Source organism: Dryas octopetala, chromosome 7, assembly GCF_963921425.1.
Source record: "Dryas octopetala chromosome 7, drDryOcto1.1, whole genome shotgun sequence".
Taxonomy (NCBI): domain Eukaryota; kingdom Viridiplantae; phylum Streptophyta; class Magnoliopsida; order Rosales; family Rosaceae; genus Dryas; species Dryas octopetala.
Genome location: NC_141372.1, coordinates 2,559,542 through 2,696,420, shown reverse-complemented (window position 1 = coordinate 2,696,420; position 136,879 = coordinate 2,559,542). Strand labels below are relative to the sequence as shown.

The following is a 136,879-nucleotide window of genomic DNA, read 5'->3' as shown; positions in this document are numbered from 1 at the left end:
GGATGGTAGTATCCCCTCCCCAAACTCGTTGTCTACGTAGATGGGCACAGCTTCTCGCCATCCAAAGGCCTTGACAACAGCACTTATGGCTTGGACTTGACAAGAATCATTTTGTGCTGCTCGGAAAAAATATGAACTCCGAACTTCCGAAGGGAAGTGAGGGAAGGGCTTGTTGCTGAAAATGAGATTATGGGCACCTTGGCTTTGTCTCCAAGTTCAATTACAAAGTTGGCTTGCATTGATGATGTTGGTCCTAAGATTGCTTGCACTTCAACATTCTTTATCAGGTCCAAAGCTGTACATGTATTTGAGCAAAAGAGAATCAGAAATTAAAAAGGTACAATTAGAAGTTGCATTAATGCTTCTTTCTAGATGAATGAAAAGCTATAGATGTATATAGAGAGATAGAAGGACACAAATTTAAATGAAACCCAAATTAAGAAGAGAGAAAGAGATCGAGAGAGACCTGCAGCAGCTGCGTCGACAACATCTGATCTGGAGTCCCTAATGTTCAAAACCAGCCTAGTGTTAGTGGAAGTGTGAGAGGTATAAAAGTCAGAGAGGGCCATGTTGATGCAGCTCAACCAAAGTTTCCCAGTTGGTGAATGAAGATCATCAAGAACCACACCCACATTCACTGGGATACTACTACTTGTACTGTTCTCTTGTTCCATGGCCAAGGAAATACTAACAAAAGAAACGAGGAAGAAGAACCTCTTCCTCGTGTTTAATTGCATCTTTGATTTGCAAACTTTGATAATGTTATTCGTTGGGAACTTGTTTATATAGGGATGTGAATGGTTGGCTCACCAAAAATTAATCATGTATTTAATTCATTTGGTATGAAATACAGGATTAATTGAAGTTCTTCATATATGATGTACGTGTTGGAGTAGCTAGCTCAAGGATATTATAATTTGTGAAGATATTAAAAGAGGAGGCCACTGCAAGTAATAGTTTCGTTTACCTTGACCAAATCAAAGTAAACGTGATTTTAAAATACTCACTACATATAGCAAGGCAAAGTTGTTTTTGTGTATAACATACTTCAAGGAGCATATATAAGAGTGAAGTCTATAAGAGTGAAGTCTATAAGACCAATACACACAATATATTAAGGGATTAATACCATTTTGCTCCCCCGACTATTACACTTGTATCAGTTTGCTCCCCATACTTCTAATTTGGAAAATTAAGGACTCTGACTTTTTCAATTTTGTCAATTGAGGTTCTTTTGTCAATTTACACATTTTTTATCCAAATCTTTGAGGGCAAAATGGTCCCTTCCAATTAGATCTTATCATTTTTTCCTCATGCATCATTTTTCCTCTTTTATTTCTTGCTAAATTTTGCTTGATCATCTCGATATTTTAGATGAAAAATGTATAAATTGACGGAATAACCTTAATTGGCAAAATTGAAAAAGTCAAGGTCCTTAATTTTCCAAATTAGAAGTCTGGGGAGCAAACTGATACATGTGTAATAGTCTGGGGAGCAAAATGACAGTAATCCCATATATTAATCATATGTCCATTTAATTCTTTTTAATCCCTAAGAGCTTCTAGAAAAAATTAAGCATTGGGATTCGAAAACTATTAGCCAACTGGTCAGCAAGATTAACCCATTGGTGCCCAATTATAAATTCTTGAGTCTGTTTTTTTTTTTTTTGGCCAAGAAGATATTTCATAAAGAAACGGAACAGCCCAAAGGGCAAACAAAGCAATACAACAGAAAAAAAAAAATTACATTAGACAAAGGAAAAAACAAACCAAGATAACAAAAGCTTCAAACAAGAAAAACAACACTCAGAACCTTAACGATATTAAGCTCTAAACACCTCTAATCTGCAGGAAGCCCAGATTCTTGAGTCTGTTTTAGTTACTAAAGAAAATCAAACTATTGACCTATCATACACTTAACTCATTATTTTGTCTTTCAGAAACAAAAAATCATAACCCATGATTCACCACTTGGGGCAACCATTGCTCAATTTTCTAATGTTTAGATCTTTTTCAAAAAATTTACGACTGTGCACGGACCTCATATCAAGTAATTTAATTTCCTTAATAATATTCAGTCACAACTCACAAGAAATCAGCATACGCATGCCAAATTGATATTTAAGAAGATGAACCCAATGAAAAAAATTGAAATAGAAATATATTACCTAATTAATTAAGCTGATATTCCAACTGCTATAGTGCTATGTCAACTGTTATATTTGAAAGTATGTCAGGTAGTGACTGAACGCAAAGGATGCCCTGCACTCTTCAGAGAAGGAGCTGACTCCATGCAATTAATGTATTCATGATGAGCTTCCAAGTTATTTCCGTGATTGTGAAACCTCACTTTAATTGCACCCAAAATATTCTGAATCTGGATTTAAGTATTAAAAATATATGAGAAAATGATAAGGGAATTATAATATATACTATGGAGTCGGTCGAGGAGGGAGCATTCAAGTGCACTCCACAGTTTTGAAGAGGAATTCAAGCATGATTGAAGTCAAGTCAATGCAACAGTACCACACTTATAAATTAATTATTTCAAAAAATATATATTATTCAAAAAATCAGCCAGTAAAACCTGACTAATATCCAATCCAATTAGAGATGGGGACAACGGTTTTGGAAGCAGAGGGCCAGATCAACCAACTGTTCTAACCAAAATCTGATCTAAATCTAATCACCCTCAGCCTCCATTTTCAAAGTTCAATCATCCACATGTCATATTACAGAATTTGGCTTGATGAAAAATAGCATACATGCATGCATCCAGATTATATATTAATTATAATACATCAGAAATTTATTGTTTTTAGGTGAATTATATATACAAGCTAGGCACCAACAATCCAACATAGCTTATATACAAAGAGCCATTCTTCAGGAGTTGAGAAATCTAAAATCTTGGATGACTATCATTATTGTTGAGAGTAATCTGGAGCAATGTCCTATATCGGAAAATTAGAGCTTAGTATATGTGCTTATAAGTCTTGGGCCTCTCCATCCATTGCCAATTGGTTTTGGGTTGGATGCTCTAATTCTATCATGGTATCAGAGCTTTGTTATCCGTGTGTAAGGCCCAACGGCCACACGTGCTCCCACGTCACCCAATACAATTTGTTCACGTGTAAGGCTCAAAATCTCGCCACACGTGCGGGGGCGTGTTGAGAGTAATGTGGAGCAATGTCCCATATCGGAAAACTAGAGCTTAGTATATGTGCTTATAAGTCTTGGGCCTCTCCACCCATTGCCAATTGGTTTTGGGTTGGATGCTCCAATTCTATCAATTATCATACAAAACTTGTGAAAATTAATATGTATTAATTGTTTTCTTGAGCTCCTTGAGGAGTTAATGGTATTTCTGGGTTGGGATGATCAAATTCATTAGCTGCAGGGACTACACCTGCTGGAGATTCTGGACCAACAGTCGTTCCTTGTTCTCCTACAGAAAGTTGGCCTGGATCTGTGCGGTTTGAATGGACTGTTGGGCTTCCCCGGTAGCTGCTGCCGCTTGGTGAGGCCTCGAGAAGACCCCGTTCCTTCTTTCTAAAAGTATGGGAGCTGAGGTCTTTTTGGTCAAAGACTCTAAAAAAGACCTTAATTCTACCCCATACTGAGGCACCTCTTGTCATGAAGATGTGGCCATGCCTGTAAAAGAAGGAGGCTGCAAATATGATGAGAGCTAATAATGAAGTGACCCCGACAATGAGGAAAAGGCCAAAAAAGCTTTTAAGGTCAAGACGTGTGGAATCAGAGACAGTTGGTTTGGTGTCTGAGCAACTGCTTTGTTTCACAAACCATTTGTTCTCAATTTTCTTCATCTCGTCTCCTTCACTCAACCTCAAAATTGCCCTCGAAATATCCGGTACAAGAGGTGAACCTATTGGAAAGACCTATTTATACAAAAAGTTATTGTGTGTGAGGATAATAGACACAAATAAGACTTATGAGTGTGCACGCGCAATAATTAGCCACATTTTTAGAACACATTAGTAAAGCACTTTATATGTAGTAAGTAGATCTTATTTGCCACATAATGTGATTCACTAATACAGTCTAAAAATGTGATTCATTTATAATTAGTTGTGTGTGAAGAGAGATCGATCTTACAAAGCCGAGGCCATCAGTTTTAAATATTGGGCCAACCATGGTGTAGTTGGAGCAATACATTGCAAGAAAAAGCTTCATGTAGGGGGTTTCGTCAATAGCAGCAGCAATACCACCTTGTAGTTTTTCACTCCCGTTTCTCAAAAGTTCAGCGCAATGTTGTGCAGATCGATAAGGTATAATCTTGGAACGATTAAAACCTTGATGTAACAAAAGGTCGAACACAAAAGAACCCTCCAGGCACCCAACATTCTCCCCACTGTTATTAAGATCTCTTAAATTGGTAAAAGTTGGCTGAAGTTGTTGGACTGTCAATAGTGAACTCAGACTGGCTGTGTAACTTTGAGTCAGTATCAGCATCACAAATACCCATACTATCACTACAAACCTAGCCAAGTTGCTCATCAGTCTCTCCTCTGTAAATTAATTGATGTGAAAAACAAAGAAAAAACAACAATTAATTGTGGAGCTATAAGCATAAATATGATTATGTCACTCAGTCACTCTGATCAATAATAGAAGAGTTCATATCCTCTGCTGACTTTTTGGGTGCTGATCTTCTCCCTTAAACCTTTAAACGACGTTGTTTTTCAGATAAACACAAGATCCTATTTTACATTAGAGTGCATTTATGGTTTCATCACGTACATGCATGAATCTTTAGGATCAATTTTTAGGGGGTATATAGAACTTACTATGTGCAAAAACCATTGTTGAGAAGGAGTACCAGAAGCTTGTGCCGACTTGATGCAAGGGAGGCCCTCGAAAATCTGTCAAACAATGTGTTTAGGGTTTAATAATTTCAGCATATTTCATTAATCATATAAAAGAGGTATTTATACCTGTACAAGTGAGGGTCTAAATAGCAAATACATCTATTCCTATAATTACAAGAAAACCCATATAAATTAGGAATTTAACACTCCCCCTCAAGTTGGTGCATAAACATCACACATGCCCAACTTGATAAGTGAACAATCAAATATCCTACTCGACACAGCCTTGGTAAGAACATCTGCCAGCTGGTCTTCAGATTTCACAAAAGGGAAATCAACAATCTTAGCCTCTAATTTCTCCTTAATGAAATGACGATCAATTTCCACATGCTTCGTACGATCGTGTTGAACCGGATTATGAGCAATCTCAATCGCAGATTTATTATCACAAAATAACTTCATAGCGACCTTGGGTTTATACCCCAAATCTATCAACAACCTTCTCAGCCATAGGAGCTCACAAATACCATTTGCCATACCTCGATACTCCGCTTCTGCACTGGATCTAGACACCACCTGTTGTTTCTTACTTCGCCAAGTAACTAAATTACCACCAACAAAGGTGAAATACCCAGCTGTAGACCTTCTATCATCTGCTGATCCTGCCCAATCAGCATCTGTAAATCCAATAACATCCAAATGATCATGTTTACTAAATAACAACCCTTTACCTGGTGCGGATTTCAGATACCTCAAGATACGCTCAACTCCATCCATATGTAACTTTCGTGGGTCATGCATGAACTGACTCACCACATTAACAGCATAGGCAATGTCCGGTCGAGTGTGAGCTAGATAAATTAATCTCCCCACAAGTCTCTGATATCTTCCTCTGTCAGTCGGAGCAGAATTGTAGCTTTCAAACAACTTATGGTTCTGCTCAATAGGAGTTGCAGCAGGCTTACAAGCAAGCATACCTGTTTCTGTTAAGAGATCAAGAACATACTTCCTCTGGGACAAAAAAATACCATGTGAAGATCTCGCTACTTCAATCCCAAGGAAATACTTCAGGTTACCTAATTCTTTCATCTCAAACTCAGAAGCCAGGTACGTTTGTAGCGAGGCCATCTCCTCCTGATCATCTCCTGTCAAAACCATATCATCCACATATATAATGAGTACAGTACGCTTGTTACCTCTTCGTTTAATGAATAGTGTATGGTCTGAATTACTTTGTTTATAGCCTGCAGCCTTCATAGACTTGGAGAACCGTCCAAACCAGGCTCTTGGTGATTGCTTCAGGCCATACAATGCCTTTCTTAGTCTGCACACCATACCAGACTGTTCTAGTTCAGGAATTCCAGGAGGAGGATCCATATAGACCTCTTCTTCAAGATCGCCATGCAAGAATGCATTCTTGACATCAAACTGAAGAAGAGGCCACTCCAGATTAACCGCTAGAGACAGCAACACCCTCACAGTATTCAGCTTTGCTACTGGAGCAAATGTCTCCTGATAGTCAACTCCATAAGACTGAGTGTACCCCTTGGCAACCAAACGAGCTTTATACCTCTCTATGGAACCATCAGCTCTATGTTTAACCGCATAGACCCATCTGCATCCCACAGGTTTCTTCCCTTTAGGTAACTGAACCAACTCCCAAGTTCTATTTTTCATCAATGCCTCCATTTCTTCTGCCATTGCCTTAGTCCATCTTGAATCTGCTAAAGCATCCTGCAAATTTCTTGGGACAGATACAGAAGATAATTGATGCACAAATGACTTATATGACTCGGATAGCCTATGCGAAGACATATGACTATTTATAGAGTATTTGGCTTTGGCGTTAGGATCTGGTTCATAAGATGTAGGTGGAATACCTCGGGTTGACCTATGTGGAAGCTTATACCTAGAGGTGTCAGGCTCAGACTCAGATTGGATACTCAAATCATCAGAAAAAGAAGGGGAAATAGGATGTACCTCATGAGACATCTCTGGAGAAGATTGTATCAGTGGTGAAGTATGAGGACTGAGAGTTGTACTATCATCAAACAAACCTCCAACCACTGAGGAGTCAGAACGATCACTGCTGTCACACTGCACCACCGAGTCTGTAGGTAAGCAGGATTGATCTACCAGAGGAGGTATGTCACCCACCGTACCCACTGAGCGCTCGATACTACCTTGCTCGTCCTTTTCTTCCTGTAACCTGAAAACATTGAAAAACTCCATATCTATGGCATTCGACCCTTCACCAACGTTCTCCCCCTGAAGGGAAGATGCAGAAGACTCATAAAAAAAATGTTCCTCATGAAATGTAACATCCATAGATACATAGAACCGTCGAGACGGAGGATGATAGCACTTGTATCCTTTAGTAGCACGACCATAACCAACAAATACACATTTCAAAGCTCGGGGCTCCAATTTGGTACGTTGATGCCCATGTAAATGGACATACACAACGCAGCCAAACACTCGAGGTTCCAAATGCAAAATAGACGGAAGCTCACAGGAAGCAGCAAGGACATCCAATGGGCGCCGAAAATCGAGAACACTAGATGGAGTGCGGTTAATTAAGTACACGGCTGAGCTAAGGGCATCACCCCATAAGAAAGTCGGTACCCGACCGCCAATCAACAATGATCGAGCAACCTCTAATAAGTGTCTATTCTTCCGTTCAGCCACCCCATTCTGTTGGGGAGAATAAGAACAAGATGTTTGATGGATAATGCCATGTAAACCAAAGTAATCTGTCAATCCTTTGTTAACATATTCGCCGCCATTATCAGAGCGGAGAATACGAATCGAATGATTGAACTGAGTTCTCACCATCTTATGAAACAATTGGAATACTCCACATACATCACTTTTATTATGAAGAAAATAAACCCAGGTCATACGCGTGCAATCATCGATGAATGTGACAAACCATCGAACACCATTACAAGTAGAAAGAGGGGCAGGTCCCCAAACATCAGAGTGAACCAAACCAAAAGGAATTCCACATTTATTATCATTAGAAGAAAACACTATTCGGTGACTCTTAGCCAACACACAAGTTTCACATTGGAAATCCTGGAAATTACAACCACGAAACAATGAGGGAAATAACCGCCTTAGATAACTAAATGAAGGATGACCCAACCGCTGATGCCAGAGCCAGATCTTCTTCTTATTTGCAACTAACTGAGTACCACTAACATGATGAGCCTGACTGACACCATCCAGACCCAAAGTATCACCATCCAGATAGTACAAGTCCCCATCTCTTCTACCACTGCCAATCCTCTCCTTGGTATGAATATCCTGAAAAATACAGTGAGTAGGAAAGAAAACAACAACGCAACCACGAGAAGCAGTGAGTTGACTAACAGACAATAAATTGCAGTTTAAGGACGGAACAAACAAGGTATTAAACAAGGTAAGAGACGAAACAGACACAGTGCCAATGCCAAGGACTGGAGAAGACACACCATTGGCATTAGTGATGAATGGTTTGGGACTACTAGATGACAAGGATTGGAATGCATATCTATCACAAGTCATATGATCGGTGGCACCTGTGTCAATTATCCATGTATTTGTACAAGAATTAGCAGGAGTACGCAAAGCACAATAAGATATACCTGACTTAGCAGCAAAAACAGAAGTATTGACCAAATTTCCCTTAGGAGCCGGTTGGGTAGCCTTAAAAGGAGAGTCCCCTGGAGATGCCTTCATGCCTTTCGGATGCCATTCCGGATACCCATGAAGTTGAAAACACTTCTCCACCACATGATTGGTACCATTACAATGAGTACATTTCCGAGTCTCATTCTTTCTAGAACCGAACCGGTTACCACTCGAGGGTCTGGCCACCATGGCCATACTAGTATTAGTAGGACCACCAAGCATGACATCCTGGCGATTAGCTTCAGCACACACTATAGCATAAGCAGTACGAAGATCAGGCAGAGGAGAGGTAGCAAGAATCCTTCCTCTAACACTATCCAAATGCGAATCAAGCCCAGCCAGAAAAACATATAGCCGATTAGCACTAACAATATCATTATACAACCCAATATCTCGCGAACATTCCATAGGACAAGGTTGAATTGCATCCACCTCCTGCCAAAGTTTCTGCAATATACCATAATATTCAATAATAGTTCGACCATTTTGACGAGTGGAAATAACCTGACAATGGAGTGAATAAGCCTTGGAACCATCCTGACTCACAGAATACTGCCTCTTGAGAGCGTCCCATATCTCCTTGGCTGTCGCCATACGAATAAACAATGAACGCACATCTTTGGTCATTGCATCCAAGAGCCAAGACTTAACCATGCAATTTTCATCTTCCCAGGCCTCAAATTCAGGTGAATCACGATCCGTAGGCATAGGATGTGAACCTGAAACTAAACCCCAGCGCTTCCGGCCTCGGATCTTATTCTGTGCATTTAAAGCCCACTCACCATAATTTGTGCCATCAAGCTTTTCTGGTGTGATTACTGAGTCATTAAAAGTAACCGGAGGAAGTGTAGGGGGTGTACTCAATTCAGACTTCTTGCCATCAGTCTTGGAAGAGTCGGCCATGATACCCAAAAAAACAAAAAAACTTAGACCAAGAAACGGATTTGTAGCAGCGGAACAAGTCAGAGAGCAGGTGTCACGCAGCAGCACAAAGCACACAAAGCAGGTGTCAATTCATCCCAGCAGCCACACCATGTAGCCACACCATGTCACGCAGGATGCTGAAGGACCAGTTAGTGCTGCAAGTAGGAAGATTGACACGCAGCAACAAGGATCGGCGTCAGGAAAAAACGGCGGCGCAGCAAAAGAGACCGGCGGCGCAGCAAGGGAAGAGGAACGGCGTTCCTGGATGGCAGCGGCGGCGTCGTCGTCGTCTGGGCAGTGCGTCGTCGTCGCGGCGCAGCAAGGGAAGAGGAACGGCGTCTGGGCAGCGTCTGGGCAGCGGCGTTGCACACAGGAACGGCGTCTGGGCAGCGCCTGGGCAGCGGCGTTGCACACAGGAAGTCGGCGTCGTCTCTGCACACGTCGTCACCCTCTGGATGCAAGCAGAACGACGGCCGGCGACAGCAACGGCGGGCAGCAGCGGCGGCGTCGTCGTCGTCTGGGCAGCAGCCGGCAGCAGCGTCGTCAACCTGGGCTGATCAACCTCTGCGTCGTCTCAGCAGTGGCGGGCAGAAAAACACGTAAGACCAAAAAATAATCCCAGCACCCAGCAACAATTCAACTAACTGGGCACGCAAGGAGCAATAAAACAGATCAAGATCAACCCTAACACACCACCAAAAACCTAAATCTGATGAATAGGAGTTTGGGTGGCTCTGATACCATGTCAAACAATGTGTTTAGGGTTTAAGAATTTCAGCATATTTCATTAATCATATAAAAGAGGTATTTATACCTGTACAAGTGAGGGTCTAAATAGCAAATACATCTATTCCTATAATTACAAGAAAACCCATATAAATTAGGAATTTAACAAAATCTTCATTAATACGGTGTTCAAGAACCCAAACCACAAAAGCAGTGAAGACAAAAAAGCATAAACTTGTGAACCACAGGTCCAATGTCAAAGGCTTCAAGAAGATCCATGTCTTTCCGTTCTTGCCGTCTTTCAATGGCACTACCATGACCACGCCTGAGTCTGTGTATGGCAATGTGAAGTCCACATACATGGACCTGTTTGATCTGATTGTTATGTCTGCTGCCAGAGCATCGAAATTCTGTATGCCATCGTTTCAGCGCGCAAAATCACAAATTGAATCGTCTTCACATCAAGAAATACAAATTAAATGAGGGTTCACATTAATTTTAATATTACTTACCCCGAGAAAAACTTGTTGGGCCAATTCATTGTAAGTGCCGGCAAAGGGAATGAAATCATAAGTAACTGCATATGGTAAGTCTTCCATTGCAGCATTGAAGATGTCAATACAGAACCCAGTAACATCTGTTGTGTTAGTACTGTTATCTGGTACCACCTGAACAAACTCTTTAAAGGCATCAATAGGAACTCCTACTTTCAACCTTTTTCCGTTTGTGGGGATCTCCCATCCCTTTGGAACAGAGTATGAGTCTCCTGGCCATATAATAGGTCCCATTTTGGATGTAGAAGTTGAATCTTTACTGTTTTTGTTTATGGATTTCAAATTTTTCACAAGTCGACTCTGTGGTGTCCAAAACCCAATTTGTCTTGCTCCTTCATCATTCACATTTACTATTTGAAACATGGAAGATTGTAATTGCCCATTGTCAAAACTGAAATCTCCTGCAAGGCCTGTAAATTTAATATCTGATAAGGATTGGCGAAGTTCTTGACCATTTTGAGAGACCCCAAAAGTTTCAAGGTCTGTTGATGAGTTGATGGAAGCATTTGTGTTTTGGAAGCCAAAGATTTTGCTCCCAACATGCTCAACTGCCATGGCTACTGCAAAAGCAGCATCATAAGCCCAAAGTGCCATAACATCTAATTCAGCATCAATGATGCTTGGATTTTCCTGTTGGAATTGCCTTTTCCATCGAACTCTAAAATCGATTAGCTCTTTCGTTTCTGGCACATAAGTCCTCACACCCAATGCACCATGCATTGAATTGATGACTGAGGCATTCATTGAACTCAAATGATTGGTTAAACCATCAGTCAAGATCCAAACATAGCCTTCATTCATCATTTCCAGCTCTTGTACCTTGGCAAAAAACCGAGGGCCAAGAGAGGGAGACATGTGCACAATGAAGACTCTGGTTTGCATTGTCATTAACTTGTAAAGCTCTGAAGAAAGTTCCTCACCAGTGGCTGTTGGAGATATGGCACTTTGGTAAGGGATACGAACCTGAACTTTTTGCAAGGCATCGGCCAAGGATGGTAGTATCCCCTGCCCGAACTCGTTGTCTACATAGATGGGCACAGCTTGTCTCCATCCAAAGGCTTGGATAATATCACTTATGGCTTGGACTTGACGAGAATCATTTTGTGCAGCTCGGAAAAAATATGGACTCTTCAAGGAAGTGAGGGAAGAGCTTGTTGCTGAAAATGAGATTATGGGAACATGGGCTTTGTCTCCAAGATCAATTATAAAGTTGGCTTGCATTGTTGATTTTGGTCCTATGATTGCTTGCACTTGAACATTCTTTATTAGGTCCAAAGCTGTGTTTGATCAATAAATGAAGAGCAATTCAAAAGGCACAAGAAGTAACATTAAAAACAGATTTATTAAATGATTGAAAAGCTACATATAGAATGACTCAAAATTATTGCACATTCAAATGAAACCCATATTAAGAAGAGAGAAGGAGAGACCTGCAGCAGCTGCAAGGACAACATCTGATCTAGAGTCCCTAATGCTCAAGACCAGCCTGGTCTTAGTGAAAGTGTTAGAGGTATAAAAGTCAGAGAGGGCCATGTTGATGCAGCTCAACCAAAGTTTTCCAGTTGGTGAATCAAGGTCATCAAGAACCACGCCCACATTCACTGGGATGCTACTACTTGTGTTCTGTCCAATGGCCAAAGAAATGCTTAAAGAAACAATGCACAAGAAATAACAGCAAAGGAGGTTGCTTGGTTTCCTGTTCTTCATGTTTAATGTATGTTTTGCAAGATTGGATTGATGATGTTATGTTATTCATTGGGAAGTAAGTTTATATAGGAAACACCAGCTGGCCGGCTCAGAATTTCTGATTCTAACAGACCCAAAAATTTTGTATAAAATACATGATTAAATATTGTTTGAAACAATTTCTTCGTATTGTGATTGAAGCCTTCATAATGTATTTTAGTTAGAACCTATGCAAGCTGTAGTTCCGTTTACCTTGACCAAATCAAAGTACACATGATTTGTGATATTAAAATAGTTAATATGTATAGTGCATACCAAGGGAAGGTTTTTGTGTACAGCAGATTTGAAGGAGCATAAGACCCAAAACACAATATTATAATTATGTCAATTTGTTTTCTTAATTTAATCCCCAAGAGCTTGCTTCTAGAAAAGCATTGCGGTATGAAACATGTTAAGAGATTTCTTTTGATACTAAATGTAAATAATTTTCTTATATGATTGGTATAACATTCCTTCATATAATATACTCTGAAAGTATGTGATCAGAGAAGAGCTGACTCTAGCTATACTTAGCTTCCAAGTTATTTCGGTGATTGTGAAACCCAAAATCTTGTAATTAAATTTAAGTCCTAAAACCTTAAAGCAATAGCTCTGGACTTATCTGGAGAGAAGCTAGCGCTCAGATTCCACAGAATTTGAAGAAGAATTGAAGCATGATTGAAGTCAAGTCATGCCTAGAAATGACCAAGTTCTAAAAAGCAATTAAGGGACTTTTCAGTGGCTGATCAACTCACTCTTCACTTGCATTCATTATTCATGCTTATCATGGATTAATGCCAATTTGGTCCCAGACTATTATATTTGTATCAATTTAATTCTCAGACTTTTATTTGAAAAATTTAGTCCTCATACTTTTTTAATTTTGCCAATTGAGATTATTCAGTCAATTTATATAAAAATTAAATGAACATGTCTAAGGTTGAAATGCGAGTGGAGTTATGATATAGTTTAAAGTGACCATTCTGCCCTAAAAAAGGAGAACACGTGATTGGCATATAGTTCTATGCAATCTGAGCTTTGGACGGAAAGTATGTAAATTGACTGAACAATCTTCATTAGCAAAATTGAAAAAGTCTGAAGACAAAATTTTTCAAATTAAAAGTTATTTAATACAACTATAATAGTCTAGAGACTAAATTGGCATTAATCCCTATCATTTTTAATAATAAAAAGGGTTTAATAATTCACTTGACAACCAAGAGTTTAGTAGTTTACAATATTTTGAACTCTTCAAAGCTTCTCTGTTATTTTTAATGACTAGTTATTAAATTTGGAAATGACAGGTGCGATTTAGCGATATCTTCTTCGAAAAAAGATTAACAGCTAGGAATTCTTTTTCAGAAGCAAGATATGAGTATAAATGTATAACTAATTAACGACCAACTGAACCATAGATGTGGAAGACGGAACTTATTCTCTTCATTCATATATAATCTATTTCAATGGTCAAACCTTTGAAATCCAAACTTGAACTAAAAAATGTCACATCTCGCTATACATGGTGGAGGCAAATGATGATGTCAAGCTGCACTGAATAAAATATTTCGTTCGTTAGAGAGTGTTAGCGTCACTCTATATGTTTTTTATTTTTTTTATTTTTTATCGTGAGTTCTTAAAACCCCAAAGTTACATCAATAGATAAGCGGTGATTATTCATCATTTGAAGTCAAATTTGAGAAGTCGAAAATCGTTCAAAGATGAAAATTTCATTCCCGTAAAAGAAGGAAGTTCAGATCCCGCAAACCCTAGATGCAAATTACCACAAAAGTTGGTGTAAATTCTAGTCAAATAAAATCTAAAGAGAACTTTCCGGAAGACAATTTACTAAACGAATCACCATGTAGATCAATCATCTCTTCGAGCAGAGGAACAGTGGTAAGAGAAGATGAAGAATCAACTACAATATGTCTGCCTCACATGACAATGAAATAAACAGATCAAAGAGTGAAATATACACGATACAATTAATAATGGATATGTTAGGTTTGTGTCAACTCCTTTGATTATATTGGGGACAATACATATTCTTCAGTTACTCTTTTTCTGAATATCGGTACTTGAGCAGGTCGGCTTACGTAGAGTTCACACGAAAGGAGGCAGCAGACAATGCACTATCTCTGGATGCGGAAATTCTAACATAACTGCAGGCATTAGATGCCTTAAGGTAATAATTGCAGAAACTACATCTCATAATTTACTAAAAGCGATATCTTTTTGCTATTGTGAGCTCATAATTTATATATTGCCACATATTCGTCCTGCAAGCACAACTTTTGCAACATGGATATGTCTTCAATGACCATTGCATTTTGGCCGTCACCCATCAAGTATTAGACTATGTCAACTGTGATGTGGAATCCATACTTTCTTTTTTTTTTTTTTTTTTTTTTCTTGTTGGTGGTGGGGGGAGGGGGGCGTTTAAATGGAGTTACTTGTAGGACAATCCTTACAATCATTATCCCATTGGCAGGTTGTAAAGAGGGGTGCTGCACATCAAGAAGTTGCTCCTGTCATGACATGGCCACGGATTGCCCGTGGTTCTCCATTTGCCACTGCCAGGTTTGCTAGGTCTCCTTACCCAAGAGGCATGCCTGGTGCGTTTAGGCCTCGTCCCCTAATCAAACCTGGAGCCAGGAGCTTGCAGTGGAAGCGGGATACTCAGGCCACTCCTGGTGACAGTGGTGCTTCAGTCTCTGGCAATTTTGTTCCCTCACCAACAGCTCGTAGTCTCACTTATGTGCGAACAGAACCCAAGCCAGAGGGCAGCTAGTAACAAAATGTTACCTTCTACAAAATGCCCGACTTGAAATTGCACCACTTGTATGCTCAAGGTCGTTTGAAATCCAACAAATTGGAGTATATTCTTTTTGTATATTATGGTTGAGAACATTGTTGCAAGGAGGTCTGAGGAGGTGTGGGGGAGGCTTCCCTACTCACAATTGTTTTTGGGTATAATTCTTTTGAGTTGGAGAGAAAAGGGGGTTTGGTTGTTCCGGCATGGGAGAAAGTGATTGCTCGGGTAACCTTCCGGAGATGTACTTTTAGGCTTAAATTTGTGTATAGGGACTAGGGAGGACGGATAAATGGTTTCTTTTTGAAGGATCATATCTTTTAATTTGTTTTGTAATTCTTATAATTCTATAAACACTAAAAAAAATGATAAAAGCGGAAAAAGGAAATTTAAGTTGCTTCCGATGTGCACCAGCTAGCTTTATTTATTATTTTCTTACATATATATTCGATTTAGTGATATCTAGTCATATGTGGCTATTTCGATTAATGAGTCAAAAAGTGTGCAATGTATATTATATTACTTTTAATATGTATGCTATTTGATTGCGAGTGATCACAAATTTCAGCGAAAGAAAATTAAAATTTGTAATCACCAATTTATGATGAAATTTGTTTGATAGAGATAAATGAGGTTTGGTGTTGTAATTCTAGTTTAAGGTTTTTCTATTGTATTACTCTTGCACAAATGACTGCGAGTGAGTAAATGGTAGTGGCACTAAAGCAATGCTGGAAAATGCACCGCAAGATATCACATTCCCAATTATTCAAATATCTGAAAAATGCTCCTGGCCAAAAAAAAAAAAAAAATCTGAAGAATGCCAAAGGGATCAAGAATAGGGGGCCTGGAAAGCCCATGATTGGCGGTTCCCCTATTTGAAAAACATTGATCACCTTCTTTTATTTTGGTTTGAAATTTGGAAAGGAGTTCCTTCACCTACAAATACATAATACATCAATTTTAGATTCTGCTGATTGCTGTATCCACTAGCTCTCCTCTCTCTTACAGCAGAAAGCATAAGTATGCGTCAGTATTTGCAGGTGCGGAGACAATGTAACACCATATGCTTTTCCATTTACAATGGCACCAACATTTCAAATTAACTTTATGCATACTAAAATAAAGAGTTGCCTAGGCAAATCCTCAGGAGTGCTTATCCAGAGAGTGTTTTTGTTAGAAGTACATAAATTTGTATACTAAAAATCAAAGTGCTTTGTGTAAATATACGTGGAAGTGCTTCATAACCTTTCTCAATGTATACAGTACTTCTATAATCTAATAGGACTTTTAACTTTTTTTTGCCAAACATATGTAAAAGCGCTTTTAAGCTCTCCAAAAGCCACTAACAAACATGCCCATCGAATTGATTGTGGGTATTTGTGCCATATACTAATTAATCATAACCCCAAATATTTGATTAATCAAAGGAGTTGACACAAACCTAACATATCCATTATTAATTGTATCGTGTATGTGTTGAGCCACATATATTGATCAAATGTTTTTCTAAGGGACAAATTTTGAACAATTGTGAAAAACAGTATAGAAATCTACTATATAGATAGAGATGCTGCCATCAGCTACCAAATACAGATATGCTACAGTTATAATACAAAATCTAAAACCATGGGTGACTATACTATTATCATGCAGACACATTAATCTGTTAAATTTAATAATATTATTTATATACATTAATTGTTTTCTTTAGCTCCTTGAGGAGTTCTTGGTATTTCTGGGATCGGAAGATCAAGTTCAGTAGCTGCATGCTGGAGATTCTGGACCCACAGTTGTTCCTTCTTCCACGAAGATAGATGGGCCTGGCTCTGTGTGGATTGAATGGACTGTTGGGCTTGGAGGGTAGCTGCTGCAAGTAGTTGAGGCCTCGATAGGGCCCAAATTCTTCTTTCTAAAAGTATGGGAGCTGAGGTCTTTTTGGTCAAAGACTCTAAAAAAGTCCTTAATTCTTCTCCATACGGAGGCACCTCTTGTCATGAAGATGTGGCCATGCCTATAAATGAAGGAGGCTGCAAATGTGATGAGAGCTAATGATGAAGCCACCCCGGCAATGAGGAAGAGGCCCCAAAAGTTATCAAGGTTAAGACTCATGGAATCAGACAATGTTGGTTTGGTATCCGAACAACTAGTTTGTTTTCTGAACCATTTGTTCTCAATATCCTTTATCTCGTCTCCTTCAGTTAAGCATAAAATTGCCTTTGAAACATCTGGTACAAGCGGCGAACCTATAGAGAACACCTACATATTCCCAAAACATTATTGAGCGTAATCATATTATATAGCAAATGATGTTACAATGATTGAGATAACAATTTAAAACTAGATCTCATCTAACATATAATGTGATTTACAAATAGTCATCTAAAAAATGCGATTTCCTAAACATTACTTGTGTGTGTGACAATGGAATGAGAGAGCTTACAAAGGCAAAGCCATCGGTTTTAAATATTGGGCCAATCATGGTGTAATTGGAGCAATATTTTGCAAGAAAAAGCTTCATGTTGGGGGTTTCGTCAATGGCAGCAGCAAAACCACCCTTTGCACTCCCCTTTCTCAAAAGTTCGTTGCATTCTTCTACAGATTTATAAGGCCTTATCTTGGAACCAAAACCTTGTTGTATCAGCAGGTCTTTGACAAAAGAACCCTCCAGGTATCCGATATGCTCCCCACTGTTATTGAGATCTTTTATATCAGAAAAAGTTGGCTGAAGTTGTTGGATTGTTAATAGTGAACTCAGACTGGCTGTGTAACTTTGAGTCAGTATCAGCACTACAAATACCCATACAATCACCACAAACCTGGCCAAGTTGCTGATCAATCTCTCCTCTGTAAATTTAATGAAAAAAGAAAAGCATTCAGTTATTGTTAAGTGACAAGCATAAACATAATAACCAACTAACTATTGGTCCGGTGATATTTCTGTTTCCAATAATGGAAAAGGTCGGTTTCGAATCCCTCTCCTCCAAATAAAAAAAATAAAAAAGCATAAACAGGATATGTCACTCTACAATCAATATTAGAGGATTCTTTAAAAAAAAATTGTGCTGATCTCGTTCCTCCCCAATAAATATTATGACATTGTCTTCGAGTAAACACAAGATCAACATCAAAAAAATCAGCAGAGGATCCTATTTCATATTAGAGTAATATAGAACTTACTGTGTGCAAAAACCATTGTTGAGAAGGAGTACCAGAAGCTTGTGCCAACTTGATGCGAGGGAGGCCCGCGAAAATCTTCATTAACTCGGTGTTCAAGAACCCAAACCACAAAACCAACGAAGACGAAAGAGCAAAAACTTGCAAGCCAGAGGTCCCATGTCAAAGGCTTCAAGAAGATCCATGCATTTCTGCTCTTGCCATCTCTCATTGGCACTACCATGACTATGCCTGATTCCGTGTATGGTAACGTGAACTCCACACAACAGGACCTGCTTGCTCTAATTGTTATATCTGCTGCCACAGCATCAAAATTCTGTATGCAATCGTTTCGATCAGCAAAAATTAGGCTATTGAATCATTTTCATTTTAAGAAAAACAAACGAAAATAAGGTTGACATTAATTTTACTTACCCCAAGAAAAACTTGATGAGCCAAATCATTGTAACTGCCAGCAGAAGTACCATGGGGCAATATTGGAAAGGGAATGAAGTCATAAGTAACTGCATATGGTAGTCCTTCCATTACAGCATTGAAGATGTCAATAGAGAACCCAGTAACAACTGTTTTGTTAGTGCTGGGATCATATACCACTTTAACAAACTCATTAAAACCATCCTTCACAGGAACTCCTACTCTCAACTTTTTGCCTTCTGTGGGGATCTCCCATCCCTTGGGAACAGAGGTAGAGTCTCCTGGCCATATAATAAGTCCCATATTGGTTTTCGAAGTTGAATATGTACTAGTGTTTGTGTTTGTGGTGTTCAAATTTTGCACAATTCCACTCTGTGGTGTCCAAAATCCAATTCCTCTTGCTCCATCACCATACACATTTACTATTTCAAACATTGAAGATTGCAATTGCCCATTATTATCAAAACTGAAATCTCCGGCAAGGCCTCCAAATCTAGTACTCGATAAGGATTGTCGAAGCTGTGGACCATTTGGAGAGACCCCGAAAGTTTCAAGATCAGTTGAGGAGTACTTGATGGAAGCATTTGTGTTTTGGAAGCCAGAGTTTGTAGTCCCACCATTTTCAACTGCCATGGCTAATGCAAAAGCAGCATCATAAGCCCAAAGTGCAAACACATCTAGTTCAGCATCAATTATGCTTGGATTTTCCTGTTGGAATTGCCTCTTCCATTGAACTCTAAAATCAATGAGGTCTTTGGTTTTTGGCACATAAGTCTTCACACCCAATGCGCCATGCATTGAATTGATGACTGAAGTATTCATTGAACTCAAATGATTGGTTAACCCATCAGTCAAGATCCAAACATAGCCTTCATTCATCATTCCCAACGCTTGTGCCTTGGCAAGAAACCGAGGGCCAAGAGAGGGAGACATGTGCACAATGAAGACTCTAGTTTGCATTGTTTTTAACTTGTATAGCTCTGCAGCAAGTTGCACATCAGTGGCAGTTGGAGATATGGCACTTCGGTAAGGGATACGAGCTTGAACTTTTTGCAAGGCATCGGCCAAGGATGGTAGTATCCCCTCCCCAAACTCGTTGTCTACGTAGATGGGCACAGCTTCTCGCCATCCAAAGGCCTTGACAACAGCACTTATGGCTTGGACTTGACAAGAATCATTTTGTGCTGCTCGGAAAAAATATGAACTCCGAAGGGAAGTGAGGGAAGGGCTTGTTGCTGAAAATGAGATTATGGGCACCTTGGCTTTGCCTCCAAGTTCAATTACAAAGTTGGCTTGCATTGATGATGTTGGTCCTAAGATTGCTTGCACTTCAACATTCTTTATCAGGTCCAAAGCTGTACATGTATTTGAGCAAAAGAGAATCAGAAATTAAAAAGGTACAATTACAAGTTGCATTAATGCTTCTTTCTAGATGAATGAAAAGCTATAGATGTATATAGAGAGATAGAAGGACACAAATTTAAATGAAACCCAAATTAAGAAGAGAGAAAGAGATCGAGAGAGACCTGCAGCAGCTGCGTCGACAACATCTGATCTGGAGTCCCTAATGTTCAAAACCAGCCTAGTGTTAGTGGAAGTGTGAGAGGTATAAAAGTCAGAGAGGGCCATGTTGATGCAGCTCAACCAAAGTTTCCCAGTTGGTGAATGAAGATCATCAAGAACCACGCCCACATTCACTGGGATGCTACTACTTGTGTTCTGTCCAATGGCCAAAGAGATGCTTAAAGAAACAATGAACAAGAAAGAACAGAAAACGAGGTTGCTTGGTTTCATGTTCTTCATGTTTAATGTATGTTTTGCAAGATTGGCTTGATGATGTTATGTTATTCATTGGGAAGTAAATTTATATAGGAAACACCAGCTGGGCGGCTCAGAATTTCTGATTCTAAAAGACCCAAATTGGAACCACATATAGGTATAGCCGTATAGGCGAATAAAAGATAACGATTTTCGAAGGTATGCTAAAAATACTGGTCAAGAATAAGGTAAGAAGAGGAAAAATACTCAAAAAAAAAAATGACTTTGCGGAAGATAATTCAACAGTCAAATTTTCGTGATATCTTGACCAAATCAAAGTACACATGATTTGTGATATTAAAATAGTTAATGTGTCTAGTGCATACCAAGGGCAGGTTTTTGTGTACAGCAGATTTGAAGGAGCATAAGACCCAAAACACAATATTATAATTATGTCAATTTGTTTTCTTAATTTAATCCCCAAGAGCTTGCTTCTAGAAAAGCATTGCGGTATGAAACATGTTAAGAGATTTCTTTTTATACTAAATGTAAATAATTTTCTTATATGATTGGTACAACATTCCTTCATATAATATACTCGGAAAGTATGTGATCGGAGAAGAGCTGACTGTAGCTATACGTAGCTAAGTTAGCTTCCAAGTTATTTCGGTGATTGTGAAACCCGGCCAAAATTTTGTAATTAAATTTAGAGCAAATTACAATTTAGTATCTTAATTTTACATGTTGTTTCAACTTAGTACCCTAATTTTAAAAATTTGCAAAAAAGTACCTCAACTTTCATTTTGTTTCAAAATAGTACCTCCGTTAGTTTTTCTGTCAAATAAACCGTTATCTGCAGACGTGGCAGAGGTATTTTCGTCTTTTTTTTCACATTTAAAAAATAATAATATTTTTAAATACTTTTAAATACTTCTAAAAATTTTTAAAAAAATTTGGGGGTATGCACTGATTGAAGGGGGTGGGTACGGGGAGGGGGAGGGGCTGTATGAGGGCGGGGAGAGAGGCAGGGGGTGGTTCTGGGTAAGGAAGAAGAAAGAGGGCGAGGGCGCAGGTGCTAGCTGGGGGGTGCGACGGGGCTGGGGCTGGGGCTAGGGGGAGAAGGGTGGGTCGGGCAGGGAGAGGGGGAGGATGGGTGCGACGGGGTAGGGGGAAAAGGTGGGTCGGTCAGGGAAAGGGAAAGGGGGAGGGGAATGGGTGATGCTGGGTGGGGGCGGGAAGAGGAGGGGATGGGTGATGGGAGGGCTGGGTGGGGGCAAGGCGGGGAGGGGGGATGGGTGGGGGGAGGGCTAGGTTGAGGAGGGGAGGGGAGGGGAGGGGAGGGGAATGGGTGGGGTGCGGTGGGGTGGGGTGGGATGGGGATGGGGATAGGGATGGGGTTGGGGTTGGGGTGGGGAGGAAGAAGGATGGGGCCGAGGCTGCGTGGGGAAGGATAAGGAAGGGAAAGGGGAAGGGAAAGGGGAAGGGGGAGGGGGAAAAAGTTTTAATATTTATTTTAATGTTTTTTTAATATAATTTTTAAAAGTTTTATTTTAATATTTATTTAAAAAATTTTAAGAAATTTTTTTATTCAAAAATTTTAAAAAATATATTATTTTTTAAATGTGGGGAAAAAGACAAAAATATCATCGTCACATCAGCAAATAACAGTTTATTTGACAGAAAAACTAACAGAGATACTATTTTGACACAAAATGAAAGTTGAGGTACTTTTTTGTAAATTTTTAAAGTTAGAATACTAAGTTGAAACAACATGTAAATTTGAGGTACTAAATTGTAATTTGCTCTTAAATGTAAGTCCTAAAACCTTGAAGCAACAGCTTTGGACTCATCAGGAGAGAAGCTAGCGCTCACATTGATCCACAAAATTTGAAGAGGAATTCAAGCATGATTGAAGTCAAGTCATGCCTAGAAATGACCAAGTTCTAAAAAGCAATTAAAGGACTTTTCAGTGGACCTGGATCCTCTGCCAGTCTTTTGGTACCAGACTGGTACATGACTTTTAATCCAAACCCATAATTTTCTTTCATGGCTGAAATCTTGCCACTTAACAAAAAACAATTTTTTCCCTTAAAGAATAATAAAAAAATTAAAAAAAGAAAAAGGAAAACCTATTGTCCACCCAAGTGACCCCACCCACACCTCTCCTTTACTCCGATCACCCTCGCCACCGACTCACCTTTCTTTTTCTCTCTCTACACACACTCTCACTCTCCTCCATAGTCCTAGCTGGTGGATGATTTTCTAGCCCAAGCTTGCTCCAATTTTGGGTTTCCTCTCAAATTCAAAATCAAATAGGAAATTGTTGCAGGATATATCTCCAACTTGTGTTAATAGTGGAGGCTACAGATCAAACCCAAGCTTGCTGGTTGGTGGAACACAAACAAATATGTATAACAAAGGGATATTATTGATCTAGGTCTTGGCAATTTGTTAGAAAAGGGAAATTACTTCATATTTTGAAAAGAAAAGTATGGAGAAAGTGCTCTGGTGGGACACTAATCAAAGGTTAGCAGAGACTGTAAAAATCTTGGGAAACAAGTTGGGTGAGGATTTGGGTTTGTGTTGCACACAAACAAATATTGCATTGCTGGTTGGCGTACCAATCCTCTTGGTTCTCTTTTAAACCACGTGGGTGTGTACCTTTCTGCCTCATAAGGGGAGAAGGTAGGGATTGGGAAATTGTCGCCGGAGAAGAGAGGGAACAGTGGGCTGGGCTGGGATGATATTTTTTGGTTTTTTTATTTATTTTTATTTTTAAATGTTAATTTATGGAAACTAGGTAATTCGCAAATGTGGCAAGATCTCAACCATAGAATATTATTGGAAGGCTGAGATCAAAAGTCAGGCACATAGCCTGGTATAATTTGCCTGGCAGAGAATCCAGTCCCTTTTCAGTGGCTGATTAACTCACTCTTCACTTGAATTCATTAGTCATGCTTATCATTTATAATAATAAAAAGGGTTTAGTAATTCACTTGACAACCAAGAGTTTAGTAGTTTACAATGTTTTGAACTTTTCAAAGCTTCTCTGTTATTTTTACGAGCAAATTTTACTTTGCATCCCTGAAGTTTGCTCAAATTATGAAGTTGTTCCCTAAGGTTTTAATTTTGGAAATTTAAAACCCAAGATTTGAAATTAAAGACAATATGGCCCCCTCAATAAATCTCACTTAACATTTAGACGTTAAATATTGCTTATGTGGTACATGTGGGACCCATATGGTTAATTTTTGTTGGTTAATTGCTTCAAATAAATTTAAATGTTAACGTCTTAATAGAGGATTTAGTATCTCCGACCATCAAGTATACAACAAAGCAGCACTATCATCACAACCCAGAAAGCCAACAAGATCAACCACATGATCGTTTACCTTTTTTGTGCTCTTGCAAGATTAATGTTTCTGAAATTGCCCTTATGATGGTTGCAGACATTAATTGTGGGTCTCACATGTACCACATAAGCATTTAACATAACAATCAGACTTACTGAGGGACTATATTGTCTTTGATTTTAAACTTTGGGTTTTAAATTGCCAAAATTAAAACTTGAGGGATCAACTTGACAATATGAGCAAATCACAAAGGTGCAAAGTGAAATTTGCTCTATTTTTAATGACTAATTATGAAATTTGGAAATGACAGGTGTGATTCAGCGATATTTTCTTTGAAAAAAGATTAGCAGCTAGAAATTCTTTTTCAGAAACAAGATATGAGTATAACTAATTAACGACCAACTAAACCATAGATGTTGAAGACTGGAACTTATTCTCCTCATTCATATATAATCTATTTCTAAGGTCAAAACTTTGAAACCGAAACTTGAACTAAAATATGTCAGATCTTGCTATACATGGTGGAGGCAAATGATGATGTCAAGCTAGGGTAGAGATCTTTTGTCCCCAAATCCTCTGTCTCTCCCTGTCCCCTCTCACAGATTTTGAGGACTTTTTCTTAATTCTTGTTTACTTAAAATTTTTTTTTTTTTTCAAAATATGTGAAAAGGGACATAGGGGTTTGGGGACATGAGATCTCTACTCGTCAAGCTGCAATGAAATAAAATATTTCATTGAGAGATTACCATACAATTGTACTCAAACTCAGTAATGCTACACTTACCACATTTTTATACCACAATTTCATACCATCTTACATGGCATCCATACATTGGACACTAAAAATTAAAAAATAAAACCTAAAAAAGAAAAAGGAAATACCCTTCCAGTAAAGTAATGACACATCAGGTGGGATACAAATGTGGGAAAAAAAATATGGGACAACTAGCATTATTGTACTCAAACTAGGTAGTTTTTTACTAGGTTTCTATAGTTGTTGTTCAAAGGTTTTGACGGTTTTTTTGTTAGAGAGTGTTAGCGTCACTCTATATGTTTCTCTTTTTTTTTTTTCAAAATTTGGATATTAATTTGAAATAATATGTAAAGTTGAGATACTAAAATATAATTTACTCTTATATATATATATATATAATTTATACAGAGAGAATGAATCACACGTGAAGATTCAAGCTAGGACAAGATTCAAAAGAATAATAAGTCAACAATCCCTAGGACCCAATTCATACGTACCATTAGAAATAGAGTAATGACGTACACGGTACACCAACTATTATATGTCATTTTAATTTCATGTCTAAGTCTAAGTGTCTAACTATGAACTTCATTTAATTATTCATATATATTATTATGTATTAACTAAACGTTAGAATAATAATAAGGACAAAGAAAGGTGAAAAATGAATTAACAAGTATAAAGGAAATTAATTAACTATTGACTTCGTGACCCTCAGTCTGTGGACAACTGGACAACAACAGGAGTACTCGGTCTTCGAATTTAACATACATATATGATTAGATATTGTCCCTCCAACCTACTAATTTTGTCTTTTTTTGGGATTAATGGTACTTGTATATGGAATTAAAAAACAATGAACTTGTACAAGTAATCCATCTCGTGTAGCTTGCGCTGCTTTGATCAAATCAAACAAATTATGTTCATAATTTAGAACTCTGCTAGCTAGTAGCTACAGTGACTCGTTGTTGAATCGAAGATGCAATGCAAATGAATGAATGATGAATATTCAAAGCAAATGCTTGAATACGTATTCAAGCATTTTTCTGACTGAAATAGAGAGATACATTAGTCATGGTCTGCCTAATGAACTTTCCGTAGTACTATTTCAAACTCATGCTCAACCGCACATGATTCATACATATGGTAAGAAAACAATTCTTCGAATACGCTTTCGAAGCTCCCGATTAGAATATTTTTTTAAAAGGGATTAATATTATTTTGGCCTTTAAACTATTACACTTATATCAGTTTGGTAATATTATTTTTTAAATTTCCGTTTGCATAGCACTATGTGCCAATTACGTGAGGTCATTTTTTAGGGCAAAATGGTCTCTTCCATTTATCTTACATTTTTTTTCCCTCTTGCACCATGTTTCCCTCCAATTAGAAATCTTGGAACCAAAGTAATACAAGTGTAATAATCTGAAGACCAAAATAACGTTAATTCCCTTTTAAAATAGGGATGAAAATAAATAAATTCAATGAACCATGTCAATTAATAGACAAAAGTACTATTTAATAATATAACATAAATGTTTTTCTAAGGGACAAATTTTGAACAATTGTGAAAAACAGTATAGAAATCTACTATATAGATAGAGATGCTGCCATCAGCTACCAAATACAGATATGCTACAGTTATAATACAAAATCTAAAACCATGGGTGACTATACTATTATCATGCATACACATTAATCTGTTAAATTTAATAATATTATTTATATACATTAATTGTTTTCTTGAGCTCCTTGAGGAGTTGTTGGTATTTCTGGGTTCGGAAGATCAAGTTCAGTAGCTGCTGGAGATTCTGGACCCACAGTTGTTCCTTCTTCCACGAAGATAGATGGGCTTGGCTCTGTGTGGGTTGAATGGACTGTTGGGCTTGGAGGGTAGCTGCTGCAAGTAGTTGAGGCCTCGATAGGGCCCAAATTCTTCTTTCTAAAAGTATGGGAGCTGAGGTCTTTTTGGTCAAAGACTCTAAAAAAGTCCTTAATTCTTCTCCATACGGAGGCACCTCTTGTCATGAAGATGTGGCCATGCCTGTAAAAGAAGGAGGCTGCAAATATGATGAGAGCTAATAATGAAGTGACTCCGGCAATGAGGAAGAGGCCCGAAAAGCTTTTAAGGTCAAGACGTGTGGAATCAGAGACAGTTGGTGTGGTGTCTGAGCAACTGGTTTGCTTCACAAACCATTTGTTCTCAATTTTCTTCATCTCGTCTCCTTCACTCAACCTCAAAATTGCTCTTGACACATCCGGTACAAGAGATGAACCTATTGGAAAGACCTATATATATATATACGAAAAGTTATTGTGTGTGACGATAACAGACACAAATAAGGCTTATGAGTGTGCACGCGCAATAACTAGTCACATTTTTAGAACACATTAGTAAAGCACTTTATGTAGCAAAATAATGTATTAATTACCAAGTCACGTAACAAGTAAATCTAACTTATTTGCCAGGTAATGTGATTCACTAATATAGTCTAAAAATGTGATTCATTTATCATTAATTGTGTGTGAAGAGAGAACTTACAAAGCCGAAGCCATCCGTTTTAAATATTGGGCCAACCATGGTGTAGTTGGAGCAATATATTGCAAGAAAAAGCTTCATGTAGGGGGTTTCGTCAATAGCAGCAGCAATACCACCTTGTAGTTTTTCACTCCCGTTTCTCAAAAGTTCAGCGCAATGTTGTGCAGATCGATAAGGTATAATCTTGGAAGGATTAAAACCTTGATGTAACAAAAGGTCGAACACAAAAGAACCGTTCAGGTACCCAACATTCTCCCCACTGTTTTTAAGATCTCTTAAATTGGTAAAAGTTGGCTGAAGTTGTTGGACTGTCAATAGTGAACTCAGACTGGCTGTGTAACTTTGAGTCAGTATCAGCATCACAAATACCCATACGATCACTACAAACCTAGCCAAGTTGCTCATCAGTCTCTCCTCTGTAAATTAATTGATGTGAAAAACAAAGAAAAAACAACAATTAATTGTGGAGCTATAAGCATAAATATGATTATGTCACTCAGTCACTCTGATCAATAATAGAAGAGTACATATCCTCTGCTGACTTTTTGGGTGCTGATCTTCTTCCTTAAACCTGTAAACGACGTTGTTTTTCAGATAAACACAAGATCAGCACACAAAAATAAATCTGCACAGAGGATCCTATTTCATATTAGAGTGCATTTATGGTTTCATCACGTACATGCATGAATCTTTAGGATCAATTTTTAGGGGGTATATAGAACTTACTATGTGCAAAAACCATTGTTGAGAAGGAGTACCCGAAGCTTGTGCCGACTTGATGCAAGGGAGGCCCTCGAAACTCTTCATTAATACGGTGTTCAAGAACCCAAACCACAAAAGCAGTGAAGACAAAAAAGCATAAACTTGTGAACCACAGGTCCAATGTCAAAGGCTTCAAGAAGATCCATGTCTTTCCGTTCTTGCCGTCTTTCAATGGCACTACCATGACCACGCCTGAGTCTGTGTATGGCAATGTGAAGTCCACATACATGGACCTGTTTGATCTGATTGTTGTGTCTGCTGCCAGAGCATCGAAATTCTGTATGCCATCGTTTAAGCGCGCAAAATCACAAATTGAATCGTCTTCACATCAAGAAATACAAATTAAATGAGGGTTCACATTAATTTTAATATTACTTACCCCGAGAAAAACTTGTTGGGCCAATTCATTGTAAGTGCCGGCAAAGGGAATGAAATCATAAGTAACTGCATATGGTAAGTATTCCATTGCAGCATTGAAGATGTCAATACAGAACCCAGTAACATCTGTTGTATTAGTACTGTTATCTGGTACCACCTGAACAAACTCTTTAAAGGACTCCACACGAACTCCTACTCTCAACCTTTTTCCATTTGTGGGGATCTCCCATCCCTTTGGAACAGAGTATGAGTCTCCTGGCCATATAATAGGTCCCATTTTGGATGTAGAAGTTGAATCTTTAGTGTTTTTGTTTATGGATTTCAAATTTTTCACAAGTCGACTCTGTGGTGTCCAAAACCCAATTTGTCTTGCTCCTTCATCATTCACATTTACTATTTGAAACATGGAAGATTGTAATTGCCCATTGTCAAAACTGAAATCTCCTGCAAGGCCTGTAAATTTAATATCTGATAAGGATTGGCGAAGTTCTTGACCATTTTGAGAGACCCCAAAAGTTTCAAGGTCTGTTGATGAGTTGATGGAAGCATTTGTGTTTTGGAAGCCAAAGATTTTGCTCCCAACATGCTCAACTGCCATGGCTACTGCAAAAGCAGCATCATAAGCCCAAAGTGCCATAACATCTAATTCAGCATCAATGATGCTTGGATTTTCCTGTTGGAATTGCCTTTTCCATCGAACTCTAAAATCGATTAGCTCTTTCGTTTCTGGCACATAAGTCCTCACACCCAATGCACCGTGCATTGAATTGGTGACTGAGGCATTCATTGAACTCAAATGATTGGTTAAACCATCAGTCAAGATCCAAACATAGCCTTCATTCATCATTTCCAGCTCTTGTACCTTGGCAAAAAACCGAGGGCCAAGAGAGGGAGACATGTGCACAATGAAGACTCTGGTTTGCATTGTCATTAACTTGTAAAGCTCTGAAGAAAGTTCCTCACCAGTGGCAGTTGGAGATATGGCACTTTGGTAAGGGATACGAACCTGAACTTTTTGCAAGGCATCGGCCAAGGATGGTAGTATCCCCTGCCCGAACTCGTTGTCTACATAGATGGGCACAGCTTGTCTCCATCCAAAGGCTTGGATAATATCACTTATGGCTTGGACTTGACGAGAATCATTTTGTGCAGCTCGGAAAAAATATGGACTCTTCAAGGAAGTGAGGGAAGAGCTTGTTGCTGAAAATGAGATTATGGGAACATGGGCTTTGTCTCCAAGATCAATTATAAAGTTGGCTTGCATTGTTGATTTTGGTCCTATGATTGCTTGCACTTGAACATTCTTTATTAGGTCCAAAGCTGTGTTTGATCAATAAATGAAGAGCAATTCAAAAGGCACAAGAAGTAACATTAAAAACAGATTTATTAAATGATTGAAAAGCTACATATAGAATGACTCAAAATTATTGCACATTCAAATGAAACCCATATTAAGAAGAGAGAAAGAGAGACCTGCAGCAGCTGCAAGGACAACATCTGATCTAGAGTCCCTAATGCTCAAGACCAGCCTGGTCTTAGTGAAAGTGTTAGAGGTATAAAAGTCAGAGAGGGCCATGTTGATGCAGCTCAACCAAAGTTTTCCAGTTGGTGAATCAAGGTCATCAAGAACCACGCCCACATTCACTGGGATGCTACTACTTGTGTTCTGTCCAATGGCCAAAGAGATGCTTAAAGAAACAATGAACAAGAAAGAACAGAAAACGAGGTTGCTTGGTTTCATGTTCTTCATGTTTAATGTATGTTTTGCAAGATTGGCTTGATGATGTTATGTTATTCATTGGGAAGTAAATTTATATAGGAAACACCAGCTGGGCGGCTCAGAATTTCTGATTCTAAAAGACCCAAATTGGAACCACATATAGGTATAGCCGTATAGGCGAATAAAAGATAACGATTTTCGAAGGTATGCTAAAAATACTGGTCAAGAATAAGGTAAGAAGAGGAAAAATACTCAAAAAAAAAAATGACTTTGCGGAAGATAATTCAACAGTCAAATTTTCGTGATATCTTGACCAAATCAAAGTACACATGATTTGTGATATTAAAATAGTTAATGTGTCTAGTGCATACCAAGGGCAGGTTTTTGTGTACAGCAGATTTGAAGGAGCATAAGACCCAAAACACAATATTATAATTATGTCAATTTGTTTTCTTAATTTAATCCCCAAGAGCTTGCTTCTAGAAAAGCATTGCGGTATGAAACATGTTAAGAGATTTCTTTTTATACTAAATGTAAATAATTTTCTTATATGATTGGTACAACATTCCTTCATATAATATACTCGGAAAGTATTTGATCGGAGAAGAGCTGACTGTAGCTATACGTAGCTAAGTTAGCTTCCAAGTTATTTCGGTGATTGTGAAACCCGGCCAAAATTTTGTAATTAAATTTAGAGCAAATTACAATTTAGTATCTTAATTTTACATGTTGTTTCAACTTAGTACCCTAATTTTAAAAATTTGCAAAAAAGTACCTCAACTTTCATTTTGTTTCAAAATAGTACCTCCGTTAGTTTTTCTGTCAAATAAACCGTTATCTGCAGACGTGGCAGAGGTATTTTCTTCTTTTTTTTCACATTTAAAAAATAATGATATTTTTAAATACTTTTAAAATTTTAAAAAAAAATTTGGGGGTATGCACTGATTGAAGGGGGTGGGTACGGGGAGGGGGAGGGGCTGTATGAGGGCGGGGAGAGAGGCAGGGGGTGGTTCTGGGTAAGGAAGAAGAAAGAGGGCGAGGGCGCAGGTGCTAGCTGGGGGGTGCGACGGGGCTGGGGCTGGGGCTAGGGGGAGAAGGGTGGGTCGGGCAGGGAGAGGGGGAGGATGGGTGCGACGGGGTAGGGGGAAAAGGTGGGTCGGTCAGGGAAAGGGAAAGGGGGAGGGGAATGGGTGATGCTGGGTGGGGGCGGGAAGAGGAGGGGATGGGTGATGGGAGGGCTGGGTGGGGGCAAGGCGGGGAGGGGGGGATGGGTGGGGGGAGGGCTAGGTTGAGGAGGGGAGGGGAGGGGAATGGGTGGGGTGCGGTGGGGTGGGGTGGGATGGGGATGGGGATAGGGATGGGGTTGGGGTTGGGGTTGGGGTTGGGGTTGGGGTGGGGAGGAAGGGGATGGGGCCGAGGCTGCGTGGGGAAGGATAAGGAAGGGAAAGGGGAAGGGAAAGGGGAAGGGGGAGGGGGAAAAAGTTTTAATATTTATTTTAATGTTTTAATTTTTAAAAGTGATATTCAAAAATTTATGTAAAAAGTTTTAATATTTATTTTAATGTTTTTTTAATATAATTTTTAAAAGTTTTATTTTAATATTTATTTAAAAAATTTTAAGAAATTTTTTTATTCAAAAATTTTTAAAAATATATTATTTTTTAAATGTGGGGAAAAAGACAAAAATATCATCGTCACATCAGCAAATAACGGTTTATTTGACAGAAAAACTAACAGAGATACTATTTTGACACAAAATGAAAGTTGAGGTACTTTTTTGCAAATTTTTAAAGTTAGAATACTAAGTTGAAACAACATGTAAATTTGAAGTACTAAATTGTAATTTGCTCTTAAATGTAAGTCCTAAAACCTTGAAGCAACAGCTTTGGACTCATCAGGAGAGAAGCTAGCGCTCACATTGATCCACAAAATTTGAAGAGGAATTCAAGCATGATTGAAGTCAAGTCATGCCTAGAAATGACCAAGTTCTAAAAAGCAATTAAAGGACTTTTCAGTGGACCTGGATCCTCTGCCAGTCTTTTGGTACCAGACTGGTACATGACTTTTAATCCAAACCCATAATTTTCTTTCATGGCTGAAATCTTGCCACTTAACAAAAAACAATTTTTTCCCTTAAAGAATAATAAAAAAATTAAAAAAAGAAAAAGGAAACCTATTGTCCACCCAAGTGACCCAACCCACACCTCTCCTTTACTCCGATCACCCTCGCCACCGACTCGCCTTTCTTTTTCTCTCTCTACACACACTCTCACTCTCCTCCATAGTCCTAGCTGGTGGATGATTTTCTAGCCCAAGCTTGCTCCAATTTTGGGTTTCCTCTCAAATTCAAAATCAAATAGGAAATTGTTGCAGGATATATCTCCAACTTGTGTTAATAGTGGAGGCTACAGATCAAACCCAAGCTTGCTGGTTGGTGGAACACAAACAAATATGTATAACAAAGGGATATTATTGATCTAGGTCTTGGCAATTTGTTAGAAAAGGGAAATTACTTCATATTTTGAAAAGAAAAGTATGGAGAAAGTGCTCTGGTGGGACACTAATCAAAGGTTAGCAGAGATTGTAAAAATCTTAGGAAACAAGTTGGCTGAGGATTTGGGTTTGTGTTGCACACAAACAAATATTGCATTGCTGGTTGGCGTACCAGTCCTCTTGGTTCTCTTTTAAAACACGTGGGTGTGTACCTTTCTGCCTCAGAAGGGGAGAAGGTAGAGATTGGGAAATTGTCGCCGGAGAAGAAGGGGAACAGTGGGCTGGGCTGGGATGATATTTTTTGGTTTTTTTATTTATTTTTATTTTTAAATATTAATTTATGGAAACTAAGTAATTTGCAAACGTGGCAAGATCTCAACCATAAAATATTATTGGAAGGCTGAGATCAAAAGTTAGGCACAATGCCTGGTATAATTTGCCTGGCAGAGAATCTAGTCCCTTTTCAGTGGCTGATCAACTCACTCTTCACTTGCATTCATTAGTCATGCTTATCATTTATAATAATAAAAAGGGTTTAGTAATTCACTTGACAACCAAGAGTTTAGTAGTTTACAATGTTTTGAACTTTTCAAAGCTTCTCTGTTATTTTTACGAGCAAATTTTACTTTGCATCCCTGAAGTTTGCTCAAATTATCAAGTTGTTCCCTAAGGTTTTAATTTTGGCAATTTGAAACCCAAGATTTGAAATTAAAGACAATATGACCCCTCAATAAATCTGACTTAACATTTAGACGTTAAATATTGCTTATGTGGTACATGTGGGACCTATATGGTTAATTTTTGTTGGTTAATTGCTTCAAATAAATTTAAATGTTAACGTCTTAATAGAGGATTTAGTATCTCCGACCATCAAGTATACAACAAAGCAGCACTATCATCACAACCCAGAAAGCCAACAAGATCAACCACATGATCGTTTACCTTTTTTGTGCTCTTGCAAGATTAACGTTTCTGAAATTGCCCTTATGATGGTTGCAGACATTAATTGTGGGTCTCACATGTGCCACATAAGCATTTAACATAACAATCAGACTTATTGAGAGACTATATTGTCTTTGATTTTAAACCTTGGGTTTTAAATTGCCAAAATTAAAACTTGAGGGATCAACTTGATAATCTGAGCAAATCACAAAGGTGCAAAGTGAAATTTGCTCTATTTTTAATGACTAATTATGAAATTTGGAAATGACAGGTGTGATTCAGCGATATCTTCTTTGAAAAAAGATTAGCAGCTAGAAATTCTTTTTCAGAAACAAGATATGAGTATAACTAATTAACGACCAACTAAACCATAGATGTTGAAGACTGGAACTTATTCTCCTCATTCATATATAATCTATTTCTAAGGTCAAAACTTTGAAACCGAAACTTGAACTAAAATATGTCAGATCTCGCTATACATGGTGGAGGCAAATGATGATGTCAAGCTAGGGTAGAGATCTTTTGTCCCCAAATCCTCTGTCTCTCCCTGTCCCTTCTCACAGATTTTGAGGGCTTTTTCTTAATTCTTGTTTTACTTAATTTTTTTTTTTTTTTTCAAAATATGTGAAAAAGGGACATGGGAGTTTGGGGACATGAGATCTCTACTCGTCAAGCTGCAATGAAATAAAATATTTCATTGAGAGATTACCATACAACTGTACTCAAACTAGGTAGTTTTTTACTAGGTTTCTATAGTTGTTGTTCAAAGGTTTTGACGGTTTTTTTGTTAGAGAGTGTTAGCGTCACTCTATATGTTTCTTTTCTTTTTTTCAAAATTTGGATATTAATTTGAAATAATATATAAAGTTAAGATACTAAAATATAATTTACTCTTATATATATATAATTTATACGGAGAGAATGTATCACACGTGAAGATTCAAGCTAGGACAAAATTCAAAAGAATAATAAGTCAACAATCGCTAGGACCCAATTCATACGTACCATTAGAAATAGAGTAATGACGTACACGGTACACCAACTATTATATGTCATTTTAATTTCATGTCTAAGTCTAAGTGTCTAACTATGAACTTCATTTAATTATTCATATATATTATTATGTATTAACTCAACATTAGAATAATAATAAGGACAAAGAAAGGTGACCCTCAGTCTGTGGACAACTGGACAACTGGACAACAACAGGAGTATTCGGTCTTCGAATTTAACATACATATATGATTAGATATTGTCCCTCCAACCTACTAATTTTGTCTTTTTTTGGGATTAATGGTACTTGGAATTAAAAAACAATGAACTTGTACAAGTAATCCATCTCGTGTAGCTTGCGCTGCTTTGACCAAATCAAACAAATTATGTTCATAATTTAGAGCTCAGCTAGCTAGTAGCTACAGTGCCTCGTTGTTGAATCGAAGATGCAATGCAAATGAATGAATGATGAATATTCAAAGCAAATGCTTGAATACGTATTCAAGCATTTTTCTGACTGAAATAGAGAGATACATTAGTCAAGGTCTGCCTTATGAACTTTCCACACATTATTAGTCAAGATACTATTTCAAACTCGTGCTCAACCGCACATGATTCATACATATGGTAAGAAAACAATTCTTTGAATACGCTTTCGAAGCTCCCGATTAGAATTTTTTTTTAAAAGGGATTAATATTATTTTGGTCTTCAAATTATTACACTTATATCAGTTTGGTATATAAATTTTTAATTTGAAAAATTAAAAGAATTTGACTTTTTCAATTTTGCTAATTAAGAGTATTTCGTCAATTTACATATTTTTTATTTAAATTTCCGTTTGCATAGCACTATTTTTATTTAAATTTCCGTTTGCATAGCACTATGTGCCAATTAAGTGGGGTCATTTTTTAGGACAAAATGGTCTCTTCCATTTATCTTACATTTTTTTCCCTCTTGCACCATTTTTCCCTCCAATTAGAAATCTTGGAATCAAATTAATACAAGTGTAATAGTCTGAAGACTAAAATAACGTTAATCCCCTTTTAAAATAGGAATAAAAATAAATAAATTCAATGAACCATGTCAATTAATAGACAAAAGTACTATTTAATAATATAACATAAATGTTTTTCTATGGGACAAATTTTGAACAATTGTGAAAAACAGTATAGAAATCTACTATATAGATAGAGATGCTGCCATCAGCTACCAAATACAGATATGCTACAGTTATAATGCAAAATCTAAAACCATGGGTGACTATACTATTATCATGCACACACATTAATCTGTTAAATTTAATAATATTATTTATATACATTAATTGTTTTCTTGAGCTCCTTGAGGAGTTCTTGGTATTTCTGGGATCGGAAGATCAAGTTCAGTAGCTGCTGGAGATTCTGGACCCACAGTTGTTCCTTCTTCCACGAAAATAGATGGGCCTGGCTCTGTGTGGGTTGAATGGACTGTTGGGCTTGGAGGGTAGCTGCTGCAAGTAGTTGAGGCCTCGATAGGGCCCAAATTCTTCTTTCTAAAAGTATGGGAGCTGAGGTCTTTTTGGTCAAAGACTCTAAAAAAGTCCTTAATTCTTCTCCATACGGAGGCACCTCTTGTCATGAAGATGTGGCCATGCCTATAAAAGAAGGAGGCTGCAAATGTGATGAGAGCTAATGATGAAGCCACCCCGGCAATGAGGAAGAGGCCCCAAAAGTTATCAAGGTTAAGACTCATGGAATCAGACAATGTTGGTTTGGTATCCGAACAACTAGTTTGTTTTCTGAACCATTTGTTCTCAATATCCTTCATCTCGTCTCCTTCAGTTAAGCGTAAAATTGCCCTTGAAACATCTGGTACAAGCAGCGAACCTATAGAGAACACCTACATATTCCCAAAACATTATTGAGTGTAATCATATTATATAGCAAATGATGTTACAATGACTGAGATAACAATTTAAAACTAGACCTCATCTATCATATAATGTGATTTACAAATAGTCGTCTAAAAAATGCGATTTCCTAAACATTACTTGTGTGTGTGACAATGGAATGAGAGAGCTTACAAAGGCAAAGCCATCGGTTTTAAATATTGGGCCAATCATGGTGTAATTGGAGCAATATTTTGCAAGAAAAAGCTTCATGTTGGGGGTTTCGTCAATGGCAGCAGCAAAACCACCCTTTGCACTCCCTTTTCTCAAAAGTTCGTTGCATTCTTCTACAGATTTATAAGGCCTTATCTTGGAACCAAAACCTTGTTGTATCAGCAGGTCTTTGACAAAAGAACCCTCCAGGTATCCAATATGCTCCCCACTGTTATTGAGATCTTTTATATCAGAAAAAGTTGGCTGAAGTTGTTGGATTGTTAATAGTGAACTCAGACTGGCTGTGTAACTTTGAGTCAGTATCAGCACTACAAATACCCATACAATCACCACAAACCTGGCCAAGTTGCTGATCAATCTCTCCTCTGTAAATTTAATGAAAAAAGAAAAGCATTCAGTTATTGTTAAGTGACAAGCATAAACATAATAACCAACTAACTATTGGTCCGGTGATATTTCTGTTTCCAATAATGGAAAAGGTCGGTTTCGAATCCCTCTCCTCCAAATAAAAAAAATAAAAAAGCATAAACAGGATATGTCACTCTACAATCAATATTAGAGGATTCTTTAAAAAAAAATTGTGCTGATCTCGTTCCTCCCCAATAAATATTATGACATTGTCTTCGAGTAAACACAAGATCAACATCAAAAAAATCAGCAGAGGATCCTATTTCATATTAGAGTAATATAGAACTTACTGTGTGCAAAAACCATTGTTGAGAAGGAGTACCAGAAGCTTGTGCCAACTTGATGCGAGGGAGGCCCGCGAAAATCTTCATTAACTCGGTGTTCAAGAACCCAAACCACAAAACCAACGAAGACGAAAGAGCAAAAAGTTGCAAGCCAGAGGTCCCATGTCAAAGGCTTCAAGAAGATCCATGCATTTCTGCTCTTGCCGTCTCTCATTGGCACTACCATGACTATGCCTGATTCCGTGTATGGTAACGTGAACTCCACACAACAGGACCTGTTTGCTCTAATTGTTATATCTGCTGCCACAGCATCAAAATTCTGTATGCAATCGTTTCGATCAGCAAAAATTAGGCAATTGAATCATTTTCATTTTAAGAAAAACAACCGAAAATAAGGTTGACATTAATTTTACTTACCCCAAGAAAAACTTGATGAGCCAAATCATTGTAACTGCCAGCAGAAGTACCATGGGGTAATATTGGAAAGGGAATGAAGTCATAAGTAACTGCATATGGTAGTCCTTCCATTACAGCATTGAAGATGTCAATAGAGAACCCAGTAACAACTGTTTTGTTAGTGCTGGGATCATATACCACTTTAACAAACTCATTAAAACCATCCTTCACAGGAACTCCTACTCTCAACTTTTTGCCTTCTGTGGGGATCTCCCATCCCTTGGGAACAGAGGTAGAGTCTCCTGGCCATATAATAAGTCCCATATTGGATTTCGAAGTTGAATATGTACTAGTGTTTGTGTTTGTGGTGTTCAAATTTTGCACAATTCCACTCTGTGGTGTCCAAAACCCAATTCCTCTTGCTCCATCACCATACACATTTACTATTTCAAACATTGAAGATTGCAATTGCCCATTATTATCAAAACTGAAATCTCCGGCAAGGCCTCCAAATCTAGTACTCGATAAGGATTGTCGAAGCTGTGGACCATTTCGAGAGACCCCGAAAGTTTCAAGATCAGTTGAGGAGTACTTGATGGAAGCATTTGTGTTTTGGAAGCCAGAGTTTGTAGTCCCACCATTTTCAACTGCCATGGCTAATGCAAAAGCAGCATCATAAGCCCAAAGTGCAAACACATCTAGTTCAGCATCAATTATGCTTGGATTTTCCTGTTGGAATTGCCTCTTCCATCGAACTCTAAAATCGATGAGGTCTTTGGTTTTTGGCACATAAGTCTTCACACCCAATGCGCCATGCATTGAATTGATGACTGAAGTATTCATTGAACTCAAATGATTGGTTAACCCATCAGTCAAGATCCAAACATAGCCTTCATTCATCATTCCCAACGCTTGTGCCTTGGCAAGAAACCGAGGGCCAAGAGAGGGAGACATGTGCACAATGAAGACTCTAGTTTGCATTGTTTTTAACTTGTATAGCTCTGCAGCAAGTTGCACATCAGTGGCAGTTGGAGATATGGCACTTCGGTAAGGGATACGAGCTTGAACTTCTTGCAAGGCATCGGCCAAGGATGGTAGTATCCCCTCCCCAAACTCGTTGTCTACGTAGATGGGCACAGCTTCTCGCCATCCAAAGGCCTTGACAACAGCACTTATGGCTTGGACTTGACAAGAATCATTTTGTGCTGCTCGGAAAAAATATGAACTTCGAAGGGAAGTGAGGGAAGGGCTTGTTGCTGAAAATGAGATTATGGGCACCTTGGCTTTGTCTCCAAGTTCAATTACAAAGTTGGCTTGCATTGATGATGTTGGTCCTAAGATTGCTTGCACTTCAACATTCTTTATCAGGTCCAAAGCTGTACATGTATTTGAGCAAAAGAGAATCAGAAATTAAAAAGGTACAATTAGAAGTTGCATTAATGCTTCTTTCTAGATGAATGAAAAGCTATAGATGTATATAGAGAGATAGAAGGACACAAATTTAAATGAAACCCAAATTAAGAAGAGAGAAAGAGATCGAGAGAGACCTGCAGCAGCTGCGTCGACAACATCTGATCTGGAGTCCCTAATGTTCAAAACCAGCCTAGTGTTAGTGGAAGTGTGAGAGGTATAAAAGTCAGAGAGGGCCATGTTGATGCAGCTCAACCAAAGTTTCCCAGTTGGTGAATGAAGATCATCAAGAACCACACCCACATTCACTGGGATACTACTACTTGTACTGTTCTCTTGTTCCATGGCCAAGGAAATACTAACAAAAGAAACGAGGAAGAAGAACCTCTTCCTCGTGTTTAATTGCATCTTTGATTTGCAAACTTTGATAATGTTATTCGTTGGGAACTTGTTTATATAGGGATGTGAATGGTTGGCTCACCAAAAATTAATCATGTATTTAATTCATTTGGTATGAAATACAGGATTAATTGAAGTTCTTCATATATGATGTACGTGTTGGAGTAGCTAGCTCAAGATATTATAATTTGTGAAGATATTAAAAGAGGAGGCCACTGCAAGTAATAGTTTCGTTTACCTTGACCAAATCAAAGTAAACGTGATTTTAAAATACTCACTACATATAGCAAGGCAAAGTTGTTTTTGTGTATAACATACTTAAAGGAGCATATATAAGAGTGAAGTCTACTAAGACCAATACACACAATATATTAATCATATGTCCATTTAATTCTTTTTAACCCCTAAGAGCTTCTAGAAAAAATTAAGCATTGGGATTCGAAAACTATTAGCCAACTGGTCAGCAAGATTAACCCATTGGTGCCCAATTATAAATTCTTGAGTCTGTTTTTTTTTTTTTTGGCCAAGAAGATATTTCATTAAAGAAACGGAACAGCCCAAAGGGCAAACAAAGCAATACAACAGAAAAAAAAAAAATTACATTAGACAAAGGAAAAAACAAATCAAGATAACAAAAGCTTCAAACAAGAAAAACAACACTCAGAACCTTAACAACATTAAGCTCTAAACACCTCTAATCTGCAGGAAGCCCAGATTCTTGAGTCTGTTTTAGTTACTAAAGAAAATCAAACTATTGACCTATCATACACTTAACTCATTATTTTGTCTTTCAGAAACAAAAAATCATAACCCATGATTCACCACTTGGGGCAACCATTGCTCAATTTTCTAATGTTTAGATCTTTTTCAAAAAATTTACGACTGTGCACGGACCTCATATCAAGTAATTTAATTTCCTTAATAATATTCAGTCACAACTCACAAGAAATCAGCATACGCATGCCAAATTGATATTTAAGAAGATGAACCCAATGAAAAAAATTGAAATAGAAATATATTACATAATTAATTAAGCTGATATTCCAACTGCTATAGTGCTATGTCAACTGTTATATTTGAAAGTATGTCAGGTACTGACTGAACGCAAAGGATGCCCTGCACTCTTCAGAGAAGGAGCTGACTCCATGCAATTAATGTATTCATGATGAGCTTCCAAGTTATTTCCGTGATTGTGAAACCTCACTTTAATTGGCACCCAAAATATTCTGAATCTGGATTTAAGTATTAAAAATATATGAGAAAATGATAAGGGAATTATAATATATACTATGGAGTCGGTCGAGGAGGGAGCATTCAAGTGCACTCCACAGTTTTGAAGAGGAATTCAAGCATGATTGAAGTCAAGTCAATGCAACAGTACCACACTTATAAATTAATTATTTCAAAAAATATATATTATTCAAAAAATCAGCCAGTAAAACCTGACTAATATCCAATCCAATTAGAGATGGGGACAACGGTTTTGGAAGCAGAGGGCCAGATCAACCAACTGTTCTAACCAAAATCTGATCTAAATCTAATCACCCTCAGCCTCCATTTTCAAAGTTCAATCATCCACATGTCATATTACAGAATTTGGCTTGATGAAAAATTGCATACATGCCTGCATCCAGATTATATATTAATTATAATACATCAGAAATTTATTGTTTTTAGGTGAATTATATATACAAGCTAGGCACCAACAATCCAACATAGCTTATATACAAAGAGCCATTCTTCAGGAGTTGAGAAATCTAAAATCTTGGATGACTATCATTATTGTTGAGAGTAATGTGGAGCAATGTCCTATATCGGAAAATTAGAGCTTAGTATATGTGCTTATAAGTCTTGAGCCTCTCCATCCATTGCCAATTGATTTTGGGTTGGATGCTCTAATTCTATCATGGTATCAGAGCTTGGTTATCCGCGTGTAAAGCCCAACGGCCACACGTGCTCCCACATCACCTAATACAATTTGTTCACGTGTAAGGCTCAAAATCTCGCCACACGTGCGGGGGCGTGTTGAGAGTAATGTGGAGTAATGTTCCATATCGAAAAACTAGAGCTTAGTATATGTGCTTATAAGTCTTGGGCCTCTCCACCCATTGCCAATTGGTTTTGGGTTGGATGTTCTAATTCTATCAATTATCATACAAAACTTGTGAAAATTAATATGTATTAATTGTTTTCTTGAGCTCCTTGAGGAGTTGATGGTATTTCTGGGTTGGGATGATCAAATTCATTAGCTGCAGGGACTACACCTGTTGGAGATTCTGGACCAACAGTCGTTCCTTGTTCTCTTACAGAAAGTTGGCCTGGATCTGTGCGGTTTGAATGGACTGTTGGGCTTCCCCGGTAGCTGCTGCCGCTTGGTGAGGCCTCGAGAAGACCCTGTTCCTTCTTTCTAAAAGTATGGGAGCTGAGGTCTTTTTGGTCAAAGACTCTAAAAAAGACCTTAATTCTACCCCATACTGAGGCACCTCTTGTCATGAAGATGTGGCCATGCCTGTAAAAGAAGGAGGCTGCAAATATGATGAGAGCTAATAATGAAGTGACCCCGACAATGAGAAAAAGGCCAAAAAAGCTTTTAAGGTCAAGACGTGTGGAATCAGAGACAGTTGGTTTGGTGTCTGAGCAACTGCTTTGTTTCACAAACCATTTGTTCTCAATTTTCTTCATCTCGTCTCCTTCACTCAACCTCAAAATTGCCCTCGAAATATCCGGTACAAGAGGTGAACCTATTGGAAAGACCTATATATACAAAAAGTTATTGTGTGTGAGGATAATAGACACAAATAAGACTTATGAGTGTTCACGCGCAATAATTAGCCACATTTTAAGAACACATTAGTAAAGCACTTTATATGTAGTAAGTAGATCTTATTTGCCACATAATGTGATTCACTAATACAGTCTAAAAATGTGATTCATTTATAATTAGTTGTGTGTGAAGAGAGATCGATCTTACAAAGCCGAGGCCATCAGTTTTAAATATTGGGCCAACCATGGTGTAGTTGGAGCAATACATTGCAAGAAAAAGCTTCATGTAGGGGGTTTCGTCAATAGCAGCAGCAATACCACCTTGTAGTTTTTCACTCCCGTTTCTCAAAAGTTCAGCGCAATGTTGTGGGGATCGATAAGGTATAATCTTGGAACGATTAAAACCTTGTTGTAACAAAAGGTCGAACACAAAAGAACCCTCCAGGCACCCAACATTCTCCCCACTGTTATTAAGATCTCTTAAATTGGTAAAAGTTGGCTGAAGTTGTTGGACTGTCAATAGTGAACTCAGACTGGCTGTGTAACTTTGAGTCAGTATCAGCATCACAAACACCCATACGATCACCACAAACCTAGCCAAGTTGCTCATCAGTCTCTCCTCTGTAAATTAATTGATGTGAAAAACAAAGAAAAAACAACAATTAATTGTTGAGTTATAAGCACAAATATGATTATGTCACTCAGTCACTCTGATCAATAATAGAAGAGTTCATATCCTCTGCTGACTTTTTGGGTGCTGATCTTCTTCCTTAAACCTGTAAACGACGTTGTTTTTCAGATAAACACAAGATCAGCACACAAAAATAAATCTGCACAGAGGATCCTATTTCATATTAGAGTGCATTTATGGTTTCATCACGTACATGAATCCTTAGGATCAATTTTTAGGGGGTATATAGAACTTACTATGTGCAAAAACCATTGTTGAGAAGGAGTACCAGAAGCTTGTGCCGACTTGATGCAAGGGAGGCCCGCGAAAATCTTCATTAATACGGTGTTCAAGAACCCAAACCACAAAAGCAGTGAAGACAAAAAAGCATAAACTTGTGAACCACAGGTCCAATGTCAAAGGTTTCAAGAAGATCCATGTCTTTCCGTTCTTGCCGTCTTTCAATGGCACTACCATGACCACGCCTGAGTCTGTGTATGGCAATGTGAAGTCCACATACATGGACCTGTTTGATCTGATTGTTGTGTCTGCTGCCAGAGCATCGAAATTCTGTATGCCATCGTTTCAGCAAAATCACAAATTGAATCGTCTTCACATCAAGAAATACAAATTAAATGAGGGTTCACATTAATTTTAATATACTTACCCCGAGAAAAACTTGTTGGACCAAATCACTGTAACTGCCGGCAGATGTACCATTGGGATAGGCAAAGGGAATGAAATCATAAGTAACTGCATATGGTAAGTCTTCCATTGCAGCATTGAAGATGTCAATACAGAACCCAGTAACATCTGTTGTGTTAGTACTGTTATCTGGTACCACCAGAACAAACTCTTTAAAGGCATCAATAGGAACTCCTACTCTCAACCTTTTTCCATTTGTGGGGATCTCCCATCCCTTTGGAACAGAGTATGAGTCTCCTGGCCATATAATAGGTCCCATATTGGATGTAGAAGTTGAATCTTTAGTGTTTTTGTTTATGGATTTCAAATTTTTCACAAGTCGACTCTGTGGTGTCCAAAACCCAATTTGTCTTGCTCCTTCATCATTCACATTTACTATTTGAAACATGGAAGATTGTAATTGCCCATTGTCAAAACTGAAATTTCCTGCAAGGCCTGTAAATCTAATATCTGATAAGGATTGGCGAAGTTCTTGACCATTTTGAGAGACCCCAAAAGTTTCAAGGTCTGTTGATGAGTTGATGGAAGCATTTGTGTTTTGGAAGCCAAAGATTTTGCTCCCAACATGCTCAACTGCCATGGCTACTGCAAAAGCAGCATCATAAGCCCAAAGTGCCATAACATCTAATTCAGCATCAATGATGCTTGGATTTTCCTGTTGGAATTGCCTTTTCCATCGAACTCTAAAATCGATTAGCTCTTTCGTTTCTGGCACATAAGTCCTCACACCCAATGCACCGTGCATTGAATTGGTGACTGAGGCATTCATTGAACTCAAATGATTGGTTAAACCATCAGTCAAGATCCAAACATAGCCTTCATTCATCATTTCCAGCTCTTGTACCTTGGCAAAAAACCGAGGGCCAAGAGAGGGAGACATGTGCACAATGAAGACTCTGGTTTGCATTGTCATTAACTTGTAAAGCTCTGAAGAAAGTTCCTCACCAGTGGCAGTTGGAGATATGGCACTTTGGTAAGGGATACGAACCTGAACTTTTTGCAAGGCATCGGCCAAGGATGGTAGTATCCCCTGCCCGAACTCGTTGTCTACATAGATGGGCACAGCTTGTCTCCATCCAAAGGCTTGGATAATATCACTTATGGCTTGGACTTGACGAGAATCATTTTGTGCAGCTCGGAAAAAATATGGACTCTTCAAGGAAGTGAGGGAAGAGCTTGTTGCTGAAAATGAGATTATGGGAACATGGGCTTTGTCTCCAAGATCAATTATAAAGTTGGCTTGCATTGTTGATTTTGGTCCTATGATTGCTTGCACTTGAACATTCTTTATTAGGTCCAAAGCTGTGTTTGATCAATAAATGAAGAGCAATTCAAAAGGCACAAGAAGTAACATTAAAAACAGATTTATTAAATGATTGAAAAGCTACATATAGAATGACTCAAAATTATTGCACATTCAAATGAAACCCATATTAAGAAGAGAGAAGGAGAGACCTGCAGCAGCTGCAAGGACAACATCTGATCTAGAGTCCCTAATGCTCAAGACCAGCCTGGTCTTAGTGAAAGTGTTAGAGGTATAAAAGTCAGAGAGGGCCATGTTGATGCAGCTCAACCAAAGTTTTCCAGTTGGTGAATCAAGGTCATCAAGAACCACGCCCACATTCACTGGGATGCTACTACTTGTGTTCTGTCCAATGGCCAAAGAAATGCTTAAAGAAACAATGCACAAGAAATAACAGCAAAGGAGGTTGCTTGGTTTCCTGTTCTTCATGTTTAATGTATGTTTTGCAAGATTGGATTGATGATGTTATGTTATTCATTGGGAAGTAAGTTTATATAGGAAACACCAGCTGGCCGGCTCAGAATTTCTGATTCTAACAGACCCAAAAATTTTGTATAAAATACATGATTAAATATTGTTTGAAACAATTTCTTCGTATTGTGATTGAAGCCTTCATAATGTATTTTAGTTAGAACCTATGCAAGCTGTAGTTCCGTTTACCTTGACCAAATCAAAGTACACATGATTTGTGATATTAAAATAGTTAATATGTATAGTGCATACCAAGGGAAGGTTTTTGTGTACAGCAGATTTGAAGGAGCATAAGACCCAAAACACAATATTATAATTATGTCAATTTGTTTTCTTAATTTAATCCCCAAGAGCTTGCTTCTAGAAAAGCATTGCGGTATGAAACATGTTAAGAGATTTCTTTTGATACTAAATGTAAATAATTTTCTTATATGATTGGTATAACATTCCTTCATATAATATACTCTGAAAGTATGTGATCAGAGAAGAGCTGACTCTAGCTATACTTAGCTTCCAAGTTATTTCGGTGATTGTGAAACCCAAAATCTTGTAATTAAATTTAAGTCCTAAAACCTTAAAGCAATAGCTCTGGACTTATCTGGAGAGAAGCTAGCGCTCAGATTCCACAGAATTTGAAGAAGAATTGAAGCATGATTGAAGTCAAGTCATGCCTAGAAATGACCAAGTTCTAAAAAGCAATTAAGGGACTTTTCAGTGGCTGATCAACTCACTCTTCACTTGCATTCATTATTCATGCTTATCATGGATTAATGCCAATTTGGTCCCAGACTATTATATTTGTATCAATTTAATTCTCAGACTTTTATTTGAAAAATTTAGTCCTCATACTTTTTTAATTTTGCCAATTGAGATTATTCAGTCAATTTATATAGAAATTAAATGAACATGTCTAAGGTTGAAATGCGAGTGGAGTTATGATATAGTTTAAAGTGACCATTCTGCCCTAAAAAAGGAGAGCACGTGATTGGCATATAGTTCTATGCAATCTGAGCTTTGGACGGAAAGTATGTAAATTGACTGAACAATCTTCATTAGCAAAATTGAAAAAGTCTGAAGACAAAATTTTTCAAATTAAAAGTTATTTAATACAACTATAATAGTCTAAAGACTAAATTGGCATTAATCCCTATCATTTTTAATAATAAAAAGGGTTTAATAATTCACTTGACAACCAAGAGTTTAGTAGTTTACAATATTTTGAACTCTTCAAAGCTTCTCTGTTATTTTTAATGACTAGTTATTAAATTTGGAAATGACAGGTGCGATTTAGCGATATCTTCTTCGAAAAAAGATTAACAGCTAGGAATTCTTTTTCAGAAGCAAGATATGAGTATAAATGTATAACTAATTAACGACCAACTGAACCATAGATGTGGAAGACGGAACTTATTCTCTTCATTCATATATAATCTATTTCAATGGTCAAACCTTTGAAATCCAAACTTGAACTAAAAAATGTCACATCTCGCTATACATGGTGGAGGCAAATGATGATGTCAAGCTGCACTGAATAAAATATTTCGTTCGTTAGAGAGTGTTAGCGTCACTCTATATGTTTTTTATTTTTTTTATTTTTTATCGTGAGTTCTTAAAACCCCAAAGTTACATCAATAGATAAGCGGTGATTATTCATCATTTGAAGTCAAATTTGAGAAGTCGAAAATCGTTCAAAGATGAAAATTTCATTCCCGTAAAAGAAGGAAGTTCAGATCCCGCAAACCCTAGATGCAAATTACCACAAAAGTTGGTGTAAATTCTAGTCAAATAAAATCTAAAGAGAACTTTCCGGAAGACAATTTACTAAACGAATCACCATGTAGATCAATCATCTCTTCGAGCAGAGGAACAGTGGTAAGAGAAGATGAAGAATCAACTACAATATGTCTGCCTCACATGACAATGAAATAAACAGATCAAAGAGTGAGTGAGCATGGATGTACAAGTTAACTACTTCATATTAAGAATATCTTGGGTCTAAAAAAAATTAATAGTACATAAAGCAGAAGAAAGAGTGATTAAGTATCACCTAGTCATCTAGCATTATTGTTATAACCACACAGACTGTAAATGGAACTACAGAAACACAACTGCAAATCATTCCTCCCTTGATGCAGGATCCATCCCAGTTGAGGGGCTGTCGGCAAAATATTCTTGGTGCTTCACGTTGACGCCATACTGCTCAATTAAGAATAACGAGAGGAGCAAATTAATTCAACTAAACTTAACATAACAACAATATGTAAAAACAAAATCAGTATGAAATTGCACATAAATTACAGGTATATGGATTCCTGAAAACCAAGATTAGAGACCAGGCCATTCAGAAAAATTTTGGTTATTCCAAAACTGACCACAACATTACCAGCATTGAAGATTCCACTGATCCAAGACTTCTCATGCAAACAAACAAAATTCTAGAATAGGACATAACTAAAATCTTCAATTAGAAGACACCAAGGACTCATTTTACATTCAGCAGGCAGATGTTAAGCATCTCCAGTTATTTTTGGAAACAAATAGTAACATTGAGACGCATGAAAAGTTGGCCATCATGCTAAAGTGATCCGAAAGAGTATAGTGGTTACCTCACGCAATGCCCTTGACAGGTCTTCCATCGTCAATATAAGGCGCTTATCCTGTTTCCAGATTAAAGTTAGGACAAGCCATAATCAGGCAGAATATAAAAACATGTCTCCCCAGAATAATGGCTGGAGTACCTTTGGCTGTTTGTCCCTTTTGTCTTTGACTACTGCAGCCTGTCGTGCTTTGCATTGCCTGTTTAGAGCATAAGCATATAAATATCTTCCCCACTTTATTTACTTTCTTTTAAGCACTGGCTAACTACCAAGTACAACAACCAAAGAGTAACTAAATATTTTTTGTTCAACAACCTATGAGTGTGATTATATATTTCTTGTCTAATATTTGAAGCATAGAAAATTTGACGGTATTCAGACACATATTCCTAACTCAGAAAAGAATTTAATTTTTACACATGTGAGCTTGTGTAATGAGGCAAGAAGAGAAGAATTCAGTGGCTTACTGAAGAGCATCAGTTGCAACCTCAGCAACAAACTTCTGGGTGGCAACAGCTACCAGCCTAATTCTGTGAATAGAGTAAAGAAAATCAATTCAATATACAAGTATATGCAATGAAATACATCCCATTCAGATTTTAAGAAAAACAAAAAATCAAATTAATGACATCTTCCAATTGTCAGCTCAAAAGAAAGTTATACCAAAAGTTCTACATTAATTATTGTAATCCATGTCAAACCCCACAACCTTTGAATCATCAATAAGATCTTGTATGACATGAACTTTTTTTTCCTTTAACATGTGACCATTTAACACAAATTTGAAGCAGGTAATTACAATAAGGCCAAGAAGTAAAAGAGCAGGGTAGATGATAGATATGAGTGACACCACCCTGAACAAAAGGGAAATATCCCAGATAGAAAGAGTGAAGTCCCATAGCAGCAACAGATTCTGCCTACGGCTAAATGCCTATCCTTTAGGAGACTACACAACTTTACCCAGATGACAAAAGCAAAAACGCATATAACAAAAGTAGTTTGGCTATTACAAGACTTCGCACATTTGAATATGTTAATGGAATTCTTCAAAAAGGCTACAAATCTTGAAATTTGCTTAGTTTCACTTTTCAATTCACATTTTAACAAGTGTATCATTTAAAATAAATATAAATTTTTCACTATGCGGGCGCTTTGAAAATGGTTGAGCATGAATTTATTTAAAAGTACCAATCTTTTTTCCAGAGGAAGAGAAGAAAAATGTGGATTAAAAGCAAACCCTAATGTTCAGATTAGCTTAGCTTAATGTTAATCCTCCCAAAAATTGAAATTGATAGCAACGAAAAAACCTAACAGAAAAAAAAGAAGTACCTACAATCGAACGTCGGGACATTGAAAGCCGCTTTTGGCCAAGTAATGCTCCACAAGCTCGTCAGGTATCTAAAAGAAAAAGAAAAATCAGGATTTCTGATTTGATCGGAATTTGAAGGGAATGAAATTGATAAATAAAATAAAAATGAAAATAATTACAGTGGGGGTGTAGTCCATTAAGGAAGCAAGGAATTCGGAGAGGGCTGCGTCATCGTCATGCCTGCTGCCTTCGCTCGATTGCTGCTGGCTCTGGCTTTGGTTATTATGGTTCATCTTCTCTCCCTCTCTCTCTCTTCAAAACTCAATCTTGGTCTGTCACTCAGTGACTTTGTGCTTTGCAGATTATTGACTTGTTTTTGCAAATCGGGTCGAGTCCAATTACACCCGTTATGTTATTTGTCCCTAGCAAAACTGACCTAATCAGTTGGGCTTGAGTTGGGCTTGAGGACTTACAAGGCCCATTGAGGAATAAAAAAGTTACGGTTGACTTATATACTAACGGCCCAAACAGCGGTCGACCCAACTGAAACTCACAAACGTTGTTTGCAACATGTAATTTGACGAGAAAGTCCCTGGGACAATCTTATACACCCTTTATTATTATCATTTTCTTATCAAACTTTATTAAGAAAGGTGTCATTTAGTCTTTCTTCAGTGGGAGGAGGCCGAGATTTGTGGGTAATAAAAAAAAAAAAAAAAAAAACAAAGATGAGAAATTCTAAGTTTCTAACTCGAGACCAATTTGTATTGGTCCTATTCACTAAAATTGTACTCTTTGAGAAACACACTTAACAATTCAATCCCAGGTTGCAAGTGGCCATGGTACATTGATACATCAAGTGGTGAAAAAGTGTCATCGTCTTCCAGTCAAACTATTAACAACATGATCAACTGAGGAAGAATTATTGAAACTAGTAAATATGTGCTTTAAGCACGTATTAATTATTGCATCAGAAAGTTGAAAGAACCAAGATAAAATCTTGCCGAGAAAACCATGACAGCTTTATAACACACTCTGTAGAGTCTCGACGATCAAAACAAATAGGAAAATGAAAGGGATTGATCAACACATCTATCTCGACTTCTGCTGGCTATAACGTTGAATCCCATAGACATCTACAATCCCAGGAGGGAAGACGGGATCAGTAGCTGCTCTTACTGCGACCTTCGCCACTGCAGTAACATTCACAGGAGGAGTAAAAAGAGGCCCAACCAGTGGCAGCTGGTTCAGAGGTTTTGTGTGTTGAAGTACCTGCATCCATTTCAATATGATCAGTTAATATTTTCTTCTTCAATTGAATCAGTTGGTAACCTAAGATTTCTTAACCTGAGAATACTTTTTCAGGAAACAATAAAATTACTTTGTTGGGGACTAGTAGAAATGATCAATAACACAGATAATTTGCTCAAAGAGATGAGTACGAAAAATTTCTGGACATTTCATAACATGTTTGCAAAGAATAGGTCCCCCTTTCGGGTAAAAATCTTGCTAAGCCAGGATTTCAGGTGAATCATAAAAATCACCTTATTTTATCTTGCTGGTTCCAGAATAAATGGGAAACAATGCAGAATAAGAATATAGATCAAATGAAGATCGAGCACTTTACCATCTCCATTGGAGAACCGATTACACCGAGAGGCAACTTCATGCTCCCAACGGTTCGAGTTCCATAAATAAATCCAGGCCTCAAAATCACTCCTGAAAAGGTCATGTAATATAAGTGTCCATTATTGAAAGAAACATGAACCATATAACTAATACTTCAGCCTCCCCATACTTAGCTTCAAGAAATATAGAACTTTAATGTTTTATGAAAATATTGCTTGAAATTAGAGGGGTAAGATTTAACAAATTGAAATTGCCAGATAAAAAGTTACGGGCAGGTTTCTGAAGATTGGAAATTCAGTTTGAGATTTAAATCAAAAGTTCCAGGAAGGTTTATTAACCTCTCAGATCTTATCTCCAAATCCAAAAAAATGAACTGCCAAGTATAAGAAGCTCATCTGACAGAGTAAGAAAGCTCACCTCCATAAGGGAATTGGGTTAGTAGCTCTGTTTCAGCAGCTCTCTAGATTGAACAAGATGCGCCAAAGGTTTTGTGTTAGATAGAATTAGATAAACATTAAGCACTACAAGCACACATATAATGCTAAATTTTCCAGTTTCCATAAAAACTGACTATGCAGTTGCATTATCATGATTGATAACAGAAGCTAAGCATGTTTCTGGTATTTGGTGACACTAATATACTAATATTACTTGTTATCAATACCAATTTACTTTAAAAAAAGGCTCCCAGCAAACAATGAAGCGTATTAAGAAAAGGGTCACAAGTAAAAGACAAATAATTATTAAAAAACGAGCTCTGAAGCATTAAGAAGTTTCATGCCCAAGTAACATACAAGTAAACTTGAACAAAATACATATGTAGCTATCATTGAGTACGGTACCTTTCCCTCATAATATCCTCGCAGTAAGTACTTTGCCACACCAAAATCAGCAGCAGAAACATAAACAAATCTTTTCACACCTGCAGGCGAGATTCAACAAAAACTAAGTAACGAAACTGAGAGAAAAGTTGCAAACAGAAAAAAAAAAAAAAAAAAAAAGGATTTATATATATCAATATATACCTTTTTCAGAAGCAGCTCTAATTGCATTGATGTTAGCAGTCCCATTAATCTTATACATGTAAGAATTGGAGCCAAACCCACCAACACATGATATCTAGGACAAGAAACCTTAATTAGCAAAACAGATCAAACATCTTGGCCAGGGAAAGCAAAGCAACAAACTTTCCAAAATCAAATTCTCTATAAATGAATGTGAGAGAGAGAGAGAGAGAGAAAGAGATTCATTCCTACTATATAATAAGCACATTTTGAACCACAAAGTAGGTTCTGTGGGGGAAAAGGACTACAGATCACAGGGGTAGAGAACGCGCCAGTGTGTGCATGTGTCTTGCTATTTATTGGAAAATGGGAATCAAGTAGAACAGAGTATTAAGGGACTACATACAACAGACGTGACACCATCAAGAGCATCCTTCCATGAATCAGGTGTTAGAAGGTTTCCTGGAAATGGAGAGAATGTTTAGAAGGCATTACTACAGAGAAGAATGAGGTAATCAAGAAACATATTATGCAAGAAAGCAACCTTGATGCCAGGTCACGTTGTTAGCCCATGAATCATGTAAGGATGACCTACCAGACCTGAGAAGGAAATAAGAAAGAATGAAAAGTAAGATGGCATGCATAATAAAGAAAAATAGAGTAATCAACCATATGATGAGAGCAGAAATGTCCAAACTAATCAAAATAACCAATGAAGTGATGAAGAGCTTAAATTTTCATCCATACACCAAAAAGAACCAAGTTCTTTAAAAGAGGCTTTGTCGGCCATGGGAAAATCTCCAATTATACTAAGGAAACAAATTACAAATCCTCTTTCTTTTTTTATTTTTTTAATCTAATGCTTAATCTGTGTTGGTTTATGAGATAACTAATTATATATCTATAGAAGCATCATGGTTGTTAAAGATCTTCGGGAAAAGAAATTAGGAAAAAGGAAGAATATTGTTCTCAAGCAAGTAATTCTGAGAATTATTAACAGTGAAACCAAAGTTGCCCAAGTTCAGAAGTGTAATTGTGGCAAGCAACACTGGTCATGCATGCAAGGAGTGACAGGTAAACAGTATACTGTCCTTTATTCCTGCTACTAGCAGTTAAGCATATATTATTACTTTGCTTTCCAATATAAACAGCATATATACCCCCAATGCAATTTATCACTGGACATTCAACACTGCATTGGTGTGTGTGTATTTGGCCAGAGGACATTCAACTCTTATATTGGAACCAGATTATCCATATAACAATCAATTATTTTATTCAGCATCAACAGGTGAAGAAACTTCACAACCATGCAGATACCAACCATCAATTATATCAAGAAGTGTTATACCTGCTAAGGCTAGCGACAGGCACACCATGATCTAATGCTTCTCTAACAACATGCGAACCAACAAATCCATTTCCACCCAACACAAGCAACTGAATTAAGAAGCACACAAGTCAAAATACATGATGGTGCAAAAATTGATACAACAAAAATTATGATGAAATAGCAATTTCAGAGTCTTCACGACATGATAATACCTTATCTGTTGGAGGAGGGGGGACGTTTACAGTCTCTGCTTCCTCAACTTTGAAGGGTTCATCAACCTTATTAGAGTCTGTTGAGAGATACCTCCCGTTCCTGGGTGCAGCCAGAATACTAAATTTATAGAAATGAGAAAGTAAGAAAAGGATAACAAAATCCATACTGGAACATTTGTTTTGGAAAATTTGGGCAAGAGTGCATCAATAACTCTAAGTAAACAAATAAAACTGACTCATCTGAAATTATAAAATGGAAATTCAGGAAGAATTCAACAGTGCAACGACCAAAGAGCATGGCTAACAATGTAAGTAGTTGAACATGTAGAATGCAATTCCACTACGTTATTTATGTTGGGTTCCATTTAACATGTAGACACATAATCCTTTAAAATATCATTTTTAAGAGGCCTACTAGATTTCAGAAGCTAACATATTCCAAACAAGAAAAATAAAAATTAAAAAATTTCCAAAAAAAAAAAAAAAACACCCACAGCATTCTTTTTTCTTCATTTTCCACCAATAAATTCGACAATGTAGAAGAACCTGTGACAGAAAATAGGAAACTATCTGCAAGACCTCATAAAATAAAATTTTGACAAGAAAACCCAAAAACTGAACTTAGAAATCAAGCCTAAGAATCTAAGGTTCCAATCATTCTGTTTAGGGTTCACAATTTTCATTATTTTCCCATTCTTTCTCGACATCCAAACATGGCATTACATAATATTCGGAAACAGAAACATCAAGACCGAGAAAAAGCATCACATTCAAAGCCCAAATTAACATGTATACGAAAATAAGAATCGATTCCCAAAAAAAAAAAGCAAAAAGCATACGAGAGCCTGGGAATTGATGATCTAGAATGGATCAACCGCGACACGACCGTCCTCATTTGAAATTTGCGTTTCCAACTTTCCACAAATCCCTTTCGCTTTTTTCTGGGGTTTCTTTGAGTTTAGTTCTTCAATTTAGTTTCTCAGCGAATGCCTGAAGCACAAGTAATCGGAAATTGTAGACTATCTAGCTTCTTCTTGCAGAGAGGACTGGTTTGGTTTAGAGAGAGTGAGAGTTTGTTTGAGAGAGAGAGAGAGAGAACAGATGGCGCGTAACAGTGAAGACAAGTGTTTCGTTGAAAGCCTAGAGAAACCGTAGAGGAGAAGTCTATCGTGTTAGCCACTCAGACCGCAAATGTTGTGTAATTTCGCATTCTATAACTGACGTGGCGCGATTTTGTTCGAATGATTTTTCCTGGCCCAAAACTTGCTTAACTGGTTGGTCAATCCTAGCCCTAGCTATATGGGCCGAAATATATGGCCCAAACTTATTTTCAAAGTCAGAAGGCGATTCCTTTTTTAGGCCCAATGATGAAAGTCCAAGGGGCACTTACATAAGTGGAACCAGTTGGTTGGCCCAACAACAAGAACCATAAGGCCCAATCAAAGGTGATTGGATCTTGCTCACATAGAGTAAGAGAAATTGGCCGCCAAAGCAACATGCAGCATTTAGTGGTACAAATTAAAATTGTGAGGAGATGTAAAATCTTGTATAGTAATTAGTAAGGCACTAAGCAGTGTCATATCAGCATGATCTGATAAGGTTGAGTCCAAATCATCATATCTTAAACTAGATTTGATTTTCATATTCCAACCTCTATTTCATGTTGTGTGCAATATACTAATATATATATCCAATTGTTCAACTAGAAAAGTGGAATATATATGGATTGTTGATACTCAAAATATGAATCTGTAACACTCACTGTGTGTGTAACTTGCATTTGGAGTAGTACCCAACTCAGAGACTCAGTTTCCAAAAGGAATATGTGGCCTCCTCCATTATATATGGATGTTGACTCTTGGCCTCCTCCATTATATATGGTACAGTAACACTTGATCTTCAGGAATGCCAAAGGCCAAAACATAAAGTGGGAAATATGTTGTTACAAGTTGGAAGAAATGTAGCCTCGCTAGCTCAATATTGAAATAACAAATATACTTTTGAATTTGAATCCCACCTGCATAGTGCATTTGGGAGCAGATTGTGAAAAGCTTTTGTTCCATCATGCATATATATTTCATAGTAATAGTGCCACATGATCATATATGCATGATATAGACATATATAGTGAAAAGGAAGATATGCTATCTGAATTCTGAATATATAGGGTCCCAGTAAATGTCCTGGTTTATATGCGCATATATAAGAAAACGACTTAACTCCCAGTACTAGTCTTTACATTGAAGCTAGCAATATACTACTCTTTTAAATGTAATTATGTCCTGCACCTGTTTTATGTAATAATTTTAACTCAATTTCTTATTTTGTTTTGGTTCATGACAAATTATTATATGTGGCGATAATATCACTTGATATAAATAATAATAATAAAATTTATAGTGTATAATTTTAATTTATTGAATAAATAATATAAAATTTAATAATTTAATTAAACTGGCAATATCTTAGAAACAACTTTTAGAAAGTATGAGAATAATAATAACATTATGTTGGGGGTCCAAAAATGCAATACCTAGGAGGCAAGGCCATCAATATAGGACTCAGTCCTAGCTCTGATTTAAGATTTGGTCTGTCTCTAGTGCCTATATGGCTATATAATATGCATGCACAAACAATATATGCAGAGGTATGGTTATATAGTTATATATATTTGTATTCTACGGGCACATTTAGGTGTGGATTTGCACCAATCGATGAGCGAATGTGCGAGCACTCGGCCATTGTAAAAGACTTGATATCCGCACCTGATCAAATATATATATATATATAATATGGTATATGGTATATGGGTTGGGTGGGTGATGGGTGATGTGTAAAGCTAGTGGTAGCTCTCGCTTATCTAAATCCAAAGGAGAAGCATATATTAAAAGGGTTTTAAGTAGAAAGTACGTCACCCAATTAAGCCCACTCAAGTAGTGGGAACAAGTGCCCTCTTTTCTCATTATTTTCTATGTTGCGCCACAAGATTCCAACACTATCATAACCATCACGATAGCTACTACTTCTTTCTCTTAATTAGCTAGATTACTTTGGACGCTAACCTTTTATTAAAATCAACAAATTTGGCTTAAATCATTGTCTCCTATCCTTTACAAGCACTGTGCATGTCCTATAATATTTTTATTTTTGTGACACTTAATCCATTATAATACAATAGTAATATATTTCACATCGTTCTAGTTAATTTGGCTTAATTAAATAGATACATATAAGATATTATTCTCTTCTTTTAGCTATATGGGGTTTCGTTTTGCACTAATTATAATTTTTTTAGTTTATAGATGAGGAGAAACGTATACTAACTAAGTGGTGCTACACATCAACAATAGAAGCTTGTTGATAATGTCTAATCTAAATTATAATAAGTCTCACCTTTATTAAAGAGATGATACACAAAATGATACTAAGATATAATATATTTAGTATTACCTTTTACTGCAAGATATTTTTTTAAAAAATGAAAATGGTTAATCATCAATATCAGTCATGTCCACTTAAATGGTTAATAAGAAATCATTATTAACTAGGTACGTACAAAACTAACTATTTAAATGGTTAATAATGAAAAGAAATCATCGCTTAATAATAAACAAATATTATTAATTAAAAAAGAAGGTTAAGTACAAAAGTTGAATGGATCAATCTGCTTAATTATCTGGTTGAGTTTTTGCGAAGAGACAGGTGATCCACTGCTGATCAATTTGAAAGAACCCAAGTTAAGTTTTAGGAGGGGAGAGAATTTCAAAGTGGCTTCGAGCGACAGAAAGGGAATATCTATTGTCTCTTGACGTGATCAAGTAAAAGAAAAACTGATCAAGCATCAAAATAGACTCAAAAGTAAACCATATTTTCAGTCCAAAAAAAAAAAAGACACCATATTTATAATTAATGGGGAGAGAGAGAGAGAGAGAGAGAGTAGTTAATTTTGTTTAATTAAACTATTAAAGTGTCATTGAACTTATACTAATGGCTCTATGCGTGCAACTAATCAGCGATGTAAAATATGGAATCCAATAATCCATGCCATCAAAATGGAGAAATCATTATATCAACACAAAAAAAATCTTTTTTTATTCAATTTTGAGTTCTAATCTTATTACCAACATTATGGGATTATTATTAAAACTATTATTTTTTAAAAAGAATAGGAATCAAATATATTAAGGGAGTATATTGCCTTAGTATTCAGACCAAAAACAAAAAAAATATTGCCTTAGTATTGTCTTGAATAAAACAATACAAATAAGGACTTTTAGGAAGAAAAAAAAACTAATAATATACATCACTACAGATTTAATGGCCAAAGGTATTGCGAAAGTTTATAATAAGAATCCGTTTGGCATCATTTGTAAAGCAATCAAAAGATATGTTTTATGATTAATTCCCCCCAAAACAAAAATACACAAAGGTATTTCCCTTTTTCTATTTCTCCTAAATTAAAGGACTTCTTTCTAGCTAGCTAGCAAACATCTTTTTGTCATAACATGGACAAGGATCCCGTTATATATTAACTTCTGTATATGTGAAAACTATTAATTAATTTTAAAAAATGGACACATATGTTCATGAGAGATGCTTAAAGATGATAAAACCCTAAATTAGTATATCATGTCTTCCTAGGATGGATCAAATTGAAAATGAACTCAGCTCTTACCCTAAATAATCTACAACAACGAGTGCTTTCAAAAACTAAAAAAGAAGATAGCATTTGGTAACAAGTGATACGTACTATTGTTCTTATTATTATTTATTAGTTAATCGTACCAAATGTACATACATTTAGTAGATAAAAGTCTTATTAAGCATTACTTACATTGTGAGAATGTGGAGTGTTGTTTCACATTGGAAATGTATAATCTTGCATAGTAGTTTATAAAGGTTTGAGCTACTTCTCTCATTGTCAATTTGTTATGAGATGGATGCCTAGATTTCTTCATGCTATCAGAGCAGATTTGCTCACGTGTGTTAGGCCGAGTAGCCACACATGCTCCACGTCACCTAATATGAGTTGTCAACATGTTTGGTTTAAGTGACGTCACACGTGCGAGGGCGTGTGAGAATGTGTAGTATTGTCCCACATTAAAAATGTATAACTTTACATAATAACTTATAAGGGTTTGAATTACTCCTCTTATTATCAATTAATTTTAAAATGAATGTCTAAATTTCCTTCATACATATATTCTTAGTTATTTCTTAATTTCTTGACGTACGTGATTAGAGTTTCTAGATATTGAAGGGGCAAATGTCGGAGGCAATGGGCCTGTTGGGCGGAGAGGGTGGCAAGCAAAGCATAAAGTGGTGGCAAGCAAAGCATAAAGAGATGGCAGCTGCGGTCATGCTGATGTTGACACAGGTGGGGATCATATAATATAATGCTAAAGGCAAGTAACGCACCAAAAATTAAAGTCATATGGTACTCTTCTCCAACAAGTTTCCCAATGTTCCCGGACCCCACATCAGACCTATTACTCACAAATCACAGATCACAAATCAAAATCTTCCTACCTGAGCTGCACTGCTTGCTAATTCTCTCCGACTTGATCAACGAATTGATCCTATGACTGATGCGATGCAAGTTGACATAATTAAGTCAATCATCAAATTCCTGTAATTAAATTACATATTTTACTTAAAATCAATAATTCAACAAGTTTGCTTTGGATTCATGCTGATAATCACAATTACTAGGACCCAATTGAGATACCCCAGTAAAGCTATATCAGCTGCCAGCTTTTACCTCTTTTCAATAAAAATTTGGTTTTGCAACTTGAAATTGGATTTCTTGGTTCATACAGCTTTTGGAAAATGAACTACTTAACAGCTTTCCTTTCAATTCCCCACAACCATGCATAACCCAGCTCACAATTTCTGCCAAAATCTATCCAAATTTTTATATATACGCTGGTTAGCTGTTTGATATTATTTGCCTATCATTAAATGATATTGATAGCACAAAATATTAGATCATGAAATTAATATCTCTCTAGTCTCTACATCAGCCAGGGCTATATGAATATGACCCTAAAAGGTCCAGCTGACAGTTAATTGTGTTTAATTGAAAACTTTCAACTAGATCAAAAAGTAAAAGAGGCTATGTTTAAACTTTAAAGTGGGGGTGCTAGTGCTACTGCTAAAGATGGCTTACAAATGGGGCACCAACAAATCAAATCAGATCACTAAGCAAATGAAGCAATAATATTGAAGAGAAAGCAGCCTTAGTTTTGCTGCCACTTTACACACTATGCCTATTCTTTTCTATCCTTATCCAATCATTGTTGTCTTTTTCATTATATACACATCTCCTCCTCATTAGAGACTATACTCTCAGTGCATTTTTACTGTGGCTAGATATGGACCCAAGCTTGAATTGATTGAGCAACACTAAATCAGTTTTTTTTCCTTTTATTAGTGTGAAACAGTGAAAATTTTGATTACATCACCCACCCAAAACATTCCCTTCTAGACACATTAGTGGAGGTTTAGAATAATATATATTCCTCCTCCCACATCAAAAAAAAAAAAAGCAAGAGTACCAATTACTATTGCTAATTATTAATTTTCTTCAACCCCACTCTTAGTATTCAGGTAACAAATTGTTTTCAGATTGCATATCTGATCTCTCAGATTCTTTAGCTTAACCCATTTTGTGCAATGACATTATTTTAATCATTGCTCAACAAGCTCATTGGCCTACACAAATCCATATTATTTCTGACGTAGTAGGCACCCTTATGATCATATTCTTCCTTGTACTACGTAAGAGCACCACTATATGTTGTCTGGATCTTAATTTGAATAAGGTGTAACTTAAGGGAAATGACATGTCTGCACAAAAATGAATCATGATAATGTTTTGATAAAATTGAAACACTTCAACGACGATGTTTTCTTTCTTTTTCAAACTACGTAGAAATGAAAATTTGAATTTGGGGTCTCCTCCAAATAAAAACATAATTACTAATTTACTAGACCAATAATAAATCATGAAAATTAAAAGGGTTTATTTAATTATTTTTTATAAATAATAGATATTGGACCCCAAGAACAATCAATGCAAATATTCTGAGGCCCAAAGAGTTGGAAGGCCCTGTTCACAACAAAATAAGGGGCCAAATCCGTGACCCCAATAAAGAAAAAAGCAGAAGGCCCCCATCCCCCCTCTCTCTCTCTCTCTCTCTCTCTCTCTCTCTCATCACACACACAGATAGAGAGAGACACCAACACACTTTCCCCTGCTATAAATACCATAGCTCCCCCACCTCTGTTTCACAAGTTCACATTCCTCACCTTCCTCATCTACTCCAAACCTTCCTCACCCTCCTCCAAAACAAAAATTAAAAAAAAAGAAAAGAAAAGAAAATGAGAACCATAATGGCCATTTCTAATGCACCAACAAAATCTTCAATGGAACCACTATCACCAACACCAGCTGCCACGTCTCAGCAGCGCTCACCATGGCACTCACCAGTCCCATACCTATTCGGAGGCCTAGCAGCGATGCTGGGTCTGATTGCGTTCGCGCTCTTGATCTTGGCCTGCTCCTACTGGAGGCTTTCAGGGCAATTAGATGATCAGAGAGACTTGGAGAGTGGTGATGCTGAGAAAGAAGGCGAGCCCAGCAAGGCGCCTGTGAAGGTTTTCGAGGAGAAGATTTTGGTCATAATGGCTGGCCATCAGAACCCAACTTGCTTGGCCACGCCTGTGTCTGTGTGCTCTAAACCTGCTTCGTTTGGTGATCGCCATGTCGATGAGGACAAACATCAAACAGAGGGAGATCATAAGGAAGAGAATCCTCAGAAAGTGAAAGAGGAACTGAGTCAACTCAGTACCCATGATCACGATGAAGCTATAACTGCACAAAACAGAGACACAGATCACAGCCAAGAGAGACAATTAGAAGAAGAAGAAGAAAAAGCCCAACATCAAAACCAGTGAGCTAGCTGCTGCTTTGTTTCAGTTTTGGGCATAATTTTGGAGACAGAGTGAGGAAAGAGAGTTTTCCTTCATTTTTTTGTTTTCTTTTTTGTGGGTTTTGGGTTTTGTCTAATTTTGTTCGGGAAATGTAAATTTTGCTGAGAGAGATGAGTACTTTTCTTTGGTTCCAGGCTTCCAGCTGATTACAATCGTATTTCACAAATTAAGAATGACTATTTGATTTTATTCACCATTTTCCCATGCATTACTTACAGTTGGACAACATAACTTTTGCCTGAATGGCCTTATGCAAGACAGAAGCACTACACTATAATTGAAACATGTTTTTGGTTTTTAGTTTATTCTTTCTCGAATAAAAAAATAGGGGAAGGCTTTAGGAAAAGCATGAGTTTGGAGCACAACGATTATAATCTGGGCATAAGATACAAAAATAGAACTTTTTATGAAAGTGAACCAAATTAAGAACCCACAAACAGAAATAGCTACTCAGTACTCAATGGGCCCTTATTATTAAATTTTCTCTTTGAATATCACTGACATAAAACTTTCTAAAAAAATTGATATAAAAATATAAAATGGTGTGTCGCGGGAATAATGTTGTCTTGGAGAGTTGGAGACATTGTTTAAGTCACTTCGAAGTTCGAAGAGAGGGATTAAGTTAAGAAAAAGAGAAAGGAATAAAGCAAAGGAAAATGACGACATATTCTTTCTTTCTTCTTAAAATTGGGACATTTCATTTCCCAAAACCCAACTTCGGCTGCCGGAAATTTGTGGTGGTGACAAAGACAAAGTTGGGAGAGCATTCAAGATTGGGATTGGGTCACGAGAAAGCTGAGATCAGCCTTCGCTGTTTTCTTGGGATGCAAGAAAGGAACACGTGTGAAGCATTGAATGGTTGGATTGTTATTGGGAAAGTTACGTGTAAATAGGAGGCTCTGAGTTGTCCGGTCCGCGGCGCCACGCAAAGCCGCGTCCCTCTTAAATGCTGCTGGCCTCTCTCCTGTACTGCACTCCACCACTCAGGTGTTGGCCTAGGAGTAAGAGACACTAGGTAACTAGGTATGGGCCATAAAGTAGGTAAAGGCCCAGAACTAGATTTAGTTGCTCAGCCCAACAACTTTGTTTGGATCATTTTTGGGCCAGCCCGTTTCAGCATTCAACATTGTTCACTCAGTTAGCGATGTATGTCAATCTATATCCATATAGCAATGTCATTATAACCAAGCATAATGCCACTCGTTCGCATCCAACAATTGCAAAGTTTAAAAAGTAAAGATAAGGAGAAAACGTTTGTGTAACAGGGTATATCCTTCTTCTTTTTTGTCAAGAAGGGTATATTCCTTTACTCTCATAATAAGTGATTGCATGACTAGCATGTGAAGTGATATTGACACACAAGTTTTTCTCAAGATATCATTCACAAGCACTTTTGATCAAATATATCATTGACTCTTAAAAGATTAAGAGAGTTTCCAAAATTAACGTGAAATAACTTTATTAGCCTTTGGTTATAAACCAAGAGTGCTTGTGTAGCATTAAGGGATGACAATTTTACCAATTGGTTTTGCCCTCATAAAAGGAAATGGCTCGGCTATCCCACTTAACCGAGTAAGCCATACGCACAATACTCGTACTCTACTTGCCTAAAAACTTCTTTATCCATACCCTACTCATACCCGCATTGCCCAGCTTACATTTTTACGGATATTACCCATACCTGCATTATACTTGATTGTCGTGAGTATTACCATACCTGCATTATACCCATTTAAGCTATCATGGGTATCAGACTCATGAACCTAGAGACCCCAACTTTCGACCTGGGACACTGGACCCAGGACCCTAAACCCCAAAAAAGGACCTCTATCTAAACCTACATTCACGAATTTGCCCTAAGTATGAATGATGCATACCCTTAACCTAATTTCACAAATATGCACCCCCGAACCTAAAAAGAATGTTGATCATCACGAATTTAAGCCTATAATATTTGGTTTGGTTACTTTTTTAGGCTTAGGCTTGTGTTTTGTACTTTTTTGGGCTTTGACATAAGACCATAAAAAGGATTGGCCCAAATGACAACAAAATAAAAAGTTGGCTAAGGAGCATGAGTCCAATAGAAGGCCCAAATCATTACATTAAGTTAATTTTCAGGAATTGGCTTATGATTACAATTTACAAGACCGTTTTTATTCTCCCTTTGTTGTCTTTTACAGAGGTTCAGTTAATGGTGGTGATGATGAAGAAATGCCCACTTCCTCCAGTGTCTAAATGCACAGCCCATAGTTGGGTGGTTCAGTTGAAAAAGCGATCCCCAGTCCCAACTATTTATCTTGACCCAAATTCACCAAAAAGTTGCAAAATGGTGCATGCAGTCATTAATCGGGTCCCCAGCAACGCTGTACTGCCTGCAGCTGGTGGCTGGTGGCTGGTAGTGTAATTATAGATCAGACGTACGACACATACATACAGGTAGGCTGTTGGGTATGTAATTTGCTTATTTGGGTGTGGGGTTTCTAAAGTCTCCATCCACACAACACAACACAACACATCCCTCTTCGTTTTTTGCTTTTCTAAAGTGTTCTACTCATGCATGCACCGTGCCTCGCCTTGCACATGGGACTTGGGACTTGGGATCCCTTTCTCCATCACCAATTAATTTTTCACCTGCACCTCTCTTAATCCGTCTCTCTCCCTTCCACACACAATTATTATCAAACACTACAAACTCTAGCTGGACTGCCTAAACGAGGCCTCCGAGAAAAACTTTCATTAATTGCATATATGTCAGTGTTAAGAATGACACATAAAACATGAAAGACAGAGAGTAATTATTTGGTACATTTTCGATAGTTGCGGACATATGAACATTTGAACGTGCTAGCGAGTGCTCGGTAGTGGATACCATTCAAAGTTATTTCTTTTGCTGAATTTTGACAGTATATTTTGATGGGTTTATCATATTCTCTCCTAGAATATAGAATGAGTTTAATAAAGATATTATGTTCAAAATTCTAAAATTTAATCATAATATAAACGCCAACACAAAATCTTAAAACTTAATCATAATATAAACACCAGCAAATCAACACCAAACGCTCAATACTATAAAATTTTATAGGGTAAATTACAATTTAATACCTCAACTTTACCTCGGATTTCAAGTTAGTACCTCAAGTTTAAAAAGTTGCATTTCAGTACCTCAACTTTCATTTTGTTGCAATTACATACCTCCGTTAGCTTTTCTGTCTGTCAGACCGTTAAGTGCTTATGTGGCACAGTGACGTGGCTTTAAAAAATGCCACATAGACAAAAAAATAATAAAAAATAATAAAATTTTTAAAAATAAAATAAATAATTATAAAAAACCCTAATAATTAAATTATAAAAAACCAAAATACATTTATTTTATTTATTTCATTTCTCTCCTCTCTCAGCCGCCCCCCCCCCCCCGGCGATTCTGTCACTCAGCCGCCCCCCTGCTTCTGTCACTCTTTCTCCGGCGCCCATCTCCGACGAGACCACCCCCCATCTTCTTCCTCTCTCTTTCTCCGGTGACTTTCTCCTATGACTGGTGGGTCTCGGGTTCCCCCCCTCCGCGATTCTCTTCTCTCTCCTCACTTCTCTCTCTTCCCAATCTCTTTCTCCGGCGCCTATCTCCAGCGAGACCACCCTCATCTTCTTCCTTTCTCTTTCTCCGGTGACTGGTGGGTTTCGGTTGCTCGGGTTTTGGGGTTCCAGGTGGTGGGTGGTGGGTTGATTTGTGTGGCTGGGAGGGAGGGTTGCTTGGGTGGTGGTTCGGCGGCAGGGTGTGTGGCTGGGAAGGAGGAGGCTTGCTCGAGTGGGTCTCGGGTGGTGCGTTGATTTGTGCGGCTGGGAGGGAGAGTTGCTTGGGTGGTGGTTCGGTGGCAGGGTGTGGCTGGGAGGGAGGAGGGTTGCTCGAGTGGGTATCGGGTGGTGCCGTTGATTTATGTGGCTGGGAGGGAGGGTTGCTTGGGTGGTGGTTCGGCGGCAGGGTGTGTGGCTGGGAGGGAGGAGGGTTGCTCGAGTGGGTCTCGGGTGGTGCATTGTGGGTCTCTGGTTTTGAGTTGCAGAAGCACAATGGAGGGAGGAGGGTTGATTTGTGTGGGTCTCAGGTGGTGGTTTGGCGGCGGGGTGTGTGGCTGGGAGGGAGGAGGGTTGCTTGGGTTTTGGGGAGTGGCTGTTGGTTGGGGCAGGAGAAGGGGTTGCTGGGTGGGGAAGAAGGAAGGGTTGTGGGTTTGGGTGTACTGGAAATAGATTTTGGGTTGATTTGTGTTGATTTATTTTGATGATTTTTGTTGATTTTTTTATGGTTTTGGGTTGATTTGTTGGGGAAGAAGAAGAAGAAGAAGAAGAAGAAGAAGAAGAAGATGGGGGGGAGGGGGGGCGGCGGCGGCGGCTACTGAGAGAGGAGAGAAATGAAATAAATAAAATAAATGTATTTTGGTTTTTTATAATTTAATTATTAGGGTTTTTTATAATTATTTATTTTATTTTTAAAAATTTTATTATTTTTTATTATTTTTTTTGTCTATGTGGCATTTTTTAAAGCCACGTCACTGTGCCACGTAAGCACTTAACGGTCTGACAGACGGAAAAGCTAACGGAGGTATGTAATTGTAACAAAATGAAAGTTGAGGTACTGAAATGTAACTTTTTAAACTTGAGGTACTAACTTGAAATCCGAAGTAAAGTTGAGGTATTAAATTATAATTTACCCAATTTTATACTACCCAACATTCAAATATTCGTAAACTGTAAATATTATATCACCATATAATGTGAAAGCATGTAAAATAATGTAATATTATATCACCGTATAACAGTTATACATAATAAATTTTGGTAACATCTTTCGTGAAGTTTTTCTCCTCAGCTCTCTCCACTACCTACACCCTACTACAGGTCCACTGAATTTGAAGGTCTACTTGGGCTTCGCACCCATGTGAGTCCCACCCCACCATTATTGTGGGCCCCCACAATCCCATGCTCCTCCCACGACATTGCGAAAATGCCAAGCCAAAACAACCCCCAGAAACAAACGAAGACCCATCTCCCGTGGGCTCCATCTAAATTGATGTTTGACAGCACAGCATTTTCACTCGTCAATCCCATCTTTTGGGTAAGCTTCATCCACGTTTCGCTCATTCATTTGCCAACCCCCAGATATCCTCAGGCCCACCAGATAGACGCATACACATATAATCAAAACACAAACAAAAACAGAGAGAGAGAGAGGGCGCAAGTGCCTTACAGACTTTTACTGTGCAGCGAACAAAGGTTATGGCATCGAAGCTGTGCGACTCGTGCAAATCGGCGACGGCGACTCTGTTCTGCCGCGCTGACTCGGCTTTCCTCTGCGTCAACTGCGACTCCAGGGTCCACGCGGCCAACAAGGTCGCGTCGCGCCACGCTCGCGTCTGGCTCTGCGAGGTCTGCGAGCAAGCTCCCGCACACGTCAAGTGCAAGGCCGACGACGCCGCCCTCTGCGTCACGTGCGACCGCGACATCCACTCCGCCAACCCTCTCAGCCGCCGGCACGAGCGAGTCCCCGTCACGCCCTTCTACGACTCGGTGAACTCAGCCGCCAACAACTCAGACGTCCCCGCCGTCAAATCTGGTGGCGCCGCCGTCGTGAACTTCCTCGAAGACCGTTACTTCTCCGACGTGGACGGAGAGACTGAGGTCAGCAGGGAAGAGGCAGAGGCTGCTTCGTGGCTGCTCCCAAACCCGAAGGCAGCAATGGAGAGTCCGGATGTGAATTCGGGCCAGTACCTGTTCCCGGACATGGATCCGTATCTGGATCTGGACTACGGGCCCGTGGATCCGAAACTTGAAGCTCAGGATCAGCAGAACAGTTGTGGTACGGACGGAGTTGTACCGGTTCAGAGAAAGACCGTTCAGCCTCAGCTTATGAACGACCACCTCTGCTTCGAAATGGACTATTCCGGATCCAAGCCTTTCGTCTATGGCTACCAGCCTCAGTGTCTGAGCCAGAGTGTAAGTTCATCTCAAATTTTCTGAGTAACTCAACATAGGCTTAGAAAATATTGCATTTCTCTCATCTTTTTGGTTTGCGCTCAGATATCATCATCGTCTCTGGACGTCAGCGTTGTGCCAGATGGCAATCACACGATGAACGACGTGTCGGATCATTACGCCAAGTCGATGAGCTCGGTGGTCGTGGAGTCGTCGCCTCCGGCGGTGCAGCTCTCGTCGGCGGATCGGGAAGCAAGGGTGTTGAGGTACAGAGAGAAGCGGAAGAACCGAAAGTTCGAGAAGACCATCCGATACGCATCGCGAAAAGCGTACGCCGAGACGAGACCGCGAATCAAAGGAAGGTTCGCGAAGCGCTCAGAAGCGGAAATCGAAGCCGAACGTCTCTGCCGATACGGCGTCGTCCCGTCGTTTTAGTTAATATAAGCTTTTTTTTCTTTGATAATTAATTTAGTTAATCTAAGCTTGTACCAGTATTAACACCATTTCGGCGGGGCAGATTGATGTTTTATAACTTTTATGTATGTATATATGGTTGTATGATCCATGGAATCTTGACCGTCGATTTTGTACAAGTTTATTGTTATATGCAATGCAGTGTTAATGAATTTTTGCTTTCTGGCTTTGATTTGATCTGCAATTTTTTATTAGTCTACTGTATCAGAATCTGGACTGCTATTGGGTTTTGGGATCGGATTAGTATTATTATATTAGTGAATCAATAAACAATTAGTTGGATAAAGCTTGGGCAAGTTACACTTTTTAATTAAACAATTAACCCAAAACTGATATTATATTCAGAGTAACTTCTAGGACGTGCATTTCCATTTGGAATATGCTGTAGCCTGTATGTTTCACTCGCTCACACAGAGTCTGAAACAAGACTCAAACTTGAAACATGATTTGATTAGTTACGTTACGAAATGTCTACGCTTTGAATTTGGTTTTTCCATCTTTTAAGTTTTAATCACTTACAATAATTTTCATGGTCCGAATAAATTGAAGATTTATGATTTGTGGCGACTGGCAATATCGCTGTTTAACAATCTTCTTGAATAATCCAAGGTGTCTGGAACACGGTGGCCGACGCAGACAGCTTTTCAATTTTGGGCCTTAACTTAAAGTTGGGCTTCAACATACTTAAGGGCCATCTCTAAGCTAAATTGGGCCCCTTGCTGGAAGATGGGCTTGGAGAATCTGGACCCTGTAAGCCTGTGTTCTTCTGTAGTTTGTCTTTTTCTGCTGGTCATAACGGTCATACCCAGTTGAATTGAATATTGATCCCTGCATCTACTTTTCTTGTAATTATATGTGTATTAATATGTATTCTTGGTAAGCAAGGCACATAATATGTCAATTTTGGCTTCTGCAGCCAGTGTATCTGTTTATACCCCACCCAAAATGATTCATGGCCCACTTATCAATTAATTAAGCTGAGCAAAGACTAGAGAGACACTACACTCCATTAAATAATAGAGCCCAAGGCTTAGCAACACAAGTGCAACACTGCCAACACATGTCATTACAACACATTCTCCTTCTTCATTTTTCTTTTTCTTTTTCTTTTTCTTTTTCATTTTTATCTCTGTTTTTTTCAATCTCTAGTTTATTTCGTTGAGAGTGTAGAAATGAGGACGATGAGGGTGACAATTAGGTTCGCTGGTTGTGCGTAATGGCAACATTAATGCCTAGCTGAAATTCTTGAATGTTTCGGATTTGTATTAAATTAGCGAATCAATAAACAATTAGTTGGTTAAGCTTGGGTAAATTACACTTTTTGATTAAACAATTAACCCAAATTATGCTTTATTACTCAATGCCTTGGTGGTGAGCACTCGGTTGAATTTGAATATTGATCCCTACTTCTACTTTTCTTGTATTATATATGTATAAATACGTGTTCATTAAAGCCGTGGTAAGCAAGACAGAGGATATGTCAATTGCAGCCGACTTCCATTATTAAATTAAGTTTAGCAAAGACTAAAGAGACTATAAAGCCCCAAGGCTCAGCAACACAACAAGTCAGAAAAGAAACAGCCATCGTTTCAATGAATTGTGAACCATCTCTTTCTCTTCCTCTTTTTTTTTTTTTTTCTAGTTTATTTTGTGGAGAGTGTAGAAATGAGGACGATGAGGATAACAATTTGGTTCGCTCGTCGTGCGTAATGGCAACATGCATGCCTTGCCGAAATTCTTCAACGTTTCTGAGTCCTCCATCTCTATGCTCAAAAAATGTTTTTTTTTTTTTTTTTTTTCATCTATCACAAGCCATTAAGACTAGGTATATTTAGGAATTATATGAGGATTGGAACTATTAGTGTCGTAGTGAGAAGTATAAAGTTTAAAGAGAGAATGTATGGATGGGTTGGGGGTTTAGTTTCTTTTTTTTAATTTTTTGCTAGTATGGGTTGGTGGGTTGGGGAGAGAAATAGAGAATTATAAAGAGCTGGCCAGCTGGGTAATAGTGAGGATGGAGAGTAAATCAAAATAATAGTTTTATTTTATTTAGTATTTCATTGTCTTTTCTTTTGTTTGTTCTGTTTTCTTTTGTGGGGAGGGGATGAGGTGGATGAAAAAGAAAGATATATATATATATATAGAGAGAGAGAGAGAGAGAGAGAGAGAGAGAGAGAGAGAGAGAGAGAGAGGAGGGGTGGCTGGCGTCCGAAGCGGCCGCCGGAAGAAAGGGGAGGGGGTGGGGATGGAGGCTGGGTGGGTTTTCTTATTTTTATTTTTATTGTTTTTTTCAGATTTTTAATTTTTTTGAAGGAGAATAGATGTGGCCATGTTTTAACCATTGGATTTTTTGGATGAGCATGGTTTTATGAAAGGCATGCAACAGCACACCCTCTAAACTTCTGAAGGCAGAGGATCAAAATCTGTGTTTCATCATGCTTTTTCTTTAGCACTCTCCAATCTTCCTATAAAATTGAGATCCCGATCCTCTCTTTGGCTATCCTTGATTTTTAATCCAAATGATTCATTGGAAGAAATTCAGAATTTCGGAGGTGTTTTTGAATGTTACTAAATCCTAAAGAAAATGAGAACACTCCTAAGTTTTAAATAGACCATTCAGATTAAAAGTTAAAGGATAGCCAAAATAAGTAGATGATCAAAATTCATAAAAATGTTGTAAACGAGAAAACAAAGTTTACTGACACGAAAAAGGAGTTCTAACACTTGAATTACAAGCCGTCCATTAAGTCCAGCCCTTCATCAAATAAGTTAATATAACAAATAAGTCCCAAGGATTTAAATTTCGAAAATTTCGACGAAATTGAGGTATGAAAATTTTAACACTAAACCAAAAAAATTTTGTCTGAATTTCGATAATTTCGGCGAAGTTTTCGGTTGGGTAAGATTTCTGAGTTTTGGGGAGGTTGCGATTTGGGAGGAGCTGAAGATGTGGAGGAAGAGAGGAGGGGCTGGGTTTTGGTGGGTTTCGGCGGCAGGGGGCGAGAGCAGGGAAAAAGAGATGAGGGTGGGCTGGTGGTCGGCACAGACATGGAGTTACTGAAGGAGGAAATGAGAGAAAGGAAGAAGAAAAAAAAAAGAAAGAAAAAAGAGAAGGAAGAAAAAAGAAAGAGAAATGAAGGAGAGAGAAGAGAGAATGAGATCAGGTGGTGGGTGGTGGATGGTGGGTAGTGGGTAGTGGGTTTGCGTGAATAATAATGTGGAGAGAGAAATTAACATAAAAAATTTGATTTTGAGTTTTTAAAATTTATGTTTATAAATTTACAAAAATATCCATCAGTTCAAATGCTCATATATTTCAAATCGTAATTCCGATTGATGCACAGTTTGCACTCACATGTTTGTGTGTTCGAGACCTTTCTAACAAGCCACAAATTGAAGTCAAAAGTCCAATAGTTCAAAAGTCAAAAAACGGGTTAAACTAATGTAAAACAAAAATTATAAAATTAATCTAAAATATTGTATTTCTCAAATAAATTTTTAAAATATTTCAAATATTTTTCAAAATAAAACTTGGAAAAATACGAGGTCTCACAATCTACCCCCCTTCAAAGGGGTTTCACAATCTATCCCCCTTCAAAGAATTTCGTTCTTGAAATTTCTAATGAAAGTAATAATGGAACAATTTCAAACAAGCACAAACAACAATCTAAAGTTCTGAAAAGTTCTTTTCATTTATGAAAAACTGGAAAATAAATTACACAAGCTTTAAAGTATTTGTTCAATCAAATTTATGTAATTATTAATTAGTGAACTATTTTTTTAATAGTATTTGACTTCAGCGTGCATTATATTCATCTTATATCACATGAGATCTACTATATAATTTGATTGCTTCAATGTTTTTTATCAATATAGTAGATAATATGTTAAATAAACATATAGTAAAGTTTCATTCAAAATTTCAGTGTTTTGATAACAATTTCCGTAGTTTCCGTCTAATTTCTGTCGAAATTTAAAAATCTTCAAAATTTTTCGTCGACATTTCCTCAAAACCCGAAATTTTATTCCTTGCAAATAACACAATATAACAAATAACACTAGATTTACAGAAAACGAAACGAGAAGTACACTTTACAAACACTTTGACATATCTGCTAACTTACCACCCAAGTAAGTACAAGAGCTAAAAACTCACATACAATTCTATGCTAGAGGCTGAAGACGTGTAGTGTAATACACAAATCAATAGCAGCCTGATAAGTTTTACCATGTCTCTTTTTTTTTTTTTTGGTCGAAACCATGTCTCTATCCTTGTAAAGTACAAAACTACCATAGATTTTCTAGAACACTATTAACCACTGAATTTTATTGCACCCCACTTCCTACCAATCTGGTAGGAGTCCAAGCTCCTTACTTTGAGCAGGAAAAGGTGCCTACCCAGAACTGTTTCGCGAGGACCCACCTTGGTTAGCCAAGAAACGAACAACAACACAGGTAATATTATCTGCACTCCCTCTCTGATATGCTTCCTGCATTAGCCTCTCCGCTGCTTGCTTTGGGTCCTGAATTGGTTTGATCATTGCAACAGCCTCCTGGAAAAAACGTAAAGAATCACTCAGGGTCAGAAGGTTGTTAACCGCCATACCAAGTCATCTAATCAATTGGCAAATTGTGACAACACCATATAAACCCAGCAAAAGAAGCACAAAGGACAGAGATCCAATTTGTTTACTCAGAAGGAATGGTAACGGTTTGGCTGGTCAAGTAGTGGAATAAAAAACAAAAAGTTTACTGCTCCAAAGGCACGGTGTCATTCACCTTCCACCATGCCCAAGCCCATGGACAAAAAGTACACGGGTAAATAAAATGGAAAATCATGGCAAACCTCATTGGTGACAACATCCCACAGTCCATCACTTGCAAGGATAAGGAACTCAAGAGAGTTGTCAATCTTTACCTCCTGCCGAAATAAAACAAGTTACTCAACAAAATATGCAGAAAAGCTGGAGATGGAAGCAGGCAATGAAAAGCATAAGGCAATACAAATCAACCAATTGTTTGAGAGTAAATTATCTCATTTAAACAGGGACTTGATATCACATAGGACTGCCACTGATAATAAACAGTGAAACCTAGTCAGATAAATCAAAATGCAGGTTTTTATATTCTCAGGGTCAGAGATCAGCATAAATCATGAGAATTATAAAATTTTTATGAGAACCATGTTTACCACAAAACAAAATACATCCTTTAACACTAAATGTGTTTGTGCATCAGACACAAAAAGGTAATGACAATGAATCCTTCCTTTTTCTTTTCCTTTTTGTCCCCCTGTCCCAACATATCTTAAATTTCAGTTTACTTAATTAGGCTATAATAATCTCTAATATTTACTGTAATTGTTAGAATGAACTTAAATCACTTTATGTACATCAGTACTGACTATCAAGTATCAACACTAACAATCAAACCTGAATTTCGGGATCAGCAACAACATACTGCTTCAACAGCCTATCACCAAATGCACGAGAAACAGCGAGAACACCTCCAACTCTCCAAGTTCCTGTTATGATCTCCATCATCAAGAACGCATGCGACTGCCATATTATGATAAATCTTTAAAACAATCATTGAGAAACCTTACCAGCCCACATTACAAAGCCTCCCGCGTCCTCAATCCGTTGCCGCTCATCAGTTTGGTCTGGCTTGTGATCTCTTGAAACAGCTATAGCTGCGGGATATGACAAGAGAATATTATGGAACCATGAAACGACAATAAAATTCTCCATAAGCATAAAGTTGAAAAATCCATATCCTTATGGGTCAAAAAATGTGCTACCACTAAAGAGCTAAGATATCATTCATTGAATCTCTCTCTCTAGAGGTTAGCCCACCTCACTAAACACAAGACACAAAAGTCCCTTCAACACCCAAGCTCGTAGTCTTTGATGCAATTATTATGCTAACATCACAACTGAGTGGAGACAATCTCCAAAGTCTTACCATTTCCACCCCTGCATATCACAGCCCTGGAATCCCCAACGTTTGCGACAAGCAAACGATCACCAACCAGGATCGCAGTGGAAGCAGTTGACCCGGCATCTCTGTTCTGAGTATTTTCTGATTTCAGAAATTCCGAGTCTGTATGGCTGTATGCATCAGCTGCAGGCACAGAAAAAATTTAATTTTAAACACTGTTATTTTATTCAAAAGTAGGAAATTCTTAAGCATTGATAGAAAGCAACTATAAAGCTACTGGTTACAGGTAAGAAGTGACAAACCTATAGCAGATTTGGTGTCAGAAATGAACTTTGGATGACTGATCAAATTACTAAAAAGATTTTGCTTGACATATTCAGCAGCACGTGCACCCCCATGTCCTGATTTAATCATAACACAGAATTTTGCCGTGTCATATATCTTCTTCTTTCCCAAGGTATGCAAGTATATGAGGATAATGATATAAATGTTTAAATATATACATACAGAATATGAATATATGTTTTCTGTGTGAGTATGCTTATGTACAAATGTACTTATGCATGAAGAACCAGCCAATAGCACATGAACTCTACACTACTAACAGGAGAAAAATAGAAAGAATGAATACATATACAGTCAAACCAGATGGAAATACAACAGAGTTGCTACTCCATAAAAATATATCCAAGTCTGATTAGCGGTTTAAAGTGGATTAAGCATGTGGAGCTTGAAGTACCACAAAAGAGGGCCACAAAGGTTCAGCCGGTAGGAAGATCACCATCACAGTGTGCCAAAGAACAAAATTCCACTGTCCAGCTAGAATAGCTCAACAGCCCAAGATTAAACTGACAAGTGGATCAAGGGAGTGAGAACTCAATGACACAAAGCCGAATCCACTCAACATTAAATTTACATATTCATATACCAACTACAATAGATCGATTGTGCTCATTGTTGATATCTATAAAAAGCCAAATAGAATGTGTAGGTGAAAATAAAATTCCTAGTATCGGTAAATGAGACAGAAAAACAGAGAAAATAAATGAAGACTATACCGACACTAGAAGGATGTAAATTAACAAAGATAAGAATACATAACCACACACTCATAGGCATCAGCATAATTGTCTACAAATCCCATAACAAACATGACCTATTCACTTATCCAAGTGGACTTGCGCGTGCGTATGGGAGGGGGAGAGTGAGAGAGAGAGAGAGAGAGAGAGAGAGAGAGACTGACCATCAAAAACTCCAAAGAGACCAACTACTTCTCCTTCAACGCCATCAATTCTTGTCTCATAAAAATCTTCCATAGAAGACCTTTTCCCCGGAGAGCTTGCATATCCATAGCTGAACTTTCCATTCTGACTGTTGCCACATTTAACATCATACTTAATGTCAGACAAATCCCAAGGATTAAAAGCTGAATATCAACATCCAACTCCAATGCACCATTAAAGAACCAACTTGCAGGGATGAATGCGTGAATGGAATTAACCATGACTTTCTAGAAAAGTAGGTTATGAGCTACATGTTTCCAGTATGAGTTCCACACTCACTCACACACACATTAGAGAAAAAGAGAATTGGTATTTTTTGCACAATCACAATGCCTATGGAAAGCTTTTTCAGCATATGCTCAATCACAAAATTCAAGACATTAATGTTTGGAAGATCCAGCAAACAGGCAAAACAAAGTAATAATTTGCACCACCATGATGTTTGTCAATGCCGAACACGACAAACCGTAATTAAGTAAGATGTACCAACAAGGGTGTTGCCCAACACGACATGACAAAACATAAATTACAAGTTGCAGCTCGACACGACAAACATAAATTACAAATTTCAGCTCGACATGACAAAACACTAATTACAAGTTTTTCTGGTCATGCATGTCATGTCTTCTCTGTCTTGTTTTCTTAACATTTTTAAAATTATGGATGAATAAATTCAATCCCCCTTTACTCAATTAAACTGAGATATATCATATCTTACAGGATTAGTGGAACAACCAAATCAATCAAAATTTTCCCAAAACAACATATCATCAGGACCAGAAAAACAAAGGTCTTATCATGAACAAAAATTACGCACCAAAATTGACTTACGGATGAGATAAGAAAAAACCCAAATTGAGAATCACTTCCTGGAGGGCTCAATCAGACAATTAATGTACCCATGGTTCACAAATCATAATAAATACATGAAATAGAAGAAACCATCTAAGCTCCTCAACATGAATGCCTAAATAGAAATTATAAAACACATTGGACTCAATATACACACTTACCATATACGAAAAAAGATCAAACAAACTCTAGTAAAATAAATCAAGCTATTTCATAAACAAACTACCAATTAAAATAACTTTAGATCCGAACGAAAAAGTTATAAAACGGAGAATTAAATAAATTACCTGAGGCCCCCGCCGCTTACGGGTGCGTCATCAGCATGAACTTGGCTTGAAGATGTCAAAACAGCATTGAGATAACCCATGTTTTTGCTTGTATTTCCAAATTGCCCACTTCTTTTGTCTTTGTCCAGAGTGAGATATTGAATTAAAACAGCTACAGTAATTGCTATATATATAGAGCCGATTGTATGAACGAAACGACCTATTGTTGTTGAACACGTATGTAGCTCAAATCACCTAAGGATCATCTCTAAGTCATAAATGACAGAGTTGAACCTGCATATCAAGCCAAAATTAAATTAAAAATGAAAATTACCGAGTAACTGGATCTTGATGTTCATCAATGTAATAACAAACGCCATGGAAACGAATAATTGGACGAGAGAGAGAGAGAGAGAGAGAGAGAGAGAGAAATACCTGAAGAAAGGAGGAGGGAATGAAATGCCATAGAAGGAGAAAGGGAAAGAGAGAGAGAGAAATAAAAGGTTTCAAAGGAACAAAAGGACGAGAGAGAGAGAGAGAGAGAGAGAGAGAGAGAGAGAGAGGCCAAAGCGGATTCTGTTCTATATTTGGTTTCAGTCTGAGCAACGCAACGCAAGCAGAAGAAGCAATAATTACAACTTCAAAAATTCAACAGCTAATTTCAAGATTAAAAAAAAAAATCGTAAAATTATAATTAAGAGAATTAATAAACAATTACTAATGATGGTGTTTTGTTAGTTTTGTTGGGTTCATACTAATTGTGGTGGGAGAGGAGCGAGTCGCGCGCGTCGCCACAGCATGAGGCCGAGTCAATGAATGCCAAAAATTACACAAGAAAATAAATAGCAATGGAATTGGAAACAATGAACTAGTGTTTATTTTTGCCTTTTATTATTATGATGAGTTTATGCATCTTTGAGAGGACTTTTCTAAAGTTATCATTGCCTAAGAAAACTGTTTTTTTAAGAAAATGAATTTCTAAACAAAGTAAATACTCTTCAAACCTTAACAAGGAACTGATCAAGTGATCAACCAAATCAGTATAAAGAAGTAATTACACACACAAGAAAGTTCTGGATAGATAGAGACAACTCTATCTTTGACCAACAAAACAAATTGAGACAATTCTCTCTCACTCTCTTTCAATTGATTAGTCACCCTAGTCAAACCTTCAAACTAATTAAACAAGCAGTTTTTAATTGTCATTTAATGCAGAAATTTCTAGACCCTATAAAAATTGATGAGAAGAATGATGATTTTTATGATAAATTACTTAGAATATCATTTCTACGAAGTCTATTGTTTCATTTTTCATATATTTTTAAGATTCGTCTAAATTATTCAGTGCTTACTTAGTCAATAAGAAATTACACGTGTATCAAGTAATTAATCAAATAACTAGCTCATTCCTTAGCCAGATTTAGGGGCCATTTGGGGGTGCTTTTGTAGGAAGCACTTTTATTTAGAAGCGCTTTCATTGGAAGTGTTTTTATTAAAAATACATATTTTTTTAAGAAAAAAAATCCAAATGTTTCTTGTAAATATACTTGGAAGCGCTTCTTAAAGAAGTACCTACGGTGCTTTACCAGAAAACGCTTCCAAGTGCTTTTATAATCTAAAAGCACCTTTAATTTTTTTGTCAAACGTAAGTAAAAACGTTTTTGACTATTTGAAAGCACTTTTAAGCATTCAAAAAGCACTGTCAAATAAGCTCTTATTCTTATATTTTTAAGACTCGTCTTAATTATTTATGGTGCTCGTTTGTGCATAGCTAATTCCTTCACGTGTACGACATTGCTTCTTAAAAATGCTTATGTTCAATAGCGTTTTTGCTAGAAGTGTTTCTTCTCATAAACATAAATAAATTTTTATAAAAATTCTAAATACTTCATACTAAACACTTGAAGTATTTTCTAAAGAAGCACCTGATCTCAAAAAATTATTTAAAAACACTTTTATAATTCATAAACATTTTTATCTATTCATGTCAAATGCTACCAAAAATGCGTTCATTATTAATAAAAACGTTTTTGACAATTTTAAAAATAATGCCAAACGAGACATTAATTTTTTAAGCAAAAATACTCATCTTAATTGGTGATTTGATATTAAAAAATGAAGTCTGAAAAATGAGGTAAGGGAATCTAAATTCTAAACTAAGTAGTCTAACCTTTCGACCAAAAACAAAAAAAAAAACTTAAGTAACCCATATGCTTTCCTGAGAGGCCGCTAAGTGTTAATATTATGCATTACAACTGTAATGGCATGGATCACAACTTATATATATTGTATTTTTATTTTTTTTCTATTTTTTTATTGTGAATTGCTCTAAACCTCAACGACTAATTTTGTTTCTAATAGCCCACAGTATAAACAAAACCCACTTTGAATCTTGTGTCAGTGTCACTAAATATTCAATACGAAAGTATAAAAATGTCAAATAATATGTCATCCACTCATCCATCATCCATTTTATTTATAAAAAAAAATATCCAGTTCCAACTCCATAGTTTATCTATCTATAAATCCGAAACAATCCAAACGGACGAGGACAAAAACACAATGACATAGTATAACTGAACTCCAAAGAGATGGACTCATTGAATCCACTGACAAAGCCAGTGAGTAATGGGCATGAAATCAATATATATATATATATATATATAGATATAAACATTTTCCAGTATCCAAAATCACTCTTGCAGAGTATTTGTCTATAATCGTAAGAGAAACTGATGCACTAATATTGTCAAGTTTTTGCTAATATTCCAAAAGAAAATTCACGGCCCCTCACATCATCAAAATATGTATATATTTGTATTGAGTAAGAAAGGTCATTCACAATAAATGAGAGCTTTCAGGTTTTCTAATCTTTTTCTGGTTCCCCTTAATTCCCTTCTCACAAGGGAATGAGGCTGGTGGCCTGTAAGATATGAATGGTAGAGAGTTGTGTATATCTCCATAAACAAAGAAGAAAAGGAAAGAGGTTTTGATAGAAAGACAGAAAGTTTCAAACAAAATCTTCAACTTCACTGCAAAACAAAGTTACTGCTTGGTATCTTTCTCCCCTTTCATTTTGAGTGTGAAGTACTGCTTACAGTATATACAATTTTGTAAGGAAAAAAGAAAAAATGGGTTGTGAAAAAACTCGAAAAAGAAAAATATTAATGTCATAATTCACTAGAGCTGCGGTTTTTAGCCATCTTGTGCATAAGTCTAGATATACAAACAAAAGTAGTTTCTGGGACTTCGCGGCTAAAATGAATGATTAGCGATTGAACAATGACTAAAGTAAAACTATGAACCTTGGGTGTAAAGGCCATGCGTATAAACATTGATGTCCACACCTCTGGGGCCAACTTTACAGCTTGAGAGAGATACTGAAACCCATTCACAACCCTCATGAGCATGGCGTGTCCCTGCAAAAACAGGGAAATAACACGTAAGTAACCAACACCATCCTGAAGCGCTTGTAATAATATCTCAACTGTGTGATAGCTCAGGAGAAATTTAAGACAACCTCAGACTCAAACGTGTCTCTGTTTGCAGGCTTCTCATTGAGAATGCAACCAACAACCTCATCGTGAAGAAAAGCATCAGCTGCAGCAATTATATCCCGAATAAGGAATACACGCACCCTCTGACCCTTCTCAGAGAGAATGAAGTGGAAAAGATCTTCAGTGGCAGAAACAACAGCATGCATGTCAAATGATTCCCTTCTCAAAGGATTTGGAGTACTCTCCTCTGAATTAGTGGACTCCCCAGCAAACTCAGACGACTGTTCAGATATTGCTGCAATCTGGAACAAGATATAGATGCCTGATAAAAATATTGAAAGTAGATAGAAATACAAATGCTTGACTAATTAAAAATTTTCAAAAAAGCTAGTGATGGGGAATATCTTCAATTTAAAAGGAATGATATGCACTCATCCCAAAATGTGAACAATACTCAACTACGCCCTCTGTGCCAAAGAAAAGGGGGCACAAGAATTATCTGTTGTACAAATTGGGGTCCTAAACTCCTCCGACACTTTAGCCCAGATACACGAGTCCTCACTATATAAATTTACATGTATCTATGGAAATGTATAACCAGTTACCAGGTTAATATTACAAATTCAAAGCGTGTAAGCTAATCTGCAAATTCATTTAAATTGGAATCCTCATCATGCAGATACAACAAAAATGTAAAGTTTAATGCACATTCTAAAACTACACACATGAAAATACATATGTATCTTTGTAGTTGTGTACAAAGGTATGGTTCTATGTATCCATGAAGTATGATAGATTGACAGCAATAAAGAGATTAGTAAACCTACCAGGCGTTCTAGCCTATTCCACCTTATGGATCCATCGTCACGTATGAGAAGTTGTTTTAAAATTTTTCTCATATCAGGGTTTGGGTCAGCCAGAAGTCTTCCAATCACAAAAGGATAAGCACTCTCAACAACTTTGAAATCAGGATCCAGAACCTTGGCAGTGCCCTCTAGTGATCCCAGTGCCCTTATCACCAGGGCATAATCCGGAGGAAGAGAGAAGTTAAATTCATACATAACATCGTATAGTTGGTCCATTATTCCCTAGAATCCATTGCAAGAATTAAATCAAGGACATACTTTGTTCCCATAGATTTTACTGGAGAAGTGTCTAACAAGGAGAGAAGCAAAACAAGAGGACATCAAGTTCATAAAAAACCCAGTTAGCTGTTGCACAAACCTAAGAGACGGAATAACTTGTAATGTCCTAGTAACCCTAAGTTGATTTCTATAAACAAAACCAATAATTTGAAGAGATCAGATAGCCAAAACTATGCTCTACATGTATATATACAAGAGATGAAGAACAAACCTGGAAATCTTGAGATTGTCTAGTCCGGTAACTAAAAACTGCTTGCAATGCATCTGAAACTGACTGTATATCAACCCCTTCAGGAATAAATCCCAAAGAAAGAAAGTCCTTTGCCAAACCCAGTGAGTCACGATTAACAAAGTGCACAAGCTGAAAGAAACAGAAATTTATCAACCAACACATAAGCAAAAGAAAATTCAAAGGAACCAAAATTTAGCACCATCATACACAAAATGAGGAGAAAACACCAAACTACATGGCAGGATGAGAAACTATCAATAAGGCAACCAAATATGAAATTTTGATAATACTGTATACATATAAGAAATTTAATAAAACATCAAAGAGGATGCAACCCGCGAGGTAGCAATTGCAATTTAAAAATTAAAAAAATTCAAGTATAGAGGTGGGAAAAGAAAATTGAACCAAGAAGAGCTATACATTCATAACAGAGCTAGATTAGTAAAATATAGCAGCCACTCAATCCAGTGGTGCGACTGTTTCTTTCCAGCCATTCAAACCATCCTCCTAGTTTTGTTCCCAAACCTCCGATGCAACCCAACAATTGGGTTGACATCACTAGAAGGTTATCAGATTGGAAGGGAGGAACGGGCATGCATACTTTTACACTAGAAAAATGCGATAAATACATTTTTGTCAATTATATGAAGAAAAACTTGAGCTATACGCATGACAACAATTTAAACTTGTGCCCTGAGTTAATAATAATTCAACCGTTCTTACCACTTGAATGAGTCCCACACGAAAATGTCGAGGAATGTCACCCATCATTCCAAAATCAAAATACGCAAGAGCACCACTATCAGTAGCAACAAGGTTACCCGGATGTGGGTCAGCATGGAAAAATCCCACCTCAAGCAATTGTCTCAAAGAGCAGTATAATCCCTAGGAGAGATTTAAAAAAAAAAAAAAAAAAAAAAAGATAAGAATTTTAATAATAACACAGGCAAATTATAAACAATATTAGTACCTAAGATACAACTACTCACTCATGTTCCACACAAGTTGATGCAAGAGCATCTAAGGAGACTTCTAAGCCCGAGCAAGCCCAATAAGCCTTTGAACCAGTCCACTAGTTATCATTTGTCTAGTTCATTAACTTAATGATATGAGCGACTTCCATTTTGTTTCATATTATTTTATTAATATAGAATACAGACCAATTGTTTTGTTCCAAGTCAATTAAATAGTCGTGTAACTAATATGTGACTTTTTAATAAAAGTTCTTTTAACATGTACCAAGTATAAAAGTTCTTTTAAGTCTCATTTTAGTAACTTCGCCTATCTAATAAATGAAATCAGATATGAACTTTTCTAGGTTTCTTTAACCTAGAAATTCATAATTTAATCATTCTCATTCAATTATTAAACTCTTTTTGCTGTAATCCATTGCCCAATTTCTAAAAGTGTCACAAGTGGAAAAACAAAAAATTAAAAAATTGCCACTGCACATAGATGTGGAGAGATTCCTGCCAAGTACCTGGTCAATTAGTTCTTTTCTGTTCAGACAGGCCCTCTGTAGGCCAATTTCATCTGTAAGCTTAATTCCATCAATCCACTCCATTGTAAGCACAGCCCTACGTGTAAGGTCCCAATATATTTTTGGAACTTTTATACAGTTTGCCTCTTTATGTTTAAGTGTTTTCCCAGCTGTAGGCTTACCATCATCCTTTTGCCCATCACCTGTCAATCATAGAGAAAGTTCTACTAATATAATAGCTCCCTTGGTAGAAAATTAGACATATGGCAAGTTCTCGTATAAAACATATTTTACACATAATTCCCATTTGGTGTATCAGAGTAATTATCATGGAATGCTTATAAGCTCCTTAAAATAACCTATGCACCAACATTTGTGATATAATTAATTCCTGTAAACGAAAATCCAAATCATGCTTAATTATTCTCCCAATGGCTATTTTTCTGAAAAAGACAATAGATGGCAAAGCAGAAAAAAAAATAGCATCCTCAAATAACAGACTTGAAAAAAGTTTCAAACAAAACTGGCTGGATGCCACATATTGTAAAAAGGGGGTTAAAAGCGCTAAACATGAGGAACAGGTAAAGATGTTTAGGCATATTCTGGACAAAAATTCAATACAGAATGTTCCTAGAAGAGAATATGTCCTAACACTGGTGAGAACAATATAAATTATGACAGCAGTATTCGCGTAAGAGACAGAGCTCCAGCATTATAAAATGACTTCTGTATCTAATGAACACCTTGCGCTGTTACAAGTGCAAAAAAACTTACGTGGATATGAAGCATAGAGAGAAGCAAAACGCTCAGCATTGCTTGCCTCTAGGATGTAATCAATTTCATCAAACATGTGCCTCACCTGTTGACTCCAGAGAGACCATAAGATGATCAACATCGTGTGCATTGACAACATCATAACAAAGAACTTTAAGGTGATCAAAGAAAATGGAAACACAGGGGGAAAACCCTACTGTTGGGGAACAATGACAGCATATGGAAGCGAAAACTTCTCTGTTTTTATGACAATTACTGCTTGGAAAACATATAGTTGTGACCACATCTATATATGTAGACCCTATAATAAGATAAAAAAAGTCTAGATATTTAGACATAATGGAGATTTAGAGATGAAATCCAGAACACTCACCATCTCATTCACTGCTACTAATAGATCTTTGCGAGCCTTGGCAAATCGCTTTAACTGGCCCCCAATCATATGAAATAACAAGGCATCAAGGGTTAATGAAAGTGACATACCAGGCCTTTGAACTTTAACGGCTACCAGCTCCCCAGTGTGCAAGTGAGCTGCAAAACTTGAAATAATAAAAAAAATAAAATAAAATAAACCATTCAGCTTGAGTTTCCAACAAACATCCATTTTTGAAAATTAAACAAGAACATCTAGAAGACATGCACATCTGGGGGGAAAAAAAGCATATGACTATTTAAAAAGAACTCTCTAACCTTTATAGACCTGCCCTAGGGATGCTGCTGCAATAGGCTCAGGGCTGATATCAGAAAAAATTTCTGAAATGGGAACACCGAGCTGGGACTCAATAGATTTAATTGCAACATGCGTTGGAAATGGGGGTATTTGATCCTGTCATATAAAAAAAAAATCAATAAAAATTAAGCAATGAGATGTATCTCAGTGGAAGCTATATATAACATTTAATAACATGACCCGCTAGCAAGGGGGCTCATGGAACAAAGAAAGCTAGTAACCTGTAACTTAACAAGCTCTTGGCAGTACACAGGTGGTAGTATATCTGGCCTAGTGCTCAAAGCCTGCCCAAGCTGTAAATTCAAACATAATTTGGTTAAACTAGGTACATCTTGCCAATGCGCAATTAAAAGAATATAAGATCATATAAGATTTGCATTCATTTAGATGTTAATGCTCATTCAAAACAAAAAAGTATCTTGAAATTTTCACAACAAAGAAAGTGACTTGCCTTGATGTAGAAAGGCCCCAATTGGATAAGAGTTTCACGAAACTGCAATAGATCACATTAAAGTTTCATTAAATTTTAAACAGTTCCTTGTTTGCTTCTCAGCAAAAGCATAAGCAAGGAATTTCCCCCCTAGGAGGAAGAATGAAGAGAACTATCTACGTGATAACCAAATAAATGGGAACCACAAATTTTATAGTCTACTGTTTGCCCGAGAGGTTATCAGAAGTCGAGGTTTCAGATCGTAGTGCTTGTACATGAGTAACAAGACAGTCACAGCATCACATTTATGGAACCTTAGTACCCATAAGAGCAAAGTTCAAAATGAGAGAATTCTTAGTATCTTCACATTCAAAGCTTCCATGCAAAGAGGATAAAATATTAACTGGCCAATGGGAAATCAAAAGCATAACTAATTACCAAATCCTGAAAAAGAAACTTCTTTACCAGGAAAAATTATACACACTACAAAGTATAAATAACATAAACAATAACCTCATATTAATAGAAAACAAGAGAGAGAAAAAGAAAACTCACATTCAACCTTAAATGACAAAACTAAAAAAATTTAAGATCATAGCAATCTACTTAAAATATCTCATCAAGAAAGCAACGTAAAATAATTGTCAATTACCTTGCTGGCACGTTTCTTTATGTCTTGGACAAAGAATTGCCAGATTGTTAACTTCAACACATGAAATGAAATAATTGCTGCTCTATACAAAGCCAAAAATGGACCAAAACGGTAGACAGCATTAAAACTTTTGGAGCTATATGTTCCAAGAGCATGCCCGAATTCACTTTCCAGTGACTCTTTCCTCAACTTTGCATACTCAGCAGTTGGACCTTCACCATGCACGCTAGTGGAAAAACTGCATAGAAAAACAAAATGAAGCATTCTTAAAAGAAAATATAAAATAAGTGTCTCCCATTACCAGTACTGAAGATAATTATGAACTTACGAATGTCGTCGCAAAAAGTCATATGGAACCCAATTATCTTGTTTCCATCTAATTTCGATATATTTATGACAACCCAATCGTTGGCATTTCGGTATTATGGTCTCCAGATTTCTGTCATGGCGTAGAGCTGCACCCAAAAAAAAAAAAAAACCCAATTTATCACCAGTCAGGACTTAATGAGGCAATTTGTCAATATAATTAAGTAATAAATCGACAAACTAAGAAACAAGCAATTGGGTTTTGATGAATACTATTATGTTCCTCATTTTCACATCAACCAAGCAGAAAAGATATAAAATCAAAAAGCAGTAAAATGAAAGTGACAGAGCGAGCTAAGCAGAAAGTCAGGAGTGGTACCGTGGGAAAGCAGAGTGACACGACGGTGACGCTTGAGAGAAGCAAAGACATTCCTCATCGGCGGCAAAGATAGAGTCGAGCAGAGTTCACGAACCCATCAGATATAGATTTTGCACCACAAGGCGCTTGTAGTAATGCTTCACTGAAACGAAATCTGAGAGGAGAGGTAGCATCAAACCGTAGAGAGCGAGAGAGAGATTGCTTGGAGGCCGAGAAAGTTGACACGTCGCTAAGTGTCTTGACACCTCGTAGGGACACCAAGCCGCGGCAAAGTGTAAACCGCCTACTGGCGGGTTCGGGTTTTTTTTTTTTTTTTTTTTTTTGGGCCGTGATATATCTAAACCCAGCCTGCTAAGGGATTCTAAATGTACCCACCAAATTATTTTCTTACACTCTTAATTTTTGTTTTCCAAATCTTCCGACTTTATCCTTAGTTGTAAAAAAAATGCAAATCCAAACTTAGATCATCCCCACCCACCCGAGCCCTACCACCCGCCGTGCCGGTTGACTTCATATGCTAGCACTACTCCTCCCCTCTCTTTCTCTCTCTCTCACTATGATCGTTGCAAAAGGAGGCCCGCAGGGTCAGCGCCCAGCGAGGCGAGAGGCTGGTGGGAGGGATCGAGGAGGGGAGGGTGGGATCCTCTGATCTGAACTTGTCTCTTTTATACTTTATATTTTTTAATTGAGGGAGAAAATTTTGAGGGGTAGAAAAAGGAAAATGTGGGGTATATTTAGAAGTCCTCTCCCCGTTTTCTACTTTGTAGCCCAAAGATAAGGCCCAATGTTGGTTTTGTGGATACTTAAACCGACCCGATTGTTAAGTGGCCAAAAAAAAAACCGACCCGATTGTCGCTCCGTGTTCCCACTTTGCCTGTGTCACATTTTGCATTCAGTGAGCAAGCGAACTCGTAAACCCTGATTGATTTTGCAGGGCTTTAACTCTCTCTCTCTCTCTCTCTCTCTTCTAAAGCCTGTGCTTTCCTTCAATGGCGAATCAGCAACCGGCATCTTTACGGCCATGGTTCCTCGAAGCAGTTCCATTCGTTGTGGTTCTCCTAATTGCGGCTCATGTCCTCGCTTTGGTACCCTCAAAAGCTTTCAATTTTTTGTCTGGTTACTAATTTTTGGCTTCAATTAGCCTCCGATATTTGAATTTTCTCTCCCTTTGCATCATTTTAGGTCTATTGGATATACAGATTAGCTACTGAGAAAGAGAAACAGCCCCAGAGGAGAAAAGCACACTAGGCAACAGGTTCATTTGTGAAAAAAGAAACCCTAATTTGTTGATTTCTTGTGGAAGAATGTTAATTTAATTAAGCTTGATTAAGATTATGGATTGCTGGGAGTTGATAATTTACATGGTTTAAGAAAATTTGCAGAGACCCATTTGAGTGTTGTCAATTTTTTTGGGTTTTTTTTTTTTTTTTTTCTTTTGTAAGTACAGGAAGTGCAGCTCTCTTGTTCTATATAAGATGACTTGTGCAAGTTATAAGTTCTGTACGTCTGTGTGTATCTTAAAATAAGCTTAGAAAATATGAGCAAGAGAGAACAAACATTCTGTTTGATTTTGTTTCCATTTCCATCTGTGGCTTCTATATATGTTTAATTTGGTTGGTGGGTAATTCAAGGAAGAAAATAAAAACTTTCCAAAAGAAGAATGAAAATATTGGAAACAGTGTTCAATTGTTCATAAGTATATTCAGTAAAGGATTTCAAATAAGTATACAATGCAATTTGTCAAACTTACAAAAGAAGTTAAACATATAACAAGCATTAACGCCTTCAATGGAAACTCATTTCACTCCTAGCTCATGCTTATGATCTGTGTTATTAATGTTATATTCATGTCTTATATTGGACATAGTGCATTACATAACGTGCAAGATTGTCATGATTAATGGTCTATGTCTATGCTTAGTCCCATTTCCAGATGATCTTTCACTAAATGCGCATACTGCAGCACTAGCTTCGCGGTCATTGTTAGCATTTGGTACTGTTATCACCTTATCATTTGTCTACACACGGTGCCCGCCAATGCTGCTGAGAATCAATGTTGTGTATTTATTGTTTGGTTAAGTTTTTTTTTTTTTGGCACTGTTATTGTTTGGTTAAGTTAAGGATGCATATATGAATGATGTGTTTGTAATTGCATTCTATGCATGGCACTTGGTGACTCTTTTAGTTGGAAACTAGATGACCTTAAAGCCCAAAGGGTTTAATGGTTAGGCATGCATTGGATGCAGCTAGTGGTCTGTCTCTAGCCAGTAAGCTTTTATATAATGTTAGAATGACCATACATCTTGCAGCTATAATCTATGTTTTGTTTTTCATTGAATATTTCCCTTAAAACTTTTTTCTCCTCATTTTCTCTATTGCTGTGACTGAAACCGTATTGCAAGAAGCAATTTGATATCTATCCTAATGACAAATTGTTTTCTGTAGATGAATCTTGAACCTGAATGTTTACATGTTACAAAGCAACTTCATGTGAAATGCTGCAGGCCTCTCTGGCTTGGAGTATAGGTAGCCACAGATTTCCAAAGGCATTTCTTTCTTTCTTTTTTCCGAAGGCATTTCAAAGTATTCAGAATTATAAAACTTTTTATGAGACCCTGCCATTTGTATGTTTTGTCCTAAAACATTGTAAGAAGATGAGAGTATTGATTTGCCTTTTGTTCTTCATATCTGTAATGGAGAAATAGTGGTCTGTACAACCTTAAGGTAGGCAGCTCAAGAATTGTTCAGTTAGAAAGTAAGGTTTACTTTTATTCTTCAAATGAAATTCACAATTAAAGTTGTCTACAAAAGTCTCTACCTATCACCCACTATAACTTAGTGTGCTGATGAAAAGAAGTAAAAGAAGAAAGAAAACTACTCTTTGACTGAGCACTCAGCAGTCAGCATGGCACATCCATTTAACCCCACAAAGGCAAAAATAGAGGCTATAGAGCCCACATATCTAAAGTCGTAGAACAACAATAGTGTAAAATCTAAGTATTCATAAAACAATTTAATATAAACGAATTGTGGTACTGGTTCTGTGGTTCCTTATCTATTTATGAGCTTCGGAAACATAACAAACTGGGCCAATCAATGCTTTCATGAGTTGTTATGGCCACAGTCCACACACTGACACACACGCCACTCCCTCCTTGCACAAGCACACTTTGCCACGTGTCAAATTCAACAAATCCGAGCCTCCGAAACGAATATGGATTCTCCTATTTTGATATCTTTTTTTGGTCGACCACCCAATTGATACTTATCAGAGTTTTTCTGTTTTAAAGTCGGAATTAAATATCAGAATATCAAGATGATTAGACGAAAAGGATTTTTGATGAGGCGAGTGACCGACCTTAAAACTCCATGCATGTCAGCATGTCATTGACATTTTTCTGTCTTCATTACTTCCTCGTGTCGCTATCTCGATCGTCAGACCCATTGAGTCAAACTCGCTGTCAGTGTTATCGTCCCGTTCGTACGGAAATCCCCTTGTATTTCTGCGGAATTACAAAACCTGCCACCGTTTCTCCCTCAACTAGGGCTGCCCATCGGTCGGATCGAATCGGTAAATGGCCTTGCCGATTCGATTTTCAAAAATTTCGGTAATCCAGTTTTGATGCCGATTTCCGAATCGATTTTTTCGGATTTCGGCATTTTTCGGATCCTTCGGATTTCGGTATATTTCAGTATTTTCGATCCTTAGATATTCGCAGGCCTTCTCCTCATTTCTATCCCCTTATTCTGCATCTTCCCAAATACGAAATACCCACACACACAGGCACACCAAAACCACCAAATCCCAGGATCGAAACACACAGAAACCATGGGGAGGGAGAACAAACAGATCATAAAGCATCAAATATTCACATCAGCTTCGATTCACAGACTCACAGAGTTTCTAGGGTTTGATTTGGGAGTTTTCAGCTCGATCAAAATTGGACCCATGCGTTTACACCAATTGACAGAGCTCAGAGTGAGGAGAAGAATGGGACCAGAATCGCCACAATCAGCCATCGGAATCGAGCTGGGGAAGCCGCAGACTTCCCGGCTTCAAATCGCCATGTACGGCGGTCGTTGGGGCTGTTGGTGATCACCGAAGGAAAAAGCATGCCCAGAGGAACGTTGTGGGACTATCTCGACGACGAGAAGTCGCCGGAGTCAAAAAATCCGGCTAAGGGGGGTTTCGGGTCTGGTAGTGTTCGAATGGGTTTTTGGCTGGGATTTTGGATGATCAAAATCTAGAGGGAGATAAGGGAGGAGAAGACGACCATGAAATGCCCGGCCACGTCGCCAGCCACCGCCAGAGTCAAAAAATCCGGCTAAGGGGGGTTTCGGGTCTGGTAGTGTTCGATTGGGTTTTTGGCTGGGATTTTGGATGATCAGAATCTAGAGGGAGAGAAGGGAGGAGAAGATGAGCATGAAATGCCTGGCCACGTCGCCAGCCACCGCCGGACGGCGGCCGATCAAAGAGAGAGGGAAATTGGGAAGGGAGGAGAGAGGAGAGAGAAGAGAGAGAGTTGGGGGATTGCGGCTGGTTTAGGAGAAAATGAAAGAAATTCTAAGTTTAGGTTTTTATACTAAAACCCTATTGTATGAAAAGACCAAATTGCCCCTTATAACTTCGAGCGTCCCTAATTTCACCATCGTAAGTCTGATTCGGGTTCCGTTGACGTCTACACGATCGTAGGCCCGAACTCTACCTATCTAGACTATAATTAAATTATAAATCCTAATAAAATTTATTGTTCCTCAATAATTCACTTAAATCCGTAAAATTCAAAATAAACCCTATTAAATACCATATACCCTAAACATTACATACCCTATCCTAGATCCTATACATATACCCTATACTAGTATCTATATATATACCCTATACCATATCCTAGCTAGTAATGGTGTAGGAACAACCAAAAATTGGGGTCTGGGCAATTGGGGTTTCGATTGGGTTTTTGTTTGGGGTTTCGATTGAGATTTTGTTTGGGATTTTTTAGTTGTTTTAATTTATGTAATATATTTCTATATAAATAAATAATTAAAAATATCTTAAACCCTAATATAAACTATAGTATAAGACTATAATACCATAATACTAAACCCTAATATAAGACTATAATACTATATGTTATATGTTATATATGTTACATATATAAATTATAGTATTATAAACTATGTAGTATATACTATCAAATATATAAACTATAGTCTTATAGTATTATAACTATATACTATAAAATATATAAATTATAGTCTTATAGTCTTATAGTAGTATAAACTATATACTATATTATATAATATTAATTATATAAACTATAGTCTTATAGTATTATAAACTATATACTATCAAATTATAGTAACTACTAAGTACTAATTAGTTTATAACTTTATAACTTTATATATAACTATATATTATATACATAAACAATGTTAGCTATGTATAACAATATAGAGTAATTAATAAATAATAATAGACTTAGTGTATAGAGTTTAGTGTTTAGAAATTAAAATTGTATGCTTAATTGGGTTTTAAGTTTTAAGTTTTATTTTTAATTATAGTGTATAGGATATTAATAGAGTTTAGTGTATTTAACTTTTAAGTTTTAAGTTTAGGATATAAGATAAAGTGTATAGACTATAGAGAATATATAATATATAAGGTAAAGTGTTTAAAACTATAAGTTATAACTAAAAGTCTAAAACTATATACTAATTAGTAATATTATTATATAGGGTATAAGTATAACTGAAATTATATATTAAAACATTATTATATAAGTTGTTTATACTTTGTACTATATACTATATAGAGTTATAAATTATATACTATATAAAGTTAGTAAAGTTATAAACTATATATTTATATAAACTATATGGTATTATAAACTATATACTATATAAACATAAACTATAAACTATATACTAAGCATATTAATGTAATAATAATACATATAAATATATATAACCATATACTAACCATATTAAATCATTAATGTAATAATATTACATATAAATATATATATAACTAAATTTCGGTAATTGTTTCGGATTTTTCGGTATATATTTCGGTTTTTTCGGTAATAATCGATTCGGTTGCTTTCGGTCATAATTTTCGGTAATCAGTCGGTTTATCAACTTTTTTCGGTTTTTACCAAAACCAAACCAACTTTTTCGGTAATTTTTTGGTTTCGGATTTTCGATTTTCAGCATGTTAAAATCGATTTACCAAACTAAAAAATTTCGATTGGTAGTCGGTCGGTTCGGTAAATACCAAACCAATGGGCAGCCCTACCCTCAACTCGTAAGAAAGTATAAATTATAACTTTGCATGTTTTTTAGCTATTGAATTTTGGCTTGCCTTACTTAGTTACTCAATTAAGTAAATATCATATAAGGTATTTATGCGTAATATAATGCAATCAAAACCAAAAATGAAGGGTGAACAGTGAACTAGTAAGGAAAGTAATTAATATTGTCCATCGATTTTGGATAATCCCATTACATAAGGATGTCCTTTTTACTTTTTGTCAACCAAATAATGGGATGTTAAATCTCATTCATAGGTTCACTGCAACAGACAATACCTACCTTAGAATTTTCATTCCATGGGCTTTTAGCTCGAATATTGAAACAAATAATTATAAATTATTAAGCAAGGTTGCGTCATTCTGAACTTAATGGGTGCAATGGACCCTCTTTTAAAATACATGCTTTTTTCTTGGGAAGAAAATATGGGATTGGTGGGTTATTACTTATTACCATGTTAGGCTTTCTCAATCAGGATTCTCTACTCATTTTTTTTTATTATGCTTTAATTTTGGCCATCAAAGTAGAGGTAAAGAAAGGGAAATAGATGAGAGAGTTGATGACCAAGAATAAAAGTATGGTAGAGAAATAGGTAGGTAAATAAGTAGAGGATCCTGGTTGAGCAAGCCTAACATGGTAACAAGTAATAACCCACCAATCCCATATTTTCTTCCCAAGAAAAAAGCATGTATTTTGAGAGAGGGTCCATTGCACCCATTAAGTTCAAAATGACGCAACCTTTCTGTAACTCTGTTGGTTCATGTGTGAAGTATGAGTTTTTAGTGTTGTGCTCCATACGACTAATATACAACCATAGATCATACATGTTTCTCACTGCAAGTTAAAGCCATTTGTATGCATAATAAGGGAAAAAAAAAAAAAACATGGTGATTATGTAGATTTCCATCATCAAAATGCAAGCATACATCAGGCTTATGATACCTGAATTGACATTTGATAACATATATAAGTGACTGTATCTTCAAGTTGTGTTTTCAACAAAAATGCAAGCATACAAAATAACCTCTTGGTAACTTCATGATTTTGTTAATTATTGCTATAACATAATCATTTCAAAAAACCTAAGTGCAGTTAAATTGTAATTAAATTACAAATAAATCAGGATTCTTAGGTTATATTTTTGTGTGAGTTGAAATCAAATTAATTCAACTACACTTGGGTTTTTCAACAACTCCAATGGTGTTAGTGGCCAAAAAACAACTCCATTGGTGTTGTAAGTATGGCACTCGCTTCTTCATCCAATGAATAAAAAAATAAAGAAAAATATGATACAATGGATCCTAATTTTCTATTTTGTTAGTTTTGTAAGCTGTATGTGAGAATTGAATGGTGGGTCTCACATTGAACCCCTAACCCACCCATCTCTCTTGGCTTTTATTCATTCTTAATATTTTAGTGTTACATGGACATATATTTTATTCAAGTACATGTGGGTTTATTGGTACGTGCAATTTTATTATACTCTTGACCAATTAATATATTCCTCCAAAAGACTTTCTGATTTGTTGCATGTGGATTTATTGATTCCACGCTATGCTTCATAGGCAGTGTCTAAGCATGCTCAAGTATCAATTCACTTGAACATGGTATCATAAAGAAGAAAAAAAACAATAATATATTTATTATTAAAATGTATATATAAAAAAAACTTCACAGAAGATAAAACTAGTAGAGAGGAGTAGGGGTGGAAGGGTACAACCGACCACCAAACCAATGACAGTCGGAATACCACAATCGATGTCGATCCCGATTCGACGAGTGGCGGTTTTCCAACGGTCAGTGTACAAACTAGGCCAGTCAGTATCGGTTCTAAGTGGCCTTACCGACTTAGACCAAAAGGAGGAGCTAGAGCTGAGGTCGAGCTCGGTGATCGGCGTCAGAGAACAGAAGCGCATAGAGACGATGTTTGGGCATCAAGCAAGCTGCGGTGGTGTGCTTGGTGCTGATGCGCACGAGCTGCTGGATGGAGCGAGCTCGGGCGGTGTGCAGCAAAGGTGTGAGCTCGGGGTGACGCCATGCAGAAGAATAAGAAGCAAGGAGGGACCGGTCAGTGAAGAAAAATGTATGTTTAACCTCAACAAGAAGACTAAGAAGAAGAAGAAGAGTCGGTCAGTATCGGTTTGTCGACTAGTTGTGATTTCCAAATCGCCACCGTCACTGACAAGGGCCGATTCGATAAAGAATCGACGGTCGTTGGTTGGTTTTCCGCCACTTCGGTTTTTTCGATTTCGTTTCTGGTGGTTTCGGTTTATTGGTTGTTTTTCTCACCTTAAGAGAGGAGAAATCTAGCAAACTATATTAAGTTTTATTTTTTTTAATATATTAATGTTTTAGGTGACAAAAGATGAAAATTTGAAAATTAATCAAAATTTAGATATAAATCTTTTTTTTTTGTTTTAAAAATATAATTCTCTTTGTTCAAATTATATGAAGTAATTTATGAGCTCGACTGCATACTACTCAAACATTGTTTTTAAAACTCTAAAAATCTTTAATGGAAACATAAAATGAAGAATTTTCAAAATTTTCTATGATGTAAAATAAATTTTGTTTCGCCGAAAAGGGAAAGAAAAAAACAAAATAATTCCCAAAACAAAAAAAGGGGAAAAAGAGAGGAAGAAAAGGATATATGAGTCGTGCAAATTATGTATCCCAGATGCCATCAATAATTACATGTGAAAAAAAAAAAAAAAAAACATAAAAATAGCTGTCCCAGCATAAAGGGCTGTATCGTAGTTTTCTCGAAACCCAAGGGCACCTTCATTTTCCTCCTATTATACACACCACACCATCGTTGCTAAGCCCAACACACTGAGGTCTTCACTTCGATAGAGAGGAGAGTCACAGAGAAGAAAGCAGAGAGAGAGAGAGAGAGAGAGCATAGAGCACTATGTGCCCCACGAAGCAAAAGCACCGGTTATCCGCCGCCGAAATTGTCGAAAAATGCTCCAGATCCGGCGAGTCCACAACTTCTACCGCCGATTGGATTTCCGAGTCGATCCACAGCGGATCCCTCCGCCACGTGGACCTCCACACCGGAACCAACGGTTGGGCCTCACCTCCCGGCGACCTCTTCTCTCTCCGCTCGAAGAACTACTTGACAAAACGACAAAAATCGCCCTCCGGTGACTATCTACTCTCTCCGGCCGGCATGGACTGGCTCCGATCCAGTACGAAGCTCGACAACGTTCTCGGCCGGCCCGATAACCGCGTGGCCCAGGCCCTACGCAAGGCCCAAGCCCAACGCAAGTCCCTGAAGAGCTTCATTTTCGCTGTGAATCTTCAAATCCCCGGCAAGGACCAGCACAGCGCGGTGTTCTACTACGCCACGGAGGATCCCATCCCCTCCGGATCGCTGCTATACCGGTTCGTCAATGGCGACGACTCGTTCCGGAACCAGCGGTTCAAGATCGTGAACCGGATCGTGAAAGGGCCGTGGATCGTCGAGAAGACGGTGGGGAGCTACGGCGCATGTCTGCTCGGGAAGGCGCTGACGTGCAATTACCATAGAGGTCCTAACTACCTGGAGATCGACGTGGACATCGCGAGCTCCGGGATAGCCAAGGCCATTCTGCGACTCGCGCTGAGATACGTGACGAGCGTCACGATCGACATGGGGTTTCTGGTGGAGGCGCAGGCAGAGGATGAGTTGCCCGAGCGGTTAGTCGGTGCGGTCAGGGTCTGCCAGATGGAGATGTCCTCCGCGACTGTGGTCGACGCGCCGCCGCACGGGACGGCCGTTGCGCGTGGACTGAGCTTCTCGAAGGTGAATCATCATAAGTCCGGCGACGACGACGATGATAAAAGCTTTTAACCGGCGGTAGATTTTAAATTATTCTTCTTTTTTTTTTTTTTGGTCGAAAAAAGACGTTCAATTATTTGTTGTTAGTTGTAATTTTTCAGCGGGGTTTTAGTCCCCTTTTTTCATGGGGATTGATGGTTGTAGATAATAAAATGGAATCGTAACAACAAATAACAATGCAACGGATTTTCGTCTTTGTAATCCATGATTTTACAGAAAAATGTTGGTTTTGTTTAGTCATTTTAAATTTTCGGAGGTACTGTTTTGGTGTTTACTTAGTAGTGTATTAACTGTTTCGGTGGGGATGCGGGGGAGTGTAGAGATTTTGGTGGTGGGGACGCGGGTTATGACCACCCGTCACCGTCAGTCACAAACGCCATCACGACATTCGTCATCGTCATATTCCTTGTACGTCATCAACCATTTCATATTCATCGCATTTTTAAAGCTAAGCAAAGCAAATTCTAAAGTTACCAAGCGGTGATAATTGTGATGAACACCGATGCTGTCACCTTTAAACTTGTTGTGGACAGGGATTGGGGTTAGTACCCACTTATGAATGGCTCGCGCGCCCAATTCTGATTCCTAAGTTATCTATTTACTGCCTACGGCCTACCCAAACGGAATGGACGGTTAAAACTTGTTTGTTTCGCAAGAAAATGAGTGTTACCTTTCGGCCATTCAATCATTTCATTCATTTCCCAGTGAAGAAGTATTGTAGAATCAAATTTAAGAATATAATGTCAACATCTTTGGCCTTTTCTAATGAAAAAGTTTGCTACAGATAACGAAAAAAGAAGACTTGAGTAGGATTGGCTTCTAATTGCTTCACCCTTGATCACAAAAGACACAAAACGGGATAAAAGAGTTCTCTGTTTTTTTTTTTTTTTTTTTTTTTTAAATTTTTTTTTTTTTATGGTGGGTTGGTGGTGGTGATGTATTTGTTAGGGTTACTGATTCTTTCTTATTAATAGAAATAGATCGCTTTAATAGATTTATTTAATTAAAGAGTAAAACATATCCTCAAACCTCATATAAGAATCTGGGGCGGGCCTGGACCTTTTGGGCTTTGTATAGTGACCATCCAGTTGGCGAGAGCGTCAGAATTAAGAGAGACCAACCAATGTGCATTTGCTTTAACTTTTTTTTTTTCTTTCATTTTTCCATGTTAAATATAAACAAAATACAATTGTTTCCTTTCTTTTTTGTTTCTTTTGGCATTTATACAGCTATACTCTCCTAGCTACAGCCTATAGCTGGTTTTTTCACTTAATTAAATCTAGGCATAAATTCAATTTAGACACATAACTATATAAGCTATTTCAACGAAGTCCATGAACTTTAAAATATTTTAAATATACACCCGATCTATTATCTAAATTGAAAAATGAATTTCTGTCCATATTCGTTGAGAGATCAGTTAAATGACAGCTTGGCTTTTGCTGACCGGGATTACTTGACGACGTGGCGCTATCTCAGCAAACATTTCCCGCCGAATGAGCGACATGGGCCCACAATTTAATAATAATAGAGAGAGTGAGAGTTTGTGGGCCCGTTTCAGGGGTTAGGTGGACCCGTGTCGCTCATTTCCCGCCAAATGAGCGACACAGGTCCACCTAACCCCTGACACGGGTTCACAAACTCATCATCTTTCTCGCTCGTTGAATACAAGTGAGAGATTTATATTCGAATTTGGGGGAAAACGTGATGTTTTTTGGAGACTAAATGGTCAGGAGAACGTTTGACAAGCGGGAAGAAGGTGATGGGTGTGTGGGCCCGTGTCAAGTGGACATGTGTTGCTCATTTGGCGGGAAATGTATGCTGAGTTGGTGCCACGTCGCCAATTAATCCCCATTAGCAAAACTCAAGCTGACATTTAACTGATCTCTCAATAAATTGATGAACGAAATTTCATTTTTCAATTTACATAATAAATCAGGTATATATTTGAAATATTTAAAAATTTGTGAATTTTATTAAGATAACATATATAATTACGTGTCTAAATTAAATTTATGCCTTAAATCTATTAAAGTGATCTTTCTGCTGTTAACGAGGTGTATTATATATGCTTTGTTTTTTTGGTAAATGAGGTGTAATATGCTTTGATGATTGTGTCAACTGTCAAGTATGAGCAAAGCCAATAATTAGAGGTTGGTTTGGTGCTTCTGCGAGGCTGTGTTATTATTTTATTTTGAGATTCTTGCCAAACTCTTCTCTTGGTGTTAGGGCCTCGTTTGAACTGAATCAAATTGGGGTTTGACTTTTCGAACAGTTACTGCAATCCGTCAGATAAATTTTGTGGATTGGATCCTTGGAAGTTGTTTTAAGCGATTAAAATACAATGGACTTTTATCTTATTTTATTTTTCCTCACGAGCTTCTGTAAATGATGAATATTTAAGCATTTGCTAGTAAGCTAGTCTGTGACTACAAGCCAATCTTGTATGTTTTTCAGTTTTTCTATGCAATATTACTTGCTACGGGGAAAGCAAGTATCTATGGGGCACTTTGGTTTGCAAGAGTAGGCTAGAGGTAGCATTGGGTTCAGTAACTAAACAAATTAATTAGGCTTCTAATTACTTAATTAAACATGTCAATTTGCCTCTGTCCTATTGTCTTGTTCTTATAATTAAGCATGATGGCCTGCTGGTACAAAGCTGTTTGTAAATTGTAATGCATGGTGTTTGGAAGCAACTGCAATAGCATTTATAGCAATCTGGGAGTGGTTGGTTTGGGCAACCCAATACATACATTGATTCACACACATTATCACAATGAAGGCACTGAACCCTAGGCAGTACTGGTCAAACTTTGAACCAGTTTCACCCTTGACCCCACCCAATTTATTGGCCTTTTCTTAATTTCTCCTCCTTTTTATATTTTGTCTTTTTTTCAATTCATTACTTTGATGTAGTTGTATTGGTTAGGGACCAGGTGTGACTGTGGGAGGCATGGTATTGGTAGCCATGCTAGGTGTCCGTCATGGGATTGATTACAAGAAAAGGGTGAAATGAAAGAGTGTTTATTTTTATTTTTAATTTGGGGTACAATAAAGTGGAATGGAAGATACGTCAGCTAAGAAACATTGAAGTGAAAGAAGTTTTTGATTGATGTGCAGGCTAAGACAGTTTAGTGGGGTCCCTTAACTTGCCTAGTTTATAGAACTCGATTTGAACGTTTTAATTAAATTTCAGACAGTTTTTTTTTTTGGATCCGAGAAAGAAAATATCTAACTAGATATGAATAATTTCACGATCTAGCTATTTAACGAGAAGGATTGCCGATTGTAGACGGTAAGAATTGTTGAAAATGGACTCCCACATTGGAACTCATACCTTTGCATAACATATAATACTGTTGCTCTTTATAATTACTTGACAACTAATTTTCGATTGAATGTTATAATTTCTATAAGAAATATACTGATCATTGTTAGCGACGTGGTAGTGCTATTTTGTCCAACAAGATTTTTTGGGCTTGATTATTCAGTCACCAACTGGGTATAGTTTTTACTTCTTAGGACATTTTGGGCTAGGTTGTCTTGCTCAATGTTTTATTCATGGATCCAAAGTTCTGAACTGATTCACTGAATGGACAATTTAAGCCCAAACTAAATTAAAAGATACATCATCCTATATGATTATATTCCAGACTCAACTTAACATATTTTTATTTCTGTACAATTGCTTGCATACTTCAATTCTTGAGCTACTACACACACAGACTTGAGCTTGAGCTTGAGCTTGAGCTTGTTCCAGTTCCAGTTCACCTATGTAACCCATTGACGATCTTCAATCAGCAAATGTTTAAATTTTTTAGCTTTCCCTAGCTAAAGCAATCATATATATATAATTGAGCTGATCCCGTGCATACATGGTCATCATGCGCAAGCTGCAGGGGCAAATCCGACTTTTTCTCCAGCAACATCATAAACCACCTCCAACCTCTTCTGCTGAACATTTCCAAAAATCGCAATGTCACTATCATCCCCATTTCCAGCGAAAGCCAAGCAAACCTGCGAAGGACTGGCCGCGTACAATATCCCCGTCCCGTCCAAATCCAACGTCACCCCGCCGCCAAACGAAAACCCAATCTTCGGAATTGAAACCGTCTTGAACCCACTCAGATCGTAACACGTGTCCAGAAGCGACAGCGCCTTCGCCATCGGATAACTCTTCATCCCTTTCCGAAATGCGTCCCTCAACGCGCTATACGCCGTCGGCGGCAGCCGTGTGATGACGGTGCCGGAGTCGATGATCGTCCCCGACGACGAAAACACCGAACCCGAAACCGGCAATTGCTGTCCTCCCACGCTGAGACCAACGACGTTGAGGCCGTAAAACGACTCGCCGCCGGACACGGTAGCGAGGGGCGTGTATTTAACGGCGTTGGAGGATCCGCCGCCGCGGCCGAAGCTGAGGTAGCCGGTGCCGCTTGAGGTGGAGGGGAGACAGTACGAGAAGAACCGGCCGTACTTTGCGGCGGTTTGTTCGACGAGGGAGATTTTGTTCCTGCCGAGACCGAGCAAACCGGCGGAGCCGCCGAAAAGGCCTTGGTTGTTTTGGCCGCATCCAAATAAAAAGCCATCAAACACGTCGGTGGGTGTCAGGCTCAGCTTTTCTTTGCCGAAGTATCCGACGGAGAAGGACTGGTCTCCGTACTGAATGCCGTAAATGCAGGCCGACGTGGAGGCGGAGCAGCCGGGGGTGTTGCCAGTGGCGGAGACGAGCTGGGAGCACTCGGCGGACTTGCAGGAGAGGTTGGCGTACGTGGCGGAGATGGAGGGGTCGAAGATGGGCTCCTTTTGTTCGTAACAGGATTTCGCACATGGCTTGCATTGGGTCCAGGTGAGGTCGCTGCCGGTGTCGAAGATCAGGGAGAGGGCTTTTTTGGGTGAGCCCAGGCCCAAGTTCACGATGTAGTTTCCGGAGCCCACTACACTGCCGGACTTGGCGGGAATCGAGGTGGCGGAAGATTTTCTCAGCTCGTCGTTGTTGAGGTTTTTGGAGGAGAGGCGGGAGTGGATTGAGTTCACTCGGGCTTGGTCTTGGTTCAGGATTTGGGCGTGGGTCGGAGTTTGGGCCTTGTATTTCTTGTTGGGCTTTGAGCATGGGCCGTGCTTGTGGACCACTGTCAGTACTGAGGCCTTCTTGTTGTCATGACCTGAATTCAAATAGGGATTCGGTCCATGAATCACAATTAATTTCGGATATATATGCATTATTATGTGAAAAAACAAACGATATTTTAACGTAATAATTAACTTGTTGATACATTTGGCCAAAAAAAAAAAACTTGTTGATACAGAAAGCTAATAATACACTTAAATTTTTGTGGTATTTTTAAGCGAAAACTTCCAAAGTAGAAATACTTGGTACTTACATACGTAAATATTGAGCGTTTAAATATTCATTTAAAATTATTGCACTTGAAAAATGAAAAGTAAAAAGGTTGCTTTCCTCTTAATTTTATTTTTCCTTTTTGAGTGGAAAATAAAATAGCTTGCGTGATACATCATTGTATTGATACTTCTGGTTAGTGATGGCTATGCACCATAAACATATATGATGAGGTTATCTTTCACGGCATAGAATAAAGTTAATTATACAAGGAAAATAGGTCTTTTATTTTTCAATATAAAAAGGAATCAAGTCGTCTTTTTTAATGAAAGAAGAAATATATGATGTCGTTATTACGTAGTAGCAGTGTCTTGTAATATAGGATAATAGGACCCACTGGTAAAACATTGAGCTTCTATGTTTCTATATATAGTTGTTAATTATTTGGAAAATTGGAATATGTCGGTACTAGGCATGAATTGATTGATTAGTGTCATGCCTGCTGGCACTCTGTGTCGCACCTGCTGCTTATGTGGCCATAAGTGACCAGAGCATGCATATAGTTGATGAGTATTGTATGGCTCTTCCAAAATTAAACAACTTATTATATTTATCTTTTCCCAAGTGGGAAGAAATTCCAATTCATATATTTTCTGTATGGAAGTTGAGCAATCATAATCAATCGTGTTATGCTTAGATTAGCAGCATGCATATTTTATGAACCAAATATTTAAGATATAGATAAAGATTCACGGATTCACCCTATCTATATTATTAGCAAAGCAAAAAATAATAATAATAAAAAAATAAGACCTTTTAATTCTATAATAATTCATACATTACTTAATCAGATTATTGGTATTTGACGTATCCACCCTTTTGTTATTAGTGTTAGGAAGATAAACTTTATTATTCTCCCAAATAATCAACAAGATTTTGCAGAATCTAAACAAACTCCCCTTAAAATTGTTATCATTTTTTTTTTTTTTTTGTATAAAAAGAATAGTTTTTATCAGAATGTTGTTGCTCTCTATTTCATGGAATCATATATCATAGGTTAGTAGAGAATTGGATTCTCCGACCAGAAGCAACAGTACTATATATATATATATATATATCTGCTTCAAAGAGATCACTCCATATAACACAAACCATAACATAATTAAGCAAGCTATAACAGAAGACTCCATAATTAAGATTGAAAGTTAAGTAGTGATAATTAAATTAACCTTTGGTGGAGGGACTGCAGGTGGTTGCTGGTAGTAGAGAGTTGAGTTCAACTGCGTGATGAGTATGATGGGTTTTTGTAGTATCAGTTTCAGCAAAGGCAAACCCCTTCTTCTCCAAAGAGCAGAGAATTAGGCATACAAATACAGAGAAAGCAGTGAAATACTTATTGACGAGGAAGGAGGAGGAAACAGAACTATTGGGAGTTGCCATGAATGGAGACAACTAAAAGCCTAATTCCCACAAAATTATGTTGCTCCTGGTAACCTTTCTCTTAGCTTTTATAAGCTAATTGGGAATGGGAGGTGTGTTATAGGTTCTCTGTTCTTACACGTCATCCATTATTACACCCAAAATCATGCGCGCTTCCATAACATGTTCAATTCCACAAAACGACATTGATTAATTGGCTGTGAAAATAAAAAATTAAAGTAGATATCACAGTAATTAAAGTAGATATCACAAAACGTCATCCATTGATTAATTGGTTGTGAAAATAAAAAATTAAAGTAGATATCACAGTGTATATATATAAAACAAAAATCTAAAAAGAAAAAGAAAAACTTTGTCCAGTAAAATAATGACACGTAAGATGGTATAAAAATATGGTATAAGAATGTGATAAATATAGCATTATTCTATTTATATATACAGACTATTTCTATTGAGGTATATCTTAACTTATTTATGTAGAGGTATGACCTTGTTGGGGCCCACACGAGTCGTTTTGTGTCGATTTGAACCGTTCATTTTTTACATCTTCATTGATAGATCATCCTTGCAAAAAATTAGCCAAATCGAAAATCATTTGCCTATCTAACTTTGATCAAGTAAAATATATAGTAACAGTTAATAGCATGGTTGAAAATGGTGAATAAATTACTCTTTAGCAATTAGCATGAAATGTGTAGTATACGGAGCTGACTGATATTTTATTATATAGGTAGGTGGAGAGGCCTTATAACTCTTAATTAATTCACCCTTAATTTACTTTAGCATAAGTATGATAGCATGGCCCGGCCTTAATTAGTTAGGCTAGGAAGGGCAACTAAACTAATCGCTTGTTGCTACGTGCTACCTTAATTTCTATCACCTCGAGCAGCAATGTTATTAATTGCATGTGCATCTTTTTCTTGTTAATTAAGCAACACAGGATCTTCATTCATTCATGCATTTACTACTTCAGCCAAAGAAAATTTGATGAGCACCCATTATTATTTTTGTTTTATTCTCTGCTTCATTTGTTATGATATAGATAGAATAATATATAGGGCACTTGACATATAGTTCACATGACTTGAGATGACTTGGGTCGATTGGCACTGAAATAACCAAAATGATATTATTTTAAATTACGCTGTTGTCAAAGACAATTGATTTTTGGGGTTAACACTTTTCACCCTTGAAAGAGATAGCTAGGAAGAAGGGATTGAAGCAATCAATTAATCATCTTGTGTTATTGCCGCACTTGATGTTTTAGTGGAGACATGCTGGATTGGAGACCGATAGAATCATGTGAAATTTCCATGCTTTTGCAGCTGCTCAAAAAGTATATTAGCTTTCAAGTGGTTACACACCCACCCCACTCTACTAGTCAAGTCCATCACACCACTAACGTACTCAACAAGTTAAAAGTCTAGTCTCTCACCCTCATGATATCCCATTCATTCATTCATTCTATCTAGATGGTTGATATACTATGTTATAGAGACTCCTAAGATGTATCCCAATTTTTGTTCATCAAAATAATACTAACACTTTTGTAAATAAATGAAATTGAGGGTAAGTCTAGTTATTAAACAAATAAAATACTACAACGTTAGTTAAGATTCTTAAAGTTCGTATACTACTTCTTTGTTATTCTACTAGATATGTAAATTATAATTAGGGAGACTTAGAGTTCAGTCCATTTTATGAACCTTTTTTAGACTAAGAGTAGTGATTTAAAGTTTTTAATTAAATCCTTTTATTTTTCTTCTTTGACGACTTTATGTTAGGTTTTAACTCTAAAACTCAGCCCACTCTACATCCTAGAAGGGGAAATACCTTTCAAATATGGATAAATACTCTTCAAATCGAGGAATCACTTTATTATGAATTAAAAATATTTTCTTATAAATTATTATGAATTAAAAAAATTTTCTTATAAATTTTAAAACACCTCCGGTCTCTATCTAAAAATTATTTTTTTAAAGAATCTAAACCTAATTATCTCTTATAATTATTCAAACAAGATTCACTTAATTAATAATTTAAGTTCATAATCTGTTAACAAATTTGAAAACAAAATATATGTATATACTGTTTGAAAAAAGAACATTTTTATTCGTAACATGACAAATAATAATAATAATAATAATAATAATAATAATAGGATGAGGATGAATTTGATATTCTTGTGGTCTGTTTTGTTTTAGATAGCTAGTTGGCTAGAGTTCATATGCATCCCGACGCGACTTTGCTTTCATGAAATTAAGTATCTATCAAAGCTTTTATGCAACCGGTGGCGTGGTGTCCATATTACAAATTAAGTCCATGCCTTACCGGTGGTGACCTGACCGGACCATCAACAAAGTCGCTCACTTGCACCCACCAAAAATAATTGAGTCCACGAAGACAACACCAAGCGCCAAACTCAAATTATTAATTGGAAGAAGAAAGCCCACCAAGTGCTAGTTAAATTAAAAAATTACTCTTTATAATTACTTTATAAAATTATTTATTCAATAATCCTCAATATAAAATAGTATAATCAACACAGGAACAAGTAAAAGTATTGTGTTCTCTTTTTTTTTTTTTCTTTTTTCTTTTACTATTGGACAAGACTTGAGATATATCAAGATATCGTTTTAGTGAAAATTAAACAGATGGAATGGGTGGCCAGCAAGCTTGGTCCAGCATAGTTCTCTTGTTTGGTTGTGGCTCTGTGAGACATCACAAATTTCTGGTGAGTTTATATAAAAATTAATAGCTGGAATCTTTATTTGAGAGCGATGGTACATGATTGGAATCTATTTAATTTATGTGGGGCACACGGAAGCTCTAGTGGGTGGTGGAAGAAAGCTGGAATCAATGTGTCCCAAAATATGAGAGAGAGATTCTGAAACAGATTTTGATGGGTTAACTGCAAATCATCCTCCAGTTTTCAGCACCAACAAGCAATTTTTTTGATGATAGGGTTCAATTCACTCATTTGCCATTTTCTCACGCATGGGCATGGCCCAATTAATAACTTTCCATTTTCCCAATTCCCACTTTGATAGTGCACTGTGCAGTGTGAACCATTAAAAGGGAAAACGGGTTTTCATAAAAAAAGAGAGATTAGGTATGATCAGGATCAAATCATCTGCAGCTTCTTCATATCTGACCAGCAAATAATCGTAACCAACTCATTACATCAATAAGATGCTATACATCAAACAAGGTTCCTAAGCACCATGCAGTATTTAATTATGTGTCACCTGCCAATTTGGTGTTGCAAAAAGCCAAATAAAAGAAAACCCAAAGAAAATAAAAAGAAATTATATTCGAATTAGGAGAAGGTTTTGTATGATATGATGATGATGAGTGTAAGTAAATTAAGTAATGAAGTTTGAGTCTCTAGAGTATTGCATACGTCATCGCAATGCCTGCATATATAAGACAAGGCATTCCTGTCAATGGCAGCTTGCAACTTTTGTTATTTTAGTACTGGTTGCTTAATGATATTTATTATGGAATTTTCCAAAGATGTTGAATTCTGTATTCACACTGATCGTGTACTGGAAGGCTGTCTTCATGCGCATATTTCCTGGTTGCACATGGTCCATGAATGTCCCTTTGGAACTTTGGAACTTGGAAGTCAACTAGTCAAGTCAATCAGCCTTCACCCCTGTTCAGATGAAGTTGTTTGTAAATTAATGTCCATTGTCCACTGCAACAGGAAGTCATCACTCATCCCTCTAAATAATAGATGTTCCAACTTTGTTTTTTTCAATTACAAGGGAAGAAATAGGAGAAAATTGAGAAAAAGATGGAGATACAATAAAGATAATAGAGGTGAGGAAGAAAAAGTCAAAAGTATAAAATGAAAGAACTCACATGTTTATTTGCTTGGTTCAGGGTTGCTAACATAACCCCAGTATATTATAGCTGGTATGTTATATGTGGAATTGCTGCACCTTTGCTTTCACCTTCAGTCACATCAAGTTGGTTCACATCGAGTGAGAAATTTCATTAACTTGCACAGTTTCGAACATCCCAATTTTTTTTTTACAAAAAATAATTATGTAAGCATGAATATGCATCGTTATTAGAAATACCTTCGACCCAGTTATCAGTGCCTGAGAAGAAGTAAAATATTTGTCAAGATTCCGATTCAACTGAACAGGCAGTGTTCTCCTGAGGGACTCCCATCAGTATTAATCATTATACAAATGTGAAACAGAAAAGGGGTATCTTGAGAAAAGATGGTGAGCCCTCCTTATGCAACCAACAACACTTAATCATAGTTTTGGTGAAGAGCAGCATCAGTAATTTAAATCACAGTACCCATCTATATGATCCACATCATGCATCAAAACCTTTAAATTAGCAACAAAATCAATCCTTTTGATTTCCTCCATCAAAACTCCCAATACAAAATATATCTCTTGACAATGGGGGTGGGAACGATCGTCGGCTTTGAAAGCATACACCTCATTCTTAAGTTCTATCCAACTCCAGCCGGGGACTTTTCTCACACCCCTTTCCCTCATAAGCCTCTTTACACTGGCTTTTTCATCCCACCTTTTAAGATATCCATACATGTCAGAAAGAAGAACATAAGTGCAGTGCTCTTCAGGTTCTAGGTCTAACAGATAGCTCGCTACTTGACTAGCTAATTCAATATTTCCACAAGGCCTGCAGGCACCCAATAAAGTCTTCCACACCATTGCATCGGGTTTAAATGGCATTGCTTCAATCAAGGCTTTTGCTTCATCTAGACGCCCAGCACGACCATATAGATCTACTGCACAAGCATAATGCTCCATTCTTGGGGCAATTCCATAATCAGATTCCATAGTTTCTAGAAACTTGCAGCCTTGTTCAACCAAACCCATGTGGCTACAAGCAGTTAGAACTGCAACAAAGGTTATATGATCAAGTTTCACGTTTTCCTTCTTCATTTGGAAGAAGAGGTCTAGAGCAACATATCCCTGCCCATGTTGTGCATATCCAAAAATAATTGAATTCCAAGTAATTGAGCTGTCTTTGCGGGTCTCTTCAAAGGATTTTTTAGCATCCTCAATGATCCCACACTTGGAATACATAAAGATCAAAGAACTGGCAACAAATTCGTTTGATTCAAGCCCTGACTTATGTGTCAAGGCATGAACCTGGTGACCCAGTTTGAGGATGGCTAAGTCTGAGCAAGACCTGAGTACAGCAGAGAAGGCATAGTGATCAATCTCTACCTCTGCATATCTCATATGCCCAAAAAATTTCAAGGCATCTTCACTCAACCCAAGTTGCGAGAATCCAGTCAAAATGGAGTTCCAAGAAATACGGTCCTTAGACTCCCTGGATTCAAAGATATGTAGTGCTTCTTCCATGGAATTGTTATTTGACTTGAGATATCTAGCGATTAAAGCATTAGAGATTGGTTCTGAATTTTCTAGTCCCTTTTTTATTACCAATCCATGAAGGGATTTTCCATGGTTTTTATGTGCTTCTTCAGAATAGGCACTGATGATGCTAGTATAACTGTAGATGTCTGGTTCAAACCCAAGCCTTTGCATGTCCATGAAGAGTTTGCAAGCAAGTTGTTCTTTTTTGTGAACCAAGTATGCTGCTAGCATGGAATTCCATGTCACCAAATCTCTGTTGCCAAGAGCACCATCAAACACTCTTTTGGCATCTTCTATCGACCCACATTCTGAATAGGAAGTGATTGTGGCGTTGCACACTGTACTTTCAAATCCCAGTCCATGTTTCATAATTTTACAATGGAGCTGCATAGTGGACTTGTAAAACTCAGAATCATCAAGCAATGTCAAAAGTGGAGCAATCGTGCCATCTTCAAGCTTCACACCCTCCTGCTCCATACAATTTAACAACCGAAACGCAGTCCTGCGATCACCTACTTGCACAAAACCAGCCATTAGGGCATTCCATGACACAGAATTACGTTCTGGCAAGGACTCAAAGACCACATAAGCCTCCTCAACTCTCCCACACTTTGCATACATGTCCAAAAGAGCACTTCCTGAATAAACATTACCCTCATAACCCATCTTAACAACCATGGTATGCACTTGTTGCCCAATATCATATCGATAAACACAAGCCACCCCTTTAAGTATGCTCCCAAATGTGTACCCATCAAAATCAAACCCACATCTTTTCATGGCTCTTAGGACCTCCCACGCAGTCTCAAAGTTCCCATAGTTTACATGCCCAGTAATCAACGTATTCCAAGACACAGTGTCTCTGTGAGGCATGTCGTCGAACATTTTGTGCGCAACACAAAGCTCTTGACATCTTGCATACCCATTGAGGATATTGTTGGCACAGTAAATGTCTGCGAGGGCTCCTAATTTGATTTCCCTACAATGGGTTATCGAAACCTTGCACAAAGCATTCACTGTGCTGTCAATGAGTGAGTGCAAGGCCCTCATTCATGAGTAGCCACCAAATCACCAATACCCTTTTCGCTACATAAACAATGAATTGATAAAGCCTTCTTCTTTTTCATACACACCCACACCTAAAAAACCAGTAAATAATGGAGGCCTAATAGGGGTACCTCTGGGTCCAAGTACGGGCTCTGAACTGCAGAGCTAAGTGGCGGCAACAATGGCGGGTTGAGTTTAGTTTGTTTGAAACATCGGTTTTAATTGGGAAACAGTCAATTTGTTGAAACCCATATTCCTTGCAAATGGGTCGGGTCTGGCATGTCCAAGTATTTGAGCCAGTTCACAAGTCTTGTCGGATCTACATGTGAAATGCATAAAATAGTCATTATTTAATGTTTTTTTTGTCAGAATTGACGTTCATTATTTTGATAGATTTTAGAAAAAGTTGAAATTAGTTTCAAACTGAGTTATGCAGGCAGAGGCAGAGTCATATGGCTGGTACATCATTTATCTAACAAGTAATAACCCAAATGGCCAGATGAATATGGAAGAACATGAAATTTATAATTTTCATGAATACTTATACGATAACATAATGATAACACCCATTTTAATTTCCCCTCTCCACTCAAATCACATAAAACATGTAGTATTAGTCTTGTAACACTTTCAAAGACCCCCATTTGGTTAAAATTGGCTTTGAAATTTTCTCTCAAAGCAAGAATTGCAAGTATATTCGAATCTTCAAGCATTAGTTTTTGGACAAAATGCTCGAATTTCCCCTTCATCACCTGTCTTCACGCCAATGCTAGTAAGCTTCAAGAATGACTGAACCCAACTCTCAAAAAAGCTAACTTGGTCCTCTGCAAAATTCTCTACTTGTTTCCTTGTTCTGTCATTGCTTAAAAGGACGGAATCCGATTGAAACAGCCCTTTGTGTTCTAAGAGATTTTGGTAGTACTGATTATCAAACGCAAAGGAAGTTTTAGGATCATTGTTGACTGTTGTAGATGGACTTGCGCCTGCGGGGCACTGTTTCTTGAGCTCCTCTGCATATGCATTGTCTAAGGATGTGTCAATGAGTGTGAGTCTCCCTTTGGAGTCCTCTTGGAACCTGTCACTGAATGCACCACAATGAGCTGCTCCTATTGTGTGAGCTCCTATGTCAAACAATCAAGGGGTGTCAATTTTTGACATGACATGATAACACGATAAAAGGACTCGAACCCATGAATAAGATGTACCTGACAGGGTGACAAGGTCTTCCAAAGACAACCCTTTATCAGAGAAGAGCTTAATCATCTCATCCATAGTAAAACTTGTATCTACAATGTTAGGTCTGACATTTGAAGATGCAGAAACCTTCCCATCTCTCCTACCAGTCGGAATCTGCACCACAGGTCCGCCAGCCTGTTTTACAGTCATCACAATTCGCAATAAATACCCGACCAAAAGATAGAGAAAAATAATGAAGAGCAAACAGAACAGCTGAAGTGGGAGATCTTACAATTTCAACAGCATCTCTGGCAGCTAAAGCAACAATGTCAGCGCAAGAAACAGTTTCTGGACAGAAAATTTCAAGCATTCTTTTTGCTGAATCAATTACTGAAAACCCTCCCAGAGAAGTGTTTGCTGGATCACTTCTCTCAGTCCCATTCCCTAGTAGAAGCACAGATGCATCACAACCCTGTAAAACATGCATGACAAACATTATTGAAACATGAAAGAAGAGAAGCCCCCATGGAAATGGTGTCAATTCAAATTAAACCCCAAAAATCAATGAGGCAGAATAGAGTTCTAGTAAAGGTTAGAATGCATATATGTAAGAGCAAGCTGTATATTAAGGTAGAATTCTTTACCTCCACAAAGCAATCATGGAAGAGCAAGCGAAGGAGCTTCCCAGGGATGGTAGGGTCCATGTCGGAAGCTGATCTCACTGTGTTTCTGACCATGAACTCAGCATTAGGACATGAAGCTGAGTAGAAATTCAATGTGAGGTCTGCACAACAAGCAGAAGCAGCAAGACATAACCAGACAAAGAAGAAACCATTTGCATAAGAGAAAGATCTTGGTTTTTTCTCCATATATAATAAAGGGTTAGATTTCATAGAGCCCAACCGTACAGAGAAAAGCGTATAACACCTTGGCTTCTTAGCTCTTTTAACATCATTCACAGTTTGAGATTATCAAAGAGAGAGAGAGATGGCCAATGGCCATGCCAGATCATATATAAGTCTATTTAAAGCTTCATGAATGTAGTTTTGGTAATGTCAGGAGGTAGCTGGACCACAGCAGTATGAAATTACTCATCCCACAAAGGGAAAAAAATATAAATAAAAAAAGCGAATGGGAGTTTAGCTCAATCAACGCAGCCTTCAAGATTATAATTAGCTTTGCCTCCTGCTCCTCCTTCTCCCTTTAATCTCAATTTCTACCCCAAATTGCCATGTAAATGTTAAAACTAGGATGTAAATAGGATGTTGGACTAGAATAAGAGGATTCTGCAACTGTAGAGCCCATTTGATCACCAACTTAGTAATACCCTGTTATCTTGGCCAGGTCGTGAAACTATTCACTTATTCAGTATTCATGAACAATATTCCCTCCTTTCATATTCATATTAGTTTCAACCATGCATATTAAAGTGAGCTAAAAAGAACTGAACTTAGAGTCCCAAACATCTTAAAATACAACAAAAAACATGTGAACTTAAAAGTCGGTATATCTCTTGTTCTCATGGCGAGAGTATAGCATACAATTTGCTCACTCTTACTGTCTTACAAGTTGCAAAAATTAGACTCTGAATAAAAGATATTTTACAACGGGGCTAAAAAATGAAAAAGAAAACAAAAAAGGACAGAGAGGGGCCGCACCCATTGACTGAAAGAAGGGGCCAGACCATCCAAGGATTTACATGAAATTTGATTACATAAACCTCAATTGAGAGATCTTAACAGCATTGATCAGGCCCAAATATTTTGAAACTGGCATGATATAGATGCCTGAAGAGCCAAAAGGCTGTTTCTGACCAAGGATACCACCACAGGAGCTTCAAACTTTCTCATTTTTGGTATCCGCAGCATCTTCAGCAAGTTCTTCCAACTCGTCCACATCATCAATGGGAATGTCTTCGCTGTTATCTTCAAGAGAACCTACAGAAATCTTTGCAATCAGTTTTAAGAAAGCTTGAAAGAGGAAAAGGCTTGTAATAAGAAACTGCAGGAGTCTCAAAACCTGAGCAAAGTTTATCAATAAGCTGGCACTCATTTCATGGACAGAGAAGAACAAATTTTTACCTCTATGGACTACTGGAAGAGGACTCCTGTATACTTCCGCTGATTCTGACATGTTATCAAGAAGATAAGGAAGTTCCAGAAACTGCAAAAAGGATTCTGTTTGGGGATTCCGAGTGTATCCTGCAAAATGACAATATTGTACATTTACAAAAAATGAATTTCTTGTTTATCAGCGGTTTAAAATGATATTACAGTAACGATGACATGATAATCTATACCAGGAAATGAATCATTAGATACAGATTTAGAGGGATTATAAGATGGAACTGTCTGGGTGAATTCAAAAGGTCTGGCCCCTCTTGCTTGTAACTTGCTCTTGACCCATTGACGACAATCTTCCTTGTCAAGATTTACACTCCTATAATATTAACAAACACACTTAAAAACAAGATCCTTAAAAAAAGGGTAAAGAGGGAGGGAATAGAAGGTTTAACAGTCAGAATATTGGTAATATGCTCAGTACATTTCTAAATATGTACACACCAAAGATTTGCACTTCTGGTCGTGAGAGGGAAAACAGAGTTAAATCGACGAGTTATTTCTAGCCATTCCTCATCATACTGAATCTCATAAGGCCCTGGCTCTGATTCCATCTCAATAATCTAAAAACCAGTGAACGTCACAATTAGAATTGTTTGCTACCAGCAATGAACACCCTATATACTACATTCAAATTCACATCAAATACCTGTAAAAAATTGCGTCCCGGAAGGCACTTATCAAGAGCAAGAAAATTTGTCACTGGACCATCTTCCCCATGTTGAACAAGAGCAGAGAATTTGCAGTGTAGATGAGCTGAAAACCAATAAGGTGGTTTCAATTTTTCTAGCAATTGAGCAGCAGCTTTACTTCCAAGAGTTCTTTCCTGAATCTAATGACATTTTAAACAAAATAAGTGATTTAAGATACATACTAATCAAGTTTACCAAGTCACATTGACATTCTTGCAATTACCTCCTTCTCAAAAAAAGGCTTGAATCGAACAAGTTTCTTCCAGTCCCCACAATCAGTGATGCCAACAGGCCAATCATGTGAAAGAAAAATATCAATTGGTTCCTCAACTTGCATGAGTTTGTGGACATCATACTCACGAACATGATATACAGACCTGATAGTACTATCATTATAAGGAGGCCTCTCATAGTGTCCTGCTCAGGAGGGGAAAATTAACCTTGTTTTAACAGCATATATCAAAATTGCACATACCATAGAGAAACATAAATAGCTATTGTGAACCAATGATAAGTTAAGTAATAAACATCTGGAATGACACAAAATTATGCATTCAAAACTCCAATGAACTAGTTTTCTGAAAGGTTTTCAATATAAATTCAATAGTTATGCCTAGAAGATAAAAGACCAAACATGAACTCAAACCAACCTAAACGATAATGGCGCTGATTGTAAATTCCAGAGAGCCCACCAATACGAAGGTTTCCGAACTTGACTACTCCAGCAAACCCCAAGAAGTATATATTAGGTGCTGCCCATCCTCCATAGTACCTATAAAAACAGCAAGCAATGCAAACAATTTACACAGAGAACGGCAACAAATTGTTCATCAAAACAGAAAAAACAAGACCAACTTGGAGCGCTATGTTAAAATTACTCACAGTTCCCACATATAATTAGAAGCTTCGTGATTCCCACCGATGAATATGGTTGGAAACGGAGCGACTTCCTCGCCAGAATAGTATTTCCAGAAGGTGTTCATGGCTTTGAATTTTTGAGGCACATTTAAGCTCTCCAAATCTTTCTCATTCCTCACAGCCTAAATTTACGAAAGCATTTACATTTCAGTATTTCACTAACATTGTCAAATTTCGAAACAGTTTAATAGAGAAAAAAAAGCTCAAACTTAATTTAGGGCTAGTAAGCAAGAATTGAAACTGCAAGTGCCCAAATTGGGGATTTTGAATTGGGGTACCTGGAAGTCGCCGCAGCAGAGGAGGAGGTCGATTTTGGTGTTGTGAATTTTTTCGTAGTGTTGGAGGGTTCTGTAGACGTTGTCGAGGTCGCCATGCATACAACCTTCTACTGCAATTTTCATTCTGATGCTCAAATCGGAGTGACAAAGTGGAGCGAACCAAATACTGGGGTTTAAGCAAACTTTTTTAGTTGGGCCTTTTTTCTTTACACTTTTCCTATCACCTCTTTTACTATGAATTTGAGGTAAATTTCAACCAGTGAATATATACTTATTTACGGGCTTATTACATATACTGATATACCACTTTCAAATTATATTATGTTTGACCGGTCCTCAACTTGGATTTCTTTGGTAAATGATAACCGAAGCTGTTCTAAATCAGCTTTCACGCATCCAGTCTAATTTTTTGAGCTAGTTAAAGGCAGACAATTCACACCCTAGATTTCATTGGATATTAAAATATTTAATATTTTATCCCTATATTCAATTTGGGTTAAAAAATGAGTTTGTTTAGAGTTAATTATATTTACACCCTCTGAGGTTTATCATCTTTTCATATACACCCCTTAAAGTTTTTAATAATTACACATACACTCCCTGAGGTTTTAAAACTGTTACATATAAACCCCCTACAAGAAAAATAAATAAATAAAAAAGAAAAGGTTAAATCTTATACCTTGAATAATCTTATTAGGTTATTTAATCATTTAACATGTTTTTTTGCATAATTTCTTATCATTTTCGTCTCACTATAGAGGTTATATGTAACAGTTTTAAAACCTCAGGGGTGTATGTGTAATTATTGAAATTCTAGGGGGTATATGTGAAAAGACGATAAACCTTAAAGAGTGTAAATGTAATTAACTCGTTTGTTTACTAGTTTTGTACATGTGGTGCCACGCGGCCTTATGGAATTGTGAGATTTAAATTCTCTACACTTAAAAAACCAAACAAGTCTTTTTCTTTAAAGATGTTGAAGATAAATTTTTGAACAAAAGGAATGAAAGAAAGAGTGATGTTGTACAACAAACCGAAAACAGTAAAATTGACAGTAGATTTGGTTTTTTTCTGTTGTTTTATTTCCTTAAGATAAGTAGATAACAGCACCTTCTTTGAATGGGAATGAAGCTGGAAATTAATCTCAGAAGAGCCAGACTTTTTCACAGCCTAAAATGATGAAACGGCGCTGTCGATCCTGAAGAAACGTTGATAATGGAGATTGGACTATCAAAAAGTACTATCACAAGAACCAACCTCACTAATCGAGTAATCGTGCAAGCAAAGCAACAAATGATCAATAATCACTATTCACTATTCAATATTCACTAGCAAACTTCATCAATATAATTATATATAGCTTCATCTTCACTCTCCCACAAACGAATTAAGCAGAGTAGTATACATGGCTCTCTTTCACCCTTCACTCTCACACTCACACACCTTCCTCTCTTCCACTTCCAAATTACCATTATTAACACCAACAATCACATCACATTCACCCCCACCTCCCAAACCATTACTATTTCCATCAACTATACGAAACAAGACCCACACTATAATAAGGTCATGTGGGATTGCTGTGTTCAACAAGCAGCTCGTTTTGTATCGCCATGGGAAAGAAGTGCTTCGGTGTTACCAGGATCGTTGCCCCCACAGGTGATTGGTTATCATTGCTTATCTGTTTGTTTCTGTGGAAAATTTCTCTTGAACAAATATATGATACTTAAACGAGTTGATTAGCCACTTGATGTAACTAATAATGAATGTTGAATCTAAGGGAAAATGGATCTTCTAAATGGTTTCATATTTAAATTTAGCTTCTTTTAATGTATACCTTGTAAATAGCGAGTGAGATTGAGGTTTTTCGAGAGATTCTTCTACAATAATATAACTAGCAATAGCATGTATAATTATTTCAAGTAAAGCTTACAGTTTTTAAAAGCATATCGAATGTAGCACTGCCCAATTCAAGACTTTTTCAGGTTTTACCTCTTTTTTACTTGCCAATGCAATATGCATATTACATTATTACAATACTTTTCTGGTGCTGTTAACCTCACCGATCGATCAACTCTAAAATTTGTGGTAATTTTCAGAGGCCAACCTAGTTCGAACGATGTGGTGGAGGGTCTGGACTTGCAGAGGTATATGGGGCGGTGGTATGAGATAGCCTCATTCCCATCAAGGGTTCAGCCCAAGAATGGAGAGAACACAAGGGCTACCTACACTCTGAGAGATGATTGGTATGTGAATGTGTTCAAGGAGACTTGGACTGATGGAAAAAGAGGCTGCATAGAGGGCACTGCCTACAAGGCTGACCCTTCCAGTGATGAGGCCAAGCTCAAAGTGAAATTCTATGTTCCTCCATTGTTGCCCATCATCCCTGTTGTTGGTGATTACTGGGTTTTGTATATTGATGAGGATTATCAGTATGCTTTGATTGGTGAGCCTAGCAGGAACTACCTTTGGATATTAAGCAGGCAGGCTCATCTAGAGGATGAAATTTACAACCAGCTAGTTCAAAGAGCCAAGGATAAGGATTATGATGTCAGCAAACTCCACAGAACACCACAGAGTGACTCTCCACCAGAAGGAGAAGAAGGTCCCAAGGACACCAAGGGGATCTGGTGGTTCAAATCCATCCTAGGAATATAGTAGCTAGCATATTGGGGTTTGTAATTGTCTGCGTATATTACACAGACACACATATATACATATATATGGAATAAAACAAACATAAAAACCCCTTTATGCAACATGTAGGTTAGGACTAAGAGTATTGTTGTTAATTTATGTTTAGTTATTGCAGAGTCAAGAGTGTTTGTGGATGCAAAGTGTGAAAGATCTCACAAACAAAAAAAAAAAGTGAAAGAAATGATCTTCATAATTTTCATATAGTTCTATGCAATTTATGTGTACAATCATTAATATCTAAAATTCTAAACTCTAAATTTATAATCATGTTGTTCATCCATATTACAACACATAGTTTAACATTGTTATATGATGGTGTTAAGGCCATACCTAAAAATTTCCCCACATCCTCTCGCAGGAAGGTGGGGTGGGCTAATAAAGAGAACAATATCTTGCCTTACTTCTTGAGGTTTCAAGCACCTTGTGTTCTTCAAAACACTCGGCAACTTGTAGACAGCGATGGGGAGAAGCACTCCTTATTTCCTTAATGGGTCTCTTCCTCTGTAGACCAACAGGGCAAGGAAAATGCATGGCCATTGCCACGTTTGGAGCCACCAAAATATCCCCTTTGGTGAAATTGATCCCAAATTGGTACTTCCATAACAAATTAACAATGCTTGTAAAATGAGGTGCTTTTGAAAGAGAAAGTACCCACAAAAGAGCTCTACCTTAACTTAAAGTCATCTGATGTTTGGGTGGCAGAGTATAGGAAATGGGTGGACAGAGTAGGCAGGGTATGCCTTACTGTTTTGGGCACATCATTGTGTCATTGCCCAAAGAGCCTGCCATGGTGGAACATGCACCAGCAGGACTTGTTGCTAGTGCTTCAGCTTCTGCACCAGCTAAGGGAGGGGTTGGAACCATGTGTGCTCCCAATTTGACCAACAGGTATTTCAGGCATGTGGTTCATTGCAAAGGGTGCAGAAATGTGATCCGAAATTTCAAGGCCTGGAAAAATGGGATTTCTGGTGTTGCTCTTGGGCTGATTGCTGTGGCTATTTTGGTGTCTGGGAGGCAGTGGAAGACCCCTTTCACCCTTTGTTGGTGTCAGCAGCTATGTGCTCAGCTGGGGCTTATGCATGCTCGGCTGCTATTGCATTCAATACGACAAACTTCATAAGGGCACACAAGAGATTGTGAATCATCAACATCATATATATGATTATATGGAATATGCTATATATAATATGTTCTTCCTAGTTCCTAGCCAAGAAGACATCTATGTGAAAGAATAAAGATGTTCAAAGTGGATAATAATGTAATATAGAATAGGATTGTAGAGTAGAATGTATTAATTGCTATTTTGTATTCAAATATTGTCTAGGTTTTACATGTGGAAAGGTGCTGAAAGGAGTAGGAAAAATTAAAAAAACAATTGGCCCATGCAGGTCTCGAACCTGCGACCTTCGCGTTATTAGCACGACGCTCTAACCAGCTGAGCTAATAGGCCATTTGATAAATTTTACACGATTTTATATTTTCTAATATTGAACAGAACTAAAGACAGATATTTCTGGGCCTAGCCAGTTGCCAGTGTTCTCCACTTCTCGCGCAAACAAATAATAAGTGGGTCTGGAGAATTAGAGAGAGAGAGAGAGAGCAAGAATTCACAACAAAGTAACAAACAACAAGTGGGTCTAAAAAAATGTAGGAAAATTTGAGAGAGAGAGAGAGAGAGCTTGTGTGTAAAATAAAGAATTTGAGTATCAAAAAGGGTACAGTGTTTGTGTACGTAACCAAACTCAACACAAGCTTGTCTTCCTGTTTGACTCACATACCAATATGGCAATATGTGCCAAAGATTGTGTGGCTACGAGCAATGCAACAAGCTCTGGAGCAACTACACACATGACACACGCAACCCATTTCACTGTCACTCTTGCTCTCTCTGAGTCTCTCATATTCACATGGCTTTATTTCCTCCCACTACTTCCCACCCTTTTCGTCTCCCTGACTTTCCTTAATTTCTTCCTTTCTTTCTTTCTTTCTTTCCTCTCCAACACAACAATCAAACATGGCTTTGTTTCATCCATTTCTCTCACACACCACCTCCCTCTCCTCCAACACAATTAAACCAGTACCACTCAAACTCCTCTCATCCCTCTCACCACACCCACTCATCAGAGTACCCTTCATTCCAGTAAGAAAGATAGGCAGCAACACCATGAAGTGCAGTATAGTCGCAGACATCAAACCAGCCCCACTTGAAGAGGAGGATCACAAGGACGTCCTGGTGGGTCCCACCAGCGAGGAAGAGCGAAGAGGGGTGAGGGTCGTGGCGGACTATGATTGGACAGAGGAATGGTACCCTCTGTACCTCACCCAGGACATTCCGGAAGATGCACCTTTGGGTCTCACTGTCTTTGATAAGCAACTTGTGCTCTACAGGGATGGGGCTGGTGAGCTCCAGTGTTACCAAGATCGCTGCCCCCACAGGTAAATTGTCTTTGATTGTTAATTTCTAGTATATAGCAATTTTTAGTTGTTTTAAGACTTTTGGATTGGAACTTTGTGATTTTGATGAATTTGATTGAGCAAAAGCGAAATTCCACCTAATAAAAACTTGGGTCATGACTCGTGACTCATAACAATCCTCTCTTAGCTAGGTTGGCGAAACTATCCGAAGGCCAGTTGATTGATGGAAAACTGGAATGTTTGTATCATGGTTGGCAATTTGAAGGCCAAGGAAAATGTGTAAAGATCCCTCAGGTCTGTGACTCTGTCTCTCCTCATTAATTAACATTGTGGGTTGTGCTGAGTATTTATGTTTAAAATGAACCGGTCAAAATTCAAAGGTTAAAAATGTTTGTATGTCATACTTGTCTGTACTATGGAATTTTCCTGGGTTCATTACCATGAATGGATTGTTAGTGGTGTTGAATGTGTATGTCTGTACTACAGCTTCCAGCTAATGCCAAAATTCCCAGATCAGCTTGTGTGAGAACATATGAGGTGAGGGACTCACAAGGGGTTGTGTGGGTTTGGATGTCTCAGAAGACACCACCAAACACTGCTAAGCTGCCTTGGTTTGAGAACTTTGCCAGGCCAGGGTTCCAAGATACTTCAACAACCCATGAGCTCCCTTATGACCACTCCATACTCTTGGAGAACCTCATGGATCCAGCCCATGTTCCAATCTCCCATGACAGGACAGACTGGAGTGCCAAAAGGGAAGATGCTCAACCGCTTCGTTTTGAGCTCACTGAACGCGGTGATCGAGGATTTGCAGGCTGGTGGGGCAAGACAACCGATCCATCCGCCTCGAGCTTCTTGAAGTTTGATGCACCCTGTGTTCTTCAAAATAATCGCGAAATTGTTGACGAAAAGGGTGAAAAGCACTACTTCACGGGCCTCTTCCTCTGTAGACCAACTGGACAAGGGAAGTCCATGCTTATTGTGAGGTTTGGAGGAACAAAAAGATCCCCATTGGCAAAGTTGTTTCCCAAATGGTACTTCCACCAGAATGCAGGCAAGGTCTTTGAGCAAGATATGGGGTTTCTTTCATCTCAGAATGAGATACTTATGAAAGAAAGAGTACCCACCAAAGAGTTGTACATAAACTTAAAATCCTCAGATACATTTGTAGCTGAATACAGAAAATGGATGGACAAAGTAGGGCATGGAATGCCTTACCATTTTGGGCACAGCACAATTTCATTGCCCAAAGAGCCTGCCGTGGTGGAACACGCGCCTGCCGGACTTGTCGCCGGTGCTGCAGCAGCTTTTCCGGCTAAGGGAGGCATTGGAACCATGCATGCTCCGAATTTGGCCAACCGGTATTTCCGGCATGTGGTTCATTGCAGAGGGTGCAGAACTGTTGTCAAAGCATTTGAAGGTTGGAAGAATGCCCTTACTGGCATTGCTGTTGCATTGGCCGCATTGGCAATTCTGGTCTCGGCGAGGCAGTGGAAGGCCATTCTATTAGTATCAGCAGCCATATGCTCTGGTGGAGCTTATGCATGCTCAGCTGCCTATGATTTGAACACAACAAACTTCATAAGGACGCACAGGAGATTGTGAGCCATCAAAATTATTCCTTTCAGGCCAAGACCACGATATGGGATAAAAAAGAAGCTTAGATACCATAATATATTGCAATTGAGTGTAGATTGTGTTTACTGTATTTTTATACATTTTAGTTTCTTATTGGAAACTTGAAATCTCTCATTTCTTTGTGTGCTTTCTCATTTTTGTTCTTCATTTTTCGTGGCTCAGAACAAGGCTCATTTCTTCTTTTCTGTAAACAATAAAGCTTCAGTTATTTGTATAGACAATTACTGCTTTATTTGGCACTTCTTTTCTTTACGAATTTAAAATATATTTATGTCGTTAATTTTTTTTCAAAGAAAAAAACACTAGTGACCAGTGTAGGCTGCCATATTCATTTGATTTATTAAAGAAGAAAAAGGAATGCAAAGAAAAATAGAATGAAAATAAGTTCGGCTTGGTGTGGACACCAAAGTAGCATTCTATAGAAAGAAGACAATGGTGCATTGGAAGTATTACAAAGGCAACAAAATAGATAGTACCATTGGAAGTTTGGGAAATACATGAAAACCCCCCAAGCAAATTTAATTCTGGTATGTTCAAGTCAAATGACTATTTTCACTCATCTTACAAATGAACACTTCCATAGTTCCATATGCAGAACAACATATAGGAGAGGAAAACACACGGTACAACCTGGTAAACAGTAATGTAATCGCATAATCAACCAATATTATTCTAGTATAGTATATCAAGCAATACAATCTGATGGTTACAGCCAAAAACGGTTTGAGTTGACAGCAGTGCCTGCTCTTCTCATTGAAATGATTTTCAAGCTGTGGTGTTAGTCATGGAAGGCATGGAAAACGAGTGGAATGTGAACTGCCTATATCAACATCCATTGTTGAGTCTAGATGGGGCGAAGTCCTCAGAATCCTTGGGCAATCCAGTGTAAGCATCAGTGCCAAAACTTGAAGTTTGAGATGTGACATCCAATTCAACCTTCTCGAGTGTCTAGAAGAAACAAATAGTTAAAGTTTCACTTACCATGTAATTTACTCATTGTAAAAGAAAACAAACAAGAATTTCTACATAATCCTTTTATGAAATTCTAGCGGAAAACCTATGCAAATTAAAGAAACTCGAGAATGGTTGACATTTCCAAGAAAATATATTTTCTTCCTGGAAATTAGGTCCATGAAAAACATAGAACCAAGGAAAAGGCAGAGATAGCAGGCAGACCAGCGATAAAATGCTTCCCTCATTAATTTTTACTCTTTACAAAACACTTCCCTCATTAGTTTTTACTCTATACAAATGGAATATTGTTGACAACATTGAGAAACTGTCTACTGTCAACATAATAAATACCTGAATAGATTGTTCCAAAACCCGGAACAATTCTTGGTAATGTTTTCTTTTTGAAACAAGCATGTCCTGCTCCTGCAACAGTTCTTCAAACAGGTTCTCTCTGCATAATTACCAGAAGAAAACCACCCTCAAAGTTTTCAATCACCAATAGCCATTTCTGGATTATGTTCTTACAATGGACCAACAGAAACAAAACACAGTAATGCAGTGCTTTTTCTTTGGGTCAACAATCAACCGATCTTAGACTAGCTTATTACACACACTAGTCAGACATCTCTCTCTCTCTCTCTCTGAAACAAGTCAGGCATCTCTCTTTGACAATGACTTTATTATTTGAAGCTCAAATGAAATATGAACAGTTCCATAAACAAAAGGACTAGGTAGTCCCGCTTTGGAACAACAGACATACCTGTACAGTTTTTGAATAAAGGTTCCATGAATGTTCCGTTTTGTAAGATTTACCTAAACCACATTAACAGTGACAGATCAATAGACTTACAGACGTTGAAAAGGGGGCAAAAAAAAAAAAAAAAAACAGTGAAGTAAGCTTGATGTAGCAGAGAAGAAAACCAGAATAGTACAAGAGATGAAAATACCCTAATATAAATATGAATGTATGGACAAGAGGAAGAAAATAGGTGTACCAGAAAGTGCATTATAGCTTTTGGAACTAGGTCTTGAATGTTTTTTCTGACAATGTCATAATAGGACCTCAAGAGTAATTTGGTTACCGTAATTTCCACTGCTTCTTGTTCTGTTGTCTCAACTGGCCTTAAGATGGATGGGGGCTGAAATCAGAAGATGAAAAGAAAAGGGAGGCCCATTTGTATCATAAAAATGAAGAAATAGACACATGAACAATAAATTAAAAAGAAGAAACTAACTTCTGTAAACCACACTATTACCTCTCTCAATTGGATTGTAGAGGGCATTGACTCCGAATGACTTGGTTCACCAAAAGATCTGCTAGCCAGAGGCTCTCCAGATGCTGTCCTACTCCCAAATATAGATGGCATACCCCAAGTCCGTGTCAAACCTCCTAAATTTGCACATACAAGATTTAGATCTTAGCAACAACAGACTTAACAGATTGCCATACCATCCTATATCTATGCAATAAAATAAAGCAATTTTAATATCCTGAAGGTATAAAGGGCAGTCTACTTATAAATAGTGGAAATACGAGTTTACCAGAAGATACAGGATTCTCATTATTCAGCTGAGGATGAGTTGCCTGCCAAGCACCAAGACTATATTAGATTGAATACATCCATGAAAGAAAGATGATAGACCAAAAGTGGTGAAGCCCTCTAAATTTTTCTTCATTCTAGCATCTAATGGCACTGGCTTTTGCCTCTATCAGGGCAATGACAACCAGCCTTCCCATACCACACTTCCCCAAGAACTAGCTATGCTAATGGAACAAGAAAAGTTTTCAGGAGATATGGGCCCCCAAGAGATAGGTGAGAACCTCCAATTGCTTAGGTGAGAACCTCTATCAGCTACAGTTGTTGGAATTTTGTCCAGCTCGGGGGACGAAATCTTCTCTCTTATTGATTCTGGTTTCTTAATTTTTGTCGAAGTCAAAGTGCTGTCAGCGGGAGAGGCATGAGTGCAGTTTGATCTAATGGTGTATTTGTTCCCCCCTTCATCGGCGCTTTACCTTTTTTACTTTAACTACCAATTTTCTCTTTCCACTCTCATATTGTTCCCAGTTCCCTTCCTGTAATATCATCATCTGTCCAACTAAAAATGAAAGACATACCTGGTAAGGTAAAAGTTTTTTAACTGCCCTAGCAGCTCGAGATGTCTGGCCTTCAGCATCTGCAACACCCTGAAACATATGAAAAACTACTTTGAGATATAATGGACAAACCCTTATATTATGAGATCTAACAATCAGTGGGTTGAATAATAATTCAACGACAAAATAATCTAAATCTCTTGTATGAACTTGATGATGGAGATCAGACAAAAGGTAATCTCACTAAGAATGAAGATTGAAATCTCACACTTGTTTTCGCATAACCATATGTCATAAGAAGAATGCACAATACACCAAACAGAGATCAGTGTACATATCAAATAACAAATAAAGCCCCCCAGTATACAATTTCCTTTCCTGAGTTTTCAGATCAGATCAAATCTGAAAAAAATAGTTATTTTTAGAAAAAATTGTTACATTTTGTCCACCGAAGTAGTAGCAGATAGATACCTGCGGTGATTTCAACTGCTGTAGAGCAAGCTCAGAAGCTTTGTTCCCACCTAAAAAATTTGGATGCGATGTGTTTATATAATCCACCTGAATGAAAGAAAGTCGATAAATCAGAAGTGGTCCAAATCAGCATTAGAGTATATGTTTAAAAAAAAAAAAAAAAAAACATAGCATGTAAAGTTGAGAATACATTAAAAGAAAACATGCTGAGCAATCATTTAAAAGAAAACAGATGCTAGCTAGATTTAAGGTTTTCCCCAAAATAAGTGGTCATGAGTCATTACTCCAAAAAGTTATAGATAGCCAGTAAGAGCCACTCAAAAGTTCAATAAAAATAGCAGTTGATAAGCAATACAAGATTAATTGTAGAGTAAAAAATTTTGCTGTATCAACTAAGGAACTAAGGCTGAATTGCTTTTTACGACCATCACAATTTTTGATCAAGTGTTGTGAAGGTTGACTCTTTCTATTTTACTAGTTACAGTTATTAACTCATTTTGATTAGATTTAAGTATATTCCAGCATTTCAACAGAAGTTTGAGACTCGTGAAATCATTTTATCAAAATCAAGCATATATGATATGGAACAACGACCATATCTCTATACATATTATCCTAGATTTTCATTTCTAAGTGAATAAACTATAGTGTTTATAAGGTTAACAGAGAGATACCTCCATCTCAATAAGATTTCCTATCATTCTCTCAGCAGGCTCTACACCATCACGCAAAAATTTTACCATGACATCTTCCAGATGCTTTCTCAATACAGGAAACCTTTGCAACTCAGTCACCTCACAAGCACGGCTCATCTGCAAGGAAAATGTTATCTTCCTGATTATATCTGCATTTCAAGATTCGTGCCAAAGTACAATTAGAATTCTATAAGCAGCACAGGCACATGTATTTAATTACTCACCCTCATTAGTTCATAATAAACAAATCGAAGACACTGAAGGCTTGGGTCTAACAACCGAGTAATTTGTCTTCTAACTAAAACTTCAAATGGCACCTAAAAACAATTCAAAAATTTATTAGCCAATGCTGTGTAAAACCAAGCCATTGGCTTCTAATTTTTTATAGGAGGGGAAATGCAAAATTACACCATAAATCATCATCATTATACTCACCTCAGGCACAAATAAAGCATTTCTTGCACCAGAAGCATTTTGAATAGCCATTCGAATATCATCATCAGTTAGATCGTCACAGGGGTCCACTTCCTACAGATACTGATAGTGAGGAGAGAATCTGATGGTAGACGTCTTACTTTGTATCATTAATTCTACAAATGAGTGCCTTAAAATGTAATATAATAATTACTTTATAATTTTCTTTGAGACAGAAATTTCATGGCATGTTGACAGCAAGACAAATAAGCAGAAGAAGTAAATGAGTTGGTAGTAATAAGACTTGGTGCATTGTACGGTTTGTACCTCTAGGCTCTTTACAAAAATTGACTGGAAGATGTAGTGGATCCTGGCTCCTCCTGACAATTCTTTAGTTGACATCTCCTGACTTTTTCCATCCACCATGGCAGAAAAACCTGTCAATTAGTGAAACAGATCAGTGCACACAACTAAAAGTATAATAACAACAAACAAGGAAGTAGCACTCTTCAACTGTTGAACAGCATAAGCTATTAGTATAAATACCTACAATTAAAAAGGCAAGTCGCTTAAGACAAAGAAACCGAAATCTAAATAAAAAATAGACACAGAACAAATATAACAGGAAATCGAAATCTCACCTTCACAATATTTTGACAAAATGTTCAACAAAGTCACTCCCTGGTCTGTCTGGTTCAGGACAAGTGACAAAACATTTAGAGTGAAGTAACAAGTGACAACAGAAAAATCAAGGAAATTTTCGGGAAACAACTCTCCACATACATTAGAAGAACCAGAGAGCACCAACAACTCATATAAAGTTGTATTGATACTTACTTTAGATTCAATAACTTTTCCATATGTCTGTAGTTCTTTTAAAACAGCAACCATTTGAGAATTCAGCTCAGCCTTCAAACCAGGGAGAACCATTCTGATATGTTGCTCCAGAATCTGACTCAGAAATCAACCATGACAACAGTCAAAATAAACGGAGCAGAAATAATATAAAAGACAAGACACATAAAAACCTAAACATTCAATTTCCCTTTACTATAGTTTTGTTATAACTTGTAAGGTGCATACCAACCTGATTCAGCTTCCTTGCTAACTGGGGAATGCCACAACGATCAGAGAGACTACTATATACCTTTAACATGTATGGCACACAACAAAAAATGTTCATTACCAAGTCAAACAATGATCATTATTTTCTCAATACAATAATATGTAAAGGAAGGGAAAAATACCGGATGATTACAGAAAAAATTCTCCTCATAAGCAAGTGCAGCAGCAATGCTACAGTTTTTATTGATGTCCTGCAACACAAGAGTAATAGTAAAATGTAAGCTAAGTAATAAAGCACCACCCTAGAAGCCAGCATTTTCCCAACAACTGATAAAGTGGCAAACAAAATCAACGAGTGCTAAAATATAGACTATTTGGACAATTTATACCTCCTGACTACGATTCACAACACCAACATAACCAAGCTGAAGTGGAATAACTTTCCCAAGCAAAAATTTACAGGCATCGGTGCCCCTATCCATTATATCAAGCTACAGACAGAACAAAAGTGTCCATATTAGACTGTTACTGAATCATATACTCAGGACTCAAGGAGGAGAAACACAAACCTTTGTGATTACACCGATTGTACGGAAACCTGTTAATACATTCTTGTCAGTGATACAAAAGAATAGAACCAAATGTATGCATGTAAAGTTGCATACTTGAATTAAGAACTAGAATGTAGCCATGTAGGTACCAGTTGGGTCGGCTTCTCTAGCCATCTGAAGTGCATCGGAGGTTGCCAAATCGGAATTTGCAGGACTCACTGCCAATATAACACAGTTTTCTTTCATAATATGGTCCATCACCATCTTTCTAATCCTTGCTTCTATATCACTCGGTTGATCCCCCACCGGAACCTTGGTGATTCCCGGTAAATCAACAAGAGTCATATTCAGAACATTCGGAGACGAAATCTTCAGCCGAATTTGTTTATCCGAAACCCCTTTGTTCGATCCTGCCTCTCTTTCAGTCTCAGCCTGCACTGAGAAAAACAGTTCTTGGAGTAACAGAAATGAAGTATAATACAATTTCAGAATGTCAAACTCATATCATGAACTGCTAACAGCATTGTCAAGACTCGAAATTTATTTAAGAAGCTGTACCTGAATTTCTCGGCGAATTTTGGCGAAGTTGTGGAAGCGCTTTCCGGGCAAGTGGCGAAACTCGCCCCAATCGGTCCCGTCGTCGCCAGGCTTCGGCGGGCGGTGCTCAAGCATCAACACGAGCGGTCTGCGAGTACAGATATCGCAGCCGCGGGGGAGAAAGTCGCTGCCGACGAGCGCTTCGAGCACGCTCGATTTGCCGCTGCTTTGGCTTCCGACAACCGCCACCTGCGGCAGCGAAATCTTGGACAATTCTTTTCCGGCTGGGGCGAGAATGTCCTGAAGCTTGTTGATGATCGGAATCAGCGACGACCCGACCGTCACTGAAGGTCTTGGATTGGCAGCAAAGGAGCCAACATCTTGTTTAGCTTCTTCTCCCATTGGTGGTTTAGAGAGAGAAATACCCTACACTACGAGACTCTGGTAGAGAGAGAGAGGTTTTGAACTTAAGGGTTTATATAGGGGGGGAGGGGGTGCGTGTGCGACAGTTTAGCTGCTATGGCAAGGTTCTTGGAGAAGAAGCCAAGAAGGAAGGAAAACGGAGGGACTGTTTGTTCTTCAAGAAAAAAGGATGGCTATGGACCGTACGATCTTGATTCCCCGCTGAATATAAAAGACATTAGAAAAGAATATATATTATTCTTCTATCATTAAAATTTAAAAACGGTCTGATCAGTGGCAAAAAAAAAAAAAACGGTCTAATCAAGATCCAACAGCGGTCAATGAAGTCTCGTTTGAAGTGAAGTAATAGTCCAACCTCGTGAGACTTTCGGCTGGTCTTGAGTTTTGGGACTAAAAGTTGCAAGATTGGGGACCAATAATGGATATTTGTTGGAATATTTTTAAGGGCTAATTTTAATTCAGTATCTCAAGTTTGTTTCAAATTTTAATTTAATATCTCATGTTTAAAATTTTAAAATGTCATATCTTATTTTCTAATTTATTGCAATGTCATATCTTATTTTTATAATTTGTTGCAATATCATACATTATTTTTTTAATTTGTTGCAATGTCATATCTCCATTTAAAAAAATTATTGGGTATAATCGATATACCATTACGTGGTGTAACTAATTCAACGTGTAAGAGTATTGTTGGACGATAAGTATATATTTGTAGGAAATAGTATTAATAACATCTACTCATATTATGACACATAGGTTGATTATATCACGTAGCAATATATCGGTTATACAGAATAATTTCTTCTCCGTTAGTATGACTGTTAAAAGATCAGTTAAATGCTAATGAGGCACTTACGTGGCACTCCTACAATGTTGAATAGATGCCACGTGGTCAAACAACATGTCAGATCATTAATTAGGTTTAAATTGTTGGTGAAAATATGATGTACCAGAGATATTTTGGACATTTTAAATAACCTATGAATGAAACTCATTTAACCGAGTGACGTTGTCCAATCACATTTGGACACATGTTTTTTTTTATTTTAATTATTTAAGTTGTTCTTTTTTCTTTCTTTCTTTCTTAATTATATTTGATTTAACCTTTTAAATTGTTTATTTAGACCGTACAAATCATAAAATGTCTAAAATATCCATTCATATCCGTTGTCACGTCATATTTCCGTTTAAGAAATAAATTGAATTAACAATTTGGACATAATTGCAAATATAATGAAAGTATGAGACTGAAATTGCCAAAATTGAAAAGAACACGGATCATTTCGTAGCTCGAGGCATTTTAAATTTTTATACCTTTGATGCATTTCAAGTCATGTTTTGAAACTTCTAAAGTTATATCCTATAATTTCTCAAATCGTTCCTTAACGCATCCCAAGTTGTTCCTAAAAAATTTCAGTTCGTAGCTCAAGTCATTTTAAATATTTATATCCTTGATGCATTTCAAATTGTACCTAGTGACATTCCCAAGTCAAGTTTTGACACTTCTAAAATCATACCCTAGAGTTTCTCAACTCGTTCCTTAGGGCATCTAAAGTCGTTTATTTAGAATTTTAAAAGTTTATACCTTTGATGTATTTCAAATTATACCTAGTGACATCTCAAGTCCTGCTTTGAAACTTCTAAAGTCATACCCTAAAGTTTCTCAAGTCGTTCCTTAAGGCATCCCAAGTCGTTCCTTGAAAATTTCAGTTTGTAACTCGAGAAATTTTAAATGTTTATATCCTTGATGAATTTCAAATTGTACCTAATGACATCTCAAGTAATGTTTGACACTTCTAAAGTACCCTGTAGTTTCTCAAGTCGTTCCTTAAGGCATCTCAAGTCGTTTCTTAGGGTATCACAAGTCGTTCTTTAGGGCATCCTATGTCATTCCTTGAGAATTTTAAAAGTTTATATCCTTGATGAATTTCAAATTGTACCTAATGACATCTCAAGTAATGTTTGACACTTCTAAAGTACCCTGTAGTTTCTCAAGTCGTTCCTTAAGGCATTTCAAGTTGTTTCTTAAGGTATCACAAGTCGTTCTTTAGGGCATCCTATGTCATTCCTTGAGAATTTTAAAAGTTTATACCCTTGATGCATTTCAAATTGTATCAAGTGACATCCCAAGTCATGTTTTGACACTTCTAAAGTCATACCCTAAAATTTCTAAAGTCGTTTCTTAAGAATTTCAGTTCGCAGCTTAAGGTATTTTAAATATTTATACCCTTGATGTATTTCAAATTGTACCTATTAACATCCCAAGTCATGTTTTGACACTTTTATAGTCATACTATAGATTTTCTCAAGTACTTTCTTAGGGCATCTCAAGTCGTTCCTTAAGACATCTCAAGTCGTTTCTTAGAGTATCACAAGTCGTTCTTTAGGGCATCTCATGTCATTCCTTGAGAATTTTAAATGTTTATATCTTTGATGCATTTCAAATTGTATTAAGTGACATCCCAAGTCATGTTTTGAAACTTCTAAAGTCATACCCTAGATTTTCTAAAGTCGTTCTTTATGGCATCTCAAGTTTTTTCTTAAGAATTTCAGTTCGCAACTTAAGACATTTTAAATGTTTATACCCTTGATGCATTTCAAATTATACCTAATAACATCTCAAGTCATATTTTGACACTTTTAAAGTTATATCCAAGAGTTTCTCAAGTCGTTTATTAGGGTATCTCAAGTCGTTTCTTAAGGCATTTCAAGTCGTTTATTGAGAATTTCAGTACGTAGCTCAAGACATTTGAAATGTTTATACCCTTGATGCATTTCAAATTGTACTTAGTGACATCCGAAGTCATGTTTTGACACTTCTAAAGTCATACCCTAGAGTTTCTTAAATCATTCCTTAGGGCATCTTAAGTCGTTCCTTAAGACATCTCAAGTCGTTCTCTAAGGCATCTCAAGTCGTTCCTTGAAAATTTCAGTTCGTAGCTCGATGCATTTTAAATGTTTATAACCTTGATGCATTTCAAATTGTACCTAGTGACATCTCAAGTCATGTGTTGACACTTCTAAGGTCATACCTTAGAGTTTCTCAAGTCATTCCTTAGGACATCTCAAGTCGTTCCTTAAGGCATCCAAAGTCGTTCCTTAAGATATTTCAGTTCGTAACTCGAGACATTTTAAATATTTATACCTTTGATGCATTTTAAATTGTACCTAGTGACATCTCAAGTCAGTTTTGACATCTCAAAAGTCATACCATAAACTTTCTCAAGTCGTTCCTTAGGGCATCTTAAGTCGTTCATTTGGGCATCCTAAGTCCTTTCTTGAGAATTTCAATTCGTAGCTCGAGGCATTTTAAATGTTTATATCTTTGATGCATTTCATATTCTACCTAGTGACATCCTAAGTCATGTTTTTACACTTCTAAAGTCATACCCTAGAGTTTCTCAAGTCGTTCATTATGGCATCTCAAGTCGTTCCTTAGGGCATCCCAAGTCATTCTTTGAGAATTTCAGTTCGTAGCTCGAGGCATTTTAAAGGTTTATACCCTTGTTGCATTTTAAATTGTACCTAGTGACATATCAAGTAATGTTTTGACATTTCTAAAGTCATACCTTAAAATTTCTCAAGTCGTTCCTTAGGGAATCTCAAATTGTTTCTTATGACATACCAAGCCGTTCCTTGAGAATTTCAATTCGTAGCTCGAGGCATTATAAATATTTATACTCTTGATGCATTTCAAATTGTACCTAATGTCATCTTAAGTCATGTTTTGACAATTATAAAGTAATACCCTAGAGTTTCTCAAGTCGTTCCTTAAGATATTTTAAGTCGTTGCTTAAGGTATCCAAAGTCCTTTCTTGAGAATTTCAATTCGTAACTCGAGGCATTATAAATGTTTATACCCTATGCATTTTAAATTGTATTCAGTGACATTCCAAGTCATGTTTTGACATCTCTAAAGTCATACTTTAGAGTTTCTCAAGTCGTTCTTTAGGGCATCTCAAGTTATTCCTTTGGGCATCCCAAGTCATTTTTTGAGAATTTCAATTCGTAACTCGAGGCATTTTAAATGTTTATATCTTTTATGCATTTCATATTGTATCTTGTGACATCTCAAGTCATATTTTAACACTTCAAATGTCATACACTAGAGTTTCTCAAGTCGTTTGTTAGGGCATTTTAAGTCGTTCATTAGGGTATGCTAAGTCGTTCCTTCATAATCTTAAATATGTATACCCTTGATGCATTTCCAATTGTACTTAGTGACATCCGAAGTCATGTTTTGACACTTCTAAAGTCATGCCCTTGAGTTTCTTAAGTCGTTCTTTAAGGCATCTCAAGTCATTTATTAGGGCATCTCAAATCATTCCTTAGAGCATCTCATGTCGTTCCTTGAGAATTTCAGTTCGTAGATCGAGGCATTTTAAATATTTATAACCTTGATGCATTTCAAATTGTACCTACTGACATCCCAAGTCATATTTTGACATCTCTAAAGTCATACCCTAGAGTTTCTCATGTCGTTCATTAGGGCATCTCAAGTTGTGTCTTAAGGTATCTCAAGTCGTTCATTTGGGCATCCCAAGTCGTTTCTTGAGAATTTCAATTCGTAACTTAAGGTATTTTAAATGTTTATACCTTTGATGCATTTCATATTGTATCTAGTGTCATCTCAAGTCATGTTAGAGTTTCTCATGTCGTTTCTTAGGGCATCTCAAGTTATGTCTTAAGTTATCTCAAGTCGTTCATTTGGGCATCCCAAGTCGTTTCTAGAGAATTTCAATTCGTAGCTCAAGGCATTTTAAATATTTATACCTTTGATGCATTTCATATTGTATCTAGTGTCATCTCAAGTCATGTTTTGACAATTATAAAGTCATACCCTAGAGTTTCTCAAGTCATTACTTAGGGCATTTTAGACGTTTCTTAGGGTATCCTAAGTCGTTCCTTCAGAATTTTAAATGTTTATACCCTTGATGCATTTCAAATTGTACTTAGTGACATCCGAAGTCATGTTTTGACACTTCTAAAGTCATGCCCTTGAGTTTCTTAAGTCGTTCCTTAGGGCATCTCAAGTAGTTCATTAGGGCATCTCATGTCGTTCATTGAGAATTTCAGTTCGTAGCTCGAGACATTTTAAATGTTTATAACCTTGATGCATTTCAAATTGTACCTAGTGATATCTCAAGTCATATTTTGACATCTCTAAAGTCATACCCTATAGTTTCTCATGTTGTTCCTTAGGGCATCTCAAGTCGTTTCTTAGGGTATCTCAAGTTGTTCCTTTGGACATCCCAAGTCGTTTATTGAGAATTTCAATTCGTAGCTTGAGGTATTTTAAATGTTTATACATTTGATGCATTTCATATTGTATCTAGTGACATCTCAAGTCATGTTTTGACGTTTCCAAAGTCATATCTTAGATTTTATCAAGTCGTGTTTTATGGCATCTCAAGTCGTTCCTTAGAGCATTCAAATTTGTTCCTTAAGAATTTTAAATGTTTATACGCTTGATGCATTTCAAATTGTACCAAGTGACATCCTAAGTCATGTTTTGACACTTCTAAAGTCAAAAGAGTTTCTCAAGTCGTTCCTTATGGCATATGAAGTCGTTCATTAGGACATCCCGAGTCATTCCTTGAAAATTTCAGTGCGAAGCTTGAGGTATTTTAAATGTTTATACTCTTGATACATTTCAAATTGTACCTAGTAACATCTCAAGTCATGTTTTGATACTTCTAAAGTCATACCCTAGAGTTTCTTATGTCGTTCCTTAAGGCATCTCAAGTCGTTACTTAGGGTATCTCAAGTTATTCCTTGAGAATTTTAAATGTGTATACCCTTGATGCATTCTAAATTGTACCAAGTGACATCGCAAGTCATGTTTTTACACTTCTAAAGTCATACTCTAGAGTTTCTCAAGTCGTTACTTATGGCATCTCAAGTCGTTCCTTAGTGTATCTCAAGTCGTTCCTTGAGAATTTCAGTTCGTTGCTCGAGGCATTTTAAATGTTTATACCCTTGATGCATTTCACATTGTACTTAGTGACATCCAAAGTAATGTTTTGACACTTTTAAAGTTATACCTTAGAGTTTCTCAAGTCGTTCCTTAGGGAATCTCAAGTCGTTCCTTAGAGCATACCAAGTTGTTCCTTGAGAATTTCAGTTCGTAGCTCGAGACATTTTAAATGTTTATACCCTTGATGCATTTCAAATTGTACCTAGTGTCATCTCAAGTCATGTTTTGACAATTATAAAGTCATACCCTAGAGTTTCTCAAGTCGTTCCTTAGGGCATTTTAAGTCGTTCCTTAGGGTATCCCAAGTCGTTCCTTTAAAATTTTAAATGTTTATACCCTTGATTGCATTTTACATTGTACGTAGTGACATCTCAAGTCATGTTTTGACACTTCTAAAGTAGTACCCTATAGTTTCTCAAGTCGTTCTTTAGGGCATCTCAAGTCGTTCCTTTGGGCATCCCAAGTCTTTCCTTGAGAATTTCAGTCTGAAGCTCGAAGCATTTTAAATGTTTATACTCTTAATACATTTCAAATTGTACCTAGTGACATCCCAAGTCATGTTTTGATACTTCTAAAGTCATACCCTAGAGTTTTTTATGTCGTTCCTTAATGCATCTCAAGTCGTTCCTTAGGGCATTCTAAGTCGTTCCTTGAGAATTTTAAATGTTTATACCCTTGATGCATTTCAAATTGTACCAAGTGACATCGTAAGTCATGTTTTTACACCTCTAAAGTCATACCCTGGGGTTTCTCAAGTCGCTCCTTATAGCATCTCAAGTCGTTCCTTAGGATATCCCAAGTCGTTCTTTAAGAATTTCAGTTCGTAGCTCGAGGCATTTTAAATGTTTATACCCTTGTTGCATTTCAAATTGTACCTAGTGACATCCTAAGTAATGTTTTAACACTTCTAAAGTTATACCATAAAATTTCTCAAGTCATTCCTTAGGGAATCTCAAGTTGTTCCTTAGGGCATACCAAGTCGTTCATTGAGAATTTCAGTTCGTAGCACGAGGCATTATAAATGTTTATACTCTTGATGCATTTCAAATTGTACCTAATGTCATCTCAAGTCATGTTTTGACACTTATAAAGTCATACCCTAGAGTTTCTAAAGTCATTCGTTAGGACATTTTAAGTCGTTCCTTAGGGTATCTCAAGTCGTTCTTTTAGAATTTTAAATATTTATACCGTTAATGCATTTCAAATTATATTTAGTGACATCCGAAGTCATGTTTTGATACGTCTAAAGTCATGCCCTTGAGTTTCTTAAGTCGTTCCTTAGGGCATCTTAAGTTTTTCATTAGGGCATCTCAAATCGTTCCTTAGAGCATCTCAAGTCGTTCCTTGAGAATTTCAATTCGTAGCTCGTGGCATTTTAAATGTTTATAATCCTGATGCATTTCAAGTTGTACCTAATGGCATCCCAAGTCATGTGTTGACACTTCTAAAGTCATACCTTAGAGTTTCTCAAGTCGTTGCTTAGTGCATCTCAAGTCGTTCATTAAGACATCCCAAGTTTTCCTTGAGAATTTCAGTTCGTAGCTCGAGACATTTGAAATGTTTATACCCTGTATGCATTTTAAATTTTACCTAGTGACATCTCAAATATTGTTTTGACACTTCTAATGTCATACCCTAGAGTTTCTTAAGTCGTTCTTTAGAGCATTTTAAGTCATTCCTTAGAGCATTTTACATCGTTCCTTAGAGCATTTTAAGTCGTTCCTTAGAGTATCTCAAGTTGTTATTTAAGGTATCCAAAGTTATTCCTTGATAATTTCAGTTCATATCTCGAGGCATTTTAATTGTTTATATCCTGATGCATTTCAAATTGTATTTAGTGACATCTCAAGTCATGTCTTGACGCTTTTAAGTCATATTCTAGAGTTTCTTAAGTCATGCTTTAGGGAATCTTTAGTCGTTCATTGGGACATTTCAAGTCGTTACTTGAGAATTTCAGTTCGTAACTCTAAGAATTTTAATTGTTTGTACCATTTATATAGTCGAAATTGTATCAAGTAACATCACAAGTTATGTCTTAACGCTTCAAAGTCATACTCTAGATTTTGTCAAGTCGTAACCATCTTTGTCGATCGGCCACCACCGCTTGTCATCTTTGACAACCCGACATGTATGTCATGGCTGGAGTTGGTCGTCGGAGATGGCTAACGGTGGTCATGGGATATGATTGAGAGATAGAGAATGCGGTGGTGAGATTTCAAATACCTAGTTTCACATGTGATTTTATATCCATGAATTTGGCCCTTTCAAATCCATCCTAGATTTGGGCTTTTGAAATCACTTCTTAAAATTAAATCCAAACAAATGAATTTAAATTTGGGCTCCCCAAATCCAATTCCACCCCCATGAAAATACCTTCATCCAAACATGCCCTAAATTAAATGCTGAAATTAAACCAATAGCATGATATTTTTAGAAATAAAATATTATAACAAGAAGAATGAAAGATGGGAAAGAACAACCTTTTGAAAGGAGTTGTCTTTTCCTTT

General features: G+C 37.3%; 19 protein-coding genes, 1 non-coding gene and 4 pseudogenes across 26 annotated transcripts; 7 read left to right on the top strand and 17 right to left on the bottom strand.

The window, feature by feature from the left end:
• Positions 1 to 764, bottom strand: part of LOC147278435 (glutamate receptor 2.1-like) — a 3,918-nt pseudogene extending 3,154 nt beyond the window's left edge.
• A 2,561-nt stretch (positions 765 to 3,325) lies between these two features.
• Positions 3,326 to 5,015, bottom strand: LOC147278434 (glutamate receptor 2.8-like). Its single transcript, XM_086250167.1, has 4 exons — positions 5,012 to 5,015; positions 4,808 to 4,882; positions 4,116 to 4,528; positions 3,326 to 3,898 (listed from the first exon to the last, which is right to left on the bottom strand). Exons 1-4 carry the CDS (start codon positions 5,013 to 5,015, stop codon positions 3,326 to 3,328), a joined length of 1,065 nt encoding a protein of 354 aa, XP_086106293.1.
• A 5,242-nt stretch (positions 5,016 to 10,257) lies between these two features.
• Positions 10,258 to 12,476, bottom strand: LOC147278433 (glutamate receptor 2.1 pseudogene; annotated as a pseudogene). The gene is made up of 3 exons (XR_015123288.1): positions 12,138 to 12,476; positions 10,666 to 11,984; positions 10,258 to 10,563 (listed from the first exon to the last, which is right to left on the bottom strand). The product of XR_015123288.1 is annotated as a glutamate receptor 2.1 pseudogene (transcript).
• Positions 12,477 to 16,999: 4,523 nt separating this feature from the next.
• LOC147278432 (glutamate receptor 2.8-like) lies at positions 17,000 to 20,657 on the bottom strand. The gene is made up of 5 exons (XM_086250163.1): positions 20,359 to 20,657; positions 18,833 to 20,187; positions 18,422 to 18,734; positions 17,685 to 18,088; positions 17,000 to 17,500 (listed from the first exon to the last, which is right to left on the bottom strand). The coding sequence occupies exons 1-5, from the start codon at positions 20,633 to 20,635 to the stop codon at positions 17,000 to 17,002; spliced, it is 2,850 nt and encodes a 949-aa protein (XP_086106289.1). The 5' UTR covers positions 20,636 to 20,657.
• Positions 20,658 to 26,220: 5,563 nt separating this feature from the next.
• LOC147278431 (glutamate receptor 2.8-like) lies at positions 26,221 to 30,156 on the bottom strand. The gene is made up of 5 exons (XM_086250978.1): positions 29,850 to 30,156; positions 28,378 to 29,696; positions 27,963 to 28,275; positions 27,240 to 27,652; positions 26,221 to 26,986 (listed from the first exon to the last, which is right to left on the bottom strand). Exons 1-5 carry the CDS (start codon positions 30,124 to 30,126, stop codon positions 26,429 to 26,431), a joined length of 2,880 nt encoding a protein of 959 aa, XP_086107104.1. The 5' UTR covers positions 30,127 to 30,156; the 3' UTR covers positions 26,221 to 26,428.
• Positions 30,157 to 35,826: 5,670 nt separating this feature from the next.
• Positions 35,827 to 39,559, bottom strand: LOC147278430 (glutamate receptor 2.1-like). Its single transcript, XM_086250404.1, has 5 exons — positions 39,262 to 39,559; positions 37,736 to 39,090; positions 37,325 to 37,637; positions 36,588 to 36,991; positions 35,827 to 36,403 (listed from the first exon to the last, which is right to left on the bottom strand). Exons 1-5 carry the CDS (start codon positions 39,530 to 39,532, stop codon positions 35,846 to 35,848), a joined length of 2,901 nt encoding a protein of 966 aa, XP_086106530.1. The 5' UTR covers positions 39,533 to 39,559; the 3' UTR covers positions 35,827 to 35,845.
• A 2,145-nt stretch (positions 39,560 to 41,704) lies between these two features.
• Positions 41,705 to 45,459, bottom strand: LOC147278429 (glutamate receptor 2.8-like). Its single transcript, XM_086250161.1, has 5 exons — positions 45,117 to 45,459; positions 43,624 to 44,963; positions 43,214 to 43,526; positions 42,495 to 42,907; positions 41,705 to 42,277 (listed from the first exon to the last, which is right to left on the bottom strand). The coding sequence occupies exons 1-5, from the start codon at positions 45,391 to 45,393 to the stop codon at positions 41,705 to 41,707; spliced, it is 2,916 nt and encodes a 971-aa protein (XP_086106287.1). The 5' UTR covers positions 45,394 to 45,459.
• Positions 45,460 to 47,391: 1,932 nt separating this feature from the next.
• TAFII15 (TBP-associated factor II 15) lies at positions 47,392 to 49,705 on the bottom strand. The gene is made up of 6 exons (XM_086251658.1): positions 49,521 to 49,705; positions 49,366 to 49,430; positions 48,500 to 48,562; positions 48,174 to 48,231; positions 48,042 to 48,092; positions 47,392 to 47,631 (listed from the first exon to the last, which is right to left on the bottom strand). The coding sequence occupies exons 1-6, from the start codon at positions 49,632 to 49,634 to the stop codon at positions 47,551 to 47,553; spliced, it is 432 nt and encodes a 143-aa protein (XP_086107784.1). The 5' UTR covers positions 49,635 to 49,705; the 3' UTR covers positions 47,392 to 47,550.
• Positions 49,706 to 50,166: 461 nt separating this feature from the next.
• Positions 50,167 to 54,643, bottom strand: LOC147278427 (NAD(P)-binding Rossmann-fold superfamily protein). 2 transcript variants are annotated; one of them, XM_086249805.1, is made up of 10 exons: positions 54,359 to 54,643; positions 53,520 to 53,619; positions 53,326 to 53,414; positions 52,519 to 52,574; positions 52,381 to 52,436; positions 51,996 to 52,089; positions 51,813 to 51,892; positions 51,388 to 51,430; positions 50,969 to 51,060; positions 50,167 to 50,613 (listed from the first exon to the last, which is right to left on the bottom strand). In XM_086249805.1, the coding sequence occupies exons 1-10, from the start codon at positions 54,412 to 54,414 to the stop codon at positions 50,434 to 50,436; spliced, it is 846 nt and encodes a 281-aa protein (XP_086105931.1). In that variant the 5' UTR covers positions 54,415 to 54,643; the 3' UTR covers positions 50,167 to 50,433. The 2 variants fall into 2 exon arrangements, with proteins under 2 accessions (XP_086105931.1, XP_086105930.1); XM_086249804.1 differs by having other exon boundaries at positions 53,520 to 53,637; positions 54,359 to 54,641.
• A 6,183-nt stretch (positions 54,644 to 60,826) lies between these two features.
• On the top strand, positions 60,827 to 61,625 carry LOC147278426 (protein GLUTAMINE DUMPER 5-like). The gene has a single exon (XM_086250319.1). It carries the CDS (start codon positions 60,903 to 60,905, stop codon positions 61,476 to 61,478), a length of 576 nt encoding a protein of 191 aa, XP_086106445.1. The 5' UTR covers positions 60,827 to 60,902; the 3' UTR covers positions 61,479 to 61,625.
• A 5,090-nt stretch (positions 61,626 to 66,715) lies between these two features.
• On the top strand, positions 66,716 to 68,129 carry COL4 (zinc finger CONSTANS-like protein). Its single transcript, XM_086250318.1, has 2 exons — positions 66,716 to 67,499; positions 67,584 to 68,129. Exons 1-2 carry the CDS (start codon positions 66,783 to 66,785, stop codon positions 67,911 to 67,913), a joined length of 1,047 nt encoding a protein of 348 aa, XP_086106444.1. The 5' UTR covers positions 66,716 to 66,782; the 3' UTR covers positions 67,914 to 68,129.
• Positions 68,130 to 71,998: 3,869 nt separating this feature from the next.
• On the bottom strand, positions 71,999 to 76,873 carry LOC147278424 (putative protein phosphatase 2C 59). Its single transcript, XM_086251097.1, has 9 exons — positions 76,729 to 76,873; positions 76,315 to 76,587; positions 75,136 to 75,263; positions 74,195 to 74,293; positions 73,917 to 74,075; positions 73,558 to 73,644; positions 73,385 to 73,476; positions 72,799 to 72,873; positions 71,999 to 72,505 (listed from the first exon to the last, which is right to left on the bottom strand). Exons 2-9 carry the CDS (start codon positions 76,392 to 76,394, stop codon positions 72,347 to 72,349), a joined length of 879 nt encoding a protein of 292 aa, XP_086107223.1. The 5' UTR covers positions 76,395 to 76,587; positions 76,729 to 76,873; the 3' UTR covers positions 71,999 to 72,346.
• Positions 76,874 to 79,157: 2,284 nt separating this feature from the next.
• Positions 79,158 to 86,103, bottom strand: LOC147278423 (Protein kinase superfamily protein). Of its 3 annotated transcripts, none has more exons than XM_086250306.1 (14): positions 85,919 to 86,103; positions 85,562 to 85,688; positions 85,234 to 85,471; positions 84,603 to 84,644; positions 84,373 to 84,444; positions 84,112 to 84,247; positions 83,795 to 83,952; positions 83,422 to 83,506; positions 82,648 to 82,850; positions 81,891 to 82,052; positions 81,147 to 81,296; positions 80,618 to 80,878; positions 79,811 to 80,092; positions 79,162 to 79,712 (listed from the first exon to the last, which is right to left on the bottom strand). In XM_086250306.1, exons 1-14 carry the CDS (start codon positions 85,974 to 85,976, stop codon positions 79,464 to 79,466), a joined length of 2,223 nt encoding a protein of 740 aa, XP_086106432.1. In that variant the 5' UTR covers positions 85,977 to 86,103; the 3' UTR covers positions 79,162 to 79,463. The 3 variants fall into 3 exon arrangements, with proteins under 3 accessions (XP_086106435.1, XP_086106432.1, XP_086106433.1); XM_086250307.1 differs by having other exon boundaries at positions 79,165 to 79,712; positions 79,814 to 80,092; XM_086250309.1 differs by lacking the exon at positions 80,618 to 80,878 and having other exon boundaries at positions 79,158 to 79,712.
• Positions 86,104 to 86,809: 706 nt separating this feature from the next.
• On the top strand, positions 86,810 to 88,603 carry LOC147278422 (uncharacterized). Its single transcript, XM_086252325.1, has 3 exons — positions 86,810 to 87,003; positions 87,101 to 87,173; positions 88,364 to 88,603. The coding sequence occupies exons 1-2, from the start codon at positions 86,908 to 86,910 to the stop codon at positions 87,164 to 87,166; spliced, it is 162 nt and encodes a 53-aa protein (XP_086108451.1). The 5' UTR covers positions 86,810 to 86,907; the 3' UTR covers positions 87,167 to 87,173; positions 88,364 to 88,603.
• A 6,468-nt stretch (positions 88,604 to 95,071) lies between these two features.
• Positions 95,072 to 96,275, top strand: LOC147278421 (protein ENHANCED DISEASE RESISTANCE 2-like). The gene has a single exon (XM_086251811.1). The coding sequence runs from the start codon at positions 95,139 to 95,141 to the stop codon at positions 96,060 to 96,062; it is 924 nt and encodes a 307-aa protein (XP_086107937.1). The 5' UTR covers positions 95,072 to 95,138; the 3' UTR covers positions 96,063 to 96,275.
• A 3,313-nt stretch (positions 96,276 to 99,588) lies between these two features.
• Positions 99,589 to 102,889, bottom strand: LOC147278420 (aspartyl protease family protein At5g10770-like). Its single transcript, XM_086250203.1, has 2 exons — positions 102,621 to 102,889; positions 99,589 to 101,215 (listed from the first exon to the last, which is right to left on the bottom strand). Exons 1-2 carry the CDS (start codon positions 102,829 to 102,831, stop codon positions 99,933 to 99,935), a joined length of 1,494 nt encoding a protein of 497 aa, XP_086106329.1. The 5' UTR covers positions 102,832 to 102,889; the 3' UTR covers positions 99,589 to 99,932.
• Positions 102,890 to 106,252: 3,363 nt separating this feature from the next.
• LOC147278419 (Pentatricopeptide repeat (PPR) superfamily protein) lies at positions 106,253 to 109,303 on the bottom strand. The gene is made up of 2 exons (XM_086251872.1): positions 106,699 to 109,303; positions 106,253 to 106,489 (listed from the first exon to the last, which is right to left on the bottom strand). The coding sequence occupies exon 1, from the start codon at positions 109,254 to 109,256 to the stop codon at positions 107,127 to 107,129; it is 2,130 nt and encodes a 709-aa protein (XP_086107998.1). The 5' UTR covers positions 109,257 to 109,303; the 3' UTR covers positions 106,253 to 106,489; positions 106,699 to 107,126.
• Positions 109,304 to 109,766: 463 nt separating this feature from the next.
• LOC147278418 (peroxidase superfamily protein) lies at positions 109,767 to 111,298 on the bottom strand. The gene is made up of 4 exons (XM_086251223.1): positions 111,074 to 111,298; positions 110,722 to 110,901; positions 110,459 to 110,624; positions 109,767 to 110,374 (listed from the first exon to the last, which is right to left on the bottom strand). Exons 1-4 carry the CDS (start codon positions 111,296 to 111,298, stop codon positions 109,959 to 109,961), a joined length of 987 nt encoding a protein of 328 aa, XP_086107349.1. The 3' UTR covers positions 109,767 to 109,958.
• Positions 111,299 to 111,918: 620 nt separating this feature from the next.
• On the bottom strand, positions 111,919 to 114,572 carry DBR1 (debranching enzyme 1). Its single transcript, XM_086251222.1, has 9 exons — positions 114,438 to 114,572; positions 114,124 to 114,281; positions 113,892 to 114,013; positions 113,465 to 113,658; positions 113,199 to 113,381; positions 112,994 to 113,112; positions 112,729 to 112,868; positions 112,511 to 112,630; positions 111,919 to 112,366 (listed from the first exon to the last, which is right to left on the bottom strand). Exons 1-9 carry the CDS (start codon positions 114,558 to 114,560, stop codon positions 112,266 to 112,268), a joined length of 1,260 nt encoding a protein of 419 aa, XP_086107348.1. The 5' UTR covers positions 114,561 to 114,572; the 3' UTR covers positions 111,919 to 112,265.
• A 1,270-nt stretch (positions 114,573 to 115,842) lies between these two features.
• On the top strand, positions 115,843 to 117,192 carry LOC147278416 (temperature-induced lipocalin-1 pseudogene; annotated as a pseudogene). The gene is made up of 2 exons (XR_015123287.1): positions 115,843 to 116,096; positions 116,537 to 117,192. The product of XR_015123287.1 is annotated as a temperature-induced lipocalin-1 pseudogene (transcript).
• Positions 117,193 to 117,663: 471 nt separating this feature from the next.
• On the top strand, positions 117,664 to 118,274 carry LOC147278415 (protein TIC 55, chloroplastic pseudogene; annotated as a pseudogene).
• Positions 118,275 to 118,510: 236 nt separating this feature from the next.
• Positions 118,511 to 118,584, bottom strand: TRNAI-AAU (transfer RNA isoleucine (anticodon AAU)). The gene has a single exon. It is a non-coding gene; the product is annotated as a tRNA-Ile (tRNA).
• Positions 118,585 to 119,005: 421 nt separating this feature from the next.
• Positions 119,006 to 121,439, top strand: LOC147278413 (protein TIC 55, chloroplastic-like). 2 transcript variants are annotated; one of them, XM_086252502.1, is made up of 3 exons: positions 119,006 to 119,570; positions 119,741 to 119,843; positions 120,036 to 121,439. In XM_086252502.1, the coding sequence occupies exons 1-3, from the start codon at positions 119,149 to 119,151 to the stop codon at positions 121,152 to 121,154; spliced, it is 1,644 nt and encodes a 547-aa protein (XP_086108628.1). In that variant the 5' UTR covers positions 119,006 to 119,148; the 3' UTR covers positions 121,155 to 121,439. The 2 variants fall into 2 exon arrangements, with proteins under 2 accessions (XP_086108628.1, XP_086108629.1); XM_086252503.1 differs by having other exon boundaries at positions 119,436 to 119,570; positions 119,737 to 119,843.
• Positions 121,440 to 121,592: 153 nt separating this feature from the next.
• LOC147278412 (dynamin-related protein 3A-like) lies at positions 121,593 to 128,569 on the bottom strand. Its single transcript, XM_086249969.1, has 20 exons — positions 127,991 to 128,569; positions 127,582 to 127,864; positions 127,451 to 127,479; positions 127,271 to 127,372; positions 127,064 to 127,132; positions 126,904 to 126,963; positions 126,654 to 126,767; positions 126,458 to 126,506; positions 126,144 to 126,253; positions 125,838 to 125,930; positions 125,627 to 125,719; positions 125,382 to 125,519; positions 124,708 to 124,794; positions 124,258 to 124,326; positions 123,684 to 123,726; positions 123,398 to 123,531; positions 123,137 to 123,280; positions 122,902 to 122,954; positions 122,493 to 122,592; positions 121,593 to 122,135 (listed from the first exon to the last, which is right to left on the bottom strand). Exons 1-20 carry the CDS (start codon positions 128,369 to 128,371, stop codon positions 122,013 to 122,015), a joined length of 2,274 nt encoding a protein of 757 aa, XP_086106095.1. The 5' UTR covers positions 128,372 to 128,569; the 3' UTR covers positions 121,593 to 122,012.
• Between the last annotated feature and the right edge of the window lie 8,310 nt (positions 128,570 to 136,879).

What these genes read in the sequence shown, in the direction of transcription:
- LOC147278419 (XM_086251872.1), bottom strand. Translation starts at nt 109,256, where the DNA reads ATGAGGGCCTTGCACTCACTCATTGACAGCACAGTGAATGCTTTGTGC.
- LOC147278429 (XM_086250161.1), bottom strand. Translation starts at nt 45,393, where the DNA reads ATGAAGAACAGGAAACCAAGCAACCTCCTTTGCTGTTATTTCTTGTGC. An exon ending in TCCAACAAGTTTTTCTCGGG is followed by an intron (nt 43,527 to 43,623) that starts GTAAGTATATTA and finishes GATGGCATACAG; the next exon opens with AATTTCGATGCTCTGGCAGC. An exon ending in AACAATGGTTTTTGCACATA is followed by an intron (nt 42,908 to 43,213) that starts GTAAGTTCTATA and finishes ATTAATTTACAG; the next exon opens with AGGAGAGACTGATGAGCAAC.
- LOC147278427 (XM_086249804.1), bottom strand. Translation starts at nt 54,414, where the DNA reads ATGAGGACGGTCGTGTCGCGGTTGATCCATTCTAGATCATCAATTCCC. An exon ending in TCATCAATTCCCAGGCTCTC is followed by an intron (nt 53,638 to 54,358) that starts GTATGCTTTTTG and finishes CTATAAATTTAG; the next exon opens with TATTCTGGCTGCACCCAGGA. An exon ending in TTGATGGTGTCACGTCTGTT is followed by an intron (nt 52,090 to 52,380) that starts GTATGTAGTCCC and finishes TTCTTGTCCTAG; the next exon opens with ATATCATGTGTTGGTGGGTT.
- LOC147278426 (XM_086250319.1), top strand. Translation starts at nt 60,903, where the DNA reads ATGAGAACCATAATGGCCATTTCTAATGCACCAACAAAATCTTCAATG.
- LOC147278412 (XM_086249969.1), bottom strand. Translation starts at nt 128,371, where the DNA reads ATGGGAGAAGAAGCTAAACAAGATGTTGGCTCCTTTGCTGCCAATCCA. An exon ending in CAATCGGTGTAATCACAAAG is followed by an intron (nt 127,373 to 127,450) that starts GTTTGTGTTTCT and finishes TTCTGTCTGTAG; the next exon opens with CTTGATATAATGGATAGGGG. An exon ending in TTTATTATGAACTAATGAGG is followed by an intron (nt 125,520 to 125,626) that starts GTGAGTAATTAA and finishes TTTTCCTTGCAG; the next exon opens with ATGAGCCGTGCTTGTGAGGT.
- TAFII15 (XM_086251658.1), bottom strand. Translation starts at nt 49,634, where the DNA reads ATGAACCATAATAACCAAAGCCAGAGCCAGCAGCAATCGAGCGAAGGC. An exon ending in TAATGGACTACACCCCCACT is followed by an intron (nt 49,431 to 49,520) that starts GTAATTATTTTC and finishes TTTTTCTTTTAG; the next exon opens with ATACCTGACGAGCTTGTGGA. An exon ending in GTTGCAACTGATGCTCTTCA is followed by an intron (nt 48,232 to 48,499) that starts GTAAGCCACTGA and finishes TGCTCTAAACAG; the next exon opens with GCAATGCAAAGCACGACAGG.
- LOC147278421 (XM_086251811.1), top strand. Translation starts at nt 95,139, where the DNA reads ATGTGCCCCACGAAGCAAAAGCACCGGTTATCCGCCGCCGAAATTGTC.
- LOC147278413 (XM_086252502.1), top strand. Translation starts at nt 119,149, where the DNA reads ATGGCTTTGTTTCATCCATTTCTCTCACACACCACCTCCCTCTCCTCC. An exon ending in CAAGATCGCTGCCCCCACAG is followed by an intron (nt 119,571 to 119,740) that starts GTAAATTGTCTT and finishes TCTCTTAGCTAG; the next exon opens with GTTGGCGAAACTATCCGAAG. An exon ending in AATGTGTAAAGATCCCTCAG is followed by an intron (nt 119,844 to 120,035) that starts GTCTGTGACTCT and finishes TCTGTACTACAG; the next exon opens with CTTCCAGCTAATGCCAAAAT.
- LOC147278434 (XM_086250167.1), bottom strand. An exon ending in AACAATGGTTTTTGCACATA is followed by an intron (nt 4,529 to 4,807) that starts GTAAGTTCTATA and finishes ATTAATTTACAG; the next exon opens with AGGAGAGACTGATGAGCAAC. An exon ending in AAACTGATGGCCTCGGCTTT is followed by an intron (nt 3,899 to 4,115) that starts GTAAGATCGATC and finishes TTGTATAAATAG; the next exon opens with GTCTTTCCAATAGGTTCACC.
- DBR1 (XM_086251222.1), bottom strand. Translation starts at nt 114,560, where the DNA reads ATGAAAATTGCAGTAGAAGGTTGTATGCATGGCGACCTCGACAACGTC. An exon ending in ATCTAATGATTCATTTCCTG is followed by an intron (nt 112,631 to 112,728) that starts GTATAGATTATC and finishes GTCATTTTGCAG; the next exon opens with GATACACTCGGAATCCCCAA. An exon ending in TCTTCCAGTAGTCCATAGAG is followed by an intron (nt 112,367 to 112,510) that starts GTAAAAATTTGT and finishes AGATTTCTGTAG; the next exon opens with GTTCTCTTGAAGATAACAGC.
- LOC147278420 (XM_086250203.1), bottom strand. Translation starts at nt 102,831, where the DNA reads ATGGCAACTCCCAATAGTTCTGTTTCCTCCTCCTTCCTCGTCAATAAG. An exon ending in CTGCAGTCCCTCCACCAAAG is followed by an intron (nt 101,216 to 102,620) that starts GTTAATTTAATT and finishes ATTTGAATTCAG; the next exon opens with GTCATGACAACAAGAAGGCC.
- LOC147278432 (XM_086250163.1), bottom strand. Translation starts at nt 20,635, where the DNA reads ATGAAGAACATGAAACCAAGCAACCTCGTTTTCTGTTCTTTCTTGTTC. An exon ending in CTCATCAAGTTTTTCTTGGG is followed by an intron (nt 18,735 to 18,832) that starts GTAAGTAAAATT and finishes GATTGCATACAG; the next exon opens with AATTTTGATGCTGTGGCAGC. An exon ending in AAACCGATGGCTTTGCCTTT is followed by an intron (nt 17,501 to 17,684) that starts GTAAGCTCTCTC and finishes GGGAATATGTAG; the next exon opens with GTGTTCTCTATAGGTTCGCC.
- COL4 (XM_086250318.1), top strand. Translation starts at nt 66,783, where the DNA reads ATGGCATCGAAGCTGTGCGACTCGTGCAAATCGGCGACGGCGACTCTG. An exon ending in CTCAGTGTCTGAGCCAGAGT is followed by an intron (nt 67,500 to 67,583) that starts GTAAGTTCATCT and finishes GTTTGCGCTCAG; the next exon opens with ATATCATCATCGTCTCTGGA.
- LOC147278424 (XM_086251097.1), bottom strand. Translation starts at nt 76,394, where the DNA reads ATGGGTTATCTCAATGCTGTTTTGACATCTTCAAGCCAAGTTCATGCT. An exon ending in GTAAGCGGCGGGGGCCTCAG is followed by an intron (nt 75,264 to 76,314) that starts GTAATTTATTTA and finishes ATGTGGCAACAG; the next exon opens with TCAGAATGGAAAGTTCAGCT. An exon ending in AGGCTTTGTAATGTGGGCTG is followed by an intron (nt 73,477 to 73,557) that starts GTAAGGTTTCTC and finishes AGATCATAACAG; the next exon opens with GAACTTGGAGAGTTGGAGGT.
- LOC147278422 (XM_086252325.1), top strand. Translation starts at nt 86,908, where the DNA reads ATGGCGAATCAGCAACCGGCATCTTTACGGCCATGGTTCCTCGAAGCA. An exon ending in CGGCTCATGTCCTCGCTTTG is followed by an intron (nt 87,004 to 87,100) that starts GTACCCTCAAAA and finishes GCATCATTTTAG; the next exon opens with GTCTATTGGATATACAGATT.
- LOC147278430 (XM_086250404.1), bottom strand. Translation starts at nt 39,532, where the DNA reads ATGCAATTAAACACGAGGAAGAGGTTCTTCTTCCTCGTTTCTTTTGTT. An exon ending in AACAATGGTTTTTGCACACA is followed by an intron (nt 36,992 to 37,324) that starts GTAAGTTCTATA and finishes TTAAATTTACAG; the next exon opens with AGGAGAGATTGATCAGCAAC. An exon ending in AAACCGATGGCTTTGCCTTT is followed by an intron (nt 36,404 to 36,587) that starts GTAAGCTCTCTC and finishes GGGAATATGTAG; the next exon opens with GTGTTCTCTATAGGTTCGCT.
- LOC147278418 (XM_086251223.1), bottom strand. Translation starts at nt 111,298, where the DNA reads ATGGAGAAAAAACCAAGATCTTTCTCTTATGCAAATGGTTTCTTCTTT. An exon ending in TCCATGATTGCTTTGTGGAG is followed by an intron (nt 110,902 to 111,073) that starts GTAAAGAATTCT and finishes CATGTTTTACAG; the next exon opens with GGTTGTGATGCATCTGTGCT. An exon ending in AGACCTTGTCACCCTGTCAG is followed by an intron (nt 110,375 to 110,458) that starts GTACATCTTATT and finishes TGTTTGACATAG; the next exon opens with GAGCTCACACAATAGGAGCA.
- LOC147278423 (XM_086250306.1), bottom strand. Translation starts at nt 85,976, where the DNA reads ATGAGGAATGTCTTTGCTTCTCTCAAGCGTCACCGTCGTGTCACTCTG. An exon ending in GTGTGGGACTCATTCAAGTG is followed by an intron (nt 81,297 to 81,890) that starts GTAAGAACGGTT and finishes TGTTTCTTTCAG; the next exon opens with CTTGTGCACTTTGTTAATCG. An exon ending in GACAATCTCAAGATTTCCAG is followed by an intron (nt 80,879 to 81,146) that starts GTTTGTTCTTCA and finishes AATGGATTCTAG; the next exon opens with GGAATAATGGACCAACTATA.
- LOC147278431 (XM_086250978.1), bottom strand. Translation starts at nt 30,126, where the DNA reads ATGAAGAACATGAAACCAAGCAACCTCGTTTTCTGTTCTTTCTTGTTC. An exon ending in TGTCCTTGCAGCTGCTGCAG is followed by an intron (nt 29,697 to 29,849) that starts GTCTCTCTTTCT and finishes GATCAAACACAG; the next exon opens with CTTTGGACCTAATAAAGAAT. An exon ending in CCCAACAAGTTTTTCTCGGG is followed by an intron (nt 28,276 to 28,377) that starts GTAAGTAATATT and finishes GATGGCATACAG; the next exon opens with AATTTCGATGCTCTGGCAGC.